Source organism: Chiloscyllium plagiosum, unplaced genomic scaffold, assembly GCF_037043375.1.
Source record: "Chiloscyllium plagiosum isolate Xiang-an unplaced genomic scaffold, Cpla_swu_hap1 HiC_scaffold_39, whole genome shotgun sequence".
Lineage (NCBI taxonomy): Eukaryota > Metazoa > Chordata > Chondrichthyes > Orectolobiformes > Hemiscylliidae > Chiloscyllium > Chiloscyllium plagiosum.
The window spans coordinates 23,810,764-23,932,659 of record NW_028270177.1 but is presented as its reverse complement, the minus strand read 5'-3'; the positions used below and the strand labels follow the sequence as shown (position 1 = coordinate 23,932,659).

Here is a 121,896-nt window from a genome sequence, read left to right as displayed (position 1 = left end):
TCAAGCACAGAGTGAGAAGCAAGCAACTTGTTACTGTTCCCAGCATTGAACAGTCAAGGGAATGAACACATTGATGTATCATAACACCATAAAGCAATGCTGGACCTACAGCATAGGCCAGCGGCTTATGAGACAAACCCACTGCATGGGCTTCAACTAAATGGTCATGTTAGAAAACCAAGAGGTCCCATTCCTTAGTGAAGGGGGAATAACAGTCAGTCAGGGGATGCTGCTGCATTTAAATAACTTGTTTGATCTCAGATCAGGGAGTTAACCACAGTCAGCCTCCAAATAGAGTCAATGGATTAACGTCGTTGCAGTCTTGAGGTTAGGTCATGGTCATGGTCATGGTCATTCCTGCAAGTCAATTGCAACAAGGCCAAGGATTACTGATCCATCAGTATGGGTGTTGTAAAGACACATCCAGTGACTGGGCTTAGGGGGATGTGGAAATCACTGTCTGGGCCAGCATTTATTATTGTCCATTCCGATAGTTGCCCTTGAGGTGGTAGTGAGCTGCCCTGGTGAACTGCTGCAATCTATGTGCTGTTGGTAGACTCTCAATACCACTAGGGAGGAAATTCCAGGATTCCAGTATCACCCAGTGATACTGAAAGCACGACAATACATTTCCAAGTCAATTTGATGAATGGCTTGGAGAAGAACTTGAAGGTGGTGGTGTTTTCATATGTATCTGTTGCTATTGTCCCTTTAAATAGAAGTGATTGGAAGGTGTGGTATGGGTTCGGGAAATGCTGGTTAAGGATTCTTACTGATTTTCTGTAATGGATCTTGTACACTACTTGCTACTACTGAGTGTCGGTAGTGGAGGGAGTGCACATTTTGTGGATGTGATACCAATCGGCACCTGCTTTATCCAAGATGGTGTCCAGCTTCTTGGGTGTTGTTGGAGCTGCACTCATCTGATAAGTGGGGAGTGTTCCATTACCCTCCTGACTTGAGCCTCGTAGATGGTGCACTGGCTTTTGGGAGTCAAGAAGTGAGTTATACAATGCAGGGGTCCTGGCCCTGACCTGCTTTCATAGCCATTGTAATTGCATGGCTAGTACCATTCAGTTTCTGGTTCATGGTAATCCTTAGGATGTTGATAGTGGGGAATTCAGTAATGAAATGCCATGGAATGTCAAAGGATGATGATTAGATTCTGTCTTGTTGAAGATAGTTATTGCTAGGCAGTTGTGTAACCCAATGTTACTAGACACTTATCAACCCAAGCCAAGTGTCCATGTTTTGCTGCATTTGGGCATGGTTTGTTCTCAGTCAGGTACTAATTGGCCACAATCAGTTTGGAAGGTTGGGTGATTCATGGTCAGGGAGTAATCCATAGAGTTATGGAAAAAGAAAGCAACTAAAGTTTGGGGATGGGAATGGTGTGCTGAGGAAATAATTATAGTGAAGGGGAAGTACAATTCAAGACTGAAGGGTAGGATTAGGAGGGGAAGGAAGCTGTAAAATGAGGGGCTGGGTGTCTCAAGTTACAATCACACTATCCTCAACATAAGGACAGCAAAAGCATGGCAATGATGATAAATTGGAAATGGGCTTAGCTGAAAGGTCATCAGGGATGTAGGATCAGTAACATCTCAGGCAGAACCTGCAACTCACAAAGACACAAAGTTGAAACCTTGTCTCTTTCCACCAAAATTAACGATACAATGACAAGAGCAAATGGCTGCAACTATATGCAATGTGTCTGGAATAACTTACTGTTTTTCTCTCTGAGATCAGAGTACAACTCTTAATGTGAGGCCCTGCTGCTTAGGGGCGATAGTATTCTGTAATGCCAACGATCTGGAAACAAACTCTACTGCATTGGCAGCTCTTTTTTTGCAAGAATGAATATTAAAAACTACGGCCTGAAGCGGTCATGAACATTACATACTTGACATCATCTGCACACCGAAGCCCCCTCCTCCTTCCATTATATCAGATAATAAAATTCATACTGACATGAATGGAAAAGTCTCACCTGGATTTCTCCATTACTTCTCACTCCCAATATTGGGACACAAAGCTTATGCTGTGCCTGGTGTTCATTCTCTCAATGAAGCATTAGCATTCTGGTCTGTGCCATACATAAAGGTAAGGTTACATAGCTCAAATTTCATTATGGGAGCATGACATTGACTTGTGGCAGTGTATGTTTGGGTATTAATATGTCACTTCATAATCATTCATGAGGGGAATACCATTACTGATTTGCTTTTCAACCCTGGCATACTTGCTCACACATCTGAGATAGAGTCCAATCTTCAACAATCAATAATAAACCTGAATACTATCTCCCAATCTTCAGGCCACAAATGTTGTCTTGGGTGTCACTGATACAATTTTCTGAAGATTACCCAAGTTTTTAAGCACCACGCTATATCAGGGAGAGTCAACAGCCTGGACACTGTGATTCTCTAATATCTTTGGCTTCCCCCAGGTGCAGAGGTGCAATAGATTGCACCCAGCTTACTTTAAGAATATCCAATCATCAATCTGCTAAATCCATCAACAAAAAGTCTTCCACACCACCAATGTTCAAAGTATGTGATTTGATTTGATTTATTGTGGTCACATGTACCCAAGTACAGTGAAAAGCTTTGTTTTGTGAATAGTACAGGCAGATCATAGCAAACGAGGACATACAGTAGTGTGGAGGAGCCAATGTTGGAGTGGGGTGGACAAAGTTAAAAATCACACAACACGAGATTGTTATAGTCCAACAGGTGTATTTGGAAGCACTAGTTTTTGGAGCACTGCTCATTCATCAGGTGGTTGTGGAGTGTAAGATCATAAAACACAGAACTTACAGCAAAAGATTAGTGACATGCAACTGAAATGATATATTGAACAAAACTGGATTGTTAAGTCTTTCGTCTTTTAGAATGGGTTGCAAGTTTAGGTTCATTAATATATAAATCCCAGAACTTGTTTTAAGTCACTTTCTCGAGATAACTTAAGGTTTTATAACAATTTGTAGGCAGTCAATACATGTAATATTTTGTAAATTCCACTTTGAAAATAGAACCTGTCTAACTCAAGATTGGGATACAGACAGACTTGGACCTCACACCTTTAATGCATTGTCTAGCTGAGTCATAGAGATGTACAGCTTGGAAACAGACCCTTCGGTCCAACCTGCCCATGCCGACCAGATATCCCAACCCCATCTCGTCCCACCTGCCAGCACTCGGCCCATATCCCTCCAAACCCTTCCTATTCATATACTCATCCAAATGCCTTTTAAATATTGCAATTGTACCAGCCTCCACCACATCCTCTGGCAGCTCATTCCATACACGTACCACCCTCCGTGAAAAAGTTGCCCCTTAGGTCTCTTTTATATCTTTCCTCTCTCACCCTAAACCTATGCCACCTAGTTCTGGACTCCCCAACCCCAGGGAAAAGACTTTGTCTATTTATCGTATCCATGCCCCTCATAATTTTTATAAACCTCTATAAGGTCACCCCTCAGCTCCGACACTCCAGGGAAAACAACTCCAGCCTGTTCAGCCTCTCCCTATAGCTCAAATCCTCCAACCCTGGCAACATTCTTGTAAATCTTTTCTGAACCCTTTCAAGTTTCACAACATTTTTCCGATAGGAAGATCAGAATTGCACGCAATATTCCAACAGTGGCCTAACCAATGTCCTGCACAGCCGCAACATGACCTCCCAACTCCTGTACTCAATACTCTGACCAATAAAGGAAAGCATACCAAACGGCTTCTTCACTATCCTATCTACCTGCAACTCCAAGGTCTCTTTGTTCAGCAACACTCCCTAGGACCTTACCATTAAGTGTATAAGTCGTGCTAAGATTTGCTTTCCCAAAATGCAGCACCTTGCATTTATCTGAATTAAACTCCATCTGCCACTTCGCAGTTCATTGGCGCATCTGGTCCAGATCCTGTTGTAATCTGAGGTAACCCTCTTCGCTGTCCACTACACTCCAATTTTGGTGTCATCTGCAAACTTACTAACTGCACCTCTTATGCTCGCATCCAAATCATTTATGTAAATGACAAAAAGTAGAGGACCCAGCACCGATCCTTGTGACACTCGGATGTCACGTTTTGATATAAAACCTTAAGTTATCTCAAGAAGGTGACTTAAAACAAGTTCTGGGATTAATTCTGATCTCTCTTCACAGATGCTGCCAGACCTGTTGAGCTTTTCCTGCAATTTGTTTTTGTTTCTGATTTACAGCATCCACATTTCTTTGTTTTCAGGAGGCATAAAAGATTATGGCTGCACAAGAGCAAGATCAACATTATTTGAAGTTAGAGAGGTCCACTCAACAGTCTATTAACAGCAGGGAAAGAAGCTGTTCTTGAATTTGTTGGTGCGTGTTCAACTGAGTATCCTGGGGACTATCATGATAGAGAACACTCAGATTCATGGACATGAATCAGAACCCACTTCTTCCATATCATTCATTAACTTACGTATTCATTACTAATCTTATTTGGCCGAAACCAATTTGCAAGTGTCTCAGATAATAATCTGGAGATTACTGCTTTTAAGATTCTGTTTATGAATTTAATACTTTGCTCCTCATACTGCCCATGTAGATCATTTTTCCTAGTCCTAACTATGCTATTGGTACCTACATGGACTATAAGACCTGGATCCTCCCACTGCAAGTTCCTCTCCAGTACTTAATCCCAAACGCTGGCACCGGGAGGGCAACTCAATTTTCCAGATTCATGTTCTTGGCTGCAAAAAACAGTGTCTATCTCCTGATTATACCACATTTCTTTTATCTCTACCCCACTTGACTTCCTTCTTGTATCCTGTTGACATGATTTAATGGTTCATTCACAATGCAGCCCTGTAAAAAGAATATAGACATTCAACCACAATTATGGGTCGAAGAGACCACTCCTGTGTATTGTTTTGATCCCCTTCTCTATGGAAGGATACAATTTGCCTTAGTTGGGGTGCACCAAAAGTTCACTCGATTGGTTCCTGCAAATGACAGGATTGTCTAATACTGGAGAGATTAAGCTGTCCAATACAAAATTGAATAGATATGGTCTAAGTTTAAAAGATGATCTAATTGAAAGGGATTTGACAGGGTAGATATTAGGAAGATGTTTTCCACGCCTGCTAAATCCTGAATTAAATGTCATGATCTCAGAATAAGGAATGCGTTATTCAGCACCGCAACAAGGAGGAATTTCTTCATTGAGTGTGTGAATCTTTGGAATTCTCTGCCCAAGAGGGCTGTGAATGCTGAATTGATGCCTGAATTCAACATAGACATCAATAGGTATTTGGGTTGTGAGGAAATAATGGAACATTGGGATAAGGTGAAAAGGTGGAGTTGAAGTAGATTTACCATGGTCTCAGATAAATTACAAGTAAGTGGAGCTCTTATTAGTGATTTATATTGTATTATCCTATTTTATCTATCATATTCATACAGGGACCTTTTTTCTGGATTTCATCTGTCTGGTAAAGAGAAATATACTTGTGAAGATCTAGAAGATCCATGATCGTGAAGGTAGTGAAGATCAATTCATTAGAAAAGGTGGACGTAGCTAAGGACCCAAAACACAAACCTACACATTAGGAATAAAAACAAGATCAAACTATCATAGCTGATTTATAAGGAAAATGACTGGGGAGGCCAATTTCACAATTAGCCAATGGACTTGAGCTGTTCAACCAATTAACATTATTTATTAAACAAATCCTACCAATGGAATCATAGAATCTTACACTACAGAACCAGGCCATTTGGCTCATCAAGGCTGCACTGACCCATCCCATTTCTGCATTTCCCAGTTAATCCACCTAGACCTGCACATTCATGGACACCATGGGCAATTTAGCAAGGGTGGAATTGAGCCTGGGTCCCTGGCATGGAGAGACAGCAGTGCTAACCACTATGCCACTTCTATTGTTAAAAGGTGTTATAGAAGTTGTTGCTTCTTCTCGTATCTAGCTGGCTTCTCCATTATGTTACTTCACAACAGTCATGGTTCTATCGTAATCACTTTCTTTATCAAAAATATGGATTTTACTTCAAAACTTGCATTCTATCCTTTTCAAGTAAAGGAAGATAATGATTTCTGAAAATAGGTCAAATTTACTGACACCCCAGATTGAGTGGGTCTATGATAGAATTTGAAAACTTAACTGTACAAAAGGAAATAAACACTTCTTAAAATACAAAGTTATTTCCCACACAGGCTTCTGAGCACTTCCATCAGTGAAGCAGAAGGGACAGAGCTTTCACATTTATTAACTCTCAGTTGGGAGCATTACTATTGAGAGTGATATTTCTTGCATGCGCCTTGTCACCTTGCCCAGGTTCAAATCTCATCTGCACCAAATAACATCTCTGAACGAGTTGGAACAATTGGCTTCGTTCAGATTTTTCTTCCATTTATTTGAAGATTTACCTGACAGGTGAATGCTACACTACTTTCTAACATATTACTTCTTATTCATTTCTGGGATGTGGATATCACTGGTTGGGTCAATATTTATTGCCAAGAGTTAAGTTAAAATCAAGCGCATTGTGGCTCTGGACTCACATATAGGCTAGACCATGTAAATATGGCAGAGTTTCTTCCTTAAAAGGACATTAGTTAAGTAGTCAGGTTCTTACGACAATCAGCAGTGGTCTCATGATTATTAGAATAGTTCTTTAATTCCATCTATTGAATTCAAACCTCACCATATGCCATGACAGGATTTGAATCCATGTCCCCAGAACAACCTGATGTTTGGGATTAATAGTCTTAATTAACATTACTTCCCAACTCAATGGTTTATTGTGGATTTGGATCGGCTCAGGCTGGGAGGGCCAAAGGGCCTGTTCCTGGGCTATAAATTTTCTTTGTTCTTGTTCTTCTTTATCTTTGTTAAGTGTCTACAAATGGAGGTGCATTCTAATTTACATATCTGTGGATCACAGAGGCACATGTTGACAAAAAGCTGCCTCAGGCTGATCTTATTTTCATAAATGGGATGTCAAATTACAGCCTCTGTGCTTAGAGCTGATAGAATGATTATGTTGCTGGTATACTTTAGAGACACAAGGTACCTTTTTTGGATAATGTCCCAGGACCACGTTGCTATTTCACAAAGTTCATTGACATAAACCCAAGAGTTATCACTACACGATCAATGCTCTACGACTAATATCGCAACCTTCCACTATCATTATGTCGGTTTGATTGACAGCTTCAAATGGCTAGAAACCCTTGAAAGCATGTTTATGAATTCTGATGGCTGTTTTATCAAGGAGAAAGTTAAATGTAAAATGTTTTTCTTTAAAAAGTGTTTTTAAAACAGTGATATCTTCCACTGGGTCTTAGTAACTTTGTATTATTGTATCTCAGTGTGGGTGCCAAGGTCTGGATACTGGATAATTTGGTAGGTTAGGGGTGAGGTAAGGTAATTGCAAAGGATAATGGGTGGCAGAAGGGGCACATCAATTGGTTTCAAGTGGTCATGAGCCACATTAAGAGGTCATGGAGATGGATGGGTATAAGTTGGCATGGACATTGTGAGGAACTTAAAAGTAGGTACAGGGTTATAAGTTGGCATTGAGGTATGAGGGGCCATGGGGTGTCATCTGTGAGGGAGGTAATGGCAAGAGCTGGAACATTTTGGTATATTGAAGCAGATCTTTCAGCCAGGCACACTGTAAGCTCCATAACCATAACTCCCATTAAATTTCGCCCCACCTCAAAACCAAAAATTCCCAGTTTAGAGTACTTTTTCCCCCAGGTCATTCTGTGAAGCTAATAACAGTCCTGATTCTGCATTCCTGATCTGGGAATGAAAATTCAGGCTTGCCTCTTTCTACCTTTATGGAGATGTTTGGTGCTCAGGAAACTGGAATGCAAAAAAAAGCATTTAAAGGGTGTGTTCTGCTTTTAGGATGAAATTCACTTTAAAAACAACCATTTCCTTTTTCTAATCCCATGACTAATACTGTTGCTAATAAGTAACAATAGGCAGTAAGAATCAAAAGCAACACAGGGAAACTTTCCCTTTATGTTTATTTCCTTCCTTATTTTCAGTCCTTCTCCTGTCCCAAGCTCTCCCTTCCCACATCAAACCCCACCAATACTATGGCCTGTGTACCAATTAGTGCCCGGGGAAATACTGAATAGTCTTCATAACAACACACAAAATGCATGTTAACTATTTTTTCTTTTCTTTCAATGCTGGCAAGGCCTATAGCTGTTGCTTGTCATGAATTGCACTTGAGAGTAGTGAACAATCAATCACATTTCTGTGAATCTGGAGTCACATCTCAGGCAGACTAGGTAAAGGTAAAACAGACCTTTCAGTCCAACTTGTCCATGCCGATCAGATATCCTAAATCTAGTCCCATTTGCCAGCATTTGGCCCATCTCCCTCCAAACCCTTCCTATTCATATACCCATCCAGATGTCTTTTAAATGTTGTAAATGAACCAGCCTTCACCACTTCCACTTCCTCCGGCAACTCCATGTACACACCACCCTCTGCATGAAAACGTTGCTCCTTAGGTCTCTTTTATATCTTTTCCCTCACTGTAAACCTATGCCCTCTGGTTTTGGACTCCCCCACCCTGCGGGGAAAAAAACTTGTCTATTTAGCCTAGCCATGCACCTCATGATTTTATTAAACCTTTACAAAGGTCACCCCTCAGGCCTCCAATGCTACAGAGAAAACAGCCACAGCCATAACTGATTTGTTTCATGATTGTCATTACTGAAACTATTTTTAATTCCTGACTTATTAATTGGATGCAAATTCTATGTGCAGCCACGGTGGGACTTGAACGTTTTTCCCAATGAATTTTAGCCCAGGCCTCTGGATTTCGACTCCAGTGATTTGTCCTCTATAATCTCCCTTTATTTCCATAGTTCCAAAAAACGAGCAAAATACAGATTTAAATAATTGATGTGCAAAACTGAGATCAATCATAATCATAGCACTGACATAAAGAAAACATGATCCTGACCAATGGTGTGCCTCAGGGATCGGTGGTGGGACTCCAATTATTTACAATTTATATAGATGATTTGGTGTTGGGGACCACATGTAGTGTGTCAAAGGTTGCAGATGACACTAAGATGAATGGCAGAGCAAAGTGTGCAGAGGACTGTAAAACTTTGCAGAGGAACATAAATACATTGACTTAGCAGGTAAAGGTCTAGCAGATGGAATACAATGTTAATAAATGTGAAGTCATCTATTTTGGTAGGAGTAATAGTAAAAAGTATTACTTGAATGGAAAAAGGTTGCAGCATGCTGCTATGCAGAGGGACCTGAGTATCCTTTTGATCGAATCACAGAAGGTTGGTCTGCAGCTACAACAAATAATTAGGAAGGCTAGTGGAATTTTGTCCTTCATTGCTAAATAGATTGAGTTTAAAAGCAGAGGGGTTACGTTGCAGCTGTACAAGGTGCTGGTTAGGCCACACCTGGAGTACTGTGCACAGTTTGGTCTCCTTTCTTGAGAAAGGGTGTACTGGCACTGGAAGGCGTGCAGAGAAGATTCACTAGGTTAATTCTGGAGTTGAGGGGGTTGGCTTATGAGGAGAGACTGAGTAGATTGGGATTATATTCATTGGAATTCAGAAGATTAAGAGGAGTACCATATAGAAACATATAAAATTATGAAGGGAATTGATAAGACAGACTTCGAGAGGATGTTTCCACTGGCAGGTGACACTAGGACAAGAGGGCATAGCCTCAAAATTAGAGGGAGCAGATTTAGGACAGAATCGAGAAGAAACTTCTTCACACAGAGGGTTGTTAATCTATGGAATTCCTTGTCCTCTGAAGTAGTTGATGCTACTTCAGTAAAAGTTTTTAAAGCTAAGATAATTTTTTTTAACAATAAAGGAATTAAGGGATATGGTGACAGCATGGGTAAGGGAATCGGAGTCCACGAAAAGCTTAGCTATGATCTTATTGAGTGGTGGAGCAGGCTCGAAGGGCCGGATGACCTACTCCTTCCCCTAGTCCTTTATGGTGTGTTCTATGACCACAGTTTTTCATACACACCTGACAGTGAGACTTCCAGTTGGATGGTAATAATGCCAGATGGATCCTTAAGTATTTGATAGCAAGATATTTCAGCTTTTTTGTGGTTATGATTTTTAAAGATCTTTTTACATGGACAATACAACTTGTGTCCACCAAGCCTCCATTTTTTGTCAGTGATTTAACTTTTTGCAATAGAAACATAAGTTAGGAAAAGTAGGCCATTCACTCTCGAGTCTTCCACGACTTAATAAGTTAGTGATCTGTTCAAGTTTTGAATATCATTTCCTAATTATTCCAGATAATCTTTGATTCATTTGCCTAACACGAACCTATCTAGAACCCATCTACCTTCACATTAAAAATATTCAAATGATCTGCCTTCTGGGGTTTTGATTGTTTTGACTCACACAGAGGAAACCATGCAACTAGTAGCCTTCAGAAACTTGATTACCCTGTAGTTGACCTTACATGTTCATCACAGGACGTAACATTTAATTGCTCTCAGGAGGTATTCATATACAGCAATAAACTTAAAGCAACAGTCTGAATTGAATAGAGCAGCCGAATGTATTACATGAACAATGATCCTATTCTTTATAAAACACATTAACCAATGAAAAATACATTGTCAAAAATAATCAAATAATGTAGCTCATGACAAAACTTGAGACTCAAAGACATTTTTATGTACAAGGGAGTTTAAATGAGCATAAGGAAACAAATTCTTTTAAAGTGTATTCAATACTAGCATCAATAATCTGATAAAATGGTTAAATCAACAGCAGCAGAGGTGTTAATACTTGTTTTGTACATTCTCTCTTTAGTATTCTTTCATAGAAAACAGACATTGTAAGGCTAATTTGTTCCCCATCCCCAAATGCTCTTGAAGATAATGATGAGTATGTGTTCTTGAATTACTGTGTCCATCTGATACAGGTACAACCACGGTACTGCTGAAAGGTCCAGAAATTTGGTGCTGCAATATTGAAGGAATAGCTACATAATTCTAAGTCAGGATGATACGGAACTTGGAGGTGAATTTGTGGGTGGTGGTGTTCCCATTCATCTGGCATTCTTGCCCTTCTAGTGGGTAAGCAGTATAGGAGAAAATGAGGACTGCAGATGCTGAAGATCAAAAAGTATGGTGCTGGAAAAGCACAACCAGTCAGGCAGCATCTGAGGAGCAGGAGAATTGACGTTTCAAACATACACCATTTATCAAGATGGTAAACAGCATAGACTTGCAAGTTGTAGTCAGCAGAACATTACCTTGCTGCTACTATGCAGAGATGCCAATTAAGTGGGATGTTTAATGGACGTGTTAAGCTTCTTGAGAGTTACACCCATCCAGTGATCAGAAAATATTTCAAAACACATAACTCACTTTCAGGCTGCCCAAAGCTTTTTCACTCATTCCCAGTCCCTAACCGATTCTCATTATCACTTTACTTGTGCACATTCTCCAGTCCTCAGGTTGTAATGCCATTGAAGGTCAAGGAGAGATGATTGGATTATCATGGTCATTATCAGACACTTGGGTCAGAACATGTCTTGCAACTTATCTTCAAGCATGAATGCTGTTCAGGTCTTACAGACGATACTAAATATTATATAATCTTCAGCAGATAGCCCCACTGGTGGCATTATGATGGAAGGTCATTAATGATGCAGCTGCTGGTTGGGTCCAAGACTCTACCTATAGAAAGAAGATGAATGGGTTTCATCATCTTCCCTTATGGTAGACATGACAAGGACCCAAGTCAGAACCAAATTGGATCATCAATAAGCAAGGTTTTGCTGTTTATTTGGGGTAATTCATTTTTGAAATAACTTCCATAATTGTATTTGCATAGCATTCTCTGGATCACATGGGACAGGGATCCACGGCATTCTTTCCAAGAATCATACACCCTTTCTTCTCATTCAGTGTACTGCAGATATTTTAATCACCCTTTTACAGATGTGTGGTCATACATTTCTGGAGAAGTGGGTCTTGAAGCTGGGCCTTCTGGCTCAAGGATAGAGACCCTGTCACTGCACCACAAAACCCTAAAATAGATATTTTTAATCAACCTGTTCAGACAGATCAAGACATCTCTGGAGCCAGTGGGATTTGAACCTATGCATTCCAGCCCAGAAGCAGGGACATAACAGGTTGGGTAATTAATTACTAATATTTGTATATAAGTTGGAGGTGAACAAATGGCATCCAAGATCATTTTAGGAGCATTTTCAATGTATTTGTCCTGTTTTATATTGAACTGACGTGTTATTTCTGTTCATTAAACAATTACTTGCAATAAATCAGTATACTAATGTGAACTGCAAAATTTAGGTGAGGTTTAATTTTGATTTGATACAAAAATTCAGTCTAATTTGCCAACTCTTTCAATGCACCCAGACCTGCTTATTTGCATTATAATCTAGAAGAGATACTTTTTTCTGCTCTGAAGATTGCTGATAGGCAATTGCTACAGATCAGTATTTTGTTTCAAAGCAATTGCTAATGAGTAAATTCAGTGGGAATGAAGTAATTAAACAAAAGCCAAGTGATTACGTGCAGAGGACAAGAGAGAAAAAAAAATTACATTTTTCCTGCTATTCTTTGCAGTCAATAACCTTACAGCAAATTAATCTTGTTTGCAGTGCTTTCTAGTCCACAGCATTGTGGGAACGTTATAATATTAAAAAGGAAATGGATGCATGGAGGTGCATTGTGACACAAGTCATTTTTTTGGCAACTGTGACACTCAACTTCATTCTCCAAACAGGAATATGCAATCAATCGAAGTATGAAGGGTAAAACATGCTGGAGGCTGGAAAAACACAGCAAGCCAGGCAGCATCAGGAGTTGGAGAAGTCAGACATTTCGGTATAACCCTTTTTTAATTTATTAGAATTATTTGAGGACATAATAAGCAGGATAAGGGCCAAGCAATGGATGTAATAACTTTGGATTTTCAGAAGGCATTTGATAAGGTAGTATATTAGCATGAAGAGAGGATTAGCTAACTAATAGAAGATGGAGTTGGAATAAGGGGCATTTTCTGGGTAGCAACCAGTAACTAGTAGAGTATCATAGGGGTCAGTGATCGAACCACAATTATTTACAATACAGTGACTTCAATGACGAAAGAGGACGTATTATCGCCAGGTTTGTGGATGACACAACAATGGAAAGGTGAGGATGACAAAATCTGCAGAGGAATATAAGCAAACAGTCAAAAACTTGGAATGTGGAATATAATGCAGGGAAATGAGGGATTACCCACTGTGGCAGGAAAAAGAGGGGCTGAATATTATTTAAATGGAGAAAGCTACAGAACAGAATAATAATTTGGGAGGCCGCGTCCATTAATCACTAAAAAACTAGCATCCAAGTTCAGCAGATACTATGAAAAGCAAATGGAATGTTAACCTCTATTTAAAAGGGAAGAGTGCAGTATAAAAGTATGGAGGGTTTGCTAAAACTATACAAGGCATTAGTTAGACCACAGCTGGAATACTGTCAACAGTTTTGGCTCCTTGTCTATGATTTACCAGCTTTGGAGGCAGTCAAGAGAAAATTCACTGGGCTGACCCAGATAGAGGGATTCTCATATGACAACAGGTTAAATAGGTTAGGCGTGTACTCATTTGAATTTAGAAGAATGAGGTGCCTTCTGAAAATCCAAAGTTATCCAAACATACAAGGTTCTTAAACAAGGACTTGACAGAGTTCTGTCAAGATTGGGTCATTAAGTATATTCAAAGCTGAGATTGACAGATTTTTCATCAGTAAGGGAATCAGAAGATCTGATGGGCTGAATGGCCTATGTCTTATCTAACAAAGTAGAAATTGCAAATAAAAAACAACAGTTTAGTGACAAACAGAACAATATCCGAGCTTAGGCTGATAAAATTGCAAACTATTTGTGCCACACAAGACAATCTAACCTTCACTTTTCATGGCATTAATCTTGGGAGTCCCCCACTATAAATATCTTGGGGATCACCATTCAACGGAAACAGGACTAGCCACACAAGTACTGCGGCTACAAGATCAAGCCAAAGATTAAGAATTCTGCACTAACTCACCTTGTGAATCTCCAGAGCCTGTCCACCATTTACAAGGCATGAGTGTGATGGAATACTCCCCACTTTCCTGGATGGGTGCAATTCCAACAATGAAGAAACTGGATGCCATAAAAGGAGAAAGCAGCACACTTTATTGACACCATATTCACTTCCTTCAGCACTGAAGTGCAGTAGCAGCAGTGTGTACCATCTACAAAATGTACTGCAGAAATTCACCAAAGCTCCTTAGACAGTACCTTCCAAACCCACAGCCACCCCATCTATAAGGACGAAATGCAGCAGAAAAATGGGAACATCCATCTGCAAGTTCCTCTTCAAACCATTCACCATTTAGAAATATATCCTATTCTTTCATTGTGGCTAGGTAAACTCCTGGGATTCCCTCCCTTAAAGTATTCTGGGTACTTAGACCCAAATGAATTACAGCAGTTCAAGTAGACATCATACCCCAACCTTTTCAGGGGCAACTGGAATGGGCAAGAAACACTAGTCTAGCCAAACCCCACATTCCCTGAAAGGACTAGCAAAAAAAAAATACGAGTATTAGAATTGCACTCTAATCATAAACAGGTTATTTTGGAGTCTGACCCATGCCAATGGGAAGACTGGAGAATTCCACTTTACATTAAATAGAAACTGATAAATTGTCATAATCTAGCACCAGGATTGCCAAATTTTGCTGATTATCATCCAAGGTTTCACCACCAACTTGCTCAATTACACAGTCATTTCTCTCCCCAACCCAAACTCCAGTAGTTTGCATAAATAAACAAGAATTGAAATAAAGCATAAAATCATCACATTTAACTCTACATTATGTTCTCTTCCTCCCCGCCCTTTCCCCGAACTGCACAATCCATAAGGTTGCTCACATTGAGTTTGAAGCATGATCTCCAATTCCTGGAGACTCAGATGAAGGTATTGGAGTAGTGATTATGTTGCTGGACTAGGAAACACAAAACTTCAGGCAAACATCTTCTGGAGACATTGCTTTGAATCTCACCATGGAAGTCAGCGAAATTTGAATTCAACAAAATCCAGTCTAAAAAGCCAGCCCAATATTCTGGCCCACATTGCTGTGAACCTGGAGTCAATGTGGTCGATTCATAAATATCTTGATCAAGTACGGCTGGTTAATAAATGTTGACCTCACCAACAACACTCACATGCTACAAATAAATAAAACAATCTTAGAGGGTTGACAATCATATCAGATTGAGGCAGGTTGATTGGCTGTTTCACCAATAACTGTCTCATGTTTTTGCAGTTTGCTCCAATTGTGTATTTTACAAAACACATTCTTCAAACATTGTGGTGTGTATAGCAGAGTTTACTTTAATTAATTTTGAGATACACTGACTGTGCATGCAAAATGAGCTTAATCAACCCTAGATATGTTGTGAAACAATACCTCAAAATAAAAGCTCCATTTGCTGGGAGTTGCATAGTTTACATTTCTCAGCTCTTAACAAATAATAGGCTCCAATTTGTTCAAATGCTTCAGAAACAAATTAACAAGGTTTGAAAATGTTCATGTTTTGAAGCATTGGCTGGTTAATTTATTACAAAGCAGAATAACTTGTTTCGGACTGACTATTTTGGAAGTTCTTGGTTTTGGGGCGGGGGGGGAGGTGTGGCTGGGGAGAAAAAAAAAGAACTTTTGACTCAGACTTAAGAGTTGCAGGTAATGCACTTGAAGAATGGTATTTTCTCAAGATAAGCAATTCATGATTGTGGCTCTAAAGCTCTAGATCCGGAATGTCACTCTACAAGATTAAGACTGCTGAATGCATTTCATATGGGACTGTGGTAGGATACCAGTTACATTAGATAGATTACCTACAGTATGGAAACAGGCCCTTCGGCCCAACAAGTCCACACCGATCCTCCGAATCATAACCTATCCAGACCCATTCCCCTACCCTATATTTACCCCTGACTACTGCACCTGACACTATGGGCAATTTAGCACGGCCAATTCACCTGGCCTGCACAGCTTTGGATTGTGGGAGAAAACTGGAGCACCTGGAGGAATTGGTTCCATTGGTATTGAAAGTATTAGAATCTGCAACTGAGGTCAATACCCAAACCCTTACATAAGTAGTAATACCAATGAATTTGCCCATGTGGGAATGAATAATGTCTAGAACAAGAAGTAGATTTGACATTATCAGAAAATTAGCACAATATATGGGTATGTATCTTCAAGACCAGAATGTAGTACAAAACTTTTTTTATTGGTTTTCAAACCATTTACAAAACTTCAACAATATCTGTGAGCACTTTTAATAAGAAAAAAAACTAAGCTGAAATACTATTCCAACATTATTGCACTACTGATTTTCTCCAGCAGTACAATAGACAAACATCATTTTAAAAAAAAAATGTTCTACACTAAATAAAATTGTGGTACAGGCAAGCATTATCTTGTGATGTAGAAAGGAGTTGGGTGGGTGTTTGCTATTTATAGTAACTTCACAATGTGCATTAGTTATGATTGCTGAAACCAGTTCCTTCTCATCAGCTCATTTTCATAATGGCAATTACTTTGCAAAAGCATACGTATAGCAAATTACTGTAGGAACTTCTTCCACAATATTTTACCAAATACTAATGTTCAAAATCAACCGAACAAAACTGAAAACTGAACATATTCAACAATGCTTCTAGGTGAATTAGTAAACTTCCAAAAAGGTACATAACAACATGTAATATGTATAACTGCGCATTCCTGGCTGTTAAAGAACCAGATTCATTTCAGCAAAAAGTGGTTACAGGAATATACCTAGCACTGTACAATATAATCCAACAACACACATGCACACCTGTGATCATTTGTTAACATAGTGAAGCAAACTGAACTTTAAAATTTTCATCCTGTTTTAATATTCTCATACAAGAGAATCAAGTAAAACAATTATCTCATTGAGATCAATGTACATTGCTACATAAAACAATCAAGATCTGTCACGTCGCAGATGACATTTCACTTCTTGTATATTGACTCATTTCCTAAAACTTTATCAAATGAAAGTTTTGTTGCCTGTGACTATTATCATTTGTCCTAAGAGATGTGCCAGGCCAGAAACTCCCTTTAAGCATCTAGTGCAAAAATAATCAAAATGTCCATTTTACTTGGAATTGAATACAAACATCTATTTTAAAATACATCTCCAATTATACTTAAGGTGCAAACGCATGTTTAAAATTTTTACTGCAATATTGTTGTGCAGTGGTAATTTCAACACTGATTGAGCTGGACCAAGCAAATTCAGCTGTACTACACTGGCCAGCTCGGATCGACTGGACCACAACTAATCAACATCTCGAGGAAAGCAGACATCTGTAAAGAGTTAAAATATTGATGAAACCGCTGAAACAATGAATCAGAAGAAATTGAGCAACCACAAGTTAACCTGAAAGGATATAACTGATGACAAGTTACTTAAATGATTATTTTTATGTACTACCTAACATACTCATTAAAGAAAAAATGATTACCCTAAAAGATGCAATTATACAACAGATACAGGATATCAGAACTTAACATTTTAAAGTTTTCATTAAGATTTTCTAATGCACCCAATTGGCTAGTCCCGACACATGCAGAGCTGGAGTTTCATAGAAAACATTTAAAATACCTTTAAAAACCAAATAAAACAGTAATGTCTGGTATTGCATGTAACCACTGCATGTAATTATCTGAAAGATCTATTTTAATTTGAACAGAATGCACTGGCCATCTCAAGCATTTTCATCACTGGATCCAAGCTATCATCTCCAGGTGGTTTCACCTGTTGCTTCAAAGTACACTTTTCAGAAAAGTACACCACAGATCCTATTTAAAAAACTGTGGTTTTCACAGATTAACATAAGCTTTAACATATCCAAAAAGAGTGATATTGTTAATCTTTTAGTATCAAATAACAAGTCAAAACAAGCTTAATTTTAGCGGAAGTTATCAGTATTTATATGCTGAATAACAAACACTAAAGTTCTGACCAAAGACAAACTACATTGGATGGATCCAAATTGCTCGTGATAATGTTACAAAGTGCATAAAAGGTGATTCTTCTATTATTGACTAAAAATAATTGCTGTGCCAACTACGTAGGGAAACAAATTTTGACAGCATAATGAGCAAGAATTACATTGTCCTTTTATATACTCTTCTGCTGCTTTTAGCAAGAAATAATTTTTTTTGGTTATGTTCCACAATCATATGTGATTGCCGCATTTCTCTTTTTACAACACAATGCTATGGGAAAAATACTTGAGGTGCGAAGAATATCAAAAACCATATTGTATGGAATACAGCTGTGCTCAAATTGGTTAATTGGTTACAAAGCATTTTCTTTTACATCAAATTAGATTTGAGTAGTTTTTTTTGTAAACATTAGTAAAGTTAGAGCGGAGACATGGTAGTGCACTGAGAGTTTACAAATACACAAACATTTCTGGACGTCATTCCAGTCACCTGTTTAATCAAAGTATTAGCTTGCTTAAAACAATGGTCAACAATTCTGTTAGAATTTCGAAGAAACGATATATATCAACAATAAACAATATGTTTAGGCTCTGTATATACATTATTGAAATTCAAAACTCAAAATTGGGATCATTCAAATATTTAATGTATTCTTACGCTCCTCTATATTTTTTGACTCAAGAAGAAACAAACAGCAGAGATAAAATATGTATTGTTGACCCATGTAATTAATATTAATTTTGATGCCTAATGTCTAGCTGAAATATAGGCGCTAAGGAAAATGATAATATGCTTCAAAAGTTATTAGCATGACCAAAGCAAAAAGGGCTTCAGAATTCATAGACAGAAATTAGAAAGCAAGAGAAGGAAAATATATTATCTAGTGAGAATAACAGTAAATCAAGTTTTTAAGTTTTGTTCAAATCCATCAATGCAAAGAAGTAGTAACATTGACAAGAACTTTCAGAAATACAGTGGAAAATGATATGTTGGGTAAAATGTAAAAACATTTCAGATACTGTACTGGTGCTTTGAGACTTATTTGCAAATTTTAATTTCTTTGATCTCAACCTTGTTATTAAAAAAAAGGAAGCAAAACGGATACCACTTTTGCTACCTCTTGTTTGGTTTTGGAAGGATGTCTGGGAAGGAAGGTGGAAAAGATATAGACGATGATAGAACAATGATAGGAAAGGGAAAAATAGTCACTGTATATAAAATTAATCACATAACTGTAATTATTTAAATGTATATTTTGTTGAATCATGATTCTGAGGTTATAGATGTCATGAACACTATTTGTTCGAGTGTTAGAAATGCAATTTATTAAGTCACACCAATCACAATTGACAAAAAGAAAGAGTTAAGGTTCCTGTACTACACATCTACTTCTGCAGACTTGTTTTTCAGTTTCTATCGGTGTAAATCTGAAATTTACTGCAGGGTTGACACATTTCTTCACTGTCATTATTTCTGATCTCTGTGGTTGCATTCATGATTGACAAATGACTATAAACAATTGAAGTAGAACAGAAATAAACTGTTTTCAAATGATTGTTTGAAAATTTTTAGGAACATGTCTTTCATTCCATCAACACAACACAGTGGTTTCAAATAAAATTGAGAAACCAAAAAAAGTCAATGGCCAAAAATCTAATTTCATAATATCAACTATAATTTGATTAAGACAAATTGCCTGACAAAACCAGATATCACCAAGTGTCACACTAGCATCTTCAAAAAATATTTAATATTTCCCTTAACTGTCATTAAGCAAGCAGACAAAATTCAGTTTAAGTTCTGACTTAAGAATTTTGAAATTACTGACTGTATTTGATAATATGCTATAAATCAGCAAAGGGTGAACTGTTGCTCACATGGCTTCACCTAGAGCAGAAATATCAACATTTAAAATGAATTTATAATGAAGTTTAAATTAATTTTAAAAGATTAAACAAAGAACTGTGGACGCTGGAAATCTGAAATGCAGAGTGCCAGAGAAATAGCAGCATCTGTATTGAGAAAATGTTTCTCTCTGCAGATGCCACTAGTTCTTAGTTGCTCCAGAGTACAGTTTTGTTTTAGAAAGATAGATTGGAATAGAGCACCATCTTATGGCCACACATGTGCATAAATTGAACTGCACGAGAGTTCAAATAGAGATTTTCAGGACAAGTCCATGTTTTGAAATTGATTTTTTATCAAAACTCTATTCGTCCTATGAGAAAAACTTTGGATGGCTAGAAGTTGCTAACAAATGTTTATCAGCACTTGTTTCACTGCTCATTGCAGAGATTGTGTTTGAATTCCATACGCCCCAAATTAAGGTGCAAGGTTAAAAATATTTATATAACTAGAATAAAATTCTGATGGTTAAGAATGTTAGTTAATATTAGAAAAGATTTGGTGCCACTGACTAGCAATCCTGTAATCAAAATTTCAGTTTGTGTAGAATTGTTAAAATGATAAATTTCCAAATTCTTATTTTAGTTATGCTTCATATATTTAGTCAGAACTAAAATGGAATATAGGTTTTTAATAACCATAGTTACACACATTAGGTAGTCAGAGTTCTCTATAACAGACTACATTTTTGGGAAATGGATTAAGTATGTCAGCACTGTGCAAACTGGCAGAATCAATAAAATTCAAATAAAATCAATTTTTATAAATTGCAACAGAAAGGTTTGGGAAACATTACAATTCCAAGTGTTCATCAAGTCCTAGCACAACTGCTAAATTGTGAATTTTGTGGAAGTGCTAATTACTTGCGATCATTAAAATTTATACAGATATTTGTCACAAACCTATCAAGGTGGCCATATTATTAAACTTGTAAAATATTTAATTTATTGAAACTAGAGTTCTGGCAACTGTGATTCTTTTTTCACATTTCCAATTTTTCATGGAATACTTAGAGGCTTAATATTTGGAAATAAAACTTCTATCAGTGTTGTTTAAAAATTCTTTTACAGTTTGCCGATCATTTGTTTAAAGTGCTTAGCTATTGAATCAGATGATCGATAATCTATGTATTGGGAAATATACATTAGATAAATTGTTACTGGGATCAAATTACATAAATTTATTATGGACTTTGTCATAGCATTAGTTTTTCTTCAACATTCTGATTTTCCAATCAAATCTCCATCCTATTTCTTAAAGTGACTTCGTATCTGGTTACGATTCCATGCTTTATGAAGCGCTCAGGTTATCTTAAGTAAATTGATATTCTCCAGGTGAAAGTTTGGATTAAGATGGCTATTAACTGTGAGGGGCAGTCAAACTCAATCCACTTTCCAAAAATTTAGAAGTTCCAGTGAATGCTCCATGGATTAATGCAATGTGATGTAGAACTTTACGATTCAAAAAGGTTTAAGATTAAAATTAGTTATTTATGCTTTTAACCATTCTCAGTTAAGAAAGAAAAATACTGAAATATACACAACTACATCCAGCAAAAACACTAAATTGCATTCAGAAGCCTATTCGATTTCCCACCATCTACTTTAGAGATGTAGCCAACCAGAAAAGTAAAAAACATTTATTTCATCTGAGAACATTTGGTGCTTTGTGCCCAACTAATCTCTCCGAAAAAGTGTGATCTACTTAGCATCATTTTCCTAATATTCTTCACTTCTTAGTAATTCTTGTTCAATAATTTATCCTTTTCTCTTTTAAAAGAGATTATGGATTATCTTTGCACTATTGTTTTTAATGGGGCATTCCAAGCTTAACACTGAATTAGGCAAAACCTACAACACAGAAATACGGCATTCAATTCAACATGTCTGCATTGTATTTATTGTCAACATGCTCAATCTATTTCCCTATTTCTATATTGCTTCTACTCAGATCAAAATTCTTCTAATCGCTACTTACATTGTAAAACGTATATTTCAGGATCATATTCTATTTAATATTTATCTGAAGCACAATCAGGAAAACTTGTGGATTTTGATTAGATATATTCTCAAGGGGGAGAAAATGGTTGATAAAATTATACCAGAGACTAATTAAAACCAATTCCTTTTTGAATATAGTGAGTTTCTTCTGAGTTTATTCAACAATATTCTACTGTCAGATGTTTTAACTCATTCCCTGCTGTGTGCGAGATACTGTCCAGGAAAATATAATTTCATCCTTTTAGGAGTATGTTCTGCAATGAAAAAATACGTGCAACTTCTAGTTTTCTTCTCTTTTGAAGGTTTTAACATTCAGGTATTTTGATACATTTTCCCTTTCTTTTGGGCACATGATGAAAATAATTTTCCAGGTGATAGCCTTCTATTTAAAATACTTATTACAGCGTATTTTTTAAAACAAAGAAATAGATCTGTTGTATTTTTAAAAGAGGTCTCCCATTGACTTTGTGTATTTTAGACTCTCAGCAACGAGTTTAATGTATTATTTTTAGTGCACTTGTTAATGAGTTTGTGTTCAATTCCTGTATGCACTATTTCAATAGAGTTGCTTACCTATTTAATATAAATGAGTTTAATACTGCAGAGGAATTTAACAAGCAAGAACAAGTTAATGACTCTAAAGGAACATCAAAAAGGGATAAAACACAACGCATATGCTGTCATATCTAAATTACAAATTTAAGGGTTTGTATATTCCATGTTAAAAGATAATCCTACAATGCTGACAACTGAAGAAATGTATCTGACTTAACTGTCACATAACTCAAAATGCCAAAAGGTAGACAATTCTCCACTTTTACTGCAGTTTCCCAATGACTTCTCACTAATGTTTTGTCCATTAAAGTCAGTATCTCCATCAACCTCGAATTTTGTGATTAGCTTTAGCTGTTTGAGTGATCTCATGAATGAAGAATGTATCCTATGTTTCCTTTCTTGTTGTTGCAGAACTTCTTGTACATGTTATGTTCCAGATCCCACCGAGTAAAATTAAGCAGAGAACAAAAACAACAAAAGGAGACTTTAATATCCATATATAAACAGCTTCTTTCAAGAGTTATTGAAAATTCAGTAGAAAACACATTGCAAACCAAATGGATTAACTTAATGTGCAGGATAACAGTAGCTACATTTCACACTATGACTAGTTTTTTTTAATATTGGACTGAACTTAGAGTCAGCAAAATCATATAGTGAATATTAAAGTCAGAAGGGCAATGAGTTAAAATGTTTCTGTACACAAGATAAACTAAACTGAATAAGATTGAAATCTCACCACTGATCTTAAAAAGACTAACTGCATTTACGTTTTACAAGAGCAATCCACCTGAGACAGACTAGCTTATAAATGAACCCATTTGCATAATGGGATAACATACATACAGGAAGATGTCAGATACTGGCACCTAAAATAAAATTATGGACACAAGATTATTGAATGCCAAGTATATAAAAAGTTGGTTTTCTCCTGTAACACCATTTTGTTTTTAAGGAAAGAATGTTTCTCTTAAGGCAGGCACATCTATTAGGTCAAATAGGATGTGTCAAAAAATTAAGTGTGTGCTATATGTTTAACAGTACTCTTTGATTTAACCTAACATTTCAACCGCAGGATGATCTTTACTTTCCATCCAGTCAAAACCTGAAGACTGCATGGAATTCATGGACTCATTACAGATTTGCTGGAACACTGCATCATCATTCAATTCCTCCAGTGTAGTATCAACATCTTGTCCCTGTTGTTTACTTGGGTCAAACAGCAGATTTGTGTCTAAAGTGCTCAAATCATTTATGCTGCCTGAAAACTCCGTGGACAACCTGAGATCACTGGAGAAATCAGAGGCAACATTGAGATCTGATGTTACTTGACCAACCATTTGCTGGTTTGGTTGTAGGCTGTCTTCAGCCAGAAAGTCTTTGACTGTACTGGTGAAATCCAATGATTGCTCCCGAGCTTCTGTTTGTGCTTGATTATCCTCAGAAATATAACCCAACTGATCATTATTGGTGTGTTTTATGAGGTAACTAGGCTTCTGGAATTCAAAAACAGAAGTGCTTGAACTAATCATTGGTTGCTGGTTGGCACTACCACAATTAGATGTTGTCTCCAATATCTGAGTAAGATTCATCCTTGCTGTATAATTGGAGGGTAGATTGTTTATTCCTAGACCTCTGACTGCATCATCACTGTCTGAATCAAGTTTGCTTAACAACACATTTGTAATTTTCTTAGTGTTGGCTTGCTTCTGGTAAGATGGGAAAGGAGTCTGCATCATAACAGACAAAGGGACAGACTGGCTTCGTTGAGCCATACTGTTGGCACTGTTGTCCGAAAGACTGTTAGCAAATGTATTATGAACTTCAGGTGTTACTGGGCTTCCAAAAGATGCCAAACTTGTTCTTGGCAAGTTAATCACAGGAGTTAAAGTACTTCCACTAAGATTACGCTGACGATGAACAGCAGGACTGACACTGCGACACCTAAAATTACTGATTAATGAATGCATTCCTTTGTTATCAAGTGGTGCTGGAACTGCAAAACCCTCCTGCTTATTGCCATTAGCCACTGACACTGCCTGGTGTGCTACAGGTGAAACTGGAGTCAAACGACCCAACTGAGCATCATGATGCCTGGACTGTAACTGCATGGCATTATGGTGATATGACTGCATTGTTTGTCCAGGAACCGCAAAGGCATGTGGCTTTCTAAAGTGGTCCTCAGCCAGCTCCTGATAACTGGGAAGAATACCAACACCATTGTTAGAAACTGCAGAGTTGCTTACTCCAGTGTTGTATCCATTATTCATCCATTCAATTTTTGTCTTGTCTGGGTGAGTGGCCATGGGCCTCTGCATTGGTTTAACGGGACTGCTAGAAATAACACTGGCATCTTGGTATGCCATACTGGAGCTTATGGGAGTAAAAGCAAAAGGATTTCTGCATTCAACAGGGCTAGGAGGCACACTGCTGCTACAATTTGAATGAGGAGTGCCAATTGGTGTATGCCTACTGCTGCCAAGCGCACTATCTACAGGCGTTGTTTGAGCCATTCTGGAATTTGGACTTGAACAACTTTGAGAGCCAATCATCTCTGACGTAGGTGTTGGATTAGGTGTAGGAGTTGGTGTTGGTGTTGGTGTAGGAGTTGGGGTTGGAGTGCCACTGCTATGGATTGGATGATAGAATTGTCCAGCTTGATGAGATGACAGTATCGTACTTTGACCTGTTGTGGAATGAGCAGATATTCCCAAACCAGTTCCATAACCAACATTCATAGACATTTGCTCTTCAAATAATACTAATTCTTCTACAATACTGTCCTGTGTAAGATCTTCATCAAACTGAAAGTAGTTTTCATTGTTTTGTGAACCTGAAGGTGCAAGCTCCATCAAATTATCCTGCAGAGGTAACTGGTTTGATAGCGTTGCTTGATTTAGGTCTTGTAATTGAATTGATGTAGAACTTTGTAGCTGGTTCTGATTCTGCATTTGCTGATCATAAGACTGTTGATCCAACCCATTATGTTGTCCTGGCTCCCACTTAGACACCTGATAATCAATGGTCCCTGAATTCCCAGTGACATTAGCATTTAAAACTTGCGGTCCTTCTGCAGTCCCAAAACAGTGGTGATCCTTTTTGATATGCTGCATGTCAGTATGATTGGTGGTTGGCTTTGTACTTGTGTTTCCATGCAAACTGGTTGAATCCATTTCCAAGTCTATTGTTTTGTTTTCTTTAAAGGTATTTGTTTGTTCTGCAGTAGTCTGTGGATAATCTAAGGTCACTACTTGAATATTAGATGAAGGATTTGCTAATATACGGGTTATTCCTGTTGCATTCAGTTTAACAGTAACTTTACCAGGTGTTTGAACCACTGCTGTCGCATTCTCGCATTTTACTGGTAAAACTGCAGTTGGTTTTGGAGATGTCATTACTATAGTGCCATGGCAGGCCTTCTGATGTTCTACACTAGTTACAGTGCGTTCTACAAGTAGAGCTTTCTTCACAGGAGTCACCTGTGGTTCAAATGCAGAAGTTGAGGGAGAACGTTTTCTTGGACTTTTTGGACATAGCCCATTGTCTTTATGAGACCTGGCAGTATCAGTAATGGATTTTGCATTAACGCTGGTGTTTGTGAAATTTGAAGTAGAGGAAACAGAAAAAGCATTTTGGTTATTTCCTGCTATCGAAATGGTCAGATTATCATTATGTACAAATTTCCCTTCATTTTTGGTCTTTCTTACTTCAATTTTCTGACCATTACAGACTTTTGCTGTCTTCTCATTAGCTGTTTTCCCATTTGATGGCTTCACTTTCACAATAGCTTCACTATTATTTTTCTGCCCACAAGGTGAGTAGCCAACTGTTCTTTTAGGATCCTTCATGTGACTTAAATTCTCGTGGCACTGAATCTGCTTTTCATCACTTGATATTGATTCATGTTCAGATTTAATTATCTCTGCAGTAGGTGTGGTTGTAACGTAACTTGTTTTGGTGCCTGCAGCAGGAAGACAAGAAGTTGAGCCACCCCTCAATGTTGGAGTTTTCAATTTGTCTGTTGTTCCAGTATTATTACTTGCTGATGATGTAGGTTTGGGAGATGTGCCAGTGTTAGGAGGAAGAGATATTGCTGCCATCTTTACCATATTCAGTGGGCTTGCGTGGGACGTTCCACAAACAACACTTTTAATTGGACTTCCAGCCAAAAGAACTGTAGTTGGAGAATTAAGGGTAAGTGTGCTGGTTGAGGCTGGTTTAGGCAAAATTTGATGATAACGAGGTCTTGAGCGATCATTCTGTGGACTGGCAGGCACATTTTGGACAGTCTTCTGCTGCTGTTTGACTGACTGCATGTGTTGTGCAACAACTTGAACATTCAAAGGAAGGACCTTGCTATCTGATGAGCCTAATGGACTCGGTGACGTCATCATCTGTCTGCTTCTTTGCATCTGAAAAATTGAACACAGAAGACCTATAAAAATTATATATAAACCTATTTGCAAGTGCCTCAGCTGGAAGCTAGTGTTGTTTTACTTGTACCTTACCGAATGTAAACAGAAGACTAATACCAACAGTTTTGATACATAATACTTTACACATTAAAGGAAAGTAGTAACGAATAGGGTAAATAATCCAAATAAACTAAGGTACAAAGATTCAATTTTTATTTCCAGAGATGAAATCTATCTAATTCAGTATATGTTTTTTTTTAAAAGGAAATTCAAAGTTATCAATACCAATCTTATTCACTGGAGAATTAATTTTCAGCAAAAAAATTCTAGTTCTGATCTGTTATAGGGATGATATTAAGCTGGAGAGGATTCATAAGTGATTTACCAGGATGCTGCTGGTGATAGAGAGTTTGAGCTATAAAGAGAGACTGGAAAAGGCTGGGACTTTTCTTCACCAGAACACACAAAGTTGAGAGGAGACCTTAAGAGATTTATAAAATAATGGGAGGTATAGATATGATGAATGGCAGGTGTCTTTTCCCTAGCATGGGGGATTTCAGGACGAGGGGGCATATTTTTAACGAGAGGAGGAAGATTTTAAAAGAGACACGAGAGGCAATTTTGTTTGTTTAAAACAGTGTAGTTTGTGGGTGGAATGAACTTCCAGGGGAAGTGATGGATGCAGGTACGGTATAATGTTTAAAAGACATTTGGATAAGTACATGACTAAGAAATACTTAGAGGGATATGGGCCAAGCACAGGCAAATAGGACTACTTTAGGTTGGAATTAAGGTCAGCATGGACTGGTTGGACTGAAGGGTCGGTTTCTGTGCTCAATGACTATGACTACTAGGGAACCGGATGTGCACAAAGTCATTTCTTAACACAGAACACTATATTCCTTCTCCTCAATAGCATGCTTATAAGGAATCAACTATCTTGGAATCAGAAGAGAACCAAGCTACAATGAAAAAAATACATTGGATTTTTCCCTATTTCAAGATACAAAGCTAAATGTTTATATTTGGTGACAACATTAATAGCATTTGGTACCAAACCAAAATACTTGCATTGATGTAATACCATTTAAGGCCATGTAAAGCAAATTTCATCAATTAACTATTTTGGAGATACTTGTGCATCAAAATGTCTCTTAAAGGACAACGGCTAGACAGTCCATTTTAGTGATGGCAATCAAAATCCCATCGCCCAACAAACTGGGAAGACATTCACAGTTCATCTTTAAACAGTACCATGGAATCTTTAATAACCATCTGAAGGGCAGCTGATTCATTGATTTAATGTCTCATGCAAAAAACAGTATTTCAGACTGAAGCATCAGCTTAGATAACATTCAAGTCTATGGAGTGGGACTTGAACCCACAACCTTCTGACTCAAAAGTGTACTAGCACTAAACAAAGGCTAATATTCAATGATTCCCATTTAAAATTTGAGTTAATCAGAAATCAAGGCTATATTACACAGTCCTTCATTTGTAAACATCTGACGTTAATCAAGATTTAATTTCCCAAATTTGATTTATTACTCTAATATGTTTGCACGTTTATCAACCTTCTGTCAATTTTCTACTCCTCTCCCTGAAATTGATCATCTGTGCTGTGATTGTTGTTCATGAATATCAGCAGACCTGTTACCATGACCAGAACAAGTCAGCAAGCGTCACTGACATGACCAGAAAAAGCATTACATCTGAGCCTTAAGCTGCCTTTCCCAAACATTCAGACTGGAAGCAATTAGAAATGAGAACCTTAATTGAGACCTAACTGAATCCTGAACAAATAAATAGTTCTCGCACACCACTGTCACTCATATTGCTCTCAGTTAACTGATCACAAGCTGAAGACATAATCTGATCTGTGCAACTCATTTATGCTCCAAAACAAATTCAGGCACTCAATATATATTCTTATGGCTTAAAAGGCCATAATGTAACTTAACATAATGTATACTTCCTATGGCTTTGGAAAGATCAGGTTTATTGCATATTGGTTTGGAGTCCAATCTTGCTTGCCAACACTCCTGTGAACTTTCTTGGGACATTTTATTGGTTTAAAAGTGCAATAAGACTCATTCCCTAATGATTTGCAGATCATTATACCATCTTCAGGGGAGAGCACACAGCAGAATAACATGAGCAGTAATCAAAATCAGTTTTGATACTGTTGACATAATACTGTTCCATTAGGCATGGGGAAGGATATAATGTGGTTTGTTTTGTTTCATTTCTGTGAAGGGAAAGGCTTTATTGAATCTGACAATTCTTCATATGAACTGCCTAGTTTAGCAGATAAAATATGAAAATTAAGACAGATTAAAGGCAGTTTAAGGCTTACAACCACCAAAGTACAACATTACATCAAAATAACCAAGAATAATCAATTAAGTGCAATGTGCAAAAATTACATAGCTTGGCTAATGAAAGTCAACAAGCAATTCACAGTCAGATAATGAACTTTAGTTTTGACAACTCTCATAACCTTTGACTTGCTATTTCTTGAGTATTCGATTTTGATATTGAACAATGAATGACTTACTTGGATAGGGCTGGGAACAGTTGCCACCACAATGCCAATAGTAGGTTGAGGAGAAAGAAGAGCAGGGCTTCCACTGGGGATGTTGGATACTTGCCCAACAGTGGCACCTTCTAGTTTCTTTACTTGTTGCTCGCCTGGTAGTGGAGACTGAAGTTTCTGCTCCTGTTGTTTCTTCAGTGTATTCTGCTGAATTTTACGTTGCAACTGTTGTTTGGCATCAACTGATGGGGAAAGCAAAGTCTTTACCTGTGGCTGAAAGGAATTGCTTTCAGTCATGGGCACAAAAGCAGAAGGTTGCTTTGTTCCTGCAAGAAAGAAAATTACACTAACTGTGAAAAAACACGAATGAGTATCAGGCGCATTGTAGGTCATTTAAATATCAGCAGCATCACTAACATTAAAATATGCAGCTTCTAAAGAAAATGTGTTTCTTAAAAAACAACTTCATTCACTTTATGTCTGCTATTCTCTTTGTTTCAGCTTGAACACAAGTGGAAACCTGATGTTATGATTGTGGAAAACAAGACCCTCGTTCTACCAGTCCATTTATTCCTTTGTGTGTCATAGGGTCATATAAATCTCTATTTCTGCAATACATTGCACAAATAATTGTTCCACTGATCCCTACAGAATGCTCCACCTGTCCATTTTTTGAAGTCCTTACTCAGGATATACAGAGAGCAGCACTACTTGCTCACTATCCACTGTCATAATTAACATTAGCCCCTTTACTCAAGACTTTCAACTACACTAGTGTAGGGCCTGTTTGCACATACTAGTTGTTTCTTGAGTGCATAGTCATACTGACAAAGTGTTGGGTTGTTTGTTGATTCTTCAAAATATTTTTGTATATACTAGGAAATAACCTCTTTTTATGTTTAATAAGGATGTCAATGCTAGGAATAGAACATTGCCACTTTTTGCATCAGACATCAAATACAAACCAGATGTAGTGTGCTTGCCAAAATAAGTTTAAACTGAACTTACGCAATAAAACCTCAACAGCAGCAGGAAAGGATACTAGCACCGTTTATTTAAAAAAATGGCAAAATGGAATATATACAAGTCAAACTATAAATAGACAAGCATGTGTCTTATGTAGACTAAAGCAGTTGATGATTCACTAATAATTTTCACAATAAGTAGTGACAAAGTCCAGGATAAGGATGATTTTAGAACGTGTTAAAAAATCTATTATATAATAAGTGAAGCATTTGCGTCTCCATAATCATTTTTGAAGGGGTGTGAATGTATTGTCATGAGTAAAGTTCTTCGCTACAAACATCAAAATCTGTTTTTCTGAAATATCTCTTTAAGATTACAAACAGTAACCAGAGTAGAAACCTGTTCTACCAGCTCAGTTCTCCATATAGGAAATGCTTTATAACTACATGAAAAGATAATTGCTGTTGCTGAGAGAAATTGGTTTATAGATTGACATAAGCGTAACCATCATGCAGGGAGGCACATTATCAAGTTGAGAAGAAAGAAACAAAACAAAAAAATGGATTTTTGCCCCTTCTCATCCATAGAACATCTTGAGATTATTCAGTTCCAATTTGCAATTGAGAGACAGTCTGGAGGTACAAATATCAGGTGCATAACTGCCATTGAGTGTTGTATTTATATTTGTTGTGTGTTTCCTTTAGTGTCCTTTTTGGAAAATTCGATGTTGTTGACAAGTGAAAGGTTAATATTCAAATACATGACATTTTCAAGACATGCAATCTGATGCACCTATGGTTTCCAGGATGTCTGATCTCCAAAATAATCGGCGAGAATGAAAAAATGTTGCAACTTTACTGGGAAGAGTGTGACGGTAATTGTACCCCACAGTTCCACAAGTCATCACAAAATGTAATTATTTCCTAATTTGTCTGTCACAGATGTTATTATGCTGCAACACAACAGCCATCTAGTCGTCACGAATTGTACAAAATCCTATTCAAATCATGAAGAGAACCAATTTGCTTGACTAACTGCTATTGAGGACAAAAGCCATTTTGAGGTCACCAGACTCAAAATGTTAACTTTCTCCTCACAGATGCTGCCAGACCAGCTGGACTTTTCCAGCAACTTCTGTTTTTATTAATTTATTTAACAAGTCGTAGACAAAAGGATTTCTAATGTATTATTATGTAACTTAAAACTACATCTCTTCAGAAACCCCAAGTATGCACACAAATTCAAAATTAAGACAAAAGACAAAGATTCGATACATTATGGATTTTAAAAAGTAAACAGGGAAAACAAAATTCTAGAGATCAAAAGTCTGAATTAGAGGGTGGATTAGATTATATTCCGCAATTTCCACTGATTCCAGCAGTGATGATATGCTGTTGTCTATAAAGAAATGGCGATTCTTCACTCTGCGTATGTGAGACAAAGAGAGCACGCAAGAGAGCGAGTGTGAGGGGGCAGGGAGAAAGGCTGGCAGGCAGAGAAAGTGAGGGAGATTGACTTATTCAATTTGCAGGATTTGGATGTCTCGTACTGCCCTGTACTTTTGTATTTGGAACAAACTGCAGCTCAAACAATTGGAGGACTGTCATCAAGAAGTTTTTCTTAAACTCGTAGACTCTTTGGTGCCATTCTGTCTCCAAATATCTCTCGCTGCCTTGAGAAATAACACTATCTTGTACCAAATTCTCAGATGCAAAACTCCTAGTATTTCAGATACATAGCAGTCCAACTTCCACTCCAGCTTATAGACCAAAAAGGGAAACAATGTGGTCCCTTACTAAAAGGAAAGAAATTCTGTGGAGGTTGGCTTTCTGAAAATAAAAACCTTTGCTGAAAGAGCTAACAGTGAAAGGAAATGGATAAAATGTAGAATGTTCCACAGACAGTTGCTCTTATATTAACATATGCTCTCAAGTCTCTAATCATGCATAGTTGTCGTTCAAGTCTTACAGTTTAGAAAATAATCTTGAGATGTTTCTTCAATTATTCTTTTAAAGAGAACAAATAGGTTTCACCTTGATCTCAATAGATGTTCTTTTCAAATTGGAGAGATCAGCTTGACACAAACTTATTTTCAGCAGACTTTCTTTCTACTAAATCAAGTAACAAAATCAGACTCAACAGGGCATCTACACCAAAATACTTATCACCAATTATGCAATTTTCAGGAAACTTTAAAATAAATCTCGTGTCCACAATGAACTTTCCATGACCACTTTTAAATAAATTACACCAGGTAATACCATAAAACCTGAACTAAATCCATTTTCCATAATCCTTCAAAATGCAAGTTTCCTAAATAATATTAAATCAAGAGCATCTTTGCAGCAAACTGCATGCTTAACCACCCTATCCAAATAAAATAAAACAGCAGTATTAATTTTAAGGAAGAAATTAAATGGAGATAAACTGGGTAATATTACAATGAATCAGTTACTCACCTGAAGTTGCACCTGCCATCACTGACAATGCAGCAACTGACTTTGTGCCAATATAGTGACTGGTAACAAGGAAGCGAGCTAGATCAGTCACCGAATCAAATTTTCGGATTAATACTTTCTGGGCCCACTCACATACCAGACTGCAAGCTGCAGATCTGACCTCTTCTTCAATGCTCTGCAGGTGGTCTGCAGAGTGTGACCCTTCAGGCTAGAAAGCAACATAACCCAACATTAGATTATAATTGTTGCAAACAAAACTATACTTAAAAACAAGTACAGGTAAAATTTTAGTTGAGCAAAGCAGCAATTCAACAGGCAATTTTTGCTACTTTCCACCTCAAAACCATTTGAATGTGGCTCAGTTCAGTGAAAGGAGTACAACTTGATAAAGCAATTTAATCAAAAAGAAAGAACATTTTTCACTTTAGATTAGATTAGATTACATTACAGTGAGGAAACAGGCCCTTCGGCCCAACAAGTCCACACCGACCCGCCGAAGCGTAACCCACCCATACCCCTACATTTATCCCTTACCTAACACTACGGGCAATTTAGCATGGCCAATTCACCTGACCCTGCACATCTTTGGACTGTGGGAGGAAACCGGAGCACCCGGAGGAAACCCACGCAGACACGGGGAGAACGTGCAAACTCCACACAGTCAGTCGCCTGAGGCGGGAATTGAACCTGGGTCTCAGGCGCTGCGAGGCAGCAGTGCTAACCACTGTGCCACCGTGCCGCCCACTTGATAGCACAAAATGCAAGGATTGAAGTAATACCATAAATATAACTGACTATGCAAACAAGTCAAATGTCCATTTCTGAAGAAATAATGTTTCAACATAAACTGCTTTTGACTGTAAGACTATTACATCCCAATCCCAGCTGCTTTGAATGTAAAGTACCAACACAAATTATGGCAGTTATTTAATAAAGGCAAGGAATTGTAAAAAATAATGTCAACTTTAAACAGATGATTAATTTTAAAGAAGTCTTACTCAAGTAGTGAATATTTGTTTTGAAAGTAACAAAAAAAAATTTAAAAAAAAAAAACTTTATTACAAATTTAAGTAGGGGGAATCCTGCCATAAGTTGGCATGGAGATGTCTGTTAGGTTTGGAAACACTGCACTCTTACTTCATGAGGTTAACAGATTAGATATTCTTTTTGGAAGTTGTGCAATGGCACCAAAAAATGTGTGGGGGAGAGGAGAAAGACAGATTATTTCTAGGAATTACTCAGCAACTTATACTGATCAACACATTTATTGCACAATTGAGCAAATCAGGCAATTAGAAACTAATTTTCTTTACATTGGGCAATGTTTCATGGAAATCCAATACTGTAAAAACTTTTTCTATTTTATTCTTTTATGTGACCTGGGACAAAATTTATTGCTCATCTTTTGTTGCCCTCAAGATGCTGATGGTGATCTGCCTTCTTGAATTGCTGCAGTCCGTGTGCTGCAAGGGATAGCCACAGTGCTGACAGGGAGAGCTTTCAAGGATTTTGACCCGAGCAAAACTGAAGGAAAAGCAATGTATTTGCAAGTGGGAAAAGTAAATTACTTAGAGGGGAACTTGCAGCCAGTGGTGCTCCCTTGACCTTTGAGACAGGATTGGTCATGGGTTTGGAAGGTGCTGTTTAAGGAGTTTTGTGAATTTCTGCAGTGTATCTTTTATGATACATACTGCTGATACTGCGCATGGCAGTAAAAAGGGAGCGATTTTTTGCAGGTCTGGCACCACGTTAACTAAGCAGGCTGTTTTGTCCTGAATGATGTCAAGCTTCTGCAGTGTTGCTGGAGCAGCACTCATTCAGGCAGGTGGGCAGTATTCTATCACATTCCTGTACCTTGCAGGTGATTAAACAGGCAATGAGACGACAGAAGACTATATCAATCTAGATTAGAGACAAATAACATACAAAAACATACCAAAATGATACATAGAGTCCATGATGTCCATGGAGCTGTTCCTTGGACATTCAATTAAGATTTCAAAATTCCTTTGACACCACAGTGTGTAAACTATTCCAGGGTAGCTGAAAGCTCTGTCTAACTTTTGAGTTCTGGTCTTTATCATACTGGAGAAATAGACTTGCTCATATTACAAAGCAGCTTCATGAAAGGAATAGTCAATATTGCCAGCAGTAAGGAACAGATCACTACCAACCAATAAATAAATTGCATGCCAAGTTCAACTTGCTAAGATGACCAATTCATTCCTGTAAGCAAGCAGGCTAACAATCAAAACGTTTCTCTTAATTACATTAGTCACATCTTGCTCATCTCATTGCCCTCATTTCAGTGCCATGCATCATATATTTGTTCATAGGATGTAGATCCGCATTCATTTTCATTCCCAACTGCCCTGGAGAAGTTGGTGCTGTGCTGTCTTCTTGAAGCCACTGCAGTCTGTAGATTGTAGGGACACCTATTAGGAAGGATATTGACCTAGCAACTATGGAGGCAATATACTGTACATATGAAAGTCAGGTTGTGGCTTGAAGGGAAACCTGTAAAATGTTCTCACACATCTGGCACCCTTGTCTTTGAAAGGTTCCGTCAAACAAACCTTGGGTGAGTCATTGCGGTGCACATTTTAGATAGTAAGTACTGTTGCCACATAGTAGTGATGAATGGCATAAATATTGTTGGTAGTGGATGGGTTGTCAATTAAGCTGGCTACTTTTGTCCTGGATGGTCAGTGTCACAGAGCTCTACAGCACGGAAACAGGGCCTTCGACCCATCACGTATGCACCAGTTAAAAATAACTATTTAACTATTCTAATAATATTTTCCAGCACTTGGCCCATACACTTGTATTGCCTCGGTATTATTAGTGCTCATCTAAATACTTCTCAAGTGTTGTTGTTAGTTTCTGTCTCTACCATCTTTACAGATAGAGAGCTCAATATTCCCACCATCCTCTAACATTAAGATCATAAAAAATAGAAACAGGAGGAGTCATTCGGTCCCTCAAGCCTATTCCACTGTTCAATAGCTGATCTGACATTCCTTACATCCACTTTACTGCCTTCTCCCTTAACCCTTGATTCCCCTACTCTTCAAGAATCAATCTATCTCAGCCTTAAATGTACACAAGGACTCTCTCCCCAAAGTTCTCTGTGGCAAGTAGTTCCAAACACCCTCAACTCAGAAGAAATTCTTCCTCATCTCAGTCTTAAATTGGCACCCTTAATTCGGAGACTCTGCCCTCTCGTCCTTGACTCTCCCATGAGGGGAAACATCCTCTGAACAGTTATCACGCCCCTTATGAATCCTATATATATGTTTCAATTAGATCACCCCCCATTCTTCTATTCCAACAAATAGAGTACCACCCTGTTTAACCTATGTTTATCAGACCATCCCTCCATACTGGGAATTGTCTTAGTGAACCTTCTTTGAACTGCCTCCAATGAAATGATAACCCTCCTTAAATGAGACCAACACAGCCAAGTAAATGTGGTCTCAGCAGAACCTTGTACAGTTGCAGTAGAACTTCCCTACTGTTATAAACCAAATCTTTTGAAATAAGGGCCAACATTCCAATAGCCTTCCTGATTGCATGCGCCTAGCTTTCTGTGTTTCGAGCACCAAGTACCACAAGTTCTTTTGTGGTACAGCTTTCTGCAGTTTTTCTTCATTTAAATAATACTTCCAAACTTCTCATCTTCCTACATTAAACTGCACTTGCCAAGTTCTTGTACACTCATTCATCATATTTCTTTGTCTGTATTCCTCTCAACTTCCAAGTCCACCTATTTTTGTGTAGTTCGCAAATTTCGCTACAGTATATTTGTATCCTTCCTCCAAATCATTTACATATATTGTAAACAGTTGCAGTCCCAATACTGATCACTTGAACTCCACTGGTCACAGGTCGCCAACCTGAAAAAGAACCCTTCACCCTCACTCAGTGTTTCCTGCCCATTAAGCAATTCCCTGTCCACACCTATATACTACCTCCAATATCATCGGCTCATATGACTTAACCTTTTGTGAGGAATCTTGTCGAATACCTTCTGAAAGTCCAGACACAATACACCTACTGGCTCTTCTTGAGCCACTCTGGTTGAGACTTCTTCAAAACACTAGAATAAATTAGTCAGACACAATTTCCCTTTCATGAAATCGTGCTGACTTTGCATCAGAAAAATCACGATTTTCCAAATGTCTCTGTGTGACAAAGTTTCCCTCACATATGCTCTAAATCTTCTGCACTTTACCTTAAAATCTATGTCTCCATTGAGAGTAATGCTTTTTTCAGTCTACTCTATCTATCTAAGCCCCTCAATTTTATATATCTCAATCATATCCCCTCTCATCCACCTCTGCTGTAAGGAAAACAACTCAGTCTGTCCAATCACTCTTCACAAATAAAATTCTCCAGCCGAGACAACATCCAAGTAAATCTTCGCTGCTCCCTTTTCATCAGTGTTATCACATCCCTCCTATAATGTTTCAGGATTTCAGAACTGCGTACAATACTCTGTTACCTAACCAATGTTTTAATCAGTTCCAACATAACCTCCCTGTGCTTGAACTGTATGTCTTCGCTAATAAATGCAAGTATACCATACACCTTCTTAACCACTTTCTTCACCCACTCCTGTACCTTAAGGAATGGGTGGACATATACACTAAAGCCCCGCTGATTCTTGGTGCTCCCCAGGGTCCTACTACCCATCATCCATTCCCTTGTCTTGTTTGTCCTGCTCAAGTGCATCACCTCACATTTATCAGAATTGAATTCCATTTGCCACTGATCAGCCCTTTGACCAGCCTGTTTATACTCTTCTCAGTATTTACCACCTTACCAATCTGCGTGTCATCTGCGAACTTACTGATCAACATACCTACATGCAAGTCTAAATAATCTCTAGAAAGCACAAAGAGCAAGAGCCCTAACAGTGACCCCTGTGGGACTCCATTAGACACTGACTACCAGTCGGAAAAATACCCCATAACCATCGCCCTCTACTTCCTACTACTCAGCAAATTGTGGAACCAAATTGCCAAATTCCTTGGATCCCATGTGCTCTGAAATTTGTGATCAGTCTTCTATGTGGGACCTTATCAAAAGCCTCCCTAAAGTCCAAGAAGACTACATCAAAAGCATGGTCTTCATCTACAAACCACTTTACCTGTGGAAAAAATTAAATCAGGTTGGTCAGACATGACTTCTCTTTAACAAAATTATGCTGATTGTTCTCGATTAATCCCTGCCTCCCCAAATACAGATTAATTCTGTCCCTCGGAATTATGATGATGATGATGACGCTATGGCTTTAAGAGGCATGTTTTGTCCTGGTTTCTTTTAGAGAGAGAGTGGGGGACTGGTAGTGAAAAGTCTATGAAAAAATAAACAATAGGTTTATAAGGCCTTGGCTTCTTTTTTAAAAGTTGGAATAATAGAGGCAGCCTGACTGCGTGTAGTCAAACTCTCAGAGATCAAGGATTTTAGTTAATTTCAGCAACTACTGTTTTGGGCTAGAAAAAGTGAAAGCTGTTTTCCCTTTCTCAATGACAGCCAAAAGATGGGAGTTCTCTTCCTAGGCTGCTGGATTGCATGTAAGACAAAATCTGTTTTGTGGAGTTTGCCTTCTTGCCAAAGGGTATACTTAAGGGATATTACTATACTGTACGTTAATTAGTAATAGTTACTGTATGTTATTCTGTTAAGTTTTCCAATAGAGTTATTCTAAGTTTTTCTTTCTTTTGTTGCATTTTAACTACAGTGTTTGAATAAATTGTGTTTTGCTTAATGTTAAGTAATTTGACCAGTTGAACACAGCACTTTACACCTGTCTTTGAAATCAGAAAAAAAAGTTAGGTCTAGGCTACCTTCTTAAAAATATTTTGAGGGGGTCTGGTCTGGTGCATAACAACTGCTTCTAATAGTTTCTCCACTAAGTTAGACTGACTGGACAGTTGGAGGGTTATTGGAGATGCAACCCTTCCAGGCAAGGGGAGAGTATTCCATCACAACTCCTGACTTGTGCATTCTTGATAATGAGCGAGTATTGAGGAAAAAATGGGCAAGTCATTCACTGCAGTACTCCTAGCCAAAGACCAGCTCTTGTAGCCATGGTATTTATATGGTTAGTCCAGTTCAGTTTCTAGATGATAAGCCCCAAGTTGTTGATAGTGGGGGATTCAGTAATGGTACTGCCATTGAATTACAACAAATAGTTGCTAGATTTTTCTCTTGTTGGAGTTGGTCATTGCCTGGCGTGGTATTTGCCACATTAGAACTAACTTGCCGGTTATCCAAGTTTTGCTGCATGTGAATACTGACTGCATCAGTATGAGGTGGTATGGATGATTCTGAACATTGGACAATCAGCAGTAAAAACGCACACTACTGACCTTATGAGTTGGGAAGCTCATTGATGGAGCAGCTAGCAATGCTTGGACATAGGACTGTTTAGGAACTCTTGCAATGATATTCTTAGACCAAATGATTGACTGCCAACAACCACAATAATCTTCTGTTCTGCTTGGTATGACTCAAACCAACAGAGTGTTCTCCCTTATTCAGAATTCCAGTTTTTTTATTTGTCCTTGAAGCTATACTGGGTGAAATATTACTTTGATGACAAGGGCAGTTTCTCTAATCTCACCTCTAGAATTCAGCCCTTATGTCTGTGTTGGACCAAGGATAAGGAGGTCATGTTGAGTAGTCCAGACTAAACCCAAATTGAGCAGTGAGTAGTTTATTCTGAGAAACTGGTGCTTGAATAGAGCTGTTGACAATTGCTTTCATTACTTAACTGCTAATCGAGAGTAGTCAAACAAGGTGTCAATTTTCAAAACTGTGGTGCTGGAAAGCACAGCAGATGAGGCAGCATCTGAGATGCAGGAGAATTGACATTTCGGCCATAAGTCCTTCATCAGGACTGGGGGGGGGGGGGGGGGAGAAGAGAGAGAGAGAAGAGGAGGAAGGGTGCTGAGAGATAAATAGGATGGTGAAGGTAGGGAATGAGGTAGCTGGGAAGGCGTTAGCTAGATGCAGGTGGGGAGTGATGGTGACAGGTCAGAGGGGAGGGTGGAGCAGATAAGGGGGAAGGAAGATGGACAGGTAGGACAGTTCAAGGAGGCGGTGCTGAATTGAAGGATTGGATAGAGGATGAGGTGGGGGAGGGGAGGGGAGGCAACTGGTGAAGTCGATCGTGATGCTGTGTGATTGGAGGGTCCCAAAGTGGAAATAACGCATATTTCCTCCAGGTGTTAGGTGGCTTGGATTCGGAGGAGGCCCAGGGTTTGCATGTCATTGGCAAATTAAGAAGGGGAGTGGAAGTGGTCAGCCACAGGGCAGTGCGTTGTTCGGTGCATGTCCATAGATGTTCCCTGAAATGTTCCGAAAGTTAGCATCTTGTCTCCCCAGTGTAGAGGAGACCACATTGAGAGCAACAGACACATTAGATGAGGTTCTGGATGTGCAGGAAAATCTCTGCTGCACGTAGAAGGGTCCTTTGGGCCTTGGATGGAGGTTGGGGGGTGGGGGGGTAGAGATTTTACATCTCTTGTGGTGGCGAGTGAAGTTGCTGGGAGGGGACAGTAAGTTGGTGGGGAGTGTGGACCTAACAAGGGAGTTGCAAAGGGCATGGTCTCTGTGCAATGCCAATAGGGATGGGGAGGGAAACATATCGCTGGTGGTGGGGCCTGATTGTAGGTGGCAGAAATGACTGAGGATAATGCGTTGAATCCAGAGATTAGTCGGGTGGAAGCTGAGGACTGGGGGATGGGCCTTTCTCCTTGTTGCAGGTGGAGGAGTTGGGTTCAAGTACAGAGGTGCAAGAACTTCCTGCACCTCTACCCTTGAACCCCACCCATCCAATTGCAACAAGGAGAGAATCTCTCCCAGTTCTCAGCTTCCACCCCGCTAATCTCCGGATACAGCACATTATCCTCTGTCATTTCTGCCACCTCTAATCAGAGGGGCAGGATAGAAGGTAATGGGCAAAGTTGCTCCAGTGGGGAATCTTGAACAGTTCAAGAGTGTCTGGCAGATCTGTCCTATCAAGGGGACAGCTCATAACCAGGGTCACTGTGTGTAAGATGAGTCTCTATGTCTATGGCAAGTAGTTGCTTCACTAATCAGTGGGACACTCTCTCCAGACCCAGTAACTGTTTAGAAATAGGGCTTTGCAGGATTAACATGGCTAAGTCTACCAATGTCATCTCCAGTACCTAGGTCAATGCCAGGCAGCTCATTTAAGCAGGCAAGTTGCTTTGGGTCTCAAACCTCATGGGGGCATATGATATTTTTGAATGACTGTGACGATACTCTGGCTTTAAAGAGGGTTTTTTGTCCTTTTCGTAAGCCAATAAACAACTTGTGAGTGAGTTTGCAAGAGCCCAAGTCACATTCCTGGGCCATGTCCTTAGACAAGGATAAATGACCCCACAGGATGTGAAAACAAAAAGTTATTGGAGTTTCCACATACTATCGACGAAGAGGGAAGTACTGCAATTCCTGAAGCTCCGTGGTTTTTATCGGAAGTTCATACCAAATTTTAGCAATGTGCTCGCTCCACTGACTTGAAAATTTCAACAGATGGAGGAATGTCAGAAGGCATTTGACAGCCTGAAAGCAGTATGTACACTGCTCCAGTGTTAGCCACATCTAATTACACTAAGCCATTCAAGATGGCTATTGATGCAAGTGATGTGTGGTACTGGTAGTGTACTGTTCGAAGATAGAGTCATAGAGATGTACAGCATGGAAACAGACCCTTCGGTCCAACTTGTCCATGCTGACCAGATATTTCAACTCAATCTAATCCCACCAAAACCTTCCTATTCATATACCCATCCAGATGCCTTTTAAATGATGTAATCGTACCAGCTTCCACCACTTCCTCTGGCAGCCCATTCCTGACACGCATCACCTTCTGCGTGAAAATGTTGCTCCTTTGGTCTCTTTGATATCTTTCGCATCTCACCCTAAACCTATGCCCTCTAGTTCTGGACTCCCCCACCCCAGGAAAAAGACCTGGTCTGTTTACCCTATCCATGCCCTTCAAGATTTTATAAACCTCTGTAAGGTCACCCCTCAGCCTCTGACCCTCCAGAGAAAACAGCCCTAGCCTATTCAGGTTCTCCCTATAGCTCAAATCCTCCAACCTTGGCAACATCGTTGTCAATTTTTTCTGAACCCTTTCAAGTTTCACAACTTCCTTCCAATAGGAAGGAGACCGGAATTGCACGCAATGTTCCAACAGTGGCCTAACCAATGTCCTGTGGCCAAACCTCCCAACTCCTATACTCAATTTTTGGACCAATAAAGGATAGCATACCAAATGTCGCCTTCACTATCCAATTTACCCAAGACTCTACTTTCAAGGAGCTGTGAACCTGCACTCCAAGGCCTCTTAGTTAGCAACACTCCCTCAGACCTTACCATTAAATGTATAAATCCTGCAAAGATTTGCTTTCCCAAATGCAGCACCTCGCATTTATGGAAATTAAACTTCATCTGCTACCCCTCAGCCCACTGGCCCATTTGATCAAGATCCCACTGAAATCTGAGGTAACCTTCTTCACTGTCCACTACACTTTCAATTTTAGGGTCATCTGCAAACTTACTAACTATACCCTGTTCATATTCAAATCATTAATATAAAATGACAAAAAGTAGTGGACCCAGCACTGATCCTTATGGCACTCCACTGGTCACAGGTCTTCAGTCTGAAAAACATCCCTGCACCACCACCCCTATTTACTACCTTTGAGTCTGACAAGATGATACAAAGTCCCATTAGATATTTAGGATTTTTCCAGAAAATTGAATAACCATCAACAGAAATATTCCATGATTGAGGGGACCTTAAGCCTGCAACATTCCAACGTTTATACTGCCAGTAATCTGAGACAATTGTTTAAAGGCTTTGAAAAATTTAAGGATAAAAATTCCACACTGTTCTGTTGGAGCTCATTATTGCAGCCATTCAGTATGAAAATTCTAGACATGGCAGGATGAGACAATGAAATTGCTAACGTATGAGCACGACTTTGATGAATGAAGATGGAGGCATTCGATAGTGGGAGAAAAGAGTGAATCAACTATAGTAATGAATGTTTGCATGCTTATAGTCAATATTATGTATATGCATTGTAGTGTACTAATAGCGTAAGACTAAATGTTTTTAAAAATGAAGCCATCTTTATATAATGATGGTTCTTTTGGTGGTGGTGGTGGGGGGGGGTGGGGGGGTACACAATACTATGGTAAAGGTTGAGACAGAGGGGCTGAGCAATCTGTTCAAAGTCAATAAACAGCCTCTGAGGCCTTGTTTTTTTTTAAAATAACTTTGAACACCAGAAACAGCCTGAATGGGTGGAGTCAGGCTCCCACAAAACCAGAATGTTTAGTTTCCGCTTTCAGCGATTGCTGGGGTCTTGAAACTGCATGTGGAAACGCTTATTCTTCTCTCTGTTACAGCTAAAAAGCTGCTAGAATTGTATGTATTTTATTGAATTTGCTTTTACCAAGAGTATGCTTATGCAATGTTGCTATATTGGAACAGTTAACTAGTAGTACAGGTCATTCTGTTAGAACAAGTGTTTCATTCATGCAAATTTGCTGTAATGTCGATTGTCGATTGCTTCTAAAGAGCAAACTGTTAAAACATGTATTCACTATAACGTGATTACATCGCCAACACTTTGAAGCACTGTTTCTCAAGTGTGATTTTTCTATAATGCAGGGTTGCACAAGAATGCAACCCCATCACATTATAGAAGAACTACCTGTAGTTAATATATATTATTTTATTAAGCATTGCGACAGAGTTACCGTTAAGCCAATCCAATTTTTGGTCCATATTTTAACTGGAGTGTGAAAATAAACACTCCAGTTAAAATATTGGAATACAACGCATTACACTTACCTTTAAAATAAGAGAAGTTTAGGGTTTAGGCTATCTTTTACATTTTGAGGGGGTTTGGCCGGCCCATAACACGACAACCAGCAATGGTTACGTGATTACCAAAAAATCTGGCAATTAACACTGATTTAATTAGATTTCACAATTCAAATTTGACGGACATTCAAATTTTCAATTCCAACATCTGCCACTGTGGATTTGAGCCCATGTCTTCAGAATATTAGATGGTGCTCACCATTACTAGTTCAGTGACAATACCATAATGCCAAAGCATCCCTTTATACCCATCTCCTTAACAGTCTTGTTGTCTGTATTATGAAATTATGAAGAAACAGTAGTTGATATTTCACAAGCAGCATCAAACTTCAATTCCAGTTCTTCTGGGACATCTGAATTTGATAGCACTGAAACAGCTTTGGTGGTATTGCAAATAAAATCGAACTGATTTCACTGGTAGATCGTGCCTGCACTCTCTCTGCTAGGATTTTTAAATTCATGATGGAAGCCCAACTTTCAACATGCTGACCAATGAAGCCGACCACAAGGTCTCCTACTATGCTCTAAGTTAAAGTTTAAATAGGTCCTGAGGAAGCTGATACACAACTTCTAAACCGAAAGCATGGGAAGTTAAACTTGAAAGATAGAGATTACTGGAAAACCTGAAAAGAACCTGTTGCTCCAGCTTGAAAAACAACGTGCATTTCTCAACATGATTAGGACAGAAGTGTAAGCCTTGGCAGAATTCTGGTTGAGCTAGAGGTTATGTGAAATAGACCGGAGGTTTGTGGAAATGGATTTTAAGGATGCATGAGGATTTAGCAGTTGTGCAGATGAAGGTAGGTGTTCCACTGATAATATTAGAAAAGTGAAAGTTGATATTGTCGTGAATAATGGAAATTATACAGAGCACGGGGGTTAAAAAGTCCACAAAATGAAGACAATAAATCTAGGAACCCAAATTATTCCCTGAATAATAACAGCAAAATATCGCAAATGTTGGAGATCTGAAACAAAAACAAAGTGCTGGGGAAAGTCAGTAAGTCTGTCAGATCTGTGGAAAGAGAAAATAATTCTCCATCCATGGTGAAAGAGAGAGAATTTAACTGTAATTTGACCATAGAACAAATGGAGACGGTCACTGTAAATTTCATTTAGTGTTGTAGAAACTTCAGGTTCGCTATCTGTAAATCCTTCCATTGTTTTTTTTTATTAGACTTGTCAATGTGCTGTATTGTTTATATTTCATGTCCTAATAGCCTTGATTACAGAATATAATTACCCCTTCAGTTTTGTGAAAATCCAGACTTGGTAGCGATGGCATGTGAACAAAAGCTTTTTTCCTCAGACCACTATAACAATATGTTTTAAGGAGTTAAGGTCAAATAACTTATTTATTTTACTTAGAATAAAACCATGACGACAGTAGAATACGGAATTAGAAACAAAAGATTACGAAAAGGTTCCAATTCATTGAATTCAAACTTAAATGTATCAAAGATGAAGAAATGATAAATGCAAAATAGAAGACAACCCCAAAAATAAAGAGCAAAATATGCAATCTGCATGTCGCCTTTTCACAGTAACAAATTCTTTGGCATTATGAATCTGAAATCTATTCCTGTTCATTGAATTTTTTCAATTTCAAGTATTTGATCACTTCTACTCTCATCTATGTGCTGTCTTACTACACATCATAAACTTTCTACAGTTCCAAGGTCAAAAGGGCTTGCTCCAAGATATCAGTCCATCTTATACATAGGTGTGCGCCAGAACCTAAATGTCAATTCATCAAATTTTGCCATATCCTGGCAAAAACTGCAACAAAATCTGAGGAATAATATGCATTCCTTCACTGTTACATGGTTGCATATCATTGTTCTAATTTTCATGTTAGATGAGTGACATTCATTTGCAGTAAAAAGCTTAAATCAATTTAAGTCCAATAACTGAGTCACACTTACTTTAAAAATTAATAGAAGTAATATTTTATCATAATAGTCAACTCAAGAAGACTGTCAAGAGCTAACAGCTTATAGCAGACAATTCATGCAATAGAACAGTTACAAAAATGAAATTTTTGTTCTGTCTAGAATGTTTTAAATTGAGTAATTTATATTTAACAATTTTTTATAGATGTAAAGGGAAACTGTAGTAATGCTCTCCAAGACCAAACAAGGAGGAATTCAGGACTAGTTGCTTAGCTACATACGAAATTGCAAAGATGTATTCAAAAATAATTTTCTGTGTATTGCTATGAATGCCTAATATCATAGTTCATGTATTTTAAAAGCATGACCTTTCAGTGTTAAGAATTGAAGTTCAGTAAGGAAAACACCGGTAAACATCTCAGAGAATCATAGAATCCCTACAGTGTGGAAACAGGCCCTTTGGCCCAACAAATCCACACCAACCCATTTCCCCTACCTTATTACTTCACATTTCCCCGGACTAATGCACCTAACGTACACATCCCTGAATACGATGGGCAATTTAGCAAAGCCAATTCACCAAACCTGAACATCTTTGGACTGTGGGAGGAAACTGGAGCACCCAGAGAAAACCCACGCAGACACAGGGAGCATATGCAAACTCCACACACTCACTCACCTGAGACTAGAATCAAACCCGGGTCCCTGGCGGCGAGGCAGCAGTGCTAACCACTGAGCTATTTACAGGCTGGTAACTGCACAAATCTCAGACAATTATAATTCAGCAAACCGATCTTGGAGCTACAGTGTGGAGACAGGGATAACCTTTCACTGAGGTTTGACTGTCTGTAAGGTTATGGGGAAAATGGTTGATTTTTTTTCTGATATTTATAATAAGACAGTTTCAAATAGTTCTTGGATTGTGTAATATTATTTGTGTTTTATTTTGCTAAACATAAGCAAAAAGAAAAAAATAAAAAAACCTGCAATCCATCAAGCTAGGTCTCACTCTGGGATCTAACTTATTTAGTATTACCATCAGCTATAATCATGACAAAATAATCAATCAATCAGTTTGGTTGCAGTTTGAGACCAGAACTGTGTGTTACTAGAAATGTTTTCAGATGTTTTAAGCCACTGTGCAAAAGCTGCAGGAAGGGTAGTTCTGAAGCTGTGAGGTCAGTAAAGAAATTGTAGGGTTGCTTATCCAAAATCTAATGGAAGGGGCTTGATTAAATCTTTTACCCTGCCAAGTAGCGGGAACACTGAAGATAAATAATGAATTCAAAACAGCAAAGTTGGGCCAACAAAAATAACTAAATCTTAAAGATGTGATAATAGGAGGCAGCTCTCAAGGGAAATAAAAAGTTGAACTGAGTTCTGTAGGATAACCTACAGTGTTAAATTAATAGCTGCCGCTGTGTTGAAGTCTTTTGTATATACTACAGGGTTGTTTTAGTTAAATTTGAACTTTTGTCATAGTTGCCGGTTATTCCAATTTCTGCTGGAAACATTTAGAGTCCTTAATAGAATCATTCACTGGGGTCAAACAGGCATGTTGTTACTCAAACTAAAAAAGAACACGTTAGCACTCGAATTTCAAAACAACTCAAAAAGGATATTTTGATTTGCCTCTTGTGCCTAGGCGTCGAGCTTTCATGTTTGGAAAGACATTCTTCATAACCTTCCCAAAGTCAGCTGCACTTAAAGAGTTATAACCAAGATTGTCACAATAGCCTCTGGAAAATAAAATGTGAAATTCTATTTGGTCACACTGCAACGATAAAACAGTGATCTCTGTTCTCTTATGTTAAAAAGAAACAAGCTAGCCATTTGCTTCTCAATTGCTAGCCACCAGTGGATGACTCACAGTGCCACAGTTCACTTCTTCATTGTCGAGAAGGTCTTTTCCTGTTTAATGACAATTAAAATGTCATTAGACAACAGCTAGAATGACAACTCACCTGATGACAAATTATGCACAGAAATTAAAATCTTTCTTGTGTCCTGACTTTGAAGGTGCCCACATCAGTGTGCCAAACTAGAACAATTAATTTGCTTGTGACGTTAACGAATGAATATTTGCAAGAACCTTTATGCCCTCAGTCAGAAGGACTAAAGTGGTAGAAAAATAAATTAGTAACAATGTAAATAATGTAATACAAACTAGCTGCACAAGACAAGGGAGAAAACTGCAAAGGACATGACATTAGTTGAAAAATCACAAGATTCTATGGTTTCTTGATTTGTTATGGAGTAACACAAATCAATAGTCTAATTTTCATCTATGATGAATCAATTTGAGCCTTTGCTCCATTAAAAAAAATGATTAGGCATATACCACATATAGATTCAAAGAACAAAGTTCTTCACAGGATCAGAGTCATACAGCACAGAAACAGACCCTTCTGTTCAACTCATCCATGGCGACCAGATATCCTAAATTAATCTAGTCCAAATTTGTCAGCAGTTGGCCAATATCCCTCTAAATCCTTCCTACTCAAGTACCCACGCAGATGCCTTTTAAGTGTTGTAATTATACCACTTCCAATACATTCAATACACGCACCACCCTCTGCATGGAAATGTTGCCCCCCTCAGCTCCCTTTTATATCTGTCCCCTCTCATCTTAAACCTATATCCAAAACATGGTTTTTGGTCTCCTCTACTTTGACTATGGACTCCATTCATGCCCTTCATGATTTTATAAAGCTCTATAAAGGTCATCCCTTAGTCTCTAACGCTCCAGGGAAAATAGCCCCAGCATATTTAGCCTCTCCCTACAGTTCAAACACTCAAACCCCAGCAACACCCTTGTACATCTTTTCTGAACCCTTTCAAGTTTCACAATGTCTTTCCTGTAGTAGGGAGATCAGAATCGACCACAGTATTCCCAAAAAACAGCCACAACATGACATTCCCAATCCTATACTCAATGCACTGACCAACAGCAATTGTAACAAATGCCTTCTTCACTACCCTGTCCACCTGTGACTGCACCTTCAAAGAACTATGAACCTGCACTCCCAGGTCCCTGTGCTGCAATACACCCCAGAACTCAACCAATAAGTGTACAAGCCGTGATTTGCCTGTCCAAAATGCAACACCTCATATTTATCCAAATTAAACTCCATCTTCGGCCCACCGTCCTATCTGATCAAGGTTCCATTGTATTCTGAGCCAACCTTCTTCACTGTGTACTATACCACCAATTTTGGTGTTGTGACAATGCTGCAAGACGAGTTGTCCTTGGTTTCTCCCTCCAACCCCCAAAAAGTGGTCATGAAGACAGATTCCGAAATGTCTGGGTTTATCTACTTGAAGAAGCTTTTAAGTTTTTAAACAAACACTTGGACAATGAAAGGGGAGTGGCTGGTTCTCCCAGCTCAACTTTTCTATGGTTTGGTTTGAGCAAGCAGTCAGTTGTTAGCTGGGAATCCAAATGAAACAGCCACATGGAAGCAGGTGATCCATGCTGAACATCTCTCCCATTTCTCTTTCTTCCCCCCTCCTGCAAGACCCTGTGTTTAATTTTACCTTTTTTGCCAAGGGGTGTTTATGGGAATTGTTGCAGAAATTTACAACATCATTAAGTTGGGATAGTCTGTTCGATTTTCAGTTAGGTTATTCTGTATTCTGCTCTCTTTTGTTTGTGTTTCATTTGATAGTCTGAAAATAAACTTTTGGTTAAAACAGACGGGTTTTGACCAGCTGCATCACTCCTGGAATATCCTCCTTACACCCATTCAAAACAACTAGAAAAGTTAGGGTCCGGGCTACTTTCTTGAAATGTTTTGAGGGGGTATGACCTGATCCATAATGGTAACATCAGCAAACTTACTAACCATATCTCCTATATTCACATTTATACAAGTGACAAAAAGCAATGGGCCCAGCACCGATCCTTGTGACACATTGTTGGTCACAGGCCTGTAGTCCAAAAAACAACCTTGCACCCACTACCCTCTGTCTCCTACCTTCAAGCCAATTTTGTATCCAAATGACTAGCTCTCCCGGGATTCCATGTGATGTTACCTTGCTAACCAGTCAATCATGCAGAACCTTAAATGCTTTGCTGAAAGCTATATAGGCAGCATCCATTGCTTTGACTTCAATCTCCTCTGTCACTTCTTCAAAAAACTCAGATTAAGTTTGTTAGACATGTTTTCCTATGCACAAAGCCATATTGACTAACCTTAATAAGTCCTTGCCTTTCCAAATACATGTCCCTCAGAATCTCCTCCAACAACTTAACCACCACTGACATCAGGCTCACCGCTCTACAGCTCTCTGGCTTTTCCTTATCTTTCTTAAATAATAGCACATTAACCATCCTTCAAGTTTTCAGACACCTTACTCCTGGCTTTTGTTGATACAAGTATCTCATCAAGGGACCCAGCAACCACTCCCCTAGCTTCCTACAAAGCTCGGGGATATATCTGATCAGGTTCCAGATATTTATCCACCTTTATGTCTTTTAAGATGTCAAGTACATCCTCCTCTGTAATGTAGAGGCTTTTCAAGGTATCGCTATTTACTTCTCCAAGTCCTCAAGCTTCCATATCCTTCTCCACAGTAAACAGTGACGCAAAATATTTGTTTAGTATCTCACCCCATCCAGTGCAGTTCCACACAGAGATGGCCTTGTTGATCTTTAAAAGCCCTATTCTCTTCCTAGTTACCTTTTTACTCTTAAATGTATTTGTGGAATCCCTTTGGATTCTCCTTAACTCTATTTGCCAAAGATATCTCATGTCCCTTTTTTGCTCTCAAGTAAACTCCTTCTGTCCCTACACTCTGAAGAGTTCACTCTGTCACAGTCTATACCTGTCGTATGCCTCCTCCTTTTTCTTGACCAGAACCCCCATTTCTCTAGTCATCCAGCATCTCCTCCACCTACCAGCCTTGCCCTTCTTACTAAAGGGAACATAAAGCCTCGGGACTTGCATTATCTCATTTTTGAAGGTCCCATATTTTAAACCGGCCCTTTACCTGCGAATAGCCTCTCCCACTAAGTTTTTGAAAGTTCTTGCCTAATATCATCAAACATGGCCTTCCTCTAATTTATAAGTTTAACTTTGAAATAAGGTCTATCCTTTCCATCGTTTATTTTAAAATTAATAGAATTCTGATCACTGGTCCCAAAGTGCTCTCTCATTGAGACCTCCAGTCACTTCCCCTGCCTTATTTCCCAATAGGAAGTCAAGTTTTGCTCCTTCTCTAGGAAATTCATCCACGTAATCAAGAAAAATTTCTTGTCCACTCTTAAAATTGTTCTCCATCCAAACACTTATGGCAGTCCCACTTGACATGTTAGATGCCACTTCATTCCACTGGAAGAAATGTGAAAGAGACAAAGAGAATCTCAGTTCTGAAGTCCTTTAATTAAGATGAAAGGTAGCGATTTTTTTTTAATTAAGATTCTGTTTTTGCAATCCTTTTGTGTGCAAAACAAGATCTAGGAAGTGTACCAAAATGCAGATCTCTAATCTTTCCTACTGAAATCAGCACCTAACAAGACAACCTCTGGCTATTGGTTCACAATTCTGATGTTCTTCCTCAAAACAGAATTACAACCCTGAATATAAGTTAACCAAGCAAACAAATAGCTTGACATCCCAGTTTACTTGCATAAGTCCACAGCAAACTACAGGTGATCCAAAATTAAATTTTGTAACAATGGCAAGGAAAATGTTAGTACATATATTGCAAAAATTCAATATGTTGGGTGAAATGTTCCAGATAATCAACTCCAATGTGTACTGTGGATACAAATTTGAAGAGGTGTCCTTCCAGTCACTCCTGTCTTTTCAGTCATCACCAGAAAAGGCACTTCCCACTTGAATTAAAAGTTGTCAATTTATTTGACAAGATGATTCAATCTCAAAAGTTGCCGTATTAAAAGGAGGATACCAAGATATCACTAATTAAGAGGGGAAACACAATTTTTCCTGAAAGCAAACACCATGACTTTCTTCAGTCCTCCAAAGTGCTGAAAAAAATTCTTCCATAAAATTTTCAAAGCTCTGATATAAAATTATAAGTTTCTGATGTTATTTGTTTAATTACACTGAAGACCAAGATACTGCCCATGTGTTACTATTTTCACAAGAGAAAGTTGAAAACTACTGGGATGTCATTTGGGCAGATAGCAATCTTTCAACTACTGTCATCACCTTCAGAGGCAGTTACATTTTATAAATGATCTCAACATTCTAGTATTCAACTTGGCTTCAAAATTAACTCATTTATTTAACCAAGATCTTAGATGATAAAAGTGAATGTGTTTGCATGCATTGACATTATAATCGGTGTCTCTCGATACTTTCCTTTAGGCATTTGTTTTGTGTGTTCCATACTTTAACAACTTTGATTATCAAAAACTTACAGGTTTAAAAAAATGCTTTGTTAGCAAAGGAATTGTGAACCCAAAATATGCTGTACTTATAAAATGTATAACTATTGCTATATATGATGCCAAGTGCAACAATTTGTAATTTTAAAATATTGCATATACTATGCCAGAAGAGTATCCCTTAACATTATCATACCCACTTTTATTTGAATAAAAAAATACATAAATTGATAGACTGAAGGAACTTAGAGATATTTGCAATTATGACTTAGACCAGTTATATGGAAGTAAACAAAAATGGTCACAAATAAAACCCAAAACTGATTAAGGATTACAAAATCAGTCTGTAAACCTCCAAATTAATCTGAAATCATAGTTAAAATCAAGTAAAGTCTGTTGATAAATGACAACTAATTAAAATAAAACAATGATAGAAAGTATACATAATCACAGAAATAAATATTTATTAATGCAGAGTTAAGATACCCTAATTAAATTGTCCTTGTGAATTATGTTTCAGATGAAAACAGCATTGTTTGTCAGGTCTTCTATAGCAACACTTACTTGTATTCATCATAGACTTCTTGTTTGGGCAGTGAAGTATCTGGGTGGTCCTCCAAATGATTTCGGATCCAGTTACAAGCATGCATTTGTTGCGTACGACTGGATGACAAAGAACTTGGATTACTGCAAAAACAAAATGTGCATTCGGTAAAGAAAACTTGAACTGCTGCACCTATTCCACAACTCTAAACAGATATTTACCAAGTTATAAATTTGCTAATGATATATATAATACTATATACACACACACACACACCTCATATAATTACGATCACTTTCCACTTTGAAAGGTTTCTGAAAATGGATTTTTAAAAAATACACAGAATTACTTTCACTCACCTTCTCCAATTATTAATAAATTGGCAAAGCAAGTCAGAGACTTGGTATTCTGTAGGAGTCCGGATGAGTGTAACTCCAACAACACAAAAAAACTTGACACTATCCAGGTCACATGACTCTCACAATTCACATCTTAAGCATTCAATCACCCTATCAACAGCACAGCGACAACTCAGCAAGCCTCCTTTGGTAACAATCTTCAAACATACTGCCTCTACTTCTTCGAAGAACAAGGACAACGGATCCACGGGAACATCTCCATGAGAGGTTCCTCTTCAAGTCACACGCCATTCAACTTGGAACTATAATCAATTCCTTCACTGTAACTAGATCAAAATCCTGGAACTTACTCCACAACAGTATGGAAAGTATATCACCACCAAATGATTGCAGCAGATCAAGAAGGTGGCTCACCTCTGCCTTCTCAAGGAGCAATTACGGATAGACAACAAATGCAGGCCTTGCCAGCAACACTCTCACCCAGTGAAAGAATTTAAAAAAGGAAATATGACTCAAATCATAACCTTTTAATGATCATCTATCGTAAATGAAACAAACGTTGTTATAACAGATGACTCAACGTATATTGATAAACCAAAAACATGTTTTAGACTTCAGTTTATGATCATCAGTCAAGTTAGTTGCTGAAAGCTCAAAAGCCAACAGATTTGAGAGATAACAGCAGCAATTACTATAATAATTTTCTCAAAAGGTCGTCGACCTCTTTTGTTTAACAGATGTTGGAACTATTGACTCTGTGATCCAATAAAAATACACGAAGGAATGCACCAAAATAAAGAAACAAGATAGATCACAGCCCGAAGCAAACTGGCTCTAAAATGTTATGCAAATTCAACATTGTTTTCAAATTTAATACAGAAATTCATTTGGATCTCTGCATAACTATATCAGTAAAATAATTCTCATTGGTCACTATTGTATTTTATGTTAGAATGACATCAACACAACATATTCAACTCAGTTTTTAGAAATATTTGGAATGAAAAATCTGTGGAATAACTTACTAAAAAAAAGCTGGATTCTCCAGTCAGCTGCACGGTTATCCCCATCAGCCCTACTTATTGTGAGCTGTTAGAATAGCATTAGAAGTATCAACTATTTTATCACTAAAACACCCTGAATAACCCTGCTGCACTGGGTCATCCATCTGGTAGATGAAATTCAGGCCCAAGATTCAAAAGGGATTTCAAAAGAGGTTTCCTATCTTACATGTGCAAATCATAGTTGTGTCACATGGATTAACGTCTTCTTCAAACTTTCTACACAGAGACCTGCCATTTTATCTTCTAACAGGATTAGCCCCTCTCTCTTTTGCAGGTATTCTTGCATTCTCCTCACAGCTTATACTTTCATATTGTTTTGTATTGGCAGCAACACAAAGTACATCACACTGTCTCCTCATACAAATCATTGCTAGACTGTAAATAACAAAATTAATTCAGCTGATTATATAGGAAGGTATAGGTCTCTTGACTTAATATTGAGAGGAAACAATATTGAGGCCAGCTAGTGAGCACTGTGTGTAAGGCTACTTGATGATCTGTGATGTCAAACATTTATAGTAAGGCTTCAAGGCTCAATTACACCAGTCTGCCATGTAGATAGCATCTAGAAAAACCTTTTGTACAGTGACTCTAGACATAAGCATAACAAGAAGAATAAGCTGGAGTTTTCTATTGGAACATGACCAAGGATAATGACCTATTGAATGCTTCCTGCCAAATTAAGAAAATATTAATTAGTAATCAACAGTACTGCCATATAAAATCAGAACTTTGGACGAGAAAATGCAAAACGTCCCTTGCCCCTTTTTTCCTGACTGCAATTTTGCATGATGTATTGCTGACCAGGTGAGAAAACACATCATTTTCCATTAAAACTGTCAGTGAAGCTGTCTGTCTCTACAAAACTGAAATCATGATAGGTGGCCTATTCCTAGCTAATCCAGATCACTCTCAAATGGTTGCTTCAGCTGCAAATGACAAAGGTGGCTTTTCAAAAATTTAAATATCTCTCTTTTCTGCAGCAGCATGGTTGAGATTGGTAAAATTGTGGAGCGAACCCTGTCAAAGCATACTAACGGTGTTTCAAACTCTGGTGCTGTTCTGAAAGTCCTTTTCACCCTGAAAATTGGGCAATCAACACAATGCTAAATTTTTTCACAATCTAGCTTTATCAGAGTCAACTTGAAACAATTTCAGAACAAAGTGTTTTTCATAATAAAGAGCTACTACAGTCTCAAAAGGTTAAGTATATTTACTTAAGGATCCCAAGAATGGATGAGAGCATGATAAATATAGTTAGCTAAAATTAACAGTCTTCTGGTGCTTAACCAATGTTTGGAAATTTTTAATATTCATTTGCCAAAATAAATTAGCAATATATTACTTTTTTATTTAGGTTATGGCTTCCATAATTCATGAGGACTCCATTTTGCAACACTTAAATAATGGATTTGTCCCCCAAAAGTGTTAGAGCATTTGTTGCTGCACATTTTCAATGAGTTGCTATTTATAAACAGAGTTCCTTGAAGCTCTAAATAAAGAGCAACAGAATATCAATGGCAGTTTTACCTTTTGATTCCGTTACTAGGACCAGAAGGCAACTGAAGGTAGAGGTAGAGTTTTTCTAGATCTGTAAACTTCATCACTTCTTGCTGAAATCAAAAATAAGTTTATTAGAAGTGCAAATACCTTTTACAAGTAAATCAAAACCACAGTCGACAAGACTTAAGAAATGTAGTGAAATTTCCACTTTGAAAACAAAGACTTTCAAATTAAGCATTGTACCAAGTCGGATAGAGATCCCATTCAGTACACCCCAATAAGAAAATACCCAGCAAAAGTCTGAGAACAATGGCTTTCCAGTGTGGTTTTTCTATTTCTCAAATAGGCAAAATATAATCGGCCTTTTGCACATTATACTACTTAAGGAGATTTCCTTGCTTAAAGCATATGAGGAGGTTCAGATTTCAGTTCATCGGACAAGCTGTCGATTTGTGAAAGCTATCTTCCTACTATAAGCACAAGCTAAAATTGTTGGAAGAAGTGGAAACCTTACCATATGCTATGGACTGCAACTATGGTTTCCAATAGGTACAGCACAAATGACTGGTCGATCACAATCTCAGACAGTCGATCGAAGTCTCAGTTCCTCATACATTGTCTGTGTTAACCTTGAAGCAGTGTGTATATTAATTGCTATGCAGCTACATGACTTCCTTTTCTATAAGCACTGCCATGCACAATGCTCAGAGTCCCACACAACCCAAAGAAAAATTACGGGGAATACAACATCAAGCCACATTCAATATCAGAGTGACAGAAGCCAGAACATGAATTACAGAAGGAGTATCCCATCCCTCCACACCTGAAAGCAGCCAGCAATATTTCACTGCTCCTGAGGTGTGAATCCAGAGACTAACCTGCAGCATGATCAGTGGCAGAATGATGTCACAAACCACAAGGTGAGCAAATGCAGCTTCCACATCCACATTTAGAAATGATTCATTTCAAGTGCAGAACTTATGTTTAAAAAAATTAGTTTAAAAAAGTCTGTACACTTGGCTTTTTGGTTGTATCTCTAACTGAAGTTGTGTTCACCATTGAAGGTCAGTAGCTAATGCTACCTTGGATTTTAATTTTGCTAAAAATACATTCCTGGTTAAATGAAACCGAAAATGTACAACTTTCAGATAGAACAGGAAAACAAAATTTCTGTTCACCAGTTTCCTCATTTCCCCTACTCCCCCCCCCCCCATCTTATTCCAGATCTAAGCTTCGAACTCTTGAAGTGTCCTTCCTTGCTACCTATCCACTCCACCCTCCTCTCCGACTATCACCATCATCCCCCACCATCTATCTCCCATGCCCACACATCTCTACCCCTCCCCCATTTATATGTCAGCCTCCTTGGGCTACCCCCTCATTCCTGAAGAGGAGCTCATGGTCTAAACGTCAATTCTCCTGCTCCTCAGATGCTGCCTGACCAGCTGTGCTTTTCCAGCACCACGTTCTTCAACGATAGGAGAGTATTTGCCTTGTATGCCACACAAGTATATCAATAAGTGAAAAGGTACATTTTGAACAATAACTAAATGATACACAGTAAATCAAGGATAGTTTTCCTTGAAAGGCTTCAGACAAAGAAAGTTGCTGAGCTGAAGACTTTTTGAAAGCTCATTAGTTTTTTCATAACCAGCTGCTAAAGGCTAAGCCTGCAATGAAGTATCATTTTGTGTTTGCTATTTCTCACAAAATAAAAATACATTCACAGATGATCAGCTAAGATGGTCAAATAATCAAAGAAAAATGGTTCCACCTAGAAAACATCTGGCCATACCTGGAAGAGCTCAACAGGCAATTTCAGGAATTAGATTTAGATTTAGATTAGATTCCCTACAGTGTGGAAACAGGCCCTTCGGCCCAACCAGTCCACACCGACCCTCCGAAAAGTAATCCACCCAGACCCATTTCCCTCTGACTAAGTGACCTAACACTATGGTGCAATTTAGTATGGCCAATTCACCTAACCTGCACATCTTTGGACTGTGGGAGGAAACCCACACAGACACAGGGAGAATGTGCAAACTCCACACAGACAGTCACCTGAGGCTGGAATTGAACCTGGGACCCTGGTGCTGAGAGGCAGCAGTGCTAACCACTGAGCTGCCCATTTGTAATAGAACAAATCATCATGCGCCCCAAATCCAATCCTTCAAGTAAACATTCTGGTGGCCGAATATATTCCATCAGATGTTTCACTTAGAAAGAAGTGGAATTGACCTGAAGATATGTATTATTAAGGGATAGTGATTTTTGGGGACTCAGCAGGAAAATACATCTTCCATGACCCTCTGCTTTTAAAGTGAAGATTTATTTTGGCTTCATATACCAGTGCTACGGTGTTGTCTCAAATGAAAAAAAAATCAAGTTCATACATTGCACCCACATTACAGATAACCATTTGATTGGCACTATGTAAGTAGCAGTCTCAAATTACAGCCCAGACTTCAAGGCACTGACAGATAATTTGCAGTCATAGGTGTCACACTGAGACCTGATGAGTAAGGGACAAAAATAAATAATTTGGTTTTAGATTAATATAGCACTAAAAATAAATTGTTTATTCTACATTTTTCAGCAGTAGATCTTGGATGCACTCAAATTCAAAAAAAGTGATCTTCTTCCTAAAAAGAAAGTCAGGGAGCACTAGAATACACAAATGTTCATCACAACAGAGTAACAGATCATTCGAAATATTTCCAAGTTTAGAAACCTCAATCATGGAACTCAAAAGTTTCCAACTAGGGAGCTTATTTAGCTGTTTATGGAAGGCACGAGTAAGAACAATTGCCCCCAATCCCCACCATTTACTCAGAATATTAATAGAATAAGGAACATATTCAAGATCAGGAAAATACGAGAGGATGCGATGGCCTAGTGCTATTAACACCAGATTATTAATCTGATACCCAGGTAATGCTCTGAGGACCAAGGTTTGAATCCCACTGCAGTAGATGGTGGAATCTGAACTCAATTTTAAAAATGTGGAATTAAGAGTCGAATGATGACCATGAAATCATTGTCGATTGTTGGAAAAACCCATCTGGGTCACTAATGTCCTTTAGAGAAGGAAATCTGTCACCCTTACTTAGTCTGGTCTACATGTAATTCCAGGCCCACTGCAATGTGGTTAACTCAACTGCTATCTGGGCAGTTAGAGATGGGCAACAAATGCTGACCCAGGCAGCAATGCCCTCTTCCCATGAATGATTTTTAAATAATCAAGAGCAAACACTCAAAATATCTACACCAGACAATTTCAAATCCAAAAATGGACTTGACAAAAAAATTAGATGAACACGTGTAATATGCCAAAATTCACCACTGATGATAAAAAAAACTTCACTACGAATTAGCAATATTGTTGAAAGTCCACAATGCAAAGCCATACAACCTTGATCACAAAACACAGCTTTGTCAACAATACCGAACACAAATCAGAATGAACTTCTGGAAGTAAACAATGAAAACTCTATGGTTTTCTCTAATTTTAAACCAATGGCTTATTATCTGGCAGAACCTCCCTAACAGTAACACAATTATAATATTGAATATAGATCACTTCACACGTGATAACATGAAATAGTCTTTTGAAGACTGATTTGCCATTTATTAAGATCATGATAGACTTGACTGTAACCTGAAATCCACATCCCGATCAGGTAACCTTTACCCCCTTGATTACCAAAAATCTATCCATCTTTGCTTCAAAAACTCTCCTTCCACCGTTTGTCATGTGGATAGTTCCAACAACTTACAAGATTTTTAAAAAGTGCCTCACCTTATTTTTAAAAACAGTTTTAAAATAGGGACCCCTAGTTCAAGATCTCCCACAAAAAGAAACTTTCTCTCCACATGTATCCTGGCAGGACCTCTCAGGATCATGCATATTCCAACTAATATACCTTTTACAAGCATGGAAAAGTATGCAGTACTTTTGCAACTCACTTAAGTAACTTTGCTGGGGATCTAAGATGGCGGCGATCTGAGAAGATCACACTGCAGAGCTTCGCATCGCAGCAGGAGCAGGATGGTCCTTTAACCCACCCAACCCAGGTCCTCAGGATTTCTTGGGGCATTGGAAAGATTGTGGAGCCCCAAGAAACATTTAAAAATTGACTTACCTGTATTTTCAGCTGTCCACAAATGCCTAAAAAGGGAGGAGGAGCATCTGAGGCCGGGCCTGCAGCAGCCTCGGAGCCAATTACTCTCCAGGACCTGGTGAACTAGCTCTCAAAATCTCACGAGATGTTGGGGAAACAGATTGAATAGAAGCTGGCTCCAGTCTCTCTCATGCTGCAGAAGCATCAGCAGCAACTGGGAGACCTGGAGAAGAGGATGGATGAGGTGGAGCACAGGGTCACAGTGGTGTAAGCTGATGCCAGTTCATTCAAGGAAAAGATCCAACCCCTGAAGACGCAGGTTCATAATTTGAGTGACCAAGTGGATGATCTTGAAAACAGGGGCAGGAGAAAAAACATTCGGATCATCGGTCTGCCTGAGGGTAAGGAAGGTGAGCGGCCTGCGGAATTTGTTGAAGACTGGCTTCCGAAATTCCCTGACTTGGAGACTGGCATGAGAGGATTGAAGATAGAGGGCTCACCGGGTCGCAGCACGGAGGTTGGGTCTGGGTCAACGCCCTCATCCTTTCCTGGTGCGGTTCCATCATTACCGGAATAAGGAGAGTGTCATGGAGGCTTCCAGACTCCAGGGGAAGGATCCAAAGGGCCTAATTTATGAGGGGTCTACGATCATGTTTTTCAGGACTTTTCAGCGGCGGTGATCCAGAAACGAAAATCGTATGATGGTGTCAAGAATAGATTGAAGGAGCTTGGGATTCAGTACTCCGAGATATCTGGCAGTGCTTCGGATCACCTTAGATGGATCCATGCATCTCTTTGACACATCGGAGAAGGCAAGAGACTTTGTGGACAAACTAACCTAATTTAAACAATTGTAGTATGTATAAATATTGTTGCTTGGGTATGCGTTTATCATTCTGTAAAAGAAATGGAGGAAATCCAGTTGGAGCTTTGTTTTTCCCCTTTTTTTCCCTCTATTGATAATAATTTGGTTCAAACTATGTCTGGCGGTGGTTAAGATGTACATTTTAAATTTCTAAGTTAGGACATACCAAAGGATGGGTGGGGTATTTATTCCCCTTTTTTTTTTAAAAAAGAATTTTTTTTATTCATATTGATATTCTATGGGGTGTTTATTCTTTATAGTTTGTGCTTGCGATGCAGCTCTAGCTGGGAGAAGGTAGTTGTGATGGTTAGATACCGATTGATGGGCAGTTCGGGACGGGTCGTTGCCCCCTCCGGACACAGGGCGAGTTCCCCTACTCGGCGCTATTGGTGCTTTATATGTTGGTTTGTTTTCTGGTTTTTGTTGTTTTTATATTTTTAATAATTTTGTATGTTTGCTAAATGTAGTGGTTTTAGTTTATGTAGTTTTTATATTTGGTGGACCATGCGACACTAAGGCTCAACAATTTGCGGTTCGGGTTCCTCCTCTCTGGAATTTAAATGTAACTGCAGAAGATTATGGCTAATGATTTGATTAAATGGTATAACTGGAATATCAAGGGAAGTCACTCACCAATTAAGAGGAAGAAGGTACTCTTGAGTCTTAGAAAGGAGAAGGTGAATATTGCTTTGTCACAGGAGACACATTTGGATGACAAGGAGCATCTGAAATTACAGCAGAATGGCTTTGACCGAGTTTATTTTTCATCATTTAATACCAGAAGTAGGGGAATGGCTATATTGGTTAGGAAAAATCACATGTTAAAGACACATACGGGAGGTTTGTAATTCTTAAAGCCTTGATAAATGGGGAAGAATATGGCATGTTAAATGTTTATTGTCCCCCAGCTCATCCTCTTAAATTCTTGGTAGATGCTTTTTCTAAACTGATAAGTCTCAAGTCTCGGCACATCATTATAGGGGGAGATTTTAACTGCCTCATGGAGCCCACAGTAGACAGGTTGCCTAAAGGTCCCTTGATACCCTCTGCACAAACTAAACAGTTATTGGGTTTGTGTGGGGAATTAGGATTGGTGGATGTCTGGAGGTGTCTCCACCCTACAGGTAGGGATTTCACGTTTTTCTCCAATCCGCACAGATGTCACACGAGGATTGATTTTTCTCTGACCCCTACGGTAACTCTGGATCTGGTGGCATCCTGTACGATTAGTAATATTGCCATCTCTGATCATGCTCCAGTGTACATCATGGTTAAAATTAAGGATGTTACAGTGGATTCAAGGTACTGGTGAATGGACCCCTTTATTCTCATGGACAGCAAGTTTGTGGAGTATTTCTCTAGGGAATGTCGGGCATTCCTAGACATCAACATCGGCTCGGTTGATAGCTCATCTGTTCTCTGGGAAACTGCCAAAGCTTATGCCAGAGGGTTAGTTATTTCATATTCCACAAGTAGGAAGCGGCAGAAGGGTGAGCAGCAAAATCTCCTTGAAGCATGGTTGAAGGCAGCCGAGAAGGCCTATTTTGACAGACCCTCGTTGGTCAAACTACAGATGATTACGGCACTGCGGTCTACACTAAATTCTGTGCTCACGCAAACTGCAAAGAAGAAGTGCCCCACAAACCGTTACAGCGATTAGGGAAACATCTGGGAACCTAACATGTGATTCTAAAAAGATTAATGTGGTGTTCCAAAGATTCTACTCTAAGTTATATCAGTCTGAGAATTGTGAGGAGGGGCAGGCCAAAATGGAATCCTTTTTTAGAGATCTGAAGCTCCCGGGCATGACTGCCCAACAACAGTCCTTTCTCAATGCCCCATTATCAGAGCAAGAAGTGCAGGAAGCTGTGAGGCAGCTTCAGAGTGGAAAGGCACCCAGTCCTGATGGACTTCCCAGTGAATTCTATAAGGAATTTATAAGTATACTGTCAGGCCTGATGCTGAATATATTTATACAGTCACGTTTGTCTCCCACCATCTGAGAGAGGCCAATATTTCACTTATCCTTAAAAAAAGGGTAGGATCCGGAAGACTGTGCTTCATACAGGCACATCTCGCTCTTAAATGTGAACTTTAAGATCCTCTCTAAGGCTCTTGCGTTAAGGCTTAAGACTGTGTTGCCCTCTATTATTAAAGAGGATCAGACGGGCTTCATAAAGGGTCGCAGATCCTCCAATAACGTTAGGAGGCTGCTTAACGTAATTCAAGCATGCCAATAGCAGTCAATACAGGGATTGGTGATTTCTTTCGATGCAGAGAAGGCATTTGACCGAGTTGAGTGGCCATACCTTTTCTATACTCTAGACTGGTTTGGTCTGGGCGAAGTTTTCATAAGATGGGTAAAGGTTTTGTACAGTGTATCTCGTGCTGCAGTCATTACCAATGGGGTACGATCAAGCAATTTTAATATTTCTAGGGGCAGCCACAGGGCTGTCCCCTTTCACCATTACTTTTTACGTTGGTGATTGAATCGTTGGCAGAGGCCATTCGTGGACATCTCAATATATCAGCTCCAGAAGTGGGGTCAAAATCACATAAGATCTCGCTGTATGCAGATGATGTTCTAATTTTCTTGACAAATCCAGCAGTCTCAGTGCCTTGCCTGATACAATGCATTCAGACGTTTGGTGCTTTTTCAGGGAATAAGATTAATTTTGCTAAATCAGAGGCTATGGGTGGTCTTATGAAAGAGTTGGCTCTTGAGTGACTGTAGATTCCCATTTAGGTGATCACAGGGGGGTTGAGAGTATTTGGGCATATTCATTACTCCAGTTCTGGATTGGCTGTTCAAAGCCAATTTTTTTCAATTATTTGAAAAAATTAAACAAGATCTCCAAAGATGGGAGGCACTTCCAGTCTCATGGTTGGGTCGGATAGCGCTAAAAAAGATGAATATTCTCCCTTGTTTGCTATACCCTATACGGATGCTCCCCTGATTTTCAATAAACAAACACTCAGGAGACTGAACAGTTGGTTCAGCTCCTTTATTTGGCACCTTAAACAGCCCATTAAATTAGCCAAACTGCAGTTGCCTCACAGATTGGGGGGAGTAGACCTTCTGGACATTAAAAATGACCAATTAAGCTCGCTTTTGACCTACATAAGTGATTGGCTTTGTGCGGACCCTCTTTCAATATGGCTAGATATTAACGTCTCCCAGGCAAGGTGCCCCCTTACCAGTTTGCAGTTTTTGAACAAGGTGAGGACAGTTAGGGAATATTGCCATAACCCAATAGTCATCAATACTGTTAAAGCATGGAGGGCAATTTGGCAGAGGGAAGGTAATATTAGCAAAACATCTTTGTTTACACCTTTAGTGGGTACGCCGAGTTTTCAACCAGGTATGATAGATTCAGGATTTAAACATTGGGCAGCTAGGGGTATATCTTGCATGGGTGATTTATTTGAGGGAGATGTAATGATGTCCTTCGATCAGTTAGTACGGAAGTACGAGTTACCTAATAGAGACCTCTTTTGTTTTTTTCAAGTTCGGGATTTTATTAAAAAAAAACACACTTTTGACTGATCCCTTCAAATCTGACGTAGAAAGAGGGGTACTAAGGGCTAAGAGTACACTTCTGTCAGTACTCTATATCACCAATTGGGGGGTGCCACCTCAAATGAGTCTGATCGACTCTGCAAGATGTGGGAAAGAGAGCTGAGTGTTGAAATTTCTTCAGAGGCATGGGAGGATATTTGGGAGAATACAAGGAAGATATCAATTTGCAATAGGACCCATGTTTTACAGTTGAATATTCTCCACAGGGTCCACTTAGCCCCAGACCGTTTGTCAAAATTTAAACCAGGGGTATCTTCAACATGTCCCAAGTGCAAGGTCTGTACGTGTACTCTTACCCATTGTCTTTGGTCTTGTGACAGGCTTCAAACATATTGGAGCGCTGTAGTGGATGCAATGGAGAGGATTTTAGGTGTGGGGTGGAGAAGAACCCTATTTCACTCCATTGTATTTCCTGCAGACCTGCATAAGGAAAAACTTTTCAATATTCTTACATTCTGTGCAAGGAAGAATATCTTGCTAGGTTGGATATTTGGGTTTAGTTTTGTACTATTTTTGTACTGTTTTGAATTGCATTGTTTTCTATTTGTTGTAATATTTAAAAATCTATCTTTTTCTTAATAAGAATATATTATAAAAAAAGTAACTTTGCTGCTAAACATACACAGTATTGTTTTGCTTAAATTCTGCTCGGTATCCAGACACAAAAGATAACCAGGAGGAGAGGGTGGTGACAGAAGTACCCAATTACTGGGAAGAAACAATCCAAAAGAAGAGGCTACAGCCAAGTGATCCTATATGCTTGGGCTATATAAATACGAAAGCTCAGAAGGAGCTAGAGGTTTGCCGATGAATCAGTTTTTGAAATGAAATCTTGGTAAATGACATTGTACCACTGCGAAATGTCCAAACGGGAGAGATGTTGGAGGAAGTTCAGAAGCAAGATCTTAGAGAGTGAAGAATGAAAATCCCTCAGGAGGATGGTTGGGTATTAACAAGACTGGTGTGACTCTTGATGATTTCTAACATTTATAGGGTTGCGAACAAATGCAAGGAATTGGTCTCAGTCACATCTGCCAGCAATGTGCAAGGCACTGTTTTGACTGCATTCTGGCTGTCAAATTAATCTTGTATATTAGAATATAAGATAAATACTCTATGCTGTATACCCATCAAAAGTATAATAAGGTTTTTGTTCAAGCCTGTGCTTTAATGTTGCGATAACGACTTGGGAGCCCCAAATTCACCTGATTATAGAGTCATAGAGATGTACAGAAACAGACCCTACGGCCCAATGCGTCCATGCCGACCAGATATCCCAACCCAATCGAGTCCCATCTGCCAGCACCTAACCCATATCCCCTCCAAACCCTTCCTATTCATATACCCATCCAAATGCCTTTTAAATGTTGCAATTGTACCAGCCTCCACCACTCCCTCTGGCAGCTCATTCCATACACGTACCACCTTCTGCATGAGAAAGTTTCCCCTAAGGTCTCTTTTATATCTTTCCCCTCTCACCCTAAACCTATGCCCTCTAGTTCTGGACTCCCCCACACCAGGGAAAAGACTTTGTCTATTTACCCTATTCATGCCCCTCAATTTTATAAACCTCTATAAGGTCACCCCTCAGCCTCCGACGCTCCAGGGAACACGGCCCCAGCCTGTTCAGCCTCTCCCTGTAACTCAGATCCTCCAACCCTGGCAACATCCTTGTAAATCTTTTCTGAACCCTTTCAAGTTTCACAACATCTTTCCGATAGGAAGGAGACCAGAACTACATGCAATATTCCAACAGTGGCCTAACCAATGTCCTGTACAGTCGCAACACGACCTCCCAACTCCTGTACTCAATGCTCTGACCAATACAGGAAAGCATACCAAATGCTGCCTTCACTATCCTATCTACCTGCGACTCCACTTTCAAGGAGCTATGAACCTGCACTCCAAGGTCTCTTTGTTCAGTAACACTCCCGAGGACCTTACCATTAAGTGCATAAGTCCTGCTAAGATTTGCTTTCCCAAAATGCAGCACCTTGCATTTATCTGAATTAAACTCCATCTGCCACTTCTCAGCCCATTGGCCCATCTCGTCCAGATCCTGTTGTAATCTGAGGTAACCCTCTTCGCTATCCACTACACCCCCAAGTTTGGTGTCATCTGCAAACTTACTAACTGTACCTCTTATGCTCGCATCCAAATCATTTATGTAAATGACAAAAAGTAGAGGGCCCAGCACCAATCCTTGTGGCACTCCACTGGTCACAGGCCTCCAGTCTGAAAAACAACCCTCCTCCACCACCACCCTCTGTCTTCTACCTTTGAGCCAGTTCTGTATCCAAGTGGCTAGTTCTCTCTGTATTCCATGAGATCTAACCTTGCTAATCAGTCTCCCATGGGAAACCTTGTCGAACGCCTTACTGAAGTCCATATAGATCACATCTACTGCTCTGCCCTCATCAATCTTCTTTGTTACTTCTTCAAAAAACTCAATCAAGTTTGTGAGACGTGATTTCCCACGCACAAAGCCATGTTGACTATCCCTAATCAGTCCTTGCCTTTCCAAATACATCTACATCCTGTCCAGGATCCCCTCCAACAACTTGCCCAACACTGCGGTCAGGCTCACCGGTCTATAGTTCCCTGGCTTGTCTTTACCGCCCTTCTTTAACAGTGGCATCACGTTTGTCAACTTCCAGTCTTCCGGCACCTCACCTGCGACTATCGTTGATACAAATATCTCAGCAAGAGGCCCAGCAATCACTTCTCTAGCTTCCCACAGAGTTCTCGGGTACACCTGATCAGGTCCTGAGGATTTATCCACCTTTAATCATTTCAAGACATCCTCCTCTATAATCTGGACATTTTGCAAGATGTCACCATCTATTTCCCTAGTCTATATCTTTCATATCCTTTTCCACAGTAAATACTGATGCAAAATATTCATTTAGTATCGCCCCCATTTTCTGTGGCTCCACACCAAGGCCGCCTTGCTGATCTTTGAGGAGCTCTATTCTCTCCCTAGTTACCCTTTTGTCCTTAATATATTTGTAAAGCCCCTTTGGATTCTTCTTAATTCTATTTGCCAAAGCTCTCTCATGTCCCCGTTTTTCCCTCCTGATTTCCCTCTTAAGTATACTCCTACTTTCTTTATACTCTTTTAAGGATTCACTCGATCTATCCTGTCTGTACCTGATATATGCTTCCTTCTTTTTCTTAACCAAATCCTCAATTTCTTTAGTCATCCAGCATTCCCTATACCTACCAGCCTTCCCTTTCACCCTGACAGGAATATACTTTCTCTGGATTCTGGTTCTCATTCCTTTAGGCTTCCCGTTTTCCAGCTGCCCCTTTACCTGCAAACATCTGCCTCCAATCAGCTTTCGAAGTTCTTGCCTAATACCGTCAAAATTGGCCTTCCTCCAATTTAGAACTTCAACTTTTAGATCTGGTCTATCCTTTTCCATCACTATTTTAAAACGAATAGAATTATGGTCGCTGGCCCCAAAGTGCTCCCTCACTGACACCTCAGTCACATGCCCTGCCTTATTTCCCAAGAGTAGGTCAAGTTTTGCACCTTCTCTAGTAGGTACATCCACATACTGAATCAGAAAATTGTCTTGTACACACTTGAGAAATTCCTCTCCATCTAAACCTTTAACACTATGGCAGCCCCAGTCGATGTTTGGAAAGTTAAAATCCCCTACCATAACCACCCTATTATTCTTCCATAGATTAGATTAGATTTCTTACAGTGTGGAAACAGGCCCTTCAGCCCAACAAGTCCACACCAACCCTCCGAAGAGCAACCCACCCAGACCCATTTCCTCTGACTAATGTACCTAACATGATGGGCAATTTAGCATGGCCAATTCACCTGACCTGCACATCTTTGGACTGTGGGAGGAAACCGGAGCACCCGGAGGAAACCCATGCAGACCCAGGGAGAAAGTGCAAACTCCACACAGGCAGTCGCCTGAGGCTGGAATCGAACCTGGGACCCTGTGCTGTGAGGTAGCAGTGCTAACCACTGAGCCACCGTGCCAACCACTGAGCCACCGTGCCAACCACTGAGCCACCGTGCCGCCCCTGCTCAACACTAAAAGATGCTGGCCCCTCACCAAGTCAGAACAAAACATAGGGACTGGTCTGGAGATTGGAACACATAAAGCCAGCATTACTAAAAATTCAAAGTGAATTCAATATAAAATTAATCAAAATTACTTAAAATGTTCTCATGCTTACTAATCTGCCATAGTTGCTACTACAAAGGTCCCAATTGATAGGTCTGCAATGACGATGGGTTTGAATTCATTCATTGTTCTGAACTTATCTAGCCACTTCAGTCATTTGTATCCCTTTTGATGACAAGTCACTGGAAACAATGTTTGCATAGCACTTCCTTCATCCTTCTCAGTTTCAATTCAACATATCTCTGTATTCAGGGTCACGAAAGATACTCAAGCAAATCCCACTCTTGAAACATATCCAAACGATCGGAGTTTTTCTTTGATTTTATGCATTTGATCCTTTTCCATGTTACACATAAAGAGGCCATTTGGCACAGCATGTCTAAAGTGACTTCACAGAATCTCTACAGTGTGGAAACAGGCCATTTGGTCCAAGAAGTCCACACCAACCCTCCGAAGAATATCTCACACCGACCCATTCCCCTACCCTATTACTCTACATTTCCCCTGACTAATGGACTTAGCCTACACATCCCTGAACACAATGGGCAATTTAGCAATTCACCTACCTGCACATCTTTGTGAAGATCATTGGACTGTGGGAGAAACCGGAGCACTCGAAGGAAACTCACGCAGACATGGGGAGAATGTGCAAACACCACACAGACAATCTGCCCGATGCTGGAATCGAACCCGGGTCCCTGGTGCATTGAGGCAGCAGTGCTAACCATTGAGCCACCTTGCCGCCCACGCATTGGCCAGGAATTAAACCTGGGCCTGTTGCGTGGCAGGTGAGAATTCTACCACTGAAGACTTCTTGACATAGTTATTGGATTTGTCTGCTTCATCACTTTTACCACAATCCTTGCAATTTTTTTTTAAAACAAGTATTAACCAATATGCTTTTTAAAGTTAGGAATGAATTTGCTTCCAATATTTTTTCTGCCATTTTTCAAAATACATACAGACAGCAGGCAGATACACCCTTTAAAAATCTTCAAATTACCACAAAAATCCAATCACAGCAGTGAACAGGAAAAAACAGCCCTGTAAATACGATATAATACAAGAGATGAGGCGCTACTCCTCCAATCAAAGAGGAACAGTCTATGAATTGAGGAGAAATGAACAGTTAATTAAGTGACTGCAGTGAGGAAATCATGGAGGATACCTTTCAACATGGCCAGGATTGGGTGTGCAATTAATAAGGGCTGGGTTCAAGTATACAATTTGTAAAGGTCAGGATTGGAGGCCCCAAAATCTGTCAGCCTGGTCCAAGGTAAGATAATTGCCATGGTGGGCAGAAGATGAGGAGATGTATCATGTGGTAAGAAGGAGGTTCCTATCCAGTTATGAGGCAGAAGGAACCTGTATGAGGGTCATGGCTGGGAGGAGGGCTTCACGAGGGTTGTGCTGGGAGAAAGGGGTCTACCATGGGGATAAGGTGGCTTGAAACCTAACAACAACAGAATACTTAGCTACTTGGTTCCATTCCAAGGAAACATTAAAATCACTAAGTTAATTAATTCCTTGCAATTGGACATGGAACCTCTCGACTAAGGCTGCTTATGTTCAAAAGATATCAGCAAAGAAAGAATGCAGTGGATCCTTCTATAATGAACAGTGTTAATTGTTAAAGTTAAATCTAAGCTCCATATTTGACATGCAGTAAGAAAGGAGAATAACTGTCTGGTTAAAATGTTCCAGTGTTGTGCATATGTGACAGGAACACAGAAGCTGTGATCTCACTGGTTTGTGACGAATGTTTTGAGGATAACTTTCTCATGCATACAAAAAAAATTATTTCGAAAAAGATTATTGCAAACTTATGCATGTTGGTGTTGTATCAATTTAAATAGTGGTATCCAGAAAATTAATGCTTTTCTTGTGCGGTATGGTTATTGAGGATATTGATTAACTACTCTAATTGTGCTTCTGTACAAATCCAGATACCCCATATAGTGTCATACAGATGTATGGCATGGAAACAGACCCTTCGGTCCAACCTGTCCATGCCGACCAGATATCCCAACCCAATCTAGTCCCATCTGCCAGCAACCGGCCCATATCCCTCCAAACTCTTCCTATTCATATACCCATCCAAATGCCTTTTAAATGTTGCAATTGTACCAGCCTCCACCACCACCTCTGGCAGCTATTTCCATACACATACCACGCTGTGTGAGAAAAAGTTGCCCCTTGGATCTCTTTTATATCTTTCCTCTCTCACCCTAAACCTATGCCCTCTAGTTCTGGACTCCACAACCCCAGGGAAAAAACTTTGTCTATTTATCCTATCCATGCCCCTCATAATTTTGTAAACCTCTATAAGGTCATCCCTCAGCCTCCAACGGTCCAGGGAAAAAAGCCCCAACCTGTTCAGCCTCTCCCTATAGCTCAAATCCTCCAACCCTGGCAACATCCTTGTAAATCTTTTCTGAACCCTTTCAAGTTTCACAACATCTTTTTACGATAGGAAGGACACCAGAACCTGCACTCCAAGGTCTCTTTGTTCAGCAACACTCCCGAGGACCTTACCATCAAATGTATAAGTCCTGCTAAGATTTGCTTTCACAAAATGCGGCACCTCGCATTTATCTGAATTAAACTCCATCTGCCACTTCTCAGCCCATTGGCCCATCTGGTCCAGATCCTGTTGTAATCTGAGGTAACCCTCATCCCTGTCCATTACACCTTCAATTTTGGTATCATCTGTAAACTTACTAACTGTACCTCTTACGCTCACATCCAAATTATTTATGTAAATGACAAAAAGTGGAGGACCTAGCACCAATCCTTGTGGCACTCCACTGGTCACAGGTCTCCAGTCTGAAAAACAACCCTCCACCACCACCCTCTGTCTTCTACCTTTGAGCCACTTCTGTACCAAAATGGCTAGTTCTCCCTTTATTCCACGAGATCTAACCCTGCTAATCAGTCTCCTATGGGGAACCTTGTCAAACGCCTTACTGAAGTCCATACAGATCACATCTACCGCTCTGCCCTCATCAATCTTTTGTTACTTCTTCAAAAAACTCAATCAAGTTTGTGAGACATGATTTCCACGCACAAAGCCATGTTGGCTTTCCCGAATCAGTCCTTGCCTTTCCAAATACATGTACATCCTGTCCCTCAGGATTCCCTCCAACAACTTGCACACCGCTGAGGTCAGGCTCCCTTGTCTATAGTTCCCTGGCTTGTCTTTACCGCCCTTCTTAAATGATGGCACCACCTTTGCCAACCTCCAGTCTTCCGGCACCTCACCTGTGACTATCGATGATACAAATATCTCGGCAAGCGGCCCAGCAATCACTTCTCTGGCTTCCCACAGAGTTCTCGGGTACACCTGATCAGGTCCTGGGGATTTATCCATCTTAAACCATTTCAAGACATCCAGCACTTCCTCCTCTGTAATCTGGACATTTTGCAAGATGTCACCATCTATTTCCCTACAGTCTATATAGAAAGTAACCACACAACTGAATTACCTAATCATTGATAGAGAGGCTGAAAATGCAGCCCAAGAAAATCTCGATAGAAGCCATTTAAAAAAAGATATTGAACCCGGCTATCTACCTGTGCAGTCAGATAATAACTCCCCTTATCTGCCCCCTAGTTCTTTTGTCAATTCTTTTGAATTTGCATTGCACTTCTCCTAATGGCAATAGGTCCTCTCCATCTACTCAATTTACTTTTTTATAAAAAGCTCTATTATACCCTTTCATCTTTTCTGCTCTCAGGAGAGCAACCTAGCCTCTTCAGTCTCACCATGCAAGTCTTGCAACACTACCAACATTCTGATTAGTCATCTCTGAACTGTTGGGAAAGATTTGACAACCTTCTTAAAAGTATGATATCTAGAACTGTAACCTACTTATGAACATCAGAGGGCTTGTACCTCTTACGCTCGCATCCAAAACAGCCTGATGGAATCACACTCACATACCCAACATACAAAGTCTCAGACACCACAATCTCCATCTTTGGATATGTCCTATCCAAACAGTACAAATCCACCAAGGACAACTATACAATGGTATACAGTCATAAACAGGTTACCCTCAGAATCCTCAGCATTGACTCCAGACATCATGAAGTCCTGTGGCACCAGGTCAAACATTCCCTGCTAATTAGCATCTATTGCCACCTGTCTTATATCATGAAATTACTACTCCATACTGGAAACCACTTGCAGGAACCACTGAAGATAGCAGGGTCAGAAAATGTACTCTGAGTGAGGGACTTTCACCAAGGTTTGGTAGCACTACAACTGATCAAACTGACTCACTCCTACAGAGCATGACTAGTTATGACAGGTAGTGAGAGAATCAATAAGACGTCACAATTTACTCAACCTGTCATAGTTGCTTCTGTCATGACTGCAGCAGTAGAAGTGACCACTGCACTCTCATTGCAGATACAAAGTCACACCTTCACAGTGAGAATACCCTCCATTGTGTTGGGTGATGCTACCACTGTTGCTAAATGGGGTAAAAACAATGACTGCAGATGCTGGAAACCAGATTCTGGATTAGTGGTGCTGGAAGAGCACAGCAATTCAGGCAGCATCCGAGGACAGGCAAAATCGACGTTTCGGGCAAAAGCCCTTCATCAGGAATAAAGCCTGAAGCATGGAAAGATAAGCTAGAGGAGGGTGGGGGTGGGGAGAGAGTAGCATAGAGTACAATAGGTCAGTGGGGAAGGAGATGAAGGTGATAGGTCAGGGAAGAGAGGGTGGAGTGGATAGGTGGAAAAGGAGCTGGGCAGGTCGGACAAGTCCGGACAAGTCGAGTTGCTGGAGGTTAGAAACTAGGATGAGGTGGGGGAAGGGGAAATGAGGAAGCTGTTGAAATCCACATTGATGCCCTGGGGTTGAAGTGTTCCGAGGCGGAAGATGAGGCGTTCTTCCTCCAGGCGTCTGGTGGTGAGGGAGCGGCGGTGGAGGTGGCCCAGCACCTCCATATCCTCGGCAGAGTGGGAGGGGGAGTTGAAATGTTGAGCCACTGGGCGATTTGGTTGATTGATGCGGGTGTCTCTGAGATGTTCCCTAAAGCGCTCTGCTAGGAGGCGCCCAGTCTCCCCAATGTAGAGGAGAACGCATCGGGAGCAACGGATACAATAGATGATATTAGGGGATGTGCAGGTAAAACTTTGATGGATGTGGAAGGCTCCTTTAGGGCCTTGGATGGAGGTGAGGGAGGAGGTGTGGGCACAGGTTTTACAGTTCCTGCGGTGGCAGGGGAAAGTGCCAGGATGGGAGGGTGGGTCGTAGGGGGGCGTGGACCTGACCAGGTAGTCACGGAGGGAACGGTCTTTGCGGAAGGCGGAGAGGGGTGGGGAGGGAAATATATCCCTGGTGGTGGGGTCTGTTTGGAGGTGGCGGAAATGTCAGCGGATGATTTGGTTTATGCGAAGGTTGGTAGGGTGGAAGGTGAGCACCAGGGGCGTTCTGTCCTTGTTGCGGTTGGAGGGGTTGGGTCTGGACAGTCTTTGAACAGGAACTCAAGACTGAGCATCCATGAGGAACTATGGACCAACAACAGAACTATACTCTGAATCACAAACTATAAGCTCATGGTTTGACATATCCCCACTCGACCATTACCATTAAGCCAAGCGATAAACTCTACTTTAACAATGAGTGGAGGGCGGCATATTAGGAACAGCACAAGCATATCTAAAAACAATTACTATCCTACTAATCTAAACAAGTGCTATCAAGCAGCACTTACAATGTGACAAACTGCTCATGTTAGGTTCTGCCAGGACCACTCAGCTCCTGACTTCACTACAGCTTTGAAAAGAGCTTAACTCCAATAAGGTGTGAAAGGGAGTGCCCTTGATATGAAGGTAGCACCTGACCCAGTGTTACATCAAGGAGCTCAATAAAAGTGGAGTCAATGGGAATCAGGGGATTGGAATCATACATAACACAAAGAAAGATAGATGAGATTGCTGAAGGCCAATTATTTATGATCTTCCCTCCATTATGCAGGTCAGAAGTGAGGATGTTTGTTTGGAATAATAAATGCCAGGCAATGACCAACTTCAACAAGGGAAAGTTTAATCATTGTCCTTTGACATTCCATGGCATTACCATAACGGGGCAGCATGGTGGCTCAGTGGTTAGCACTGCTGCCTCACAGCGCCAGGGACCCGGGTTCAATTCCCACCTCAGGAAACTGTCTGTGTGGAGTTTGCACATTCTCCCCGTTTCTGCGTGGGTTTCCTCCGGGTGCTCCGGTTTCTCCTCCACAGTCCAAAGATGTGCAGGTTAGGTGGAATGGCCACGCTAAATTGCCCATAGTAACAGGTGCATTAGTTAGGGGTAAATGTAGGGGAATGGGTCTGGGTGGGTTGGTCTTCGGAGGGTTGGTGTGGACTTGTTGGCTGAAAGGCCTGTTTCCACACTGTAAGTAATCTAATCTAATCATAACAATCTTAACTACCAACATCCTGAAAGTTACCACTGACCCAAAACAGCTGGATCAGCCATAAAAATACTGCAGCTACAAAAACAGTTCAAAGGCTAGGAGTTCTGCACTGAGTACCTCACTTCCCCAATGCCAGACCACCATCTGCAAGGCACAAATAAGGAGTGTGATTGAATACACAATTTGCTGTGCTGGTGCATCATTAACAACATTCTAAAGCTCAACACCATTCGAGACAAAGATTTGTCACAAACACAGATACAGATGACTGACGCAGCCAGATAAAGTTCATGTCATCAAGAAGTGTGAGAATAAATTCAAACTAATTGTTGTTACACATCTGTCGGTTGAGAATTTAGTAATAGTCGCAACTTCAGATGAGTAGTTAAGAAAAATTCTATTACATAACTAGTTTCATATTGTGTATTTTAACTGTACCCTCAACACAACTTGTATTCCTTACAATCACTGCACATCTACTGTTAGTCAATTTATTTCATCATCATTTCACCTGTTCAGAAAGTCCATGGGAGAATATTATTAATAGATTATTACATTCTTTTAGGGAAACTAAACATAGCTTTGCTGTTTGGAAAGCATGAGGGAGGTGCACATATTCCAGGTAAAAATACACGTATACTTTCGTGGGTTAACGTAACAAAAATATCAAAACAGGGATAGGATTTTGTTTCTGATGCTTTTCAAAGGTGAAACAAAGATAAGTGAAGATATAATATGAACTGGCAACTTTGGAAAACCCTCAGCAAATCATGAAAATAATATTTTAGTTATTTTGGTCACGTTACTTTTCATAACAATTTGCTAGAACTCTCAATAATTCTTCATTCTCATTTTTAATTTGTTTTATTCTATCATCAATTTTGGTTTGGAGCTGTGAACTGAGAACTGAGAGTTGAAAATGTCCTTTGGACTGTGGGCAGCAGCTTGTTATTAAAAAAGGAAGCACAAACAAACAGAGGCCAGGCCAAGTTAATTGCAGATTGGTTCCTGAAAGCCACTTAAATAACAAAACAAGCCAGATTATTTTATTTATCATTTAACTGTGTTAATGGGGCTGAAAACAAAATTTGGGTTTTTTGGGTTTAAACACAGACATCAATTAGATTACTTTGTTGTTTAGTTTCGCTCTGTTAACATTATTACTTTGTTAATAAACTGCGAAGTCTTTTGTTTCTGTTACAAACCAGTGTCTGAAATTAATCATTTTGAAGAATCGGAGCTCGGTGATGCAAGACATCTGGTTAGGGACCACTGGGGTTAATTTTCAGGGTCCTTGTAGGTTTTAACTTTACTGTGTTGCAAATATAGAAGTTGAAATGCTGATTTGATTCTGCTGTCTGTTGCCATGTCATAAAAGATTAAACTTCAGAATCAAAGAAAGTTTTTTTAAAATTGTTCTAAGCCTAAGATAAACGGAAGAGAAAATGTTAGAAATACACAGCTAGTCTGGAAGTATCTGAGAGAAAGAGTTGAAATTTCATCAAATCAGACAAGCTTATGCACTACATTCCTCAATTCCGTACAGCAGATGTTGCCTTACAGACAAGTTCTCCATTTTGGAGATAAGAACCCAAGTTCACTTCCATTCCCAGAAGTAGCCTTCCTTATACCTACATTGCTGATATCTTCAAGCTCCACATGTGCACAGAGACTCAATGCTGGTTCTGGTTTTTGCATATTGTCCACAGCTCGCAAATGCCACTTTTTATATTCATGAGTTAGGCCCCAGCCTTTTCTAGCAACTCCCTTTGTCCTTTGCAGTGGAACCACTGATCATATCCCCACCTCGCCAGCTTATTTATTATACTTTGAAATTCTTTGGGGCTCCATTCATAAGTGAAAACAGTTTTTTGGGGGCCTATGTATATTGTAGACTTCAAATATAGTGACCCAAACTACCAAATGACAGAAAACCAGAGTTTAATTAGTGGGAATGGAGGAAAATAACAGGAATATAGAAAATAAAATACAAATATAAAACAAACAGTGTGTAGAAGGAAAACACAATGAAGGCGGTAATGCAGGATAGGTTGATAGGGAAAAATTGGAACTAATAAAATATAACACGTTGATAGAAGTGATACAGGCTTGCATTTAGCATGGTGCGTAAGATGACAATTGTAATTTACACGAGATTATAGAAAAGCCAACCAATCACTCTCTTGATCATGCTTCAGTCATGGATGGCCAATGCCACAGTGCGAAGCATACAGTGCAAACAACTGCGCTGATGCACAATATGTATTAGTGACTCAAAATAACATATCCATAATATAACACGTTGACAGAAGTGATACAGGCTTGCATTTAGCGTGCGTAAGATGGCAATCAAGAGTTCAACTTCTTATCATTATTAAACAGAGACACATAAACTGGGACCCAAAGATAAGTATGTTGGAAATGGAGTGTCAGCCTAGTATCTTTTAGACTTTACCAATGCCATAAGGTGTAAATTACAATGTCTAGTGGTGTGCTGCATCACACAATTCTCCCATCATTACGGAACAAACAACAGAACTCTACAGCCTTCTGGACTCAGTCATAAAGATATACAGCACAGAAACAAGCCCTTTGATCCAACTTGTCTGTACCGATTGAATATCCTAAATAAATCTAGACCATTTACTAGTATTTGGCCCATATCCCACAAATCCGTTCCTAATCATATACTCATTCAGGTGCCTTTTAAATGTTGTAATTGAACCAGCTTCCACCATTTCCTCTGGCAGCTCATTCCATTCATGCAAAACCCTCTGTGTGAAAAAGTTGCCAGTTAGGCACCTCTCTCACCTTAAACCTATGCCCTCTCGCTTTGGACTCCCCCACCCCAGGGAAAAGACCTTGTCTCTTTACCTTATCTAGGTCCCTCTTGATTTTAATAAACATCTATAAAGGTCACCCCTGAGCCTCTAGCACTCCAGGGAAAGTAGCCCCAGTCTGTTCTGCCTCTGAAACCCTCCAAACCTGGTAATATCCTTGTAAATATTTTCTGAACCCTTTCAAGTTTCACAACATCCTTCCTATAATGACTTCAACAATTTTAGGACTGGAGGTACTTTCTCAATGTCCTTACCCTAAACTCCACAGACCAGCTATTGATATCACATGGTCTGCTTTTCCATCCAACTGTTCTTCTCTCTCTTTGGGCTCTATTTCCATTTATCATATAAGGTATCATTTATACCTTACCCACTCCCCCACCATACCTTCTGCATAAAAACCTACTTTCTCCGAGATACCATCAGTTCTCAGGAAGGGTCACTGGACCTGAAATGTTAATTCTGATTTCTCTCCACAGTTGCTGCCAGACCTGCTGAGCTTTTCCAGCAATTTCTGTTTTTGTTTCTGATATCCAGCATTCACAGTTCTCAGTTTTTAAAGATTTCACTGATCCAACAGCTTTTAGTAACAAGGCTATCACAAAGTGCAATTGTGAGAATAACCCATCAACTAGAATGCACGTAAACAATGTCTCAAAACATTGCAAACTTTTTTTCTAGTAGATATTACAAATTGCTGTACTTCTTTGTTTTCTTCTGTCTATGCAAACACCCACCACCCCCAAAAGAGGTGTCCTTGCCAGCTTCCACACTTTTACATGTGTTCCACCAAGACTACATCCTCAGGCCTCAGGTGACTGACTGTGTGGAGTTTGCACGTTCTCCCCGTGTCTGCGTGGGTTTCCTCTGGGTGCTCCGGTTTCCTCCCACAGTCCAAAGATGTGCAGGTCAGGTGAACTGGCCATGCTAAATTGTCCATAGTGTTAGGTAAGGGGTAATGTAGGGGTATGGGTGGGTTGCGCTTCGGCGGGTCGGTGTGGACTTGTTGGGCCGAAGGGCCTGTTTCCACACTGTAATGTAATCTAATCTAATAATTTAACCCACATCCTATGTTCCACAGCTCCATTACTCAGTAGGCACCACCATGAAGGTATAAGAAGGCAGAAGTGCAATAATTTATTTAATTTAGCAATAACGAGTTAAAAATTATTACGGAGTACAGTTAAATAAACTCCAGCCTTAGAAACAGTACACTAGGAGGGGAGAAGAGGGTTGACGAAGAACAATATTGTCTGCAGAAAGGAACAGTCAGATGTTTCTAGGGAAGCATGTCAGCAGGAACAAGGAACAATTCTCATTATGGAGTATGCATTAGAATTATTGCTGACTTTGTTAAAGTAGCAAGAAAAAAAAAGGTTCCTTATTGGACCAGAACATATTCTCTTAGTGGTGTTCACAAGGTGTTGTTTCTCTTGACTAGCACTTTAAAATAAAACAGTAGATAGATAAATACTTCAAAAACTAATTTCAAACCACAATATGTGGCCAAGGAACTCCAAAATTATTATTGGTTACAGGCGATAATATAATTCAAAGTAAATTCTTCCAATGGCCTTACTCCAGTAAGGTTTCTCGGTCGAGTTCCACACAAAGCTCCAGTCAAAAAGGGAACTATGCAGTTATGATGATTCCAAACTCTCAGCAAGGTCATATGGATGAATAACTAAATAATGCTTCTCCAGGATCAGTTGGAAAGCTAGTGATAGTACACATCATTTCCAGGCTGAAACAGTGGCATTCCTTTGAAAAATGATTTAGGTTTCACTAAGTTTAAACAGGTGTAGACGATTAATACTAGCCAACAAAATTTCAGATTTGATCTTCAATCACTTTGGAGTTATGAAAAATTGAAATAGGAATTTAAAAGTTATGCGAGGTTCCTTCTCAACCAGAAGCATCTTGAAACTGTGTTGGAAGCAAATTCAATGTTAACTGCCAACATCAAGCTCAATAAATGCCTGAAAGAAAAACCGCATGACTATCTCTTTCAAACAGCTAGTAAAGGCAGAGGAGGACAAACGGTCTCCCTCGGAACTTTATCATTCTATAATCCATTGCTCTCCTGCAACTACCATTATACAGAAAACTGCATGAAAGGAGGATCAGGTTTGGCTATGGTGCCCAAAGCAGTCAAATGGTTTGCCAACATTTACTACTCAAATATGAATGGCAAACACTTTGGAGGGGTAACAAAAGATGATCAGCAAGCATGAATCTGTAATCCAAAACATCAGGTGAGGAGGAGAGAAACGCTGGACTAAATTGGCAGGTAGGAGAAAGAAAAATAGTTCAGCATGATTCTGAAGGACTATTCAATGGACAAAGTTAACAGTTCACACACCTAATAGTCAACCAAATTTCTCAAAACAAGGTCAAAATGGAACGGTATCCAACCAAAGGAAGTTATGTTTCATCTTGGAACTTTCCTGGGCAAGGGTAGGTAGGCAGGCAAGTTTGGATTGAGAAGTGGGATATTTCTAGTTTGTACATGGATGTTTAGAATGCAAGTGTGAATGGTGAACATATCTGGAGTTAACTAGCATTCAACAGAGTTAAAAATCACAACACCAGGTTATAGTCCAACAGGTTTAATTGGAATCACTAGCTTTTGGAATGCACTCCTTCTGGGCTCCGAAAGCTAGTGCTTCCAAGTAAACCTTCTGGACTATAACCAGGTGCTGTGTGATTTTTAACTTTGTCCACCCCAGTCTAACACTGGCATCTCCAAGTCATGGCACTCAACATGGCATTTTTTAAAAATCTCTGCGCGTACTAGATTTTACTCAGGACAGATTTTCAGAGGCAGACAATTTAAAGCAGCACTGAAAAGGTGCTGTACGGTTGTAGATAAACTGAAATCTTACCTAGCCATGCAAATGGTTTGCACTGATGTTAAAGAGTCTAGCGCATTATCTAAACAGCAAAACTACTTCATACACAGTCTTGATCAATTATCCTCCCTGAAGCATCATAATTAGCCAATTATTTCATTGCTGTTCATCAGATGTTGTGGGCAAAATGACTTATGTGTTAGCATTCAAACGATTCAATACATTAAATTATTTTATATATTTAAAGTATTCTGGGTCGATCTGGAAAGATCATTATACATTTGTTCTTACTTTCATTATAGAAGTAGCTTGCACCAACATCAAAGTTTCCTCCTATTATAGCTGCACATCTACAACCAAGGAATGTTGTATTTAAAAGGTATTTACAGTTACATAAAATATTAGTTAACAAATGGTATGAATTGATAAAGGTTTAATTTGCATCTAGCACTCACCAAAATGCAGTCCACTTTTGATTGTACAGTTTTGCTGTGGGAAGAAAGAAAATTCATTAATAACAGATTGCAATTGCAGCTAACATTTGGAAAATTATCAAATATGTTGCAATGTTGAATTATTGACCTTTACAGAAAAAAGTATAAATTTACAGTAGTGCATTCATGTTTGCTCCACTTAAGAGGTGAAACATTTTGACTAATGTGGTGCCAATTTTACAATATCTGTTCATGATACTGTTCTCACGACGCACATTACGAGAAAAATGGTGAGTGTACATTTGAAGGTAATGCCAGAGAGATCCTGAGGTTTTATAAATTTTGTGTTTACTCTTTAAATACGATGTAAAATTATGTAAAGGTTTTAAGTTGCTCATCAACTATCCCCAAATATATACTGTTGAAACATGCCTTTGGAAAAACATTATGAATAAGTACAAAACATATTTTTATGCAAATGGACAGATAGCAATGATGCAAAACCTACTTATTCTTGTGGTCATTATTGGAGCTGCTCAAATCTCATTTTTCTGAAAAAATTATTTTCTAGGTGTCACACCATCATGTAATAGTATTAAAACAAGCGTAACAGTCAACACCAACATTACAGAGCAAGAAGGGTCAAATATTGTTCTCAAAGACAAATAATAAATAGGCAGGAAGTTATTCAGCTCACAATGTTATAGCTCAAATCTTTCCCCTCAGAGGTTCTGGAGTGAGTTATGACTCTGCACATATGTTTCCAACTTTCCTTATGAGTTCCTTCAATCTAGTTTCCAATTTGCCTGTAGTAGCAAGATTACTTGGTCAAAATCATTTTCATTCTTTCCTTATTAACAGCTGGCTGGTGCTCAAAGAAAGTCATGAATCATAGAAAACACAATATAAACTTATGCTCTGTGGCACTGCTACAAATGAAAAAAGGGGTTTGGACCACACTGATGAAATTTATTCTATTTTCCTAAGAGCTAAGAGCAGGAGCAGCCCTTTCAACCTCCCACACCTGCTTCACCATTCAACACAATTATGGCTGATCTCATCTCTGCCTCAACTCCACCAGCCTACCTGCTCTCCATAACTTTTTAATCCATTACTAATTAAAATTCTCTCTCCTCCTTAAATATAGTCAGTATCCAGCATTTAATACACTAGTGAATTCCACAGATTTATCACTTTTTGAAAGAAGCAATTCCTCCTCACCCCGTTTAAATCTGATAGCTCTTACCCTTAAAAGGTTACGTCCTCTTATTCTGCATTGTCCCACATCAGGAAACATCCTACGTTGAATTTGTCAATTCCCTTTATATATTGTATAGCACGATTAGATCTCCTCTCATTCTTCTAAACTCTAGAGATTATAAGCCTAACCTACTTTAAAAAACAGTGAATGTTGGAAATCAAAAACAAACACGCAACAAATTGCTGGACAAATGCAACAGGTCTGGCAACATCTGCGTGTGATGTTAAAAGATTAAATGGGAATCTCTCTCTGGACATTAATTTAATTAGATTAGATTAGATTCCCTACAGTGTGGAAATATGCCCTTCGGCCCAACAAGTCCACACCAACCCTCTGATGAGTAACCCACCCAGAACCCATTTGCCTCTGACTAATGCATCTAACACTATGGGTAATTTAGCATGGCCAATTCACCTGACCTGCACATCTTTGGACTGTGGGAGGAAACCGGAGCACCCAGATGAAGCCCATGCAGACACTGAGAGAATGTGCAAACTCCACACAGGCAGTCGCCCGAGGCTGGAATCAAACCCGGGTCCCTGGTGCTGTGAGGCAGCAGTGCTAACTATCAAGCCACCGTGCCGTCTGATAGATTAAAGGGTTAAACTACACTGTCTTTGGGTGGGGACAACAATCATAAAAGAATGCGGATGACTACCATTGTAATTTACACTTCATTTAGATAGTCATTTGGTTTTACTCTCCTGCTATTGTCAGAAATGCTTTCCTGCTTCATCTTGGGGAATCACTGAGTCAAGAAATCATTTGCATAACGATTCCCCAGGATTAGCACATTAGCATCATCTCAGAGGATGATCCTATCCTGCCACTGTGCCTGGGGTAACATGTGGCTGTGAGTAGGTGGGGGATATCTTAAGTAGTATGTGACTATGGGGAGTGACCAGAGTATCTGTAAGCATGGCCAACTGACCTGTATGAAGATGTGTTTTCTTTGTTCAGGGCCTCACTTTGACTCAACCTCGCATGCCTGCAAGGGGACCAAGGAGGTCACCAAGCTCGTACTAGCTTCAATAAACTTTGACTGTTTGCAGAAGTTGGTGTGTGTGAACTGCATTTGGTGTGCAAAACCACAGGGAAAGACCCAAAGGTGTGGAGAAAAAGGAGAGTTTCAGGTCCAATGTCCCTACTTAGCTCAAGATTTGGTACTCAAACTGAATGCTGTACAACAGATGGGGTCTATGAAGATTGCAGAAGAATTGAATTGAATTTATTGTCACTTGTACTGAGGCACAGTGAAAAGCTTTGCCTTGCGAGCAATACAGGCAGATCACATAGTTAAATAGCATAGATAAGTAAATAAGAGGTAAACAGTGGCAAAAACCAAAATACAGGTACATGCAAATGCTAAGAGTTTGAGAGTCCATTCAGTATTCTAACAACAGTCGGGTAGAAACTGTTTCTAAACCAGCTGGTGCATGTGTTCAGACTTCTGTACCTTCTCCCCCAAGGTAGAGGTTGTAGAAAAACATTGCCAGGGTGGGGTGGATCTTTGAGAATGCTGGCTGCCTTTCCTTGACAGCAGGCCTGCTTGATGAATTCTATAGATGGGAGGTTGGCCTTCAAGATTGTCCAGGCAGTGTTCACCACTCTCTGTAATTGTCTCCAATCTTGAATGGTACAGTTGGCATACCAGGAAGTGATACATCCAAATAGAATGCTCTTGATGGCACACCTATAATAGTTGGCAAGGGTGATCACTGTCATGCCCAATTTCCTCAGCTGCCTGAGGAAGAGGAGACGTTGTTGGTCTTTCGTAACCAATGCGTCCACATGAAGAGTCCAAAAAAGCTTATTGTGGATGACCACTCCACTCGTTCCACCTCTGTGCTGTTGCTAATGTGTAGGGGGGCATGAGTAACATCCCACCAAAAGTCAATAATGAGTTCCTTGGTTTTGCTGACATTGAGAGCTAGGTTGTTCTCAGTGCACCATTTTTCCAGGTCTTCCACCTCCCATCTGTAGTCTGTTTTGTCACCATCTGAGATCTGACCGATTATGGTGGTGTCATCAGCATACTTGTAAATGGCATTTGGTGAGATAGTCATGGGTATACAGTGAGTACAGTAGGGGGCTGAGTACACACCCTGGGGGTTCCAGTGTTCAGTGTTAGTGAGGATGAAATATTGTCCCAAATCTTCACTGATCGTGACCTGTGGGTGAGGAAACTGAGGATCCAGTTGCAAAGAGTGGGGCTTAGTCAGAGATCACCAAGTCTCGTAATCAGTCTCGAGGGGATAACAGTGTTGAAGACTGAACTGTAGTCAACGAGTAGGATTCTTAAATAGCTGTTCTTGGTGTCAAACTGTTCTAGGGAGGAGTGAAGGGCAAGTGATGTGGCATCTGACATGGATCTGTTGGTCTGATAGGCAAATTGGAGTGGGTCAAGAGTAGTGGGGAGGCTGGAGTTGATTAATGCCATGACCAGCCTTCCAAAGCACTTTATGACCACCAAGGTTAGGACCACTGGATGTAGTCATTCAGACATGCTGCATGAGCCTTCTTAGGCACAGGGATGATGTTGGCCCTCTTGAAACAGGCAGGGACAGTGACCTGCTGCAGGGAGAGGTTGAAGATATCCGAGAAGACCATTGCCAATTGATCTGCGCATGTTCAGAGTGCATGGCCTGTACTCCGTCTGGTCTCATCGCTTTCCTTGGATTCACATGAAGGAAAACTGATCTGACCTCTGATGCAGTGACTGTTGGCTAGGTTCATCAGGACTTGTCGGAATAGGTGTTACCTCTCCGCCGAAATTCTGCTCAAAGCGATCATAGAAGACGTTGAGACAATCTGAGAGGGGTGTGTCATCGTCTGGTATCTTATACTGTCTCTTTAGAACCTGTGATGTCATTCAGTCCTTGATTTTGTATTGTATCTTTCTGAGATAAAGGTATCTCAAAAAGATATATTGATGGCATTTTCTATCTATGCATTAACTTTTTGTAATTTTTATTTTAGCAATCGGAGGAAGAGTCGTCTCCACCTAAAACGTTGACTCTGATTTCTCTCCACAGATGCTGCCAGACCTGCTGAGCTTTTCCAGCAATTTCCATTTTAATTTGTAATTTGTCTATGTTGCTTGCCTCTCCCCATTGATACTTGCCTTTCTCAGAACCAAAATGGATAACCTCACACCCACCTTACTTAACTCCACTGGTTCATGCTCTGTATAATTCTGTAACCTTCCACTTCCAATTATGCAATGTACTTTACAGTTTAAAAACCTTCAGCTGTAAATTTGAAGGCACAACTGCCTGTACATTCATTCAAATTGTTTGCACAATACAAATTTGATATCTCAGGAATATCCAAGAAACATTTGTTGCAAACTTGCAGTCAAAGAACGTTTCCTTTATCTTTATCGTATTCTGTCTGCCTTTTCCCTCCCAACCAATACCGAGTTATAGATGGCCTGTCCCACTAAAAATGCCTCAGAAGAGATAAGGAACGGACATGGACCAAGAAACTACTGTTTCTTGAAAGGGTTGTTAGAAATTTTACATTACATTTTACCATTGCAGCCTGGACATTTTTACATATTGGAACAAGAGATGGGTTCTTGTAAACATCCCATAATAGGGCACAAGAGGATAACAAGGTGCAACAAACCTATTAATGGTGGTAATGTTATAGTTAAAGAAGAATGTCAGAAGGCCAAGAACATTTTCTGAAACAACTTAATTGAAGTACAGTCACATTGAAGTTTCATGTCGTTCGGATTAAAAATTGCAGGGGACAAAACCAAATTTTCTAGGTTTTTTTCCAGAGTTCATGTTTATAATTAAACTCAGATAATTATAAAGAGATGCATGTATCAGTCCAACAATTATGGGAATAAGTAGAATTTAAAGACAAAGAGTGATAAGACATTCAGGACAGTTAAGGATGACTAGCAAAACATATGCACACCCCAGCTCACAAGTGATTATTTTCAAAACTCAATAGTTCAAGTGTTAAATCAAACTTGATCCTTAGCTGCTTCACAGACAGTGACAAAACAGCAAGCCATGGGTGATAGCAATTCTGGTTGAGTCCCTCTAACATCAAAACATTTTCCTCCCTCCTCTTCACACCCCCCCCCCCAAAATATACTGCTGGTCTTGTTGTGGACATGCAGCTAACAGATCAGTAGATTAATATTCTGTGTCACAGACAATATTCAATTATTTTTTAAAAATTTAAACTAGCTTTATTAATTTACAACATCTTTAAAAAAGGTGTGTAAAACACATGCATTGTTTGTAGCCTAAAACATCAACATTTAGCCATGACTATTATCTAAATTTGTTCTGTGCATCACAATAAAAGATGATAAAATATTTTTTGCAACACCAATTTATAAGCCTCAACAAACTACTTCACCTATATTGAACAATTTGCCAGATTCCGGCAACTCAAACTTCAATAACCTAATTTTAGTTTATCACACAAGGCCTTCAAAAGGTGCAAGCTGACTTGCAGACTCTGCAACGCCAGGCAACCAGGACTGGACAATAAATATAGTCCTCCCATGGTCACACAATCCAAGAGCAGAAAAAAAATACAGTTCGTAATATAAATCAAACTTGTGACAAAGGAAAAAAAAGAGGGAAATAAAAGGTCTTTACTGAAATAATTGCTGAAGCGTGAAAAGTTTAGCAAAGGAAGTGACTGGAAAGATAAACATTTAAAGACATTGAATTCTTGTAGATAAGCATACGAATATACAAGGAGTGGAGGGATATGGACCAAGAGCAGGCAGAAGGAATAGTTTAATTGGTGTCATGTTCGACACAATGTGGGCCGAAGGGCCTGTTTCTGTGCTGTTCAGCTTTATGCTCTATATCTATGATGGCACAGTACTGTATGGAGGTAGAATGACAGGGAGAAGGTGAGGACTGCAGATGCTGGAGATCAGTGTAGAGAGTGTGGTGCTGGAAAAGCACAGCAGGTCAGGCAGCAACCGAGGAGCAGGAGAACTGATGCTTCGAGCATAATGCCTTCATCAGCAATGATGTTTGTGGCCAAGGAAGCTGAGAGGGGAGAATAAGGAAATTGGTGAAATCCACATTGATACCATGTGGTTGGAGGGTCCCAAGGTGGAAGATGAGGCATTCTTCCTCCAGGTGTTAGTCGCTAGAATTTGGCGGAGTGGGAGGGGGAGTTCAGTCACTGGGCGATGGGGTTGTTTAATGCATGTGTCCCAGAGGTATTCTCTGAAATGTTCCGCAAATTGGTATTCTGTCTCCCCAATGTAGAGGAGACCACATCAAGGGCAACAGGCACAGTAGATTACACGTGTGGAGGTGCAGGACAATGTGGAAGAATCCTTTGGGGCCTTGGATGGAAGTGAGGGGGGCGGTGTGGGCGCAGGTTCGACACCTCTTGCAGAGGCAAGGGAAGGTGTCGGTTGTGGAGGGTGTATTGGTGGGACCGTGGGCCTAACGAGGGAGTCACGGAGGGAATGGTCTCTACAGAATGCAGATAGGGGTGGGGAGGGAAATATATCTCTGGTGATGGGGTCTGTTTGTAGGTTGCAGAGGATGATGCATTGTATCTGGAGGTTGCCCCCCACACATTTCTGATGAAGAGCTCATGCTCGAAAAGCCGACTCCCTGCTCCTCGGATACTGCCTGATTGGCTGTGCTTTCCCAGCACTGCACTTCTTGACTCTGATCTCCAGTCCTCACTTTCTCCCAACATTCAGTGGCAGACAACATGATCAAATAATCTACTCTGGCAATGTTATGCTGGGCAAAATACCATGAGAACTGACTATTTCTCTTTGAACTGTACTGTTCGATCTTCTAAATCTAGCAAAGAACCTTACATTGCTTGTAATGTTGCATCCAGGAATGCAGTATTCCATCTGTAGAGATTGAAGCACAGTGCAGCAATGACACTCAAATATACAGTCTATGAAGTGACACTGCTTCCAACAGAGTCAAACTCATGCTGCCCAAACATCAGCACTTTCATCTCTGAACCAGAAGGTCTGAGTTCAAGCCTTTCCCAGAATCTCAAACATATTACGTAGACTGATATTAGTGTAGACCTGAGGGAGTGCTGTAAGGATAAAGCTTTTTGGTCAAAATACTAAAAAAAAAAGACCTCTCAGGAGGACATAAGTACCACAGCATTGTTGAAATACCAGTATCCCAGTTAACATTCAACCCTCAACCAATATCTGACCTAGTTTAATTGACATTTATATCTAAATCACTGTGTATAAATGGCTGTAGTACATCCAAGATATCCTGAGGTCATGAAATGCACTGCACAAATGTAAGTCTTTTGCTTTTATTTAAAACACAATTTGCAAATTGCAAACACTAAAACCAACAGTGCTTTTTTTTTATTCCAACCAAAGAAGCTTTTTATTGGGTACTGAGAATGAAAAACAATTGCAAAACTAAGTTAACTGGAACATAAAATAAAATTACAAGCAAAAGCAAGTTCTGTACCAGGCTACTTCACCATGCCAAAAAAGGGATAAATGAAGAAAAGATCATACGGCTCAAAACCCGGGCATCAGCAGGGCACTACGTTATCAGCACAATTATATCCTGCAAATCAGTGAAATCCTGACCCAGGATATCTTGGCATTATCAAGCCAGCACACCAACCCTTTCAAGAATTACACAGAACAGCATGCCAGGAGCAGCATTATGAGCATATAAAATTGAAGCACCACCCAGGTGCTGCTACCAGACAATACCAAAAGCAGAAACAGTTTGCAGTAGACAACACAAAGTTAACAGATCAGATCAAAACTCTATTATCAATGGTGAATGGTGATATACAAACAACTAGCAGGCAAATTCGGCTCAAAGAACATGCATGCTCTCAAAGACGGAGCAGCCCAGCAGGTGAATACAAGGGGTAAGACTAAAGTAGATTTCTCCAGCCAGAATTGCCAAGACGTTGACCTCAGAAGCCAGCTTTCAGTCAATTATATTCATTTCATGTGATGACAACAAACTCTGAGCACTTTAGATACTCGAAACATTCCAATGAAGAATGGAATCCATAACTAGCTGTACCTCTATTCAAGTTACTCCAGTCTAGTTACAGCACTAGCACAGCACTATTTAATTATTCACTCTCAGAATCAATAAAGCCAACAGGCCAAATGACCACCTTGTGTGCTGTAAAAATTGCGATCTTGTCTGTCAACACAACAGGAGAAATCCTATCTGGCCAATTACTATCCCATTTATCTAGTCTCAATCAGCTATGTAATGGATGATCTTGCTGACACTGTTTTTAAGAAACACTTACCAAAAACTTCCATAGCAGTACCCAGTTTCGATTATATCAGGTACATAACACCAGACCTCACTATAGCCATGGTCCAAATATGAATGAAAGAGCAGAATTCCAGAGGCAATTTGACAGCAACAGTCCTTGACATTAAAGCAACATTTAACTAAGCACATTATCAAGGAGCCTTAGAAATCTTGAAGTAATTGGAAACCTGGCAGGAATCTCTCTAATAGTGGCAGAGGTCTCCAGCACAGAAAAAAGGCTCTTTAGTCCATTGTGTGTCTTAAACCAATCAAAACCAATTACCTAACTCATCTACTTCCATTTTCCAGTACTTGGCTAATAGCCCTGTATGTCTTGACATTGCCAGAGTACATCTAAAGATGTCTCAAAGGTTATGAGGATTTGTGCCTCTACCACCCTTTCAGACAGTCAGTTCCAAATTCCCACCATTCTCCGAGTGAAAAGGATTTTCATCACATCCTTCCTAAATCTTCTATCCCTTACCTTAACTTATGTTGGGGGAGGCAATGGCCAAGTGGTATTATCGCTGGACTGTAAATCCGGAGACCCAGGTACTGTTCTGGGGACCCTGGTTCCAATCCTGTCATGGCAGATGGTGGAATTTGATTTCACTAAAACTCTAGAATTAAGAATTTAATGACAATGATGAAATCATTGCCAATTATCAGGAAAAACTCATCTGGTTCACTTTATGTCGTCCCGGTTCCCTTTCCCCGTATCAGTCGAAGCAAACACTCAGACACAGTATGGGTTCTACTTTCCTTTATTCCGGGCCCTGGAGAGAGAGAAAACGATCACCCATGCGCACATGGACATGAGAAATGCTCTTCTCTCAAACAGCAGATTCTTAATGAATTATATAGTCACTTACAGAGAGCAGCCTCCAGATAAGGCAACATCTATATTGATTACAAAGGTCACCCAATCAGCAAGTATCAACAGTAAAGATTAAGCCATCTGGCGTTATGCAATAGATGTTCCTAACTTTGTTAACTGACTTGACATAATGACTGCTTTTTCATCTTGCTAAATGGCTTTACATAAGGAATGCTTTTTCACCTTGTCAACCATGCGTCCAGCAACTCATTGCTTAATGCAAGTTCTTATCTGATCCATGCCGAAAATGTGTTGCTGGAAAAGCGCAGCAGGTCAGGCAGTATCCAAGGAACAGGAGAATCGACGTTTTGGGCATAAGCCCTTCTTCCTGAAACGTCGATTCTCCTGTTCCTTGGATGCTGCCTGACCTGCTGCGCTTTTCCAGCGACACATTTTCGGCTCTGATCTCCAGCATCTGCAGCCCTCACTTTCTCCTTATCTGATCCATGTCACGCCAGCTGAGCCTGTGTCTTATACAACCCAAAATTTAACTCTCTTCCTATTTGCTCATACCTTACAGACTCTCATTTAGGGAATGAAACTACAATCCTTACCTCGTCTGACCTACATGCGACTCCCAGCAATGTGGCGCTCTCTTAACTGCCCTCCGGGCAATTAGGGATGGGCAATAAATGCTGGCCTAGACATTTTTTTTATTCATCCACAGGATGAGAGCATCAAAGTCCACTCATCATTTATCCCTCTACCAAGGAAAAGTTCCTTTCAGTCAACCCTAATCTATACCACTCAAAGTTATACATCTCAATCATGTCCTGTTCTCAATCTCCTCTGTTTCAACAAAAAAAATATTCTACTCTATCCAATCTCTCCTGTAGCAATGACAACCTCCACAGAGCTTTAATGAGTTCCACTTTATGTTCAATGACAATTAGCATCACAGAAGTCCTGGTGGATCACAATCAACCAGAAACTTAACAAGACTAGCTACATAAATATTGCAGCGACAAGAGCAGGCCAGAGATTCAGTTGTCTGCCACACAAGTCATGTCTTGGCTCCTCAATCTTTCCACCATCTGCAAGGCAAAAATCAAGTGTAATGGAATGCTCTTCATTTACCTGATGAGTACAGTTCTAGCCACAGACAAAAAGCTCAACACACCCAGGCCAAAGCAACCCTCTCAAATGGGACCTTATTCCACATTTCAATGTTCATTCCCTCAAACATCAGCACATCATATTAGCAGTGTTGGACTGCATCTTACAAAAAGATACATAAGAAGCCATGGCTTCTGTCATAGCATCTTCAAATCCCATGATTACCAGCATGTAAACAGACCAGGACAACAGGTAAAAGGGAATACCACTCACTGTAGGTTTCCTTTAATCATGAGACCCTACTCACTGAATATTTTTTTTTATTTAAAAAAGATCAAGTGCAAGTTTTCTCTCATCATAACTTTGATTGCCCATTCATGCAAAGGCTCCACCTAAAAATCAGTAGGATAACAGACTTAATTAAGCCTGTTAAATGCATCACATCCTGAAGGCACCCAGCTTGTCACCATGAACTGCATACTGCTGCAATAGTATGGCAATCAGATTGTCCTGACAAAAACACGGACATATGACCACAGCATCAAGCTGCACTATTTGTTATGAAAGTACTTGTTTTCTACAAGTTTCTTCAATTGTAGAATGGTTTGTGCATATACATATATATTGCAAGATATACAACCTCAAACACTTTGTGAACACATCAGAGGACTGCTACACTTCATCATGGATCTGTATCACTCGAAGTAGCCAGTCAAGCAGCTAGCATGCAGTACTGTCGGGGAAGTATACTCACTAGTACTTCACTAGCTCAAAGAAAAGTCAAAACATAGGGCTCTTGTGGCACAGCGGTTAATGTCCCTCCCTCCCTCCGAGTAAGGAGGCCCATTCAAGTCCCACCTGCTCCAGAGGAATGAAATACCTTTGAATAGATTATTAGAAAGTAAAAGGAAAGTCAAAACTTCCTCATTAAATGGCAGCAACACATCCAAAATAATGGAATCTTGACCCAATACAAGGTTATCATTATAAAAATTACAAAGCAAGAGCTGAACTAAGGTTGTGGGTTTCTCCACCACATGTGCTGAATTTAGCTTTATTTTTATTATTGGTAACACAGCCTCAGATTAGTTACTGATTGATTTGATTTTTTCAAAATCTGACTGGAACAGTTGTAATTTAAATACAAGCCAAGGCCCAAACATTCAGTGTAGCGCTCGAATGTTCAGTTGACTGCTTTTGCAATCCTCATTGACTTCTCCTCCTCACACCCAAAGATTAATTTATAATCTCCACAGAAGCCCCTTGCAGACAAATTCTATACATATGGGATGCCAAGGGAAGGATGTTAAATACTGTACTTAAATCCAGAAAGCACACAAAGTAGTGACACACATATATCAATGAGAATTTAGTCAAAACAGTGATACTACATTGACTCATGTCAAAAAACACAAATGTGACATGATTAACAATTAGTAACAAATGAGTAAATATCTTAATTTTTTTCCTGCTGTGAAACAACAGGACTGCAGCTGAAGCAAGATGATGGTAACTATAGCTTTGAATAGCAGCCAACAGCAACTTGTTTATGCCACCAAACTGCAAATCAGACTCTTGGATCCAGCAAACAATTTTGCAGATGCACACTTTACATACATAAAGAGCCTGGTTCCCAGACAGAAAAATTCAACACACACTGTAGATTTCTGTGGGTGCCTTTTTCTCAGATAATTTTGTCAGTTTACAATGTGTCCAGGAGGTCCAAATGAGCCAGTGAACATTTAGAAACTAAAATTATAATTTCACATGGCAATAAATCAAAAACTATATACTATTTCTTCTTTCTTACCACTGTCTTCTAGAGTGAAGTTTTGGCTGAACTCTGATGTTTCAATGCCAAAAATAAGTTGCCTTAGATGAAATTTAAGATTCGTGCCCTATATGCAGGGCATCTGCTTGAGGATGCAAGGCTTGCATAATGATGTTTATAAGGAACAATCATCTATGCTGTCATTCATTTGGACAAGTGATGCTAATTTTCACTGTGCTTCTCGTTGCTCTCCCTTACTGCATTCCCAGATGAAATGTATCACACCATGGTTTTAATTTGTTAAAAGCATTACAATCAAACTTTTTTTTAAAACGCAGAGGTGGTGCGTGTATGGAATGAGTTGCCAGAGGAAGTGGTGGAGGCTGGTACAATTACAACATTTAAGAAGCATCTGGATGGGTATATGAAGAAGAAGGGTTTAGAGGGATATGGACCAAGTACTGGCAAATGGGACTAGATTAGGATAGGATAATCTGGGTGGCATGGATGAGTTGGACTGAAGGGTCTATTTCCATGCTGCACATCTCTGACTCTATTTAAACACTTTTGCTGTATCAAAGAAATAATCAACTTTTTTTTAATCGTGTCAAGAAATTGACATTAGATTTTACTTTTATTTAAATAAAATGCTACAGCAAATCTATTTAGAAAAAAATGTCACTACCTGTCAACTACAGTATCATTTCAGGCCAGATATTGTAAGGTTTGAACACGTGCATGAAGGTAATGACCGTAAACCACTGGTAGAATTTAAAATAGAAACAGGGCATTTAAAAGATATAATTGTACGCTGCTGGTCATGGTTGGTGAATCCCTTCATTTTTCCCTTATGACAGCAAAGGGAAATATGTCCAAAAACAAAAATAATTACTGTACAGACGTGACTATAGATTTCGTTCTTTCATTATCACTGGGTAAAAGACCTTGCATTCCCCATTTAATGCCATAATTGGGGCATCTTCACAAGGACTGTTACTATTCAAGACAACCCACCGTGCCTTTCTCAGTTTAATTCAAGATGTGTAATAAAACTAAGATTTGAAGACATCATTTACTTCCTGTGGACAAGTAAAGCCTAATATGAAGCCTGTCACAATAAAAACAGGACATAAGTCTTGCTTTTACCTGTCATGTTCAGATTATCTGCATTGTAAAGCAGAGAGATTTTAGTTACAAACTGACATGGAAAACCAGACTGGAATTCAGAATACAAGACAGATACAATTTTACAAGAAATTTGCCAGACCCGGGAATTGAGTTGTATTTAGAAGTACTCACTTTTAAACACTAACATCAACAGGGATTAAGAAAATTGTTTATTAGAGTCTAAAGGGTCCAACATTATTCATAACGACACATTTGCTCTGCCAGTATTAAAATATCCAAATGACATAGTTTCAACCACCAACATGTAACCAATCTTGAAAACCCGAACTACAGGTGGAAATAATGGGTGTTCAGGGCTAAACGGATGTAGTTCAGCTTTGTGAGATGTGATTACAGTATTGCTCAAGGAGAGATGCCTGGGTCTCTGACAGACACGAGGAATCATATCAAAAGTTACTGATGACACTTTCATAGGACATGGCAAATTCCAAGGGAGCTCTAAGGTACAAACTATGTTGGAAGAGTGGGCAAATGCAGATAAATACAGAAATATATGAATTTACATTTTGGGAAAGACAAGCAATGAAAGGAATAAGATGGTGCAAACAACTGGAAATCTAAGCATTTATCGGCTGATTTTTAAACATACAAGAGCCAAATGGGAAACAAAAAAGTGGGATTCTGGATTTAATATTTGGACAATGAAAACAAAATGTTGAGCGCCTATTAAAAATACAACAGAACAATTACTGAATACAGTTCCAAGTACTCCATACAATATTAAAGTATTGGAAACCACTCATTAGACTATAGTCAGAACTTGTCATATCTGCTATTAATGAAGGTTTGAAAAATTTAAAAATTTCAGTGGATCCAAGTAGGTTTACAAAGACCAAATGAGCTTTCAAAGTGACAAAAGGTTTTGAGAATGAAAACAGCAAAAGACTGGTTCTGTCTTTTGGCAACTTAGTGACAAGTGCAGTGAACACAGGATTAACAAAAGAAGGATAAAGGGAACGGTCTAAATCCAAGATGAGCAAACATTGGTTTGTGAGAAACCAGAGTATGAAAATATGGTTCTCTGAAATAACAGTACATGAACAAGAGTCACTTCCCACCTCCAAAAGTGCATCCAGATTACAGCCAAGACGACAACACTTTATTTTTGTAGAAAGGCTCCAAAAGCAGCCTCAAATGGTGCCATTTGGCCAAACGTGAGGTTATTCAGTTTGGAAGCATAAACAAGGCAGCAGGTTACTATCTGAATGGCTGTAAATTGGGAGAGGGCAGCGTGCAGCAATATCTGGGTATCCTTGTGCACTAGTTGTATGCAAGAGCAGCAGGCAGTAAATATGGCAAATGGTTTCAAGTATAGGAACATGCATGTTACACGGGGCCTTGGTGAGGCTATACCTAGAATATTGTGTGCACTTTTGTCTCCTTTCCCAAGAAAGGATGCTGTTGCTGTCAAGGGAGTGCAGCAAAGGTTTACCAGGCTGATTCTGGAGATGGCAGGACTGACGTATGAGGTGAGCTTGTCTAGGTTAAGAGTTTACACTGGAGTCCAGACAAATGAGGGAAGATCTCAGAGACTTATAAATTCTAACAGGATTAGACGGGGTAGATGCAAGAAGGAGATTCCCAATGGAGGGTGCATCTAGGACCAGGGGTCACAGTCTGAAGATTCAGGGTGGACTATTTAGGACAGATATGAGGAGACATTTCTTCACCCAAAAGAGTGGTGAGATTGATTCAGAGAAAGTGAGAACTGCAATGCTGGAGATCAGAGTCGAGAGTGTGGTGCTGGAAAAGCACAGCAGGTCAAACAGCATCCAAGGAATAGGAGAATCAATGTTTTGGGCATAAGCCCTTCATCATCTTGGTGAAGGGCTTATGCCCGAACGTCGATTCTCCAGCTCCACAGATACTGCCTGAACTGCTGTGCTTTTGCAGCACAACATTCTCAACTGTGAAATTCATTACCACAGGAAACAGTTGATGGCAAAACATAACATATTCAAGAGGTGGCTAGATATAGGACTTCGGGCAAATGGGATCAAAATTTATGGGGAGAAAGCAAGATTAGGCTACTGAGTTGGACAATCAACTATGACCGTGATGAATGACGAGGCAGACTCGAAGGGCCGAATGGCCTCCTCCTGCTCCTAGGTAACTTATCATGGTTTAGTCAATGAGCTTTAAAATTGTTTTAATGCATCATGTTGATGTCAAAATTGCTCCCATCACTTCTGGATCTAAAGCTACCAACACATTCAGCAACTGTCCTAGTTTAAATATTTTGTCTGGATCATATTTGAAAAACCATTTACACTGTTTAGATACTGCCACTTCAAAAATTAAAGTAATAGTTTACACCAAGCTAGTCACAATTAGTATAAGATTAAAGTTTTAAGTACTCACTTAAATGGAATGTTACATTTGAACTATCAAATAATTCTACATAATAACTCTTCTGAAAGCACATTTCGAACCCACAACCTCGAACACCTAGAGAAGGGCAAGGGAAACAGATGAACGGGAACATTGCCACCTGTAAGTTCCCCTCCAAGCCACACACCACCCTGATTTGGAATTATACCAACATTCTTTTACTGTCACTGAGTCAAAATTATGGAACTCCCTTCCCAACAACACCTGTGGGCTAGTGCCGAAACTCGGAGAGCTGTCTCACAGACAAGTCAAGCAACAGTCTGACATAGTAATTCTTACAGAATCATACTTACAGATAACACCCAGACAGCACCATTGCCATCCCTGAATATATCCTATCTCACCGGGCAGAACAGACCCAGCAGAGGTGGTGGCACAGTGGTATACAGTTGGAAGGGAATTGCCCTGGGATTCCTTGACATCGACTCCAGACCCCATGAAGTCTCATGGCTTCAGGTTAAACATGGGCAAGGAAATCTCTTACTGGTTACCACATAACGTGCTCCTTCAGCTGATGAATCAATACTCCATGTTGAACAACACTTGGAGGAAGCACCGAGGGCGACAAGGACGCAAAATGTACTCTGGGTGGGGGATTTCAATGTCCACAGAGTGGCTTGGTAGCAGCATTACTAATCAAGCTGGTCGGGTCCTCAAGGATATAATTGCTAGACTAGGTCAGTGGCAGATGGTGAAGGAACCAAGAGGAAAAAATATACTTGACCTCATCCTTATTAATCTGCCAGCTGCAGAAGCAGCCATCCATAACAGTATGGGTAAAAGTGACCACCACGCTATCCTTGTGGAGACAGAGTCCTGCCTTCACATTGAGAATAACCTCCCATCATGTTGTGTGGCACCATCACCATTCTAAATGGGACTGACTTCAAATCAATCTAGCAGCTCAAGGCTGGGCATCCATAAGGTGCTGTGGGCCATCAGCAGCAGAACTGTACTCCAGCTCAATCTGCAACCTCATGGCCTGGCATATCCCCCACTCAACCATTACCATCAAGTGGGGATCATCCCTGGTTCAATGGGAGAATGCAGGAGGACATGACAGGAGCAACATCAGGCAGACCTGGAAATGAGGTGTCAACCTGGTGAAGCTACCAAGCAAGACTACTTGTGTGCCAAATGGCATAAACAGTAATAGACAGAGCTAAGCGATCCCATAACCAACGGATCTGATCTAAGCTCTGCAGTCCTTCCACATCCAGTCTTGAATGGTGGCGGACAATTAAACACGGTGGTACAGTGGTTAGCACTGCTGCCTCGCAGCGTCAGAGACCCGGGTTCAATTCCCGCCTCAGGCGACTGACTGTGTGGAGTTTGCACGTTCTCCCCGTGTCTGCGTGGGTTTCCTCCGGGTGCTCCGGTTTCCTCCCACAGTCCAAAGATGTGCAGGTCAGGTGAATTGGCCATGCTAAATTGCCCGTAGTGTTAGGTAAGGGGTAAATGTAGGGGTATGGGTGGGTTACGCTTCGGCGGGTCGGTGTGGACTTGTTGGGCCGAAGGGCCTGTTTCCACACTGTAAGTAATCTAATCTAATCTAATCTAATCTAATCTAATCTAATCTAATCTAATCTAATCTAATCTAAACTCACTGGAGGAGGCGGCTCCACAAGTATCTCCATCCTCAATGATGGAGGAGCCCAGCATATCAGTGCAAAAGATAAGGCTGATGCATTCGCAACGATCTTCAGTCAGAAGTGCCGAGTGGATGATCCATCTCAGGCTCCTCCAGTGGTATCAAAGATAACAGTCTCCAGCCAATTCAATTCACTCCACATGATATCAAGAAAAGACTGGAAGCACTGGATACTGCAAAAGCAATGGGCCCTGTGAACATTCCGGCAATAATACTGAAGACGTGTGCTCCAGAATCTGCCGCTCCCCTAGCCAAGCTCTTCCAGCACAGTTACAACATAGAAAATTGCCCAGGTACACAAAAAGCAGGACAAATCCAACTCAGCCAATTACCACCCAGTCTACTATCCATCATTAATTAAGTGATGGAAGGAGGTCAACAACAATGCTATCAAACAGCACCTGCTCAGCAACATCCAGTTTGGGTTTCGCCAGGATCACTCAACTCCTGATCTCATTATGGCCTTGGTTCAAACATGGACAAAAGAGCTGAATTCCAGAGGTGAAGTGAGAGTGATAGCCCTTGACATCAAGGCTGCATTTCATTGAGTATGGCATCAAGGAGCCCTGGCAAAACTGGTATCAATGGGCATCAGGAGGGCAAACACGCAGCTGGTTACAGTCATATCTGGCACAAAGGAAGATGGTTGTGGTTGTGGACGGTCAGTCATCTCAACTCCAGGACATCTCTGCAGATGTTCCTCAGGGTAGTGTTCTCAGCCCAACAATTTTCAGCTACTTCATCAATGACCTTCCCTCTGTCATAATGTCTCAAGTGGGTATGTTCGCCAATGATTGCAGTGTTCAGCACCATTCACAACTCCTCAAGTACTGAAACAGTCCATGCTCAAATGCAACAAGATCTGGACAACATCCAGGCTTGAGTCAACAGGTGCCAAGTAACATTCACGCCACACAAATGCCAGACAATGACCATCCCCAATAAGAGACACTAACCACTGCACCTTGACATTCAACAGACTTACCATCACTGAATCCCCCACGGTCAACATCCTTGGGGTTACCATTCACCAGAAACTCAACTGGACTCACAGCATAAACACAGTGGCTACAAAGGCAGGTCAGAGACTAGGGATACTGTGGCGAGTAACTCACCTCCTGACACTCTAAAGTCTATCCGCCATCTACAAGGCACAATTCAGAAGTGTGATGGAATACTACTCACTTGCCAGGATGGGTGCAGCTCCAATAACACTCAAGAAGCTTGACACCATTCAGGGGAAAGTAACTGGCTTGATTGGCACCACATCCACAAACATTCAATCCCTCCACCACCGGCACTCAGTAGCGGCAGTGTATACTATCTTTAAGATGCACAGCAGAAATTCACCAAAGATCCTTAGATAGCACCTTCCAAAGCCACGACCACTTCTGTCTAGAAGGACAAGAGCAGCAGGTACTTGGGAACGCCACTACCTGCAAGTTCCCCTCCAAGCCACTCACTACTCTAACTTGGAAATATACTGCCGTTCCTTCACAGTCATTGGGTCAAAATCCTGGAATTCCCTCCCTACTGGTATTGTGGATCAATCCACAACAAGTGGACTGCAACAATTCATGAAAGCAGCTCACCATCACCTTCTCAGGGCAAACAAGGATGGGCTATCAATGCTGGCCAGCGACGCCCAAGTCCCACAAATGAATTTTTAAAAAGTTGTGGGTGTTCTTACACCTCAGTAGGTCAAGAGAACAGTTCATCATTTTCTCCAGGAAATTGAGAGTGGGAAATAAATACTGATGTAGCCACTGACACCCACATCCAGTGAACGAATAACAAAAGAAAAACCCTTCACAGAGGCTACAAATCAATATTAATTTTTCTTTATATAGACGAATCCCATTTTCTCCACTTCCATTGCTTTCCCTTTCAATACTATCCTCTGGACTACTGGGAAAACAGAACAAGATTGCCCACGTACCATTTTCTTTAAAAGGTATATTAAGAGCTCCTTGATGTTAATGAAAATACTTTAAACTTCATGTGATGAGTAAAATTAAATATTTTACTGCAGCATTCAAGCTAATTTCTTCTTAGAACAATGGCAGTATTAAAAAGATAGGGTCAGGTCTTAAGAACACAACTTCAAGCTAATGAGTTCAGTAAATGCTATCTTGGTAGATGCAAAACACATAAGCAGAAAATACTGGAAATACTCAGTAGGTTTGTCAGCATCCATAGAGATACAAAGAGTGTTAGTGCTTCAGGAAGGTGACTTCTCATCAGAACTAAATTCTGAACTGGAACTGTGATGAAAGATCACCAATCTGAAATGTTAATCTGGTTTCTCCTTCCACATGCCCGAGTTCTTAGAGTATCTTCTGCTGTTATTGCCGATTTCAAGCATCCATAATTTGGTTTTATATCAGACCCAAATATTTTCCACTGCACACTGATTAAACTTCTCTTTAAAGTTACAATTTTCTCTTTAAAAAGAGGTACATTAGGTTGCAAAGACAACACGCGGCAAAGATAGAATTTGCGTCATACATAATACAGTAATGTTATGGGAATACCACTGTCAGGAGAATTTTAAGGTGTACAAAATGGAAACTGCTGCAGGAAAACAGCACAACCATGAATTGAATAAATAGTTTAATAACTATGATAGCTACAATATCCAAAACCAAACAATTATTACAACTACCAACAAAATAACTACCAACACTCAGACAAGGGCAGAGGGAAAATTGTCACTCATCGTAAGTACAATTGGAAATCTAAACTGCAAGTTGAGTACCTATATTTAAAATCAATCTGGTTACATAACAAAGTATAATGATTATTTGTTTTGCATTAAAAGCAGCTGTCTTCATAGATAGAGCAAGGATGCGGATTGTAACTAAAAGATGTTGTTGGATACAACTGCTGTCATAATACAAACAGGCGAGGGGCAAATATTCCAACGGCTGTAATACAAGCTTGAAATGCATTGTCATGTGATGTGATATCTCCTCATTTACCCATACCAATCATTGACAATTCTGCCCTCCCACCTCCTTGGCCTTTCATTCAATCCTCCCTTCTAAGCTTTCCTCCAGGTTTCATTAACTTTACCATGTAAATTATAAATATAGATAATATTATTCTAATTATTCCAAGTTCCTCCCCATTTATTCCAATACCTCATGCACAAGGTATTAGTCGACTGAAGATTCATAACAAACATTAGAATGCCATTGTGAGTTAAACATGACTATGCAAGTATGAAATATTATGAAAGCAGAATAAAACACTTGCACCCAACTGTTTTCCCTGGTGCTGTCAATCCAAATGGTGAGTCCAAATCTAAAAGGTATTACCGCAAGAAAAACACACCGATAAATTAAATTTTTCAAAAATTTTATATAACCATGTATATTAAAATTGTTACATTGCCAGACGCCTTTCTAAATTTTTGTACTGGAAATTCATATGTTCACATTATTATGAAACTGCCTGTGTAAACTTTTTACACATTTCTTTCCAACCACTACAGGTATTGTGTTATAAGTGGTAGGAACATGTAATTACAGCATAACAAGTTTAGAAAACGTTGCCAGCATAAGTGTGAATCCAGGGACTCACAACACAAAACAGATACAATTTTAAAAGGAATTTATCAAACCACCACAACCTGTTCCAATTATGTGTCTAAATTTAATTCCCATAAAATTACTCCCAAATTCTTATGTGCAACATGACTGTAGATCAACTAGTAATCCATATTTTGCTTTACAATCTTTTATTTGCTGATCCCATTCTGAGAAATATCCCCTTATTCCAATTTTCCATGGATAACATTACAGGAAAGGCACTGGTAGATGCTAACCATAAATTCATAATATGAACGTTCCATCTAGATTGTCCATTCAACTCCCAAAAGACTTCCATGTTTAATAACCCTGGATCATATTAGCTGACATAAACTTAGCGAGCTCCTGTTTTAATCCTTAAAACATTAACATTATTTTGTTTCACCACCTTTGCAAGTACAGAATTCATTTCATGCATCACTATAGTAACTGAAGTCTGGCCTGAACTTTCCATTTTTTTAAAAAATTCCTTAGTTTGAAATGCTGGCCTTCTTAGGGTTGCACTTGATGCACTGGAAAGAAAATGTCTGAAATTTAAATACTGCAAACACCAATCTTAAACATTTCTGATAAATCATCCTTGTCTTTGCACAAGACTGTAGAGTCCTACAGTCATTCCTGAAGGCTTAATTCTGTAATCACTGACAATCTTCCTTTGTACTCCCTGTACTTTTTTTTGGAAAAGAGAGAAACCTAAATTCCAGATGGTACTACTGATTTAGCTTAATCAAGGTCAAAATGAAATTTTAGAATTCTCTGTTTCGAGGTTACACCCCTAGATTATTTATATCAAACAGCGCTAATCACTTTTCTAAAAAAACGATTGTTGACAGAAAGGAGCTTTTTGGATTGGCACACTGATAATTATGATTTGCCACCATTAAAGTTTAGTGTTATCTTCAAATTCAGAAATCTTAAAACATAATTCTATCCACTGGATCATTTGAAAATATAAATAATAGCCACTCCAATGTCAACCCTTGTGCCAGCTTAAAAGAAAATCAGCTGCAACCTCGGCTCCTTGTGTACCACTGCTTGCTGTTGTTTACCTAACCAGCCAATTACTAATCATGATTATCCCATACAACTGAATATTGTCTTTTTTTTTCCATTGAGTAAAAGGAGTTAAAATAACCTGACAACTGAAAAATTTCTATTTGTGAACCCCTCCCCATCATGTATTTTAATCTAAAGTTCTTATAAAAAATACCAAGTTTCATCCTAAAATATGCCAAATACAGTCACAACAGAATCAGCCCAGCAATTGTTTTTCAGCCTTTGCAATTCAGTCAATGCTTTTTTTTAAATACAGATCCAGTGCCATTTTTATTTTGATTCAAATGTCTGGTTTAATATGAAAGAAAAACACTCCAGCTTTAAATTAATTCACATCAAATAGACATTTTGCACAGCAGACATAGAAAACTGCAGACATTTGTTTTGAAACTATTTCTCACAAATCAACTCAATTCAGAAGCGCAAATTACCATCAGTGAGAAATTACTCCTAAACTGTTATCAATGTTCTGTTCTTAAACAATAGATGTATTTCCAGCAAAGCAAGATGAGCTGACTAGGTCAAAAATATCCATTTCACCTCTGCAGTTTCCACTACTTGATAGTCCAACCAAGAGCTGGCAAAATTTATCTTCCAGTCCAAATTAGACAGCTCCAAGACATGAACCCATAAGAAACCAACTAACTGACTGCCTGACTGACTACAAGCCGCAAGTACAAACAACTTACAACACACAAATCAAACAGAAATTTCTAAGGGGAGAAGAAGTGAAGAACTTCAGTGTGCTATGCTAGTTATAGACCATTTCTGGTCAGTTGCATGAAATTAGGATCAAATCTAAAAGTTGTAGATGTTGGGATATAATAGATTTTTCCATATGGAGATTCAATGGAATTTGCAAGTGACTGAAGTGTGGTCATTCAATGTACACTCTCACAACAAATAATGTAAATAGTAGCTAAGTCAAATGTTAAAAACTTGCATTATTAGAAACTGTTAGATGGTTGATAAAGATAGAGTAACAAGGAGATTTTCAGGGATTGCTCATTAATAAATCTCACAACAACTAACATCTATATGGCACTTAACATGTTGCAATGCCCTCCCACATACGTTTCATAGCAACATTATATGGCAAATTTTGAAAAATGAGCTGTGTAAGGAGACATTTGACTACAACTTGATCATCTGGCCAAAGCAGAAGCTGTTAAATAGCATGTTAAAAGGAGAGAGGGGTTAAAAGGCTTCAGAACGGATTCCAGAATTCAGGCACAAGATAGACGCCAATGGAGAAAAGGAAGTCAAGGATTCACGAGAGACCAGAATTGGAACGATGCAGATTTTTCAGAGGCTGTAGCACTGGGGTTTATGATAATGGGAAATGGCAATGGAGGAATTTGAACACAAAGGGTGATAATTTTGTTAGTCAATGCATTGTTGGATTGAGTCAACTTACTCCACCAAGCACACAGTGAGGCAACTTGGTGTGACTAAAATAATAATTTGTTGGCTGAAAAAATACACAACCAATTGATGAACTTAAGAACTATTTGTGCAACAAATATGAAGCACAAATATTTTTGAATTTTTAACACCCATGAACGTCAAACACAAGATCAAAATCTTTAAACGTATGTTGTGTCAGTATATAACTAATCTGTTATGATGTGAAATGCAGACATCTGGCAGTACTTCCAGATTAAGCCTGTTTTTCTTCGTTGGAACATCTTTCCAAATCACAAGTTAACAAGTTGGAACTCACTCATTTTTTATTCAAACAAACGTTCATAGACGCATTCATCAACAATTTTTAAACCCTACTTGGAGGGGGTGAAAGCAATAGCAGAGCGGTAACGTCTTGACATTTTAACACAAATGCAACAAAACATTAGTAATCTCCATTGTGTCATTTACAAAATGTAGGATGGTACGTCTTTGAAACAGACGAAAAAAACCCATCCCCCCTCCAATCCAATGAACAACAAAACCTAAGAAAACGTGCGGATCAAAAACTAAAGCCAAAACAATGTGTTCTAAAGAAAACGCCATAATCAAACAAATATAAAATACAACCTGTCAATGAAAGACGTATGTGCGATATTAACATACATTCTTATTTTTACATAAGGGCAGGCACAGACTTGTTTATCAAGCAGGCCCTAATTTTTTTTTTTTGCTCGCTTACCAGATCAAGTATTTCAGTTTCTGCTGCAGTGCACTCGCCTCCGACTGTGAGAGCCCAGGCACCAGAGACGGCAAAGCCGCGGTGCCCTCTTGTTTGCGAGGCTGTTGCCCGGGCTCCGGCTGCTCCTCTGCCATGGTGATGGTGGTGGTGCGGCGGCGACGGCAGCACCGGGGAAGGGGAAGGAGGAGGAGGAGGAGGAGGAGGAAAGGGAAGGTCTCAGCAAGTTGAGCAAGAGGGAGGGTGAGGGGGTTAGGTTTTTTTTTGGGCGCGCGGAGAGAGGGGGGGGGGGACACGCACGGCGACTAGGCCGCAGGTTCTCAACGGGCCCCCCGCGGGAGCGAGCTGCGCGTCCCCCCCCTCCTTCCTCCTCAACACCAACCCCCTCCCCCGCTCCACAGGCCGCTGCCACCCCCCCCCGCGCTGGGGATTATTCAGCAAAGCGACTCGACCCCGAGCCCAGCTCCGTGCTCTCCCTGTGCCTGGCGCATCGTTATCCCGCTCCCTGCCCGGAAGGCGCTCCCTTCGCCTCTCAAAGTCAAACTAAAAATATCAGATTTTTGTTTTTGGAAACGATAACTCGTGTTTGTTTTTTTTTAGGCGGGTGTGTGTGTGGCGAGGGGGGGGGACTCGAAGCCGATCCCTCGGCTTTTTTACTCGGAGCCGAGCGGAGGAAAAAAAAAGCCTCCAACAAACAAGCTACACCGCGCAGGCGCAGACGGTGCAGGGAATGAGGGGAGAGAAATGAGGGTCTTTCCCCACCCCCCAGACCCTCTGCAATTCATAAGAGCCTAACAAACCCTTCTGATTCTAGAAGCCCTCCTCCACCCCCAAAAGGGACCCCATGCCTGCCATGATCATTTTATACCCCTTACCAGGTCCTAAAGACCCTCCTCCCCGACCCTCTAATCCTGAAAACGTCCCCAGCCATGTTCCAAAACCCATTCTGGTAGTTAAGTTACCCTCAAGAATTCCCAATACTTACTGCATCGCAATACCCGACTTATATCATATGACCCCAGGCCCCAAAAACCACCCACATCTGATCCTAAACTGCCCTACTAGGTCACTATACCCTTGGGTGGAAAGACCCACACCCTTTTAATCCCTGGGGCCAAATACCTGGGGCATAGTCCCTCTCCTCAGGGTCCTAATGCCCTTTCCATTTTCTAACACCTCCCTTCCTTAACCCTATCCCCAGGGTTCAAAAACCTCCTCCTAGTTCCTGATGCCCGGAGCAATACCCGTTCCCCCAGGATCCTAATGCCCGACCTAGATCCAACATTTCAGGAGGTAGATATAGTCCCTGTGGCTAAAGGGATCAAGGAATATGGGGGATTAGGATATTGAGCTCAATGATCAGCTTTGATCGTATTAAATGGTGGAGCAGGCTTGAGGTGATGAGTGGCCTATTCCTGCTCCTGTTTTTTTTTGATGTTTTAAAGCCCTCTCTCCATCCTGATGCCCACCCAGTCATTATCCTCACCCAGATCCTATACCCCCTGGACATAATGCCCTCCAAATGCTCCTAATACTCCAATGCCTAAGTCCGAAAACCTTTCATTCATCTCCTGTCTATGTCCTAATGCCCCAACTTCAGATCCTGATGCCCAGCAGTCACCCCTTTCCCCTGTCCTAATGCTCCAAATACCGGCCCTGCTGTATTCACTCCCTTGTCCATCCAGAGCTCACATCTTCCTCCTTGTGTCCTAATGCTCAGCAATCACTTCTACCCAGGTACTAACCATGAGCCCATTAGGGCTCATCCCATTTCCCAGAACCTAAAACGCCTCCCTCCAGCATACTAATCACAGTATTCACCCCTTCTCAAGCCAAGAACTCATCTCCTCCCCCCTGAGTTCTATTATAGTTCTCACCCCCAAAATTAGTGCTCAGTGCTCATTCCCTTCTCCTGGGTTCTATCACACACCCCCAACACCTGTAATTCATTCTTTCTGGGTCCTAATGACTGATGCTCTCCTCCCTGCCTCAGGGCCCTGATATCCAGATCTCTACATCATCCCCAAGTATTACACTTTTGATCTAAGCCGATTCTCCCTACCGTGTTCCAATAATCCCAGATCCTAACATCCAACCTATTCCTCCAGTACATATCACTCCCTGATTCCTAAAAAACCCATCCATCTGTCCTAACACTCCCTGATTTATCACTTGGGCACCTGGTCCCAACCCATCCTATTTCCAACCCTTTTTTTAACATTCATCCAGGGGATGTCAGCATCACTGGCCAGGCCAACATTTATTGTCCATCCCTAATTGCTTAGAAGGCAGTTAAAAGTCAACCACATTGCTGTGGGCCTGGAGTCACTGTTTTAAAAAATTCTCAAGGTCAGGTTCGTAGGAGAGTAGTCTGACACAGAACAAACGACCAAGAGGCGAGTCTGCTAGAATATGAGCATTTTATTCCCCGCAGCGTCGCCACAACCAGGTCTCATACTTACAACGGGTCTGGCTTATACTCACTCTACATGTTACCGGAACTGGGAGCCGTCAGTTCTCGTAGAGCGGTTGCCAACAACCCACGCTCGGCGGTTAAACGTAACCCCGGAGCAGACTCACCGAACTGGAGACTTTTCCAGCTGATATACTCTTTTCCAGATATAAACATTCATGTGAACAGCAGAGCAAGGCTAAAAAACACATTCCATTCTGGTTACATACAGATAAGAAGATTCACACGGGGAGGTGTGTAATAAGATTCACACGGGACTAAGCAACACCTCCATTCCGGTTAGATTCACACATGTATTGGGACATAATTTTTAACCGTTTCACCACAGTCACATGTCGGCCAGACCAGGTAAGACAGCAATTTCCTTCCCTAAAGGCCATTCGTGAACCAGGTGGGTTTTCCAACATTTGATTCATAGTCATCTTAATTTTTATTGAATTCAAATTCCACCATCTGCCATGGCAGGATTAAACCTCAGGTCCCCAGAAAATAACCTCAGTCTCTATATTAATAGTCTCGTGATAATGCCACTTGACCATCACCTCCCCTGTTCTAACATCCGAGGAGTTCAGCGAATGTCATGGAGCCAGATTGCAAAGGAGTGTGAGATTCATGAGTTGTTGTACAAATGCATGACCATTTATAATATAAAGTAATGGTGATTGTACATGCTGCTGTTGAAAATGTGTTGCTGGAAAAGCGCAGCAGGTCAAGCAGCATCCAAGGAGCAGGAGAATCGACGTTTCAGGCATGAGCCCTTCTACAGGAATGAGGAAAGTGTGTCCAGCAGGCTAAGATAAAAGGTAGGGAGGAGGGACTTGGGGGAGGGGCGTTGGAAATGCGATAGGTGGAAGGAGGTCAAGGTGAGGGTGATAGGCCGGAGTGGTCAGGAAGGAGATTGCAGGTTAGGAAGGCGGTGCTGAGTTCGAGGGATTTGACTGAGACAAGGTGGGAGGAGGGGAAATGAGGAAACTGGAGAAATATGAGTTCATCCCTTGTGGTTGGAGGGTTACTAGGCGAAAGATGAGGTGCTCAAACCGTTGTGTTGCTATGGTCTGGCAATGGAGGAGTCCAAGGACCTACATGTCCTTCGTGGAGTGGGAGGGGGAGTTGAAGTGTTGAGCCACGGGGTGGTTGGGTTGGTTGGTCCGGGTATCCCAGAGGTATTCTCTGAAATCTTCCGCAAGTAGGCGGCCTGTCTCCCCAATATAGAGGAGGCCACATCGGGTGCAGCGGATGCAATAAATGATGTGTGTGGAGATGCAGGTGAATTTGTGGCGGATATGGAAGGATCCCTTGGGGTCTTGGAGGGAAGTAAGGGGGGAGGTGTGGGCGCAAGTTTTGCATTTCTTGCGGTTGCAGGGAAAGGTGCCGGGAGTGGAGGTTGGTTGGTGGGGGGTGTGGACCTGACAAGGGAGTCACGGAGGGAGTGGTCTTTTTGGAACGCTGATAGGGGAGGGGAGGGAAATATATCCCTGGTGGTGGGGTACGTTTGAAGGTGGCGGAAATGACGACAGATGATATGATGTATATGGAGGTTGGTGGGGTGGTAAGTGAGGACCAGTGGGGTTCTGTCCTGGTGGCGATTGGAGGGGCGGGGCTCAAGGGCAGAGGAGCGGGAAGTGGAGGAGATGTGGTGGAGGGCATCGTCGATCACATCTGGGGGGAAATTGCGGTCTTTGAAGAAGGAGGCCATCTGGGTTGTACGGTGTTGGAACTGGTCCTCCTGGGAGCAGATGCGGAGGAGACGAAGGAATTGGGAATATGGAATGGGAATGGGAATATGGGAAGCTGCTGTTCCAATATTACACAGCGTTCATAGATTCAAGCTATAGAACCATTTCGTGCAAAAGGAGGCCTTTCATTTGTCTGCCTGGTGTTAGGAGGAGAAAGCAAATTTGTCCCATTCACCCATGTGCTTTCCATTTAGCCCTGTAATGCTTTCTGCTCTTCAAGCATTGTAATCAGACTTTGGCTGCTGATATTTTTCTTTTATTTCAAAGGATGATGTTGATTCTACGATAAATAATCTCTTTGGATTAAATTTGAGGTCACTGTAGATTTAATTCTGTAAAATATTTTTTCACCTGGTTTCTTCCTCTCATGAGTTATGGGAGTATAGATAATAACAACTGGATATTATTCATATTGAATCCTTATTCATTAACGTAAATAAAAATATTTAACCACAGAAGCATCACATCATCACTGCACCTTGTTTTTGCTAATGAATACATCGAGAAAAGCTTTATGTGTAGGTTCATGAAAGATATGTGGCCAATTTCCCTTAGTTAATCCAGGCCTCAGGAAATCAATTGTAGCATCTTGACCACCATTTTAGAATCAGCTATTCAGGAGAGATTGGGGTTCATTTCTGAGATTTTCCTAGTTTATAAGGTTCTGCATATTAAATAAACACTGGAATGTTAGATGACCATAAACCATCCATGTCTGTAATTCACAGATAATAAAATATGGATTGGAAATATGGAGCAGGTCAAACAGTACCTGTGCAAAAACAGGCCAATAAATGTGTAGGACATGGATGATTGTTTCAAAATGATTCACTCTTGCAAAATTAATTAGTCTATTCTCACCAAAGAGGCTGCCTTACCCATCACTTTTGTTGGCAGAAAGAAAATCCACAAGTCAACTCGAACTCTTACAACATTAATAATGGTACACACATTGATGGAAACACCACAGCTAATAACTTTGACCCAGCCTGCAAGTTCTCCCATACAAGGAAAATATTATACACATTGAAAATCCACTGTCTGTACAATGATCATGTGATATTTGGGCCTTTTGAAGTCATGTTCCTTGCAGTTTGCATTGAGGCCTATGTAGCAAGGTTGCCAGCACATGTCAAGCTCATCCAAGACAGCGAGATGACTTACACAGTTTTTTGAGGGTGTCAGGCTTGATGAAAGGCTCGAGTGAGTTGGAGATTGTGGGATTAATTCCCCCCCCATGACTGAAACATGAGACTGACAATCCAGTGTATAAATTGTTGGTGGTACCATCAATTAGATACAGTGCCAAGCTTTCTCCTATGTTATTTATAATGTGAAAAGATCTCACAGCATGATTTGAAAAGAGCAGGATGTTTTCTTGGTGTCATGGCCAACATTCCTCTCTCATTTAACACTAACAAAAATAAATTAAATATTAATTATTTTGCTCTTTCTGGGAACATGCAGTACACAAAAGTAGTTGTAATTTTTGCTTTTAACACAGAAGTCCCTGATACTTAAAAATAATTCAATCTTTGCTAAACATCAAACTTCAAGATGTTTCTGAAAGTTGTAATAATTTGAAATGTGAATAAAGTTTTTTTTGCCATGATTTCAATAAGTTTTACAGAAATTAGTTAAATAAAATGTTTAAAAATACAAAAAGGCTGGAAGTTTTTGCATTCCACCACATGTCCTAGTTAGTACTTGGATTGTCTGGAGTCCTTTTGCTCAGCTTGGAGCTATGCAGGTAGCAGCACAACAATGTCAATACTTCCTTCACAATGAGATGATTAAGGAATATAGCAAATAAGATCAGGAGGAGGCCATTCGGCACAACCCCTGAAGCCTGCTTCACTGTCAACAAAATTTGCTTATTTGCCTTCCTCAATGCAATTTTCCCACATCATCCAATAACCCATGGTGTCTTTGATATTTAGAAATCCATCCAAATCAGCTATCCAGAGTAGAAGTTTTTCTCAATAATTTTAGTTCATTCATAAGATTTAGAGCCTGGAATGCATTTTCCATTTCAAAATAATGAAAGAAAATTGAAATTGCCGACTTCATGTACTACTGGCAACAACAATGCAAAATGTTTGTGCCCAGCACAGATTTATACCTCAATATACCAAAGGATGCATGTTGATGGAAGTCTTTGTGGGGTTCAATACAGAATAAATAGACATGTAAAACTGAGTTAATTATTAAATTGTTTCAAATCAATGACATTTGTGTGGCAGAAATGGATTGTGGAAAAGGGCAGGTTATAAGATTTTGTTTTATCAACACTGCTGTATCCTTAGGACAATAGCTATATGTTTCATTCTAATGATATGTGCAGATATACACTTTCTACATTTGGCTCACTGCAAAGTTCTTAACAGGTAATAGGAATGCCTTCAGTGCTTTTACAAATGTATCTTGCTATCTACAATATTTTTATAAACCTGAATCTATTTCTGCCAACATTTTCCATTATCTATGTCACATTTATAATGGAAACAACTTATGTAAACTTCTGACTTTGTAATTAAAACCTCCCTTCCTAAATTAGAAATGCTGCAGAATCTGCAATGTCATAACCGATCAACCAATAACCATAAATATATAACATACTGATTCAATCAACAAGCCCATCGACCTGGACCCAATATACCGGCCACTGTAGCGGACAGCTGGAACTGACAACTGGAAACGGCAGATACAAATCACTATAAATGCCGGAGGAAACATCACAGAAGCGCTTCACAGGAGGCTCCCAAGCACTGAGGATGTCACCTAGACAGGGGACGAAACGTCTGCAACACAAATTCCCAGCTCGGCGAACAGAACCACAACAACGAGCACCCAAGCTACAAATCTTCTCCCAAACTTTGAAAATATAGCATATTCCATTGAAAACTGTGTAAACATTTCCTTTGGGAATTCCCATGTTAAATTGTTTGGCCTTGCTTTTTGGAGTGATTCTTTGGCTAAGCATAGCATTTCTACATTTGACTGACAATATTCATGTAGTCAAGTCCCATTCCAGATAGCCGTGGTATACAAAGACTAAATTATGGCTTTTAAATATTGTGTTACCTTTTAGGAGGCTATTCACCTCTGGATGTAGTGACCACTGGCTTATGGGATAATGCTGCTAGAGAGTCTTAAATGATTGGATAGCTGAAGACAGCACCTGCCCACTATGTCTAAAGCTCTGCTCTAACTTCTGGATAGGTATCCCTGGTGATATTTGTACCTGTTTGGTGGGAGGTACACACTCATCACAAAAGATAAATGGGTTTCTTTGGCATTGGTTGCAACCCACCAAAGAGAAAGTGTTTCAAAGTTACAAACTTGAGAAAGGTAACACAAAACGACCTCATACACTCTTGCTGAGTAATTGTATCAACAATCTCAAATAAAGATTACTGCATCTTCAGTAAATGTAACAGATCAAGTGATGAGTGGATATTAAATTGTTAATTGTGAAATTTCCATCTGGTAGACACAGATGGGTGGAACACTGAGCCACAGTCTCTTCAGAGTCCTTGAATATCAGGTCAGAGCAATTCCCAGCAGGTTACACAACAGGAAGAAGCTTGGTTTTTGTATAACTTTAGCCCAGAGTTTGACATTGAAACTGTCACTATTTTCCATCATTACTTCACCAAAACTATCAGCAACGCCTGGAGTTCATGCATGTGCAGAATGTCAGAAAACCACAGATTACATCAGTTGCATCATACTTCTCCAGAAGATGCTCCCCCTCGGAATGTAATCACTTAGAAATCAGAGAATTAACAAAATCTTCAACTCTTTCACTCTGCACTTCAAAACAATTACATTTTGTTAAGTGACATATAACTGGATTTTTAACATTATGCAGAATCCATAATTACTGTTTCACACTCTCACAGACTCTGAAAAATTTGTGGAGGACTAAACTTCAACCCATTAAAATTTCACATTTTTTTTAGAAGTTTTCTCTCAGCTTTTAAAGTTTGTTTAATTTAATATATATCTTAATATGAATAGTGCATTTATCTGTTAACTTGCTGGTTTGCCATGTGTGAAAATCTCAATCTGATTGGCTCCTTTTCTGCTTGCAGTTATCAAAATTGTTTCACTGAGACATCCCTTGATTCAGTGCCAGATATAAACTGGACCAGAGATCCTTAGACTTTGTGGGCAGCTTTGTTTGGGTCATTGGTGATTATCCTCAATTTAGTGCTGACTGCAAAATCCAGATCATTGTTTTACTTGTTGTTATACACAAATGAAAAGAAAGCTTGATGCACCAATACTGAGGGCTCTTATTTGAGAAGCACCTTATCTTGCCACAATTGCTAGTTGAGGGACATATAGATTTTTAATTTAATCAAGGTGCAAATATTTTGCAGGAGAAGCAACATCTAGCAATTCTGTCCTCATAAAACTTTGTGAAAAATTCAATTTAAAATAAAACTGGACATGTATGTACAGTTCTAGCCCACCACATTTTCCACATGCCACACTTAATTTTAGGCACTTTTTTTCCAATATGTTTCCCAAAGTTGATTTCTTCCAAGAAGTCTTTTTAAAATGTCCATTGTAAGGTATAAGGACTATCCACTAACAGAAATACCTTAGCAATGGAATCACAATATCAGTAATCTGTAGACACAATATTACAATGCTTTTCTGGCATTATGAAACCTAATTGATATCCGTTGGTAACTGAACACATCTTCAAGTACCGAATTCACAGTACAGCATAATTTTGAGGGACAGAATTTTGCTGGGTAGGATGAAGCAGGAGTCTCATTTAAATTGTGAGATTCTTGATAGCAATAAGATGATAGGCTGCATTTTACAACCTAGCCAAAAGTCTCATTAATTGGTGGAGCAGACTCAATGAGCTGAATGACCTATTTCTGCTCATATGTCACAGAATCCCTACAGTGTGGAAACAATCCATTTCACCCAACAAGTCCACACTGACCCTTTGAAGAGTATTCCACCCAGACCCATTCCCCTCCCCTATTATTCTATATTTCCCCTGACTAATGCACCTAACCTACAAATCCCTGAACACTATGGGGCAATTTAACTTGGCCAATTCACCTAAACTGCACATCTTGGATTGTGGGAAGAAACCAGAGCACTTGGAGGAAACCCACACAAACATGGGGAGAACGTTAACCTCCACACAGATAGTTGCCCAAGGCTGGGATCGAACTCAAACCCTGGTGCTATGAGGCAGCAGTGCTAACCACTTGCCACCCATATGTCTTATGGAATAGATAAAAACCACACAACCATCAGATATCCAAATATCATTTGTAATGAAATGGAAAATAACAATGAAAAGAAAGTAATCTCTCCATGAATGTTCACTGATGTCGACCCACATGTTTATCCAAGAAGTGTACATGATGCTTATGGTATTTGAAGACACAAAAGTTAATGAGTCTAATTTTCAGCTACAGCTGATGACAGTCGACATAGCAGTAAGTAACAAATTGCCATCACATGATATACTGTGAGATATCCCATAAAGAGAATAATGCAATTATTCTGTTGCCCTAGCCACTTAGATGGACTAGTTCCTCACCATTGTGGCCAAGTATCCAAAATGACTAGTATATGTTGCATGCTGGACAACTTATCTTAGCCAAGAGGAGTGATACTGTAATGTGTTTTTTTATATTTTTAAATATACATAATTTTCAATACTCAACCACAAATGTAAACGTTGGACTGAAAGCTTTCTCGTGTTACCATGTCACACAGACAAACATTTCTGAATAACATAAACTCAGAATGACCATAATTATTTACTTGAAATATTAGAACCCCAGGGTTTTATTAATTCCAATCTATCACTAAAGATATATATTAATCAATTTTAACAGAACTTATGGTAATATTTCTTTTAACTGCATTAATAATGTCCTGTATTGTGCAGGATTGATGTGGTATCCCTTGCCCTTTCCTGTAAATGCTTTCTGGCCTCATATCAATCTTTATGTGAGTCAGACTATGAAACATATTGTTACACATTGAAACACAAGAAAGATTAAATAATATAGTAGCAAAACATCATACTTGGCTATTTTTAGTTATTAATCATAGTCTGGTTGATATCTTTGGAAAGAATGTTACTGTCTTCAAATGTAACACTGTCCTTCTCTGGCACTGAAGTTTGATCCACTTCTAAAAATCAATAGCCTCAGTAGTAGTCTTGATATTTCCAACAGGGATTTCAGATACTCATTCTTCAGGTCTGTGTTTCCTTAACTCCATTTTAGGATATCCCCTGATTGGAATACAGAAGTTTATTACCCTTCTTTCGGCACTGTTGTGGAGTATCTTTTACCTTGGATGCCACACTGTCCCAGGCTACTATCTTTGATCAGATTGGCTGGAACAGGTAGCATAACCTCCTTTGGTGGTTTGCTGGACAAAGCACTGCCCTTCTCTCAATCATCCTGTCTACTGGCACCACTCAGTCCCTGTCTATGAATGGGTGCTAGCTTCCCTTTCTGAGCCATTGGTTAGGTTATAAAAGTGCAGGAGCATCATGTAAGGGGTAGTTCCTGGCTTCCAGCATCTAAAGTGCTAGAGACAGGTGTTTGAATATGGCACCAGCAGTGGAAAGGTTGCCAACTCTTGGTAGCAACTAGCAATACCACCTGTCCTGCCACTTGATTCCATCAGTATCGTTAGTGGCTGGTTGGATAATGAATGAGACGTAAAGTGCAAGATTGTGTGGGATAAGTCAACATAGGCCATAACGCACCATCCACCATGATTGCCAAAAAAATTAGATTATCCAGCCCTTAGTAGAGCACAGAAGAAACCCGTTCTGTCCATCTTGTAAATGCCAACTTAAAGAAAAAGGCTAATCCAGCTGAATCCCAATTTCTAGTTTTTGGTCTGTAATCCTGTAAGATACAATACTTTAACCGCATTGCAATATTTTTAAAATGTGACTTAGGTAGTGCGTTCCAGGTCTCCACCATTTTTGGTGTAAGAATTTATCTTTAGCTCCCTTTAATCCTTCTGTCAATTATTTTAAATTTATGCCATATGGTTGTTGACCTCTCTGCAAGGAAACAACCTTTTCCTTCAAATATCCTTCACTTTTGAAACGACTCAGCAAGATGGCGGCGAATCTGTTGGACTGCTGTGGACAGCTCTGCCTAACAGCCAAGGCAAACTGGTGTTTTTTGCCATCCCTGGCCAACTTATGTGGTGGAAATATTAGTTTAAAACCTTACAGAACACATATTTGTTAATATTTGGGAGTGGGAAGGATGCCAAAGGGAAAAGGAGCAAGCAAACAGCAGCAGGGAGAACACTTCCCTGAAGCACCTACCACACCAGAGACTGCAGCAGCAGCAGCAGCCTCTCCTGAACCCCCCGGGGACCTGACAGACTCAAAGAAATTGGCAGCGGCAATGGAGAGACTTACCTTGAAGGTTACGGCTGGGATTGAGGAAATCCGTGGGGAGATTTGTGCCCAGGTCCAACCTATTGCATCCATGCTGCAGAAGCATGAGCAGGAGATCCACGGCCTCGGGGAGAGGCTGGAGGAGGTGGAGGGTCAAACTAAGGCCTCGGATGGAAGCTGCGATGTAGTCCTCATCCAGTCAGATCCAGGTGCTGGAGCGAGAGGTGTGGGCCTTGCGAAACAATATCGACGACCTCGAAAATCGAGGTTGGAGGATAAATCTCTGAATTGTCGGGCTCTCTGAAGATGAGGAAGGTGAGCAGCCAGTCAGTTTCTTTGAAAACTGGCTGCCGAAGCTTTTGGGCCTTCACATGGAGTCCAGCAGGCTTCAGATTGAAAGGGCGTATCGGGTTACAGTGCACAGGTCAGGGCCGGTGCAGCATCCCCACCCGGTCCTAGTGCGCTTCCACTCATATAAGAACAAGCAAAAAGTCATAGAAGCTTCCAGATCCCTGGGAAAAGATCTGCAGACGCTGCTGTACAAGGGGTCAAAAATCATGTTTTTCCAGGACTTTTCAGCAGCTGTAATCCAAAAGTGGAAGTCCTTCGATGAAGTTAAAAAGAGGCTGAGGAACCTGGGCATCCAGTACTCCATGAGATACCCCGCAGTATTTCATTTCAGCCACGAGGACTCAGTTTATACATTTGACTCGGCGGATAATGCTAAAAACTTTGTGGACACTTTAAAATAGACGGATTGGCCTGAAGAATATGGTTAATGTTTGTTCTCTTTTCTATTTTTCCCCATGTTTTCCCTTCCTTTTTTATTCCTTTTTTTCTCCCTAATAATTTCCTTTTTGGAAAGGGGGGAAAAGACTTTGGAATAAGTTGTTCCTTTTTTTTAATAACTGGATTTTCTGATGGAAAGTTTTGTGGATGTTCTTTGTTGTCTCTCTCCCTTTTTTTTGTTGTTCTGCTTTTCTTTTAGTCACAAGTAGGGGTATCATGAAGCCAGGAATGGGTGGAGTACTCATCCTGACTTTGTCTTTTGATTTAAGGACCATGTCCTTGTTTTTATTCTGGTCTAAGGCTGGGGCACAGTCCAGGTTTGAAGGAGCTGTGAAGAAGGGATGGGTAGGGTGAGTGCCCCCTTTGGGCAGGGGGAAGAGTCTTCTATTCAAGGTTCTATAGTTGGTTTTCTTTGTAGTTTTTTGGTAGTAATAGTTGTTTATAGTTATGATAGAGTAGTTTTTGTATATATGGTTTTTCGATCCTGTGAGTCTTTATTTACTTATGCTCGGCGCTTTGTAAGCAGGGTTCTCCCTCCGAGGGGTTCAAGGGTGTCTGAAAGGGGATATGGCTAAGTGTCTTATTAAATGGTGCACCTGGAACATAAGGGAAGTCATTCGCCTATTAAAAGGAAAAAAGTGCTTTCTAGTCTTAAGAGGGAAAGGGTTGATGTCGCTTTGTTGCAGGAAACCCATATTGATGATGGGGAACACCTGAAATTACAACAGTGGCGTTATGACCGGGTATTCTTTTCATCATTTACTACTAAAAGTAGGGGAGTGGCGGTACTTATCCAGAAAGATCTTCCATTCACATTATTAGAGCAGGTGAAATATGAGCAGGGACGGCTTGTGATACTTAAAGCCCTGATACATGGGGAGGAATGTGTCATTATAAACATCTACTGTCCTCTGGCACATCCCCTCAAATTTTTGATTAGTGCTTTCTCTAAGTTGAGTGCTTTTGGAACACGGCACATTATTATAGGAGGGGGGTGGATTTTAATTGTCTTTTGGATCCGACAGTGGACAGGATGCCTTGTGGTCCCCCAACTATTTCTTCGCAGGCCAAGCAGGTGGTTGACTTATGCGAGGAGTTGGGGCTGGTGGATATTTGGAGATGTGTTCATCCTACCAGCAGGGACTTCACCTTTTTTTCAAACCCACATAAATGTCACACGAGGGCTCCCTCGGCCCTTCTGGATTCGATTATGGGTTGTAAAATTGGGAATATAGCTATCTCTGATCATGTGGCAGTATATTTGAAGGTTAAGGCCAAGAGGAAAGGGCTAGGTTTGCGGCACTGGCATTTGGACCCCTTTCTCCTTAAGGATTCCAAATTTGTGGAATACCTTTTGAAGGGGTTTCAGGAATTCTTGACTATCAACTCAGGCATGGCTAATAGTCCGTCCATGCTATGGGAGACTGCTAAGGCCTTTGCTAGGGGATTAGCTATTTCCTATTCGACTAGCCGGAAATGACAGAAGGAGGAACAGCAGCGTCTACTTGAGACGCGGTTGAAAGCCGCGGAGGCAGCACATTTTGCACAGCCTTCAGTGACTAAGCTACAGAGGATCACAGCCCTTCGGGCTGCCTTGAATTCAATACTGACACAAAACGCAAAGAAAGAACTTGCTTTTGCTAGACAGAGGCTGTTCGAATATGGGGATAGGCCAGGGAAGTATTTAGCATACCTGACGAGGAAAAGGCGTGCTCCCCAATCCATTACTGCAATCAGAGACAGTGCCGGGGTCCTTACATACGATGCTAAAAAAATTAATGAGGCTTTTCAAGGCTTGTACTCTGTATTGTATCAGTCTAAAGATTGCGAAGACAGGAGTGCTAAAATGGAGACCTTTTATAAGAACCTGGACCTCCCAGGGGTAACCTTGGAACAGGCCACTCGCCTTATGCCCCCTTGACAGTTCAGGAAATACAGGAGACAGCTAGGCAACTTCAGAGTGCGAAAGCACCTGGCCCTGATGGTCTTCCGGGTGAGTTTTATAAGGAGTTTATAGGGATTCTGTCAGGGCCGATGTTGGAGATATACAATCACTCCTATATGCATGAATGCTAACCACCATCTTTGAGAGAAGCTAATATTTCCTTAATTCTTAAGAAAGGGAAGGTTCCTGAGGATTGTGCCTCATACAGGCCCATCTCTCTATTAAATTCAGATTTCAAGATTCTGTCCAAGATCCTGGCGCTGAGATTGGAAAGGGTGTTACCCCATATTATTAAAGAGGACCAGACAGGCTTTATAAGGGGCCATAGGTCCTCTAATAATATTAGAAGGTTGCTGAATGTGGTCCAAGTTTGTCAGCAACAATCGATTCAGGGGTTGGTGATTTCCTTAGATGCAGAGAAAGCATTTGACCGGGTGGAATGCCCGTATCTTTTTTATGTCTTAGAACAGTTTGGGTTGGGTGGAGGTTTTATATCGCCACCCTCTGGAGTTGATTTCCCAGACATCAGAAGGTATCAATTGAGTTCCCTGCTGTCCTTTGTCTGTGATTGGGTAGGTAACGATCCAAATTCAATATGGCTGGATATTGAGGCCTCCCAAGCAAAGTGCTCTCTTATTAACCTATTGTTCATGGATAAGATGAGGACAGTTATGGACCACTGCCGGAACCCCATTGTCATTAGTACAGTCAAGGCATGGAGGGCGATGTGTCAGAGTGAGGGTTGTTTATCCAAGACTTCGCCACTTACACCTATAGTTGGCGTGCCAGGGTTCCGACCAGGGATGATGGACTCAGGGTTCAAACTATGGGCAGTGAGAGAAGTTTCTAGTTTGGGAGACTTGTTTGAGGGGAAGTTTATGATGTCTTTTGAACAACTGAGCCGCAAATACGAGTTGCCCAGCAGAGACCTTTTCTGTTTTTTTCAGGTTAGGGATTTCATCCAGAAGACGTCTACGCTTCTCACTGAGCCCTATAAGCCCGATACAGAGAGGATGTTGCTACACTCCACAAGCACCCTTTCGGTTAGTGCCCTTTATCGCCTGCTGGGTGGCAGGGCCTGGCAGGATATTAACCGGTTATGTGAGGTCTGGGCGCAAGAGCTGGGAGTGGAGATCTCTTCTGAAACATGGGAGAACATATGGGAGAATACTCGAAAGATCTCAATCTGTAACAGGACATGCGCTACACAGTTAAAAGTTCTGCATAGGGCTCATTTGACACCAGACCGTCTGGTGAAGTTTAAAAAAGGTGCATTTTCAGTAAAATAAGTGTAGGTACTCTTACCCATTGCTTCTGGACATGCCACAGGCTCCGTGTTTATTGGACCGCTGTGGCGGGAGAGATAGGGAGGATATTGAGGACTGAAGTCAAAGTAGACCAGATATCTCTCCTCTTAGGACTACCAAATTTACCATCTTTAGACAGGCATGGGAAGAATCTATTTAATATTCTTGCACACTTTGAACGGAAGAATATTCTGATGAATTGGGTGTCTGAGAACCCGCCGGGCTTGCTGGGATGTCAAAAATTAATTATGGACAACATTCTCTTGGACTTTTTCACAAACATGGTGCACCACACAACAACAATTTTTATAAGACATGGCAGCCCTACTTGAGTTATTTGGATGTAGATTTATCAGTTCTCTTAACCAAAGGAGTAGCCATGGGCACCCGCATGGGCCCCAGCTATGCCTGCCTCTTCGTCAGATATGTGGAACAGTCCATCTTCCGCAGCTACACTGGCACCACCACCCACCTTTTCCTCTGCTACATTGATGACTATATCGGCGCTACCTCGTGCTCCCACAAGGAGGTTGAACAGTTCATCCACTTTACCAACACCTTCCACACCAACCTCAAATTTATCTGGACCGCCTCAGACTCCTCCCTCCCCTTCCTAGACCTCTCCATTTCTATCTCGGATGACCGACTCAACATGGACGTTTATTATAAACCAACAGACTCCCACAGCTACCTAGATTACACCTCCTCCCACCCTGCCCCCTGTAAAAACACCATCCCATATTCCCAATTCCTTTGCCTCCGCCGCATCTGCTCCCAGGAGGACCAATTCCAGTACCGAACAACCCAGATGGCCTCCTTCTTCAAAGACCGCAATTTCCCCTCAGACGTGGTTGACGATGCTATCCACCGCATCTCCTCCACTTCCCGCTCCTCCGCCCTTGAACCCGCCCCTCCAATCGCCACCAGGACAGAACCCCACTGGTCCTCACCTACAACTCCACCAACCTCCAGATACATCGTATCATCCTCCGTCATTTGCGCCACCTCAAAACAGACCCCACCACCAGGGATATATTTCCCTCCCCTCCCCTATCAGCGTTCTGGAAAGACCACTCCCTCCGTGACTCCCTTGTCAGGTCCA

At 40.1% G+C, this 121,896-nt stretch overlaps 1 protein-coding gene across 1 annotated transcript; it reads right to left on the bottom strand.

Annotated features, from left to right (window-relative positions):
• Positions 1-16,310: 16,310 nt before the first annotated feature.
• Positions 16,311-105,403, bottom strand: LOC122541026 (DNA-binding protein RFX7-like). The gene is made up of 9 exons (XM_043677482.2): positions 105,125-105,403; positions 80,867-80,900; positions 55,599-55,681; positions 52,666-52,788; positions 47,369-47,485; positions 45,098-45,179; positions 32,919-33,126; positions 29,515-29,819; positions 16,311-26,954 (listed from the first exon to the last, which is right to left on the bottom strand). Exons 1-9 carry the CDS (start codon positions 105,256-105,258, stop codon positions 23,595-23,597), a joined length of 4,446 nt encoding a protein of 1,481 aa, XP_043533417.1. The 5' UTR covers positions 105,259-105,403; the 3' UTR covers positions 16,311-23,594.
• Positions 105,404-121,896: the final 16,493 nt, after the last annotated feature.

Bases quoted from the DNA above. Each gene is read 5' to 3' on its own strand.
- LOC122541026 (XM_043677482.2), bottom strand. From the start codon at position 105,258: ATGGCAGAGGAGCAGCCGGAGCCCGGGCAACAGCCTCGCAAACAAGAG. The intron at 52,789-55,598 runs GTAAAACTGCCA...TTGTTTTTGCAG, and splicing joins CCTAGTAACGGAATCAAAAG to TAATCCAAGTTCTTTGTCAT. The intron at 26,955-29,514 runs GTAAGTCATTCA...TCAATTTTTCAG, and splicing joins CTGTTCCCAGCCCTATCCAA to ATGCAAAGAAGCAGACAGAT.